This window comes from Hetaerina americana, unplaced genomic scaffold (assembly GCF_022747635.1).
Source record: "Hetaerina americana unplaced genomic scaffold, ioHetAmer1.1.p SCAF_4, whole genome shotgun sequence".
NCBI lineage: Eukaryota > Metazoa > Arthropoda > Insecta > Odonata > Calopterygidae > Hetaerina > Hetaerina americana.
Window position 1 is genome coordinate 59,938,881 of NW_027286985.1, and position 144,179 is coordinate 60,083,059.

The 144,179-nt window shown below is 39.3% G+C and overlaps 1 protein-coding gene across 1 annotated transcript; it reads right to left on the reverse strand.

Annotated features, from left to right (window-relative positions):
- Positions 1-1,175: 1,175 nt before the first annotated feature.
- Positions 1,176-64,552, reverse strand: LOC139692232 (transmembrane channel-like protein). Its single transcript, XM_071590300.1, has 16 exons — positions 64,295-64,552; positions 29,829-30,159; positions 26,897-27,179; positions 25,421-25,526; positions 24,425-24,547; positions 23,140-23,328; positions 20,779-21,020; positions 17,813-18,004; positions 16,413-16,661; positions 15,687-15,756; positions 13,064-15,083; positions 10,293-10,432; positions 10,021-10,187; positions 6,889-7,317; positions 3,793-4,097; positions 1,176-1,669 (listed from the first exon to the last, which is right to left on the reverse strand). The coding sequence occupies exons 1-16, from the start codon at positions 64,550-64,552 to the stop codon at positions 1,176-1,178; spliced, it is 5,598 nt and encodes a 1,865-aa protein (XP_071446401.1).
- Positions 64,553-144,179: the final 79,627 nt, after the last annotated feature.

Here is a 144,179-nt window from a genome sequence, read left to right on the forward strand (position 1 = left end):
AAAACTAAATCCATATTTTAGAGACTCGGACCATGTACACATGGATAATATCTGGTTAGAACACCAATCATCAGAGGTTTCTACTTTATGCCCTAGGAAGCAGGATAGCTTCTTAGCACTGCCCTCTCCAAACAAGGTATCTGGTTCATTCCCACTTGGGACAAGGTTAGAATTTTTTTAAGTTAAATCTCAAATGCTTATGCTGTGCTCTTCTGTAAGCAGTGAGCATTTATCTCTCATTTACACTAATCTGGATTTCTGTCTGCATTACCCTTTTTCCACACCTTACCCCTTGAATTATGGGCATAAGAATCTTATGCCAAAGAATCATGATTAGTTGTAATCCAAGCCAACTCAATATTCCAAAAATTTAAAATAAATATTGTAGACATATTTCTCAGAAAACATTTAAACCGCCACTAAAGTCAAATCATGCTACAGTAAGTAACTGGATAAATGTGGTCTGCTGAGATGCATTTGAACTTAGGCATCGTTAAGCATACAATACACATTATTTGTCATCCCCTTCAAGTAAGCATTGTATCTAATCAGCAAAATTCATAGAGATACTTCATAATAGAAAATATTACCTTCATGACAAATTTTGTCAAGGCATAGTATTAATACATGAACTTTAAAGTTTTATAATAAATAGGTTGAAATTAAATTTGTCAAGAAATGAATTTATAAGAAATGGCTGGTCAACTATGGATTGAATTGAACAAACAAGCTTCACTTTCAAGTCCCATTCCAATGGGCCTATACGGAAACCTCCTTAGAAGGAGTAGACATTATTTCCTACATGGGTTGGAAACATGTTTAACAGCCTATAGCAAAAATGTCTGAAAATTTTTGTATAATGGTTCACTTTCAAGCTGCCACGCACATATACCTTCTTCTTGCCAGTCATAACTCTGATAACTTTTCATGCAGGCATATAAGCTGAATGTATGGACTCAAGTGTTGGTGCCTTTTGATGAGTTGTACAGCTTGTGGACGGGCAACGACTTCCGTGGACTCCCGAGATGCTTCAGGGTAAGGTTGCCACGTCTCCCTATTTAAGGGCTGCTGGGCTTTCCTAGTTTCCGAATCGGAAGGGACCCTTGATTGAGAGGCAAGGGGTGAACTTCCTGGGGGTACTAAACTCGGTCGCGCAAATCGTCCCTCCTCCCCGTTCACTCTACCCCCGCCGCCGAACCCTTGTCCTCGCTGTCGTGCTTTTCCGATTCCTGCGCCACTGCCTCCTCCTCCACGTCCATGGCCGAGTTAACGTAGGCGGCCGGCGGTGTGGGTGGGGTAGCCGCCGCGGATGGCGGCTGCTGCGGCTGGGCCTGCTGCGGGGTCCGCCGGCTGACCTCGTCGGCCGTACGGACGATGCGGATGAGAGGGATGTCGCCAGACCAGCAGGCGGAGGAGGAGGGCGAGTCGCCCACGGGGGGAGACGATTTCCCCCCGGTCTCCTCCATCTCAATTGGCTCCTCCTCATCCGCCTTGGGTCGCTTTAGGGCGGCGGCAACTACCCCCGCCAGTGTCGGTGGCCGGTGGCTCACCTGGCACGAGACGTCGCCGGTGGAACTCTGCTCCCCGCGGATTTCGCCGCACCTCGCGTTTGCCTCGTTATCCTGAGATTCCTTGATGGAGGAGGAGTCGCCCACTGCCGCGGATGGATCTGCTGTGTTAACAGAAAAACTCCGGTTAAAGCGCTACTAGGAGGGTGTCAGAAACTTATCGTTCGATTCGCTTCGAATGAAAAGGCAGAGTGCAGAGTTGTCAAATGTTGCACCTTTTGGCATCTGACTCGTTGAGCAGGTATAAATGCGACAATAGGCGAGATAATTTGGCACTTGTCAATTCATTCGTTTTGTATGATACGCGGACATTGTAGTCTAATTTCAAACTATACGAATATGGCTCCGTGAGCAAGTCAGTGGTGATAGGAGTGTAATATCATCGTCACAGCGGAATAATTTTCCCTCGAACTGTACGAGTCGAAACGTTTGGTAAAAGACGCCCGGTTTGTCTACCGGTCTGGTCAGTAATAATGGTGTTCATTTGTCACAACACGCGGGGGGAATAAAAGGAGCGATTCGCACTCCATCCGTTCATTACCTTAATACCGTAAGAGTCGGCCATTTATTTTATTTTTGAAATTTATGTTAGCACCCTGCAAGGCATCGCCAGGGTGTGTGGCAGGGGTTGAATACACACCAGACTAATTTTGACCCGAATATGGGCCCTACCGCGGTTGAACAACGTTATTATGATCCCCTATCGCTCGTGGAAAAAATTACATCTTAAATCTATCTGTTCTACACTTGATCTCTCTAATTTTATTGACATGACCTCTCCTACCGTAGTAAGATGGGGTAATAATGCATTTTCAACATGACTGCGAAAATAGACGCCTTTCAAATTTACTATATGCAAGAGCTTCAATCTGTAATTTAACCTTCGCTCCGTGGGTGCTTCCCAGCCTAGGTGCTCTAATATTTTGGATGTACTACAAAGTTTGCCATAACGTTTAACAAATCTAGCTCCTCCACGCTGCACGCGATCCAATTCGGAAATTAATCCAACTTCGTGAGGATCCCATATGCATGCAGCATATTCTAAATGAGGCATAACCAGCGAAAGCTAATGTATGTCTTTGACCTTTTCATCATATTTTCCGTGTTGCACCCAGGAGAGGTCATGAGTGAGGGTAACGCGTAGGTATTTAATGGAGTCTACACATTCCATTTCATTGTTCCCAATGCAGTAGGAGTTCACGAAGGAAATGCTCCTTTTACAATAATTTATCACTATTCTTTTTTTTAAGTTTTATTTTAATTGCCCAGTGTCGCAACAGCATTGTATAGCGTTCAGGTCGTCTGATAAAGCTGCTGTGTCCTCCGGATCACGAATATAACAGTAAACCATAGCATCGTCGGCAAATAATGGTAATTACTAGTGACTACGGAGTCAATTTCGTTAACGTAAAGTAGGAACAAAAAAGGTCCGATGACACTTCCCTGGGAAACGCCGGAAGTGACTTCTACTGCATTAGAGCTGACTTCATCCTTCACTACTCTTTGTACCCGACCATTCAAAAGGTCTTTAATCCAATCCAGGATATTTTTGTCGATGTCATAAGTTTCTAGCTTTGTGAGTGGTTTACCATGGGGTATTTTGTCGAAGGCTTTCTTAAAATCTAGAAAAACCGCGTCCACTGGAACATTGCTCTCCCCCGAAATAAGAATATCATAAACAAAAAGCGCAAGTTGTGTCTCGCAGGATCTACACTTTCGGAAACCGTGCTGATTTTCCATGAATAACTCCTATCGAGGTGTCTCACGATCGAACTAGCTAATGCGTTCCATAATTTATTTTTTTAAGACATAAAAATTGTATTAATTAAATACCCTCACTTAATGTACTTGTATTTAACCATAATTGCTTTTATTTTCACTTCCCCAGCATTTTACAGTGTAAGGTTCATGGCAGAGAACGTTTTCTTCAGTCTTAATTTCACTACTCTTATTCCACCCAAGCTGCGTAATTTTTCGGGTACCAGGTCTTCCTGGGAAACCATAACCGGCACAGGGAAAGGAACTGGCCCCCCTACCCTGATGTGTGAATTTCACACGCCGTCGGGCTTAGTACTGGGTGAACTCTACCATCACCTACCCAACCGACCTTCGGGTTGATTGCTGTGTTTTTGTTTTTTTTCTGATTAGACGAAATGCAATGCTATAATGTGAAATGACCAACATTCTGGCGGAGGACCAACCGATGTGTTTTCGATCTTCTCACCTGTCGCGTCCTTCTTTGCGAGCTTTCCCGGCGAGCCCCGGATGTTGGTGAGGCGGCCGATCAGGCCTCTCCACCCCGTGATCACGGGCACCACCGGCTTGTCTTCCGGCCCAGGTCCTCCGCTCATGCCCACCTCCCCTTCGCCTCCCTCCGGGAAGTCCTCTAGCGGGACGCCCAGAGCAGAGGTGTCGTCCGATGGGGCCCTGCCAGCCCTGGAACGCCTCCCCCTCCTCCCGGCACCCCTCCCATTGGCCATCCGGAACATCTTTCGCCTCTCCTCCGTTCTCTCCCGCCTCAGCTGCATCCTGGATGAAGTTAAACGGGAAGAACTTTAACTTCAGCTTCCGCAACGATTCGGTGACGCTGAGGTAGTTTTAGAGTGTTTGTTTATGGAGCAATGCCGTGAAAAACAGGAGAGCATTCATGTTGGCGATAGAAACAGAGAGACAAAACGTGACAGAAAAAAATCAGAAACAATTACTTCCCTCCTGAAGATGATCGCTACAACGCGAGAGAATTATTTAAGTCACAAAAATGTTCAATTCGATACGAAAATAAAATCAACCTCGGCATGAAATAGGTAGAAGTGGCGAATCTCGATATTAGAAGATTCATAGAACTAACATAGATCTAAATACCGATCAATTTGCAATTATTTCATTGCTTAAACCGGACAAAATCAAATGCTACAACAACGTCAACATAATTCCTCTTCTACATGATTCCATGTATGAATCTATAGAGACCTGTAAATGTGGCTTCAGTAAAAAACTATCTGGATGTTGACAAAAAGGTCATCATCTATTATACTGGAAGCTATATTAAACAAGAAGTAGCAGGTATAATTGGCGGTCCACGAGGACCTCAAATCACTTGCTTTTCAAATATTTTTCGAGTTTTACAAATTAGGAAAATGATACAAGCGGTACGAAGTTCGTCCCTAATAAGTCTCAACCAACTGGCGCTGGAATTAACTAGAATCGTGCTTTATATATATATATATATATACTATATATATATAATATATATATATTATATATATATTATATATATAATATATATATATAATATATATATATTATATATATATATTATATATAATATATATTTTATATATATATATATATATAATATATATATGTATTTCTCAATAAGAAATTGTAAGTGGTATACGAGGACATTCTAAATCGCATATTCTGTGAAAATTAAAATTGCTGGTACCCCTCCCATGGACGTGGCGGAAGGTTTGTACGTCCCAATGACTGCGCTGGTGGGAGCAATTATAATTGCTCCTGGTAGGGTCACCCATGCCAGATAGGTCGAAGGTTAGGAGCCAGACAAAAGGTAGTCCGCGCAACGTCTGTTCCTCAGTGAGGCGGCTGCAAAGGCGTCTCACCCCAGTGGTGTGGCCATTGAGTGATGGTATCACGTTAAAAACACTATTGAGGAAGGCAATGGGAAACCACCTCAAATATTAATCCCAAGACTTTCATGATGGGCAGTATAGAGTAAATGAGTCCGGGCAACTAAGGGACTGAATGGGCCGTGTCGTGCCCGGCAGCGGGAGGGACAAGGCTTCTGCGGTCGTCATCTCGCGAAACCCTTGCAAAGCAAAACCGACCACGGCAGCACAGAAGATGCAGAAGAAGAAGACCGCATCAGTTAAAATAGGTACTTGGAATGGTCGGACAGTTTTGAGGGCAGGAAAATTAGAGAATACCAAGTAAGAGAGGATAGTTAGAAGAAATCATAAGTTGACAGGTAAAATGGATGCAAAGCATATTGATCGGCAGTGGGATGCTGAGGATTGTGACAGATATATGGTCGTCTTTATTTTGGGGCGAGATTGAGACTATGGAGTCCCTTCTAACACTTAACCCCTCGTCGCACATTTGCAATATTAAACTTAAAGATAAACTACACAAATTGTGCATAAATAACAATAAAATTTATATATATATATATATATATATATATATATATATATATATATGTATACTATCTTAGGACTAACATACAGCAATGAAATTCATTAGTTGCCTGTTTAATTAATAACTTTAACACAAAATATACAATACACACTCACGCAATACATACAAACACTAAACATGCACATACCAATACATACAAACGATACTTGTTAAACAATAATCCTGGTTATATTTACAATCGCCAATACAAAGTACGATGCTCTTGCGAAAGAAAAAGGAAGGATCTCGAAGTCTGTTTGCAGCTGTATTTTCGCTGGTTGGTTTGCTGGGAAATTAGTGATTTATGAAGTGCGCGCTGGAATGATGGGAGAGATGGTGCATTAGTTATGACGGATGATAGCTGTATATGTGGAAGACGTTATTAAACAGGCATGGAAAGAGGTGGAGCTAGGAATGGAAGACAGCGTGGAATTCATAAAATTAATTAGGTTTACTGACGACCAGGATTTAGTTTGCCTGTTTTTAAGGGGTAGCAAGCATTGCTCAGTACGTTGGAAATTCAGTTGCATAAATATGGGATGAGAATAAATGTAAATAAAATAGGGTTATGCGGTTTTCCAGAAAGAGAGGCTAAGTTAAATGTTAAGAAAGGAGGTAATACTATAACAGGTGGAACAGTTTACGTATCGCGGAGGTGCTGTGGACAAAAATGGTCTAAGTAATAGGGACAAGAGAAGAAGAATTGCATTAGGCACAGAAGCGTTCATAAGGAGGGGAGAAATGATGACTGAGACGTTGAGTGAGGATGTTAAGAAAAGGCTCGTTGAAACTTTGATATGGAGCGTAGTTATGTACGGCGCGGAAACATGGTCACTGAAGCGGGATGATATACGTAAATTGGAGGCTTTTAAAATGTGGGTGTGGAGAAGGATTGAGAGGATGAAATGGACCGATACCAAAACAAACCAGGAAGTGTAGTAATGGTAGGGATGGAGAGGGGATTGTTGGGAGAAATCATAATGAGGCAGGGGAAATGCCCTCGCTCTCCCATCAATCAATAGAGGCCAAGTTGGGGGCTGGAATTCGGGGTCGGAATCAAACCTACTCGTACCGAGGGCATGAATTAGGCAGAGGACCGATTGATTGGGGGAGTAAGAGCACGTACCTGAGGTCGTCATTGGCTTCGCGAAGAGCGGCCGCCAGGGATACCAAGTAGGCCACTACAAGCACCAGCAGGACCAGGAGTGGAATGACGAGCGCGGGAGAGGACACGTAGTCGAGGACGGGCCGCAGCTGGTCGGGGAGGGCGGCCCGCACGGAGGAGGTGAAGAGTGAGGCGATGCGGTCGCGGCCTGCGAACGGGCCGCAGTGCCACGAGGGCTCAACCCAGACGAGGGCGTAGCCGACCGGGAGGGCGCACAGGAAGAGCATGGTGAGCAGCAGAGCCAGGTAGAAGTTGTTGGAGCGGGACGCCCGGAACACCACGTCGTGAGGCACGTTGCACGTGAGCACGATCCACGAGCGGACGTATAGAACGATGGCCAGCTTGGCGAGGTTTAGGGCGGGCAGACCGGGCGAGAAGAACATGCCCATCCTGAGGGATTGAAAACGGCGGCGAAAGTAAGCCCCAGAACTCAGTGGAGGGCGTACCAATATCTCCACAATTAGCGAGTCCTTCGAACATAATGCACAGCACACGAATAAAAAACATTTCTCAAAGCAACAATACAAACCAATTTACAATTGAAATCTGAAAACAGTCGTGTGCAAACTTTATGTAATTTGGGCATGTCTATGTGACGATCTAAGGATATACGTAAATACCCTATCAATTCGTTTTGTGTGCAACAAATAAAAATCGATTCGTCATTTCTGCGTCATTTTCCGTGTTGTTTTTTTGCATGTGGTATTTTTCCTTTTTACGGTTGGTGACCTAACACCCCCCGCCACACGCCCTTGCGGCGGCTTGCGGGGTATTATGTAGATGTAGATGTAGATTTCTAAGAGATACACTATTGAAATAAAGGTAGTGACTTGGTAATTTAACTCACACTATTTAAAACACGACCTAGGTGTCGATGTTGGACGGCGTCATCAAGTATGTGCAATACTATTGTGTAAACTAGTGCAAAAGAAAAGTAGCTTACATTTTCATTCTTTGGGCCTGATCGTAGTGATAACTGGGGGTTTCATTTTTTTAAATCTAATTATACATTGCGCGAATTTTTGTCGAAACATTATAACAGGTGTTTTGGGTATTTTTGGTGAACATGTTTTGATCGATGGCATAACTAATAGTAGTAGTATTAAGGGGAGGCGACCGACTGCTGGGGTCATTTGTGCCGTAGGGGATGGAAAGGAAAGGATGAAGGGTGGAGAGAAACCCGGCGTCGGCATTAGCCTACTCTTTACGAAAGGCGCCAAGGGGTCCGCAGCTTAACGTCCCATCCAACGGATGGCGTACTCACTCAAAGTGCCCTCCACAAAGCACCTGAAGTAGGGATCGAGATACCTCTGAAAAATATTCAACATTGATTCGGGGATTTGAACCCGAGCCCTCTGGGTGGGAAGCCAGTACGGTAGCAACCGCACCAATCCCGATCCCCTGGAATAACTTATATTTGCTTGATTGATTGATTTTCACCTACCATCTACTTCTCCATCTCTGCATGAGTGTAAACACGCCGTCCCAGCATGAACATTATTTCATACCCATTTAAACACCTCATTTCAACATCGCGTCCCTAAGGATGTGGAGGATGACCTGGGATCACCGAGGTTGCTATTTATTAAATCTAAGTATGAATCGAGTATTCAGATCTTCAAAAACTGAGCAAACTATCCCCATTGGTCTAAGTTAACCGGGGGCGGTGTCTTTATTTGCATCAGCAGGGCTGAGGAAATTCCAGGTAATGGTTGTGAAATCGTTGGGTGCTCAATTGAAAGCCCTCGATCCAAAATAATTTATATGTATATGTATTTTACAGGCCGCGGGACGATAAAGATAATTCAATACTAGAATTATATCAGCAAATCAAAGGTTTCTTATCCCAATACAATGATCTTAAGGCTATAGTCGGTGGAGATTTCAATGTTCCATCAATTGACTGGAGCATATATAGTTTTAAAACGGGGGTAAAGACAAAGATATCTGCGTGTTGCTATTGAATTCGTTTACGTTGAACTCTATCCAGTTATGTTGAAATCAACTTGTCACTTCAGCAACTAGGGGCGATAATATTCTTGATTTGCTAGTGACCAGCATACCTGAGAAAGTCTAAACTATAGAAACTATAAAATGAATTAGTGACCACAGGGAAGTAAATGCTAAGTTTTTGCTACATGGGGTCAGAACTAAGAATCCTAAAAGAAAAATTTACTTATTTTATAATAGGAATTATAATGGCCTAAATTGCGTGCTACAGAGCCTACTTGCAAATTTTAAGAAAGATAGTAATCACCAAAATATTGAGGATACGTGGAATCACTTCCTAGAAATTATGCACTCAGCAGTCAACAAGTTCATTCCCAGTAAATTTATAAAATATAACACGGAACATAAATGGTACAATGTTGATGTTAGGAAAGCATTGCGACGTCAAAGGTTATGTCACGTCAAGATGAGACAAAATGAATAGGATCACTTAAAATTGCAAGATATCTAAGGGCAAATGCAAAGAAGGAATTTCGGAAAGCGTTAAGCAAATTCAAAAGGAAAAGATAAGTAGAAAATTGGCACATTTCTATCCTGAATTGATAACAATCATCAGATAATTGACCATCTGAGAACCTAGTCAACTATGCTGAAAAATTAACTGATTATTCAGTTGATAGTTAATGGATGGTTATCCAAATTCAATTTCATGTTCAGGCTTTGTCAGATAAATTCTCACCATTCAATGGTTTTCTTAGGAACAGCTATTGCCTATGTCAGGGATAACTTGGTATCATTTATTCCTCTCTGTGTCTTCATTGATTCTGATTCTCTGGGAAGGCTCATAACAGCTTGATCTCAGCAGAGAATTCCTTGTGGCACAAACTCATTGATAGCTTTCGTTTCACAGCTATCCAAATGACTAAGAACCAAGTACTGCTAAATGGCCAAGTGAGCATCTAACTTGAGGCAATAAGTAATCCTTTTAAATTTGATTGTGCTGCATGTAACAATGAGATATAGCTATTTTGTAAAGATTCAAAATCATATGCTCTCTCTGTAGAAAACAACTCAATATGAAATCTTTTGAGTTAAAATGTACCTGATGATGGAAATTAAAAAAAAAAAATGCTTTGGACTCACCATACCATTCCTTGGTTATAGACTAGGTGCAAAATATTTTCTGCGATTTTGAAGTCACCATATTGTGGAAACTGCTTTTCAAGGTCCCAACACCAACAATGGTTCATGATTCTAACAAACAATGCTCTCACGAAGTCCACCAAAAACGTTGAAGCAATCGTCAGAACCTTGAAATTCAAAAGGGAAAATATTGCTTAATTCAAAAATCAAAGCATTATATTTCAGCTTTATATCTAAAGAAAATATCAATTATGTTTTGCCTGGTACCTTACCAGATCCATTACAGTCAATTTTACTAATTCTTGTCCAAACATTGTCTCCCAGCATAAGCGTTTAAGCTTCTTCCTTATTTCCAGTCTAGAATCATTAGCTAATTGGCAGCTGACATTTCTTTTTGGAACCACTGGACAGACTGAAATAAAATATTTCCAGAAGGGGCTTGAGAATATATTTAAAATACTCCGGGATGACTCATTAAAAACAATTAGATAGGTGCATATTGTATAAGTATGTTTTGCTATGTAATTTACCTGGAAAAAACCTTGAACTCTTTTTCCTAAGTAAACTCTTACAGTAGGTACATTAGGTATATTCATTAAGAGGATAACTTTAATTTTTAAATTATATATAAAACCAATATTTTTCTAAAAATAAACCCGTTACCCTTCAAAAAGCTTTTAATCTTTGCTGCTTATGAAAATACAATGTACATACTACCTTGATCAAAAATTTCCCGGAATTTATTCAGAAAATTAAAAATACAAGTTTATCCATCTAAATCTATATTGTCCCCTTCAAAGTAATCCCCATCGACTGCAACACACTTATGCCAGCGCTTGATCCAATCCTCGAAACATTTTTTATATTCGGTTTTCGGTATGTCCATCAGTGCTTCCTGCGATTTTTCCATTACTTCCTCTCGGCTGCTAAAACGCGTTCCCCGTAATGGTTTTTTAACTCGATTGAACAGAAAGAAGTCACAGGGAGCCAAATCAGGTGAATTCGGTGGCTGTTGGATGGTATTTGTTGCATTTTTCGTCAAAAAATTACGAATAATGATAGCACTGTGCGACGGTGCGTTATCATGGTGCAAAATCCACGAGTTTTCTGCCCACATTTCTGGTCTCTTTCGGCGAATTGCTTCACGCAAACGTCTCATAACGCCCAAATAATACTCTTTGTTTACTGTCTGGCCTTCTGGCAAAAATTCATGATGCACTACACCGTTGTAATCCATGAAAACCGTCAGCATTGCCTTCTTTTTTGACTGAAAACGACGTGGTTTTTTTGGTCTCGGCTCATTTGGTGAACGCCATTCACTTGCCTGATGTCTGGATTGCGTGTCGTACTCATAAACCCACGTCTCGTCTCCAGTAATGATCCTTTTGATGAAAGTGGGATCGGATTCAGCCTCGCAAATCATGTCTTTTGCGACGTCAACACGGTCTCTTTTTTGCATGAAATTGAGGTCTTTTGGAACCAACTTTGCTGCTACACGACGGAAACCCAAATCATTAACCACAATGTCTTGGGCGGATCCATAGGCAATGTTCAAGTCCTCCACTATTTCTCTGATGGTTAATTTGCGGTTATTGACCAACATTTCTTTTACTTTATCAATTTTTTCACCGACTTTCGATGTCGATGGTCTGCCACTGCGTTCATCATCTTCGATTGACTCACGACCACTTCTGAACCGCTCGTGCCACTGGTAAACGACCGTTTTTTTTAGAGAATCGTTGCCGAAACACTTTTCCAACATTTCCAACGTCCGTGCGCCACTAAATCCGTTTTTTACGCAAAATTTAATACAAGTTCGTTGTGTCAAATTTAAATCCATTTCTGCAATTGTAAAAAATCGCCAACACACACAGAGATAGATGTACTCTTGGCTACGTAACTTTTGCAAATGTCAAGTTATGACACTAAGATTTAAAGGGAATATCAACAACAGATGTACCAATTTAACAAAAAAAACAGAACTCAAATCGGAACGATGGGAGCGCCACACGGTGGTTATTCCGGGAACTTTTTGATCAAGGTAGTATACTATATACATAATACATCACACAAATTAGTACTCTCAATTAGATTAAAAAGATGCTCGTTTCCTTATAACTCTGATTAGAGGGATCAATTTCTAAATTATCATTTAAAAAAACCATTCATGAAAATATGTACACAAATAGTCACCAATTTTTAACTGTGTATAAGAATCTGCAAAAGAAATAAGCCATTCTATTATTCATTATGTCATACTGCCTAAAGTAAGAGAGTTGATTATGCGACAGTGTTTAACATTGAAGTAGAAAATTACAAAAACTAAACAATTAATTGTCTTGATTTAAACTCAGAAATGAAAATAAAGTATTAGACACTATTATTATTATTTTAACATGTAAGTGAATGGAATCAAGAAAGTAAAGTACAATAATGTGTATTGTCAGAATCCATCAAAAACCTGCCCTATGGTGGTAGACTACTGCTGGATAATAAATTCAATGTCTTTTAGATACCCCTACATTATGTAAAACAAATGTAGTCAATAGGTACCCTGTATAGGGTTGGACTTAGAGATTTTCGGTTCTCATGGACATTATGGTAGCCACTTAGAAATTTGTTCTTCATTGAAAACTTATAGTGACCATCTTAAGTGTTGAGAAATCTCTTAGTGTTGAGAAATCGGTTGTCATTAAATAAATTGATGATAATAAATGTAACCTTATTTTCCTAGCATGCCACTGCACATTTTTATGGTAAATTTTCTGTAGAATATAGTATGCTTAGTAGTACACACCACCTAGCATATTCTACAGTACCTCGGGCATGCGCTGTAGAGGGAAATCAATGCTATCATTGTAACACATAATTTAGTGTGTATTAGTCAAGTAATGATATTTTTCCACACATTGGAAAATTTATTTTCATTAAAAATCATTTAAAAAGGATATATGATTTGTATTAAAAGGAGACTTGGATCCTTTGTAATTGAAAGATAAGGCAAGAATATTTTTTGGCAAATTTATTTGAAAAAAGAAATTACCTGTTGGCATTGCTGAAGGTTGAGTACTTGTAATGGCTTTTTCCAATGAATTATCACTGGTATTTAGAGGGCCTGCTGAAGGGCATTGAGTGACACTGCAGTTTATCGCCTTGTGGTCTGCATCCTGCATAACAGATGCTGAACCATTTAAGCTCTTTTCCTTGCATAGTGCGGTGAAACACTGCTCTCCTTTGTTGAATCCCATGCTTTTTGTGAGATTGCCAACATGAATTGTGTCCCTCCATGCAGAAATCAACTCAAAAATCCTACTTTCATCTTTCTTCAACAGTTTTTCGGTCATCAGTTTACTGTCCTCTCCCCTTGAAACAAGGATTGCTGCAGTCAAGAGTATTGTTAACACATGACTGACCAGCAATGTTCTTGCATGGTTCTGGAGTTCATGGAGATTACTCCCTGCCTGAGTCGTTGATCTGGCTGATTTATTCAAGTGTTCTACATCCAGTGAATCATTCACTCCACTTTCTGATTCCTCAAAATCAGAGCCAAAGTCAGGGGTGGTGGTGGAACTTGGTGCAGTTTCTAGTGTATATTTTGGGTCCAATTTCAGCAGTGGGATTGGGATATCTAAATCACCGGGTGAAGCAGTCCAGACATTTCCACCCAACATACTTTCAGTGCTTGCACTAAATAGGGCTGAAAAATCTATTAACGAAGAATTCTGTTTCAGGTTGTAGTCAGCTGTTATTGCTTCAGTCAACTTGTTGATTTCAATGTAAAAGTCATCTAAAAAGGAATCATCACTTGCACTGCTGGTATGCTGGCCTGTGTCAAATGTCTTTGCTGTTGTTTCAGTTGGGTAAAGCCCTACTGTTGAGTTCACTTCCTCAGAAAACCAAGTCTCATTATCTACAGTTATAGTGGTCCAATTTTTAACAAAGGCATCTTCGGTGATATCTTCAGGCAGGAAGGTATTATTTTCTGTGGTTGAATTTATAGTTACACTTGAATCAAATAAAGTAGTATCTTCTTCAGCCGTGTATGATATAGTAAGACTGGTATTAACGGAAGGAAAAGTTGTTTCAGGTGTGAAAGTCATTGCATCAGTTTCCATTTCAGTTTCAGTAACGGTAACATTTATTGTATTGGTGGAAAAATCTGTGGTTGAAGCTGACTCAGAAAAATCAGACAAGGTACTAGTGCCATTGAAATCATCATCTCCAGACATAGGCACACTTGCATTGTCAAAACTACTCTGTTCATCCACTGTATCATTGTATATCCCAAAGGTCATGGATGTGAAATTATTTATTTTGTCTAATGTACTGTCTGTCATTGGAGCGTCTGTTTCATTGAACATTGAATCTGTCACATTGCTAAGCAAAGGATCAAAAGTAGAGGATGGTATCTTATCACTCACATCTAGTGTGGATTCCTGAGATGTGGTTGAAAAGGAAGTGGCATGAACTTTTTCTGTAGGCCAAGGAGTTATTGTATCATTCAACTCATATCCTGATGAAACTTTTGGTGATGGTGTAGACACTAAGTCTGTTATTCTTTTCACTTCACTTTCCCAATATTCAGTGCTGAGGCTTTCATCAAAAGTATAGTTAGTTGTTGATGAAAGAGCTGGCAGTGATGGGGTAGGACCTTCTGTTGGAAGAGTTGTCTTTGTCACCATGTCATGGCGGAAAACTATTTTGAGAAAAATTGGTACTAAAGTTGTGGTGACGTTGACTAGTAGTGAAATAATATCCTTTTCACTTGTCACATTCGTGGAATACTGCACTGTAGTAGTTTCAATGATGCAGTCAACTAAGTCTTTGAAACACTGTGGAGACATGGTCAGTGACAGTGAAGCATTAGCTAAACTTGACACTTCTAGCAGAGAAGTTGCTATCACATCTGCCGCCATTTCTCCATTTTCAACGGGAAGGTTTGAAGAAAAGTTGGTTGGCACAGAAGTAATGTTGGACCCAATCCCAGGATACACATTTTCTCTTTCAATAAAGGGTATGGCAGTTGAGCTGATATTTTGTTTCAGATCTTGCAAGTCTTTAGTCTGGAAAGAACAAATATCAAAATGTTGAACCAGTTTTAAATGGTAACCAAGATAGGGTAACTTAATATTGGAACTCATAGTAGCTGATATGTTTATGGAGTACCTACTAAAGATCGTTTGAGCAATCTGACTAACCCATATTAAGGTAATAAACATAGCTAAATATTTTCTTTTTTGATTAGGTACCCTTGATTAGGCACTCATTCTTACTGATATCTCCACTAACTCATGTCATATAATTGTACACATTTTCCTCCTTTTTCTTGACCAAACAATGGCATAATATGCTGTAATGAGGGAAGTCCAGAGTTTCAGAGGAACTATGGAGTGTAGAAGTGAAACCAAATACAAGCCTCTAAAAGTTTACATTATTTAAATTTCCTTTGTTGGTACAAGGGGCTTGAGAATTCTCTTGTCCACTTTTACCGCGGGTAGTCACTGAAACTCAAGTCATTCAAGTGTCCTCTGTATTATTTCTCTTGGAATAAATATAATCACAGATCCTACCAATCACATTTATCAACAATTATCCCACTGTCTACTGTCAGTATATCAAACCAGGGAAAGATTAATAGCATTGCTTAAATTGATAGCACTACTTACCATATTGCTAATTTTTCCAAAGAGTGCAAATATTAAAGTATATAAATTCAGTAAATTGAGCACCATGATTCTGAAAAGAAAATGATTCTTATTAGCTATATCCAAATCATTCAAACACACTTATAATTATTGTAAACATAATTCAAGTGAAATAGTCATGTGCATTTCAAAAGAAGCAACCATATTTGGTGTCTTAAAATACATTTAAAATAACCAACTAAAGATAACTAAAAATACTGTTAGTTATTTTTTGAGGATCATGCTTTTATACTCTGGCTTAAGTCTTTATTAATACATCCTGCATAGTTATAGTTGGGATAAAGTTTGATCATACATGACTCACAAAAGTCATGCCAATGGAAACTAGAACTAGGTACTAATGTGGTCTTAAAGTTGATAAAAATTAGCTTATCATTTACTTCTGATGGAGGATATGTAGTGCTTCATAACAGTCATCAAATAGACTGCTAACAGTAATTGAAGTTCATGAATGAAATATCTTTTTTTTGACGTAATTCAAGGGAGGGTAGTAAGAAATGTATTAGCCTAAAGCAAGATCCAGGCAAATTATTAATGGAAAATGCCCATGAGATATTTTTATGCTAAAAATTATTCAAATTTTTGTTTCTGTGTAATTCATGTATAACAGCCTACTCACTCAGACAATTGTATTGTGATCAAAGCCCTGATGCATTTTTAGATTGGATATAGCTCCTCCTTGCTCACCTGGCCAGCTGAATTCTCAGCTGCTTCCTAGGGTGGTAGCTTTCAAGGAAGCCAATGAGTTCAAAGAGAATGGGGAATGCAACAGATATGAGCGACAGCACGACAGTGATCTCATTTTGTCGCCACCAGGAATCTTTGACAGTGGCCTTCGTAGATCTCTGCACCACTAGCACCACAGCATAAGCAGAGGAGGCCAGTAGTAAGAGCACCATAAAGTTGACCAGGACACGGAGTGCAATCACCTTCCAGCTAAAATGGTGGTATGAGTCCACTTTCAGGGTTTCAATGGTTTCAACACTTAATCCTTATCAATGCCAAGGTGGCTTTCGAGTGTTATAGCATATGGGGCTCAACATTTTCCTCACATTGCAGAATCTTCCTTCAGGTGTAACTTCAGTCTCAAAGATGTTCAACAACACATGGGAGAAAGATGAGCCAAATAATGCTCCACATGCAATAACACAACAAAGCCACCTAGAATTTTAGTCTAAATAAATAAAGTGTAAAATCCGAGATTTTCTGAAATCCCCCAGAGTAGTTGGTCAAAAGAAAGAACATACAAATTAAGTAAGCTTGAAATGAACTAAAAATTCTGGTTTATCCTGGAGGAAAAATATAGTATTCCCTGGAAAATACAATAGGCTGTATAAACATGATATGTTTGAGTTTTAGATAAGCTTTTAGAGCTATGATATGGTAGTAAAGAAAAGAGGGGAGATGATTGATAGCTGGGTTACTTTAATATTTGAGTGAATAATTAGGGGTAGGCAGAATTTTTGAGAGTGGAGGAAGGGGGGAGAGAAACCAGGAATGAGCATTGGTCTATGATCATCATAATCATTGAGGGGTCTAAAGTTAAGCATCCAATATGATGGATTAAGAGTTAATTATGAAGTGCTTTCTTCAAAAAATCCAAGGAGAACTCAATATATGGATTTTCTTTTTACTTGTTTCCAATTATATCAGTTCCATCAAATATACACAATTAATAGGTAAATTGTGTGGCTTTGAAATATTACCAAAGATATTTTTAAAAAGAATTCTGTCTCTTTTAGATGAAATGATGTTACTTTTTCTGAGCTTATATATGTTAGTTGGTTCTGAATTAAACAACGCATTGACATTGATTATCCATTAGCATTTTGGCTGACGTTTATAAAATAAATTAAAAATACCAGTAACATTTTGACTTTTTCCATTAGTTTGTGATTATAAACTACTTCAAAGGTAGACAAGTTAAAAGCTAATGTCAACAAAAAATGCTGACTATTTTAATACTGCCATTAATAAAGGCAGATCTCAAAACTGTGGGAGAAAGCTTATAGTTGCTATTGAGTTGGTTTCAATGAGGGTTATGCATGGATTTTGAATGGCAGTAGTGTTGGATGTGGCATTCATACTTCCTGGTGTCCTTCTGTTTCTCCCTCTCCTCAAGCAGCACCTCCTTGAATCCAAGGATGATGGATGCAACACGATTGTGTGCTGTCTCAGCATTGCCAATCATGTAATCCCAGCCAGTGAATAACTTCCATGAGAAAACACATTCATCATCCTTCTCGGAGAGCTTGCTCATGCGAGAGTTTTCGGCCATTCTTGTAAAAAGAGTGGAAGGATAAAAAATTAGATAAAACCAGGCAAGATATTAAATGAAGTGGAATAAAACTTGATTATGTAATTACTACTTAAATTCTTCATACTTCTAAAAGGTAGGTTTACCTAAAAAGCATGTTTTACATGCATAATTACAATGCAATTTTCATATTTTTCAACAGCAAAATGGCAATGGCCACCCTGCTTTCCCATAATTCCCTTTTTATTATCATCTTTGGCATTCTATTACCTTTCAATATATGTTGTCCTGTCTATTTTGAATACTTCCTACATCCACTTGTCCTGCCTATTTTGAACTTCTCTCAAATCTCTCCTCCCCACCATGACTAGGAGTAGAACTAGAACTTCATCATTGGTTTTTCTTTCTGTCCATTTTATTTTCTTTCTGTCCATTTATTTCTTATCTAAACACACATCTCAAAAGTCTCAAAACTACACTTATCCTCCTGTCTCAACAACCAAATTTCTGGGCAATGTAAAACTATTCTGGATTTTCCAATGTATTCTATAGTCTTTCATTAAAAAGCATTAAGTTCTTTACAACATGTATTGAAGTATGGGCTGATAAATCATAGAATGAATTATAATTTAAAACCATGAAATATAACTGTATTTTTGTAAATTAATGCATAAAACTTTTTTGGGGAAATATTTTACCCACTTTTTGTGTCACCAGAAATATGTACTAGTTGAGGAAATGATCTGACACCTGTATTACTCAAAAAGATTGGACAGTAGTAAATATTGAACAAATTAAAGAAAGGACAGCCAAATAGATGTATTCAAGGATTTGTTTTTCCTTTGCCAATTCATGACCTCTGCTATAAGAGAGGGAAACACTGACAAAGATGTGGATATATTGCAGTGCAATACAGGATGCCATATAGATATTGATACAGAATTTGGTAAACCATTCAGATTTATAAGTAATAATAGGTGCTTCTGGTAAAAAATTACCTAGGCTTTATTGATGATTGAGTCTTGTTTTTCATAAAGAAAATTTTGTTGAATTTCATGAGCGCTTGAGCAGCATTTGAATTCAACTGATTCAGTGTCACTTAATTCTAATAATAAATATGAGATCTGGATAGAATGTGAGGAGATACTCTAGGTATGATTAATGATGGTGAGGCTTGAAGAAAGCCTAAACCACTCTCAGCACTGATTTGGACATACAGGTGATCTCTGGGTTATATAAGGGTATGTTCCTGAGACTGTCTATATTTCAGATTTGTATGCAACTCAGACTACTGATAAACAGTTCATGCATACAACTATGAAACTTAGTTCACCAATGAAGTTGGGTTTTTGGTGGATCCAATACTCTGCTACCTTTGCCATATTTCTAGGCCCCTAGCACAGCAATAAATAAAAATTCAAAAAACTGCATAAAATCTTGACAACTCCACATACTTCCTGCCCTCCTTCATTCGATCCAACTTATCCACCCAGGCCTATTCTTTCCCTGTCTATACATTTCCAACTTAATGTTTTATCTTTTAACACAGTTTTCAGCAGTCCTCTGCCATTCAACATGCCCTACATCCATTTGCCGTGCCTTTTTTGAATTTCTGCCGACAACCTTCTCTGCTCAATCTGCTTACCTAGAATATCTTAATTTGTCTTTGCATACATAATAGCTAAAAATAAATAAAATCCTATAATTCTGCTTTTATACTATGAAAGGAATGGTCATCATGATAATTGCAATCTCACAAAATTGAATAAAAAAGCTAAGGCACAAGTAATGATTTATGCAACCATGTAAAAACATAATAACTAATGCTAACATAAAGGAATCAATGCATCCTTTATTTGATGATAGTTTGTTCGCATGTATGAAAGAAACTTGGTTCTGAATTAATAATTCAATGATAAATTATTTTTATGGGGAGCCAAGGAACACTTTTCATAAGTATGTTAAGCAAGACCGGTGTTGCCCAGAGACTGACTGATTTACATATTTAAAATTGGAATCATATCAAATACAGATATTTATTGTTTAGAAACTCAAGTGAGGATGTTGATACATTATTATAAGGCAGCACTTCCGTTAAATCAAATGTTATCTTTAAGATTATTGATAATGCAAATTATCTCTGCAGTGCATTGTTTGCAGTCATTGTTTGCACCTTGTGGCCCATTTTGCAAACAGATGCTGCACAAAGTGTGAGGAAAAATCAATGCTCTTTTACTATACATTTTTGCCTGACAATAAGTCTAATTCGTAGGAATATATAACAAAGATACATTCTTTCAGCTCTGATGATGTCAATGCATCAAAAACTGGTGGTTTATTAATATATGAATGCGATGTTTGATTGCGTATCATGAAAAGTTGAAAAGCCTATTATTGGTAATGTCTGTTCCAAATTTCCACATTTGAGTTGAGATTCATCATGGTTTAAATTAATTAAAGTTAATTACTTTATAATACTTTATTATTTTATTATATTATAATTACAAATGCCCCATTTTTTTATTTTTTTGTGATACAGTGTGCTTGTCTCCTCGTTTCCAAATGTTTGTCAGTTAGTAATAATAAACTTAGGTACACCCAACTCTTCGTTCAATTTTTCTATATACGTGCTGGCATCGTTATTCTGCTCTTTCAACACAATCATCAACAAAATGTTTTACCTCAAGATATATTTCCTTATTTTTTCCATGGAGTCTTCTAAGTTACAATATTAAAAAAATGTCGAATGGGTGTTCGGGAGGTGGGGCTATCAGTGAGGATGGGTTCGTCACTCACTTCCGGAGGGTTGCCACGAAGCTGTAAACGTAGACGGCGAGACCCGTCATGAAATAGGCAAAGGGGATGCGGTATCCGCCGTCCGTCTTTTCACGGTTCGAGTAGAACCCGTAGAACATGGGCGAGTACTTGAGCGCGCCCTCGAAGTCCCACAGAGTCAGCAAGTTGGTGGCCGTCTTCCTCTCCTCGGGGAGCATCTCTTTGCGGTCGTCCGAGACTCCGTGCTCGCGTCCCACCAGGAACTGTACGTGCACCCATGGGACGAGGAAAAGAATATACTGATTTATTTTTTATTACAAAATTTAAATCATATGTTATGGATTTGAGCAGCACACATGGCACGCTAATATCTTCGAATGACTTAGATTTCCGTATCAGACTCACTTAAAAAAAAGAATTCACAATTTCCAAGTAAGTCTATAATTTGGCGTTCCGCAGGTTAAATTAAGGAGAGGTTGCTGACAAATTTTACTGCTGAATTGAAAATTTTATTTTGAATAAGCCTGGATATTGGATATCAAGTCTTGGTGTTTTCATCACGTCAATGCCCCGACGGACACATCGTTGACTGTTACCGAGTTTTTGGCGAAAAAGGAAACCGGTAATCCCCCAGCGACCCTACTCTCCTGATTTTGCTCTAGAGGACTTTTTCCTATTTCTTTCTTTGAAATCCCCCTTGAAAGGACGCTGATTTGAAACTGTTGAAGACATTCCCAACGTTTATCCCGAAAGAAGCGTTCCAGGCGGCATTCGAAAGCTGACAAAAACGTCATGGGCGTTGTATTGGCAGCCAAGGGCTGTATTTTGAAGGCGATAAGCATGATCGAAGAGTTAATAATAAAATCAAGTATTTATTCAAACTGTTATCTTTTGTTGTACAACTTTTGGGTATAGTCCCTCGAATACCGTCGTTTACATGCGCTATATTTTGAAGATTGCCATTGCCCGACTCTGGTTTAATTTAATAGACGTCATTAAGTTCCAAGGTGAAGAGAAGCTATGGAGTGAACGATTTAAAATGGCATGATAAAAGTCATATTTATTTAATTTTGAGCGCTTAAAAGTCGACATTTTTGCAGTCACACGAGAGATTGGCGTGTTGCTGATAGGGTTTTAAAAATAACCTGTATCCTTCTTTTACATTTCGTGATGAAACAAGGCGAGAGTGCTCGTCATTTAAAATGTAATTTCGTTGAAAGGCTCTCATCTAAGCCCAAGAATAAAATTTTTAACCAGGTAAACTCGACAAAATATTCGTGTGAATAAAACGTGATTTTAAAAAGGTCTCAAATTCTCCCCCAAAAGTCCAACTCTCACAATGCCTTGGGCCAAATGGAATGTAAAACTCTTTTGCACAACAATTGGCTTATTAGTATGTGGCCGCCTTTTCCATCCACGTCTATTTTGTGGTGGGCTGTCATTTTGACGCTATTTTGGAGCTCCTAATAGCCCGTAGTTTTCAAACAGGTGGCAGGGCGAATCGTAGTCTAAGGATGCACGACAAGTATTTGGTTAAAATATGTTAGTTATTCATCCAAAAGCAGAGTAAATATTTCAGCAATATGACAATTATTCCTGATTTTTTAATATTAAAAATCTGGCAGAGTCAATTAGTATAAAGAAATGAAGAATATGCATTGTACAATTAAGTAGCCCACCAAAAACTTACACATAGAGGTTGCTTATGCACACTTTAGAGAAAACCTGAAGCTCAATGACTGCTGACGACAACGCTGTAATTTGTCCAGTAGATTTGCCGTAATGGCTGGCCTCACTGCTTCACTCTGTCCTTGAAATAAATTTTAAGAAACGTGAACCCTGTTTTTAAGTTCCCTGACCATGTGTGAACTAAAAATGTCCTGAATATTCTGTAGGACTCGAAAGCAAAAGGGTAACAAGTAAATACATCTTACAAAAATGTTATAAAATCTTTACGATTGCCAATTTTAAGCTGAAAAGGAAAGATGCTTTCCTACTGTAGTAAGTACAAGCTTTCTATCACATCAGGCAACGGCCACGAAAAAGAACCTCACCTGTCAAACCGACCTTCAGATTAATTACTGTAGTTTATTTTTTAGGATTATCTAGGAATGGGGGAAGGGTGGAAGAATCCGGCATCAAATCAGCCTACTATTTCTCAAAAGACGCCAATGGGTGACAAAATTTAACGTTCCACCCGACGGACGACATATTTCAATTGATATGCTTTCCAAGTAGCACCCCGAGTATGGATCGGGATAACACTGAACAAATTCTACCACCGTCGTGATTTTAGCTCGGGTCCTCATAGTGAGAAGTTACCCTAACCGCCTCACCAACCCGACCCATTGGATACGTGTCTGTGTACTTTTGTACCCTCACCTCGGGAGTAATGACGAACGCAATGAGCAGCGTGGCGATGACCAAGTTTACCCAGAAGAGCCACCGCAGGAAGGTGAAGTAGGAGGCGACGACAGAGCCGAAGTGAGACTCGATCTCCTTGATACGCTGCTCCCACGGAATGAGAAAGGCCGCCGCGTTGACCAGCTCTCGCCGCAAGTGTTGCCAATGCTGCCGGTAGAGAAACGTCGGAGATGAAACGTTGAAGGGGTAGGGAGACTAACTCGTTTTCCTCGCAAGGGAAATTCACGGTGGATCATGCTCGATGACAGTGCACCGAAATATATTCCCGTCCCATGAACAAAATAAATCACGAGAACACTGGATGCTCGTAGTTCTCTTGTTACATTACAATGGGTCGCTGGAACGGAAATTGAATTTATAGGAAAATCTGGAGCCATTCAAGAATTATCTGAAATATTGTTAATAACTCTTTATTCCTAGCCACTCCTTGGCACCCGTTTCTGTTGCTTTGAATTTCAAAACGCGTTTGATTTTTCTGAAAAATGTTATTTACTCTCAACCCGAGTTCGAACGTCGAATGTTATGAATAACTGATCGAAGCACTTTTCCACTTGATAATTTTTTTAATTTTACGACCGGGTTTCGATGTATTACATCATCATCAGGTCCTGATCATGATGTAATACATCGAAACCCGGTCGTAAAATAAAAAAATTATCAAGTGGAAAAGTGCCTCGATCAGTTATTCATTACGTTCGACTTCCACCACATCACGCCTGAAGCTACTCAATTTGTCTAATGTTATTATCAACCTTATTATGAAAGGTGTACGAGATCGTATTACGTCAGTCAAAGGCAAATAAAAATCGCGGCGGATAGTCAAGCGTATGTGCCTCCTATCACAGAGATTTACTCTCTTAAAGATGTTTCATGTACAACAACTAATTGTCACAAATAAACCGATATGGCTCCAACACTATCCTCTATTCATTGCAAATATACATGCTTTATTTTTTATTTGACCTCAATATATACGAAAACCTAGACCTCACTTCCAAGTAGGCTATTCCATTCAAGAATGGCAAAATTTATGGGCCTCTCTGATCAAATTAAAAACAATAAACACCTGACTTGGTGTGATTTCCCACTTCTCATGTTTTGGCAGATATGTTCACTAGCATTACCACTTACTGTTGGCACTAATGATAATCTTAAGAGCTAAGAATATTATTTGATAACAAGGGGTAAATTGAAGAATGCTAAGAGAGTACTTAGCCGTATTGCCCTGTGCAACTGCTCTCACCTTGACAATGAGAAGGTTGGCCCGCGCCAACAGGTCGCGTGTGCTTTTCCCGTGCGCCAGTCGTTCCTGCAGCTCACCCTCGTGGCGTCTCACGTAAGCCTTCGCTTTCTGCACCAGGCGAACCTGTCATAAAAGATATTTCAATAAAATTTTTCAAACTAATGGCATATAAAGTTTTTCTATCAGCGTACCTGGCATTTATCAATTGTCTATATTTCTATCTTTTGAAGTAAGATAATGAGCTTAGAGTAGAGGCTTTTGAGATGTGGGTAAAGAGAAGGATGGAAAAAGTAAAATGGACGGGAAAGAAAACAAACAAAGAAGTACTAGGCATCGCGGGGTAGGAGAGAGAACTGTTTGGAGAATTTCAAAGGAGGCAGAAATCATAAATGCCGAGCATTGTGATTGGCGAGGGACTGTGATAGGGGAGGGCGTTAGGCAAGCGTGGTAATGGGGGAAGGGATAGGGGTATTTGGCGGAATGAAGAGAGGTAGAATGTATTCAGAATCGAAGAAAATTTGCTGTAGTCTGGTATGTCAGGTTATACCCTGTCAAGCGAAGCTGAGAAATGTGGTCGTGTTCCGTCTGTGTCCATTTTAAATTGTAGATAACAAAAAATGCTGTATTGGGAAATAGAAAAACCATAAGTGATGCAAAATAAAAATTCTATAAATATGAATTAATAATTAATCGCAAAACAAGAAGTAATTTTTAAATCATGAAATATAAATGAAAATTGGGTTATGATTCTTCGTTAACCCAATGAGGCCTCAGTAAGCTTCACCCCGTTCATAGTGGCGATATTTAAAAATAAGTTATTTGGTCCAAATGCATAATTAATCATACACATAGAAGCAGTTGGGTACTCTCGTTATTCTCTTCCGTGATCAATTATATTTTACTCGATGGTCGATTTCGGGGAAAGTAGGCACGACTTGGTCCACATGCTGGTGACGTCTGATGCAGGGCGTCAAGGGCGCTCGCGGACCCACTTGCCTTCCTCCTCATGGGCCACGGCTGAAGCCGCACGCTCTCTCGCACCTCCTTGTGAAGGCGGAGGTTCTCGAAGATCTGTTGCTGCGTGGCGGCCGCGATGGCCGTGGGGGAAACAGTGCCGGCCACGCCCTCTGCCACCGCCGCCGGGTCCGTGCCGTCCAGCGGCCCCCGGGCCTCGTCCGCCACCGCAACCGAGTAGCCGGTGCTGTTGGAGAGAAAGCGAGATAAGAGAATGACTCTGTACTGGAATTAAATTTGCATCGTTTTCGGCGATATACAGGCAGGACTGGGGGGTCAAAGTCCTTGGAAGCTTCGATAACTTCCTTTCTAGCTTTTTCGTTGCCCTTGTGCTAGTAAGTTGGAGGACAACCACAATACAATCCTCGGTTTGATGGTCTGTGATGATGATGATAAGTAAGTTACTGAAACCGTGTCTTGAAGGATAATCCAATCGCTGAATGAAGGTCGAGTATTCGAATTCTGTGACCGGTGTGTGCATTTTACGTATGACAAAGTATCGTTTTTTTATATTAATGAACTTAGGGTTCTAAATGAACTTAAAATTAGTAGTAGAATAATCTTTAAAAATCCAAGTGTTACTACTTAATTGAAATAAACTCGACGATAGTTGTGACTTTAATCAATGGCTCTAAGTAAGTAAGACTTAATGAGATATATCAAGAATTATCCTCCGGTGACAATGCTTTCGTGGGCGATTTTTCACTTCCTACAGAGTATAATGGATGCTTTCAAATCAAAAAACGTTTTCTCCAATATTTGATCGTTAGTAATAGTGATGCATTCAAACTCTGATGCTATCATAGTCAAAGTATGGGTGAAAAGTGAATAACTACAGAATTTCATGAATATCTATTTCATTTGAAAGAAAGTATCATTGTAATGCAGTTTGGAAATGAGATGAGTGAAAAGTGGAGACGACAGGGTATAATGATGGGGTCCGAAGGCGGACATAACTGGAGTGCGAGGCCAGGAGGCTAGGTCGACCAGTTTCGACTAGGTGACCTTTTTCAATGCTGACTGTGATATCTCAAGACGATTATACCATTGAAATCATCCAGTTTGGATGAAACCGAGGATATTCAGAGTCATACGATTTTGAGCGCTCTGCTGGACACCTACACTCAAAAACACAATGGACATTTTTTTTAAATCACAACCAGTAAATTTTAGACAATAAGGTATCACCTCTTCAGCTTATTTATTGCAATTCGAGAACCGTGAATGAATCAGAACTCTTATATCGACTTATGGCTTCCAGAATTGGGTCCGTGGTAGACCTAGTTTTGTTTATCTTTCGCCCAACTGGATATGAGCTTTAGAGGATTTAAGGGATGGCAAAATCGAGGCCGAAGATCAGGGTAGGAAGGTTAGTTAGGCCGTCACGTGTGTGGGTGACTCGCCCGTGTAACTACCGTCAGGGGAGCAATCTGGGGCAGGAGTTGGAGGTAGACTCACTCGGCGGAGCTGGTGGTGAAGACGGAGGATCTTCGTCGGTCATGCTTGGCGGTCAAGGAGGCGCCGTCGGGCGAGAGGGGCGAAAAGGGCGAGGAGGTGCGCCGGGCACCGCGGTGGCGCCGGCTCCTCCGCGTCGACGCCCTTCGGCGCTGCTGCAGGATGGCGCTCACGCTCGCCGAGTAGTCCTCCTCGTCGTCATCGTCTTCGTCCTCCGCGCCGCCTTCCGCCTCCAAGCTCCTCCCTGGGGACACCGCACCCGACGCAACCACGACAACAAAGGGAGCTTCCGTTAGGGAAATCGAATCATCGAGCCCTCAGCCTGTAAACAGTCTATATTGTGTCCATCGTTGCCAAATTACCGCGTCAACGTTGAATAGCTCCTTGACACACAGATCAAACCAAAATCGTCGTAATTGACCTGAAGATCGGTTTGATAAGATAGATAAGATCTCATCCAGTATATAATAAGCCCTAAACGTCATGTAAGAGTCACACATTCAGAGAAAGAGTGGGTCAGTTCTTTTCCCCGAACCTCCTGAGAGTTCCGAGGAAGATCTGGAACCAGAAACAGATCTGGATTGTCAGTTCGTGAAACTAAGTCACTACTTCCAAAATTTTGTCACCATTTCTTCAAGCATTCAATTGAAAATTAATTGGAAGAAAACTGTATGTTCATTAATGGTGCTCTTTGCATCTGGGTGTTAATTAATTTGGTCATTCCAGCCATGGCAGTATGTTTAAGATTTTTTAATCTTTATACATTCTTTTATTTTATTATAAAATAATAATTTAAAATCAAATTTAATGAGAACTATCTATTGGATTTAAATTAGCGTTTGAAAATATTTTAACCATTATTACTCATGCCATTACAATGGACAAGAAATTTCTCTTTCGTTAGTAATCGTTTTTCATGATATGAGACGACCAAGTATTTGTTCTTACTCATGCAGTCTCCTACTTATGTACTCTTCTGCTCTGTGCCCATCTGTCTTATTTTGTGTTTATATCACTGCTATTTCATTCTGCCGTCGTGTTTGCCAAAACGAAGGTATTATTTTTACCCGTATCAAGACCTAAGTTAAAAAAAATATTTCTCATTAAACGCAATGTTGATGAGATCTTTCTCATTTACACAAATGTTAAAAATTATCTATGAGTTCGGTAAGCCCATGGGTAATATTATTTTTGGTGAGAATTATTTTGCTTGAAACAAGAAGGAAATTGTTGGAGACATGGGTATGACTATTAATTCATCAGATATTTGGATAATTATCTGTATTAACCGGAGGGGTTGAACATTATGCAAGATGTGATTTTTTCTGAGTGACCTCAAAAATATGTCATTTTTTACAATTGGATGTAAGAAGAATGTAAGCTATGATTAGAAATTATAAAAATTTTAATAACAGAGCATTCTTGTAGTCAAACAACATGAACCATTCCTTAGCCCAATCTTTTGATGGGTTATTATCAGTTTGATATAGGGTTTGGAGAAGAGCACATAAAAAATGTGTGGATAACACGTAAACGGACTAAAGCTTTTTAGGAGCGTATACATGCATATTTCTATGGCCTGTAAAGCTAGTGTATATCATTAGCGTTTCAGAACTAATGTGGTGAAACTACTAGTAATTCATAATGAAAGTATCTGCAATTTTCCACTCAACCAAAATTTTTGTTTTAATCATTTTATTTGCCCACTCGTTAATGATATAGAAACATAGAAACTGGTTGAATGAATATTTTTAGCTGAAAAACTGAAAACATTGCTTATTTCTTGATCGTTTTTGTTTTATTGCGCGTAACCTTACTCAGTTGAATAGTTTGATATTTGGGGAGGAATGATGTTACTGAAATCATTTGCATGTTACCACTGATGTGAAGCTAGTTATTGTTAACAGTTATGGATGAAAGTGGATCTGTTTATTGCATCTGATGGATCGTTGTCAAGTAATGAAGAGTTTAAAGGATTTCCTGGTGAATGGTTTGAGTGAAGCGCTCTCAAGTTCCTCAACGGGAAGTGGCATAGGTCGGCCCTGACTTTTCAGCAGCCCTCAGCCGCGTGAATACACACTTAATCATCGACAGATTGGTGCCAATCAACGCGACTATCCGATGAGAAGCCAGATAACTCATCATCAAATTGTCACAACATGTGAGTTCTTTAATGGAAAACACCAAAGAGTGGGGATTGAAATTTCACGGGGGATGGAATTAATACGATCGATACGGTTTCCCACCCCGAAGGGTCCGGGTTCAATTACTGGTGGTGGTAGTATTTTTCAGAGCTATTTCGACCCCTAATTGAGATAAAATATGGAGAGCACATCATGTGGAGAACGCAAACCGTCGGATGGGACGGTAAACTTCGTCATTTGTTAAGAACAGGCTAATGCCAATGCCGTGTTTCTCTCCGTCCTACCCACAATAAATCACTCGCCTACCCCTAATGCCACTTTTGGCTTCCTCAGTATAATCAATTACACGAATAAAATACTACAATTCAAATAGATTTGCGAATAGTTGGAAAATGGGAGAGGAAGCTCTACGGCATATGACCAGAGAATTACCAATGAGATGTGAGTGAGAAAAGCGCAACATCGGTTGCCTTCTAGCCCCCTGTTATTTCCACATCGTCTCCTGTGTGCTCTGTTGCCGAATATATTTTCGCTCCCTTTAGCGTTGAGACACCGCCTTCCTCACGTGGCTCCTCAGAGCAGCACATATGGCACCTCTACAACAAGGCCTCTCAGTTGTAAGTGCTCCCCCGTCCCCAAAAAGCGAAGACTGCCAGACCATAACGAAAGCACGTGAAGCTCAGTAGTGAAGAGAATTGAATTCTTTTAGTATAGTACTAGTGGAAATTTCACTTCAGGATCTCTCGATTAACCCTTTCCACATCAAGCATATCGCGGGGTTGAGCACTCACCGTCTGGGGGTGCCGACGTGGGCGGGGTGCCTCCAGGAGGGGGCATCTGGTAGGGGGGTGGCGTGGGTGGCAGCGGTAGTGGGGGCGGCTGCTGCGCCATGAAGATCTGCTTGGCCCTCGTGGCGGTGGCCGGGTCCTGCTCACGGGGGCCGGTTCCCCCCCTCCTTTCGCTTGAGGAGGAGGCGCTCCCCCTCCGGCACCCTCCCCCCTCCTGCCCCTCCTCTGCTTCCGCCGACTCCTCCCCCGCGCCTCCGCCCACCGGCGACTTCCCCTCCACGGTGAACTTGACGGTGGGCCGGTAGTCCTGGGTGAAGTACTGGGGCGACGGGGTCTACGGAGAGAGAGATGCGAATCTGAATGAGCGTCTAATCAAACTATTTGAGGTATTCATTTAGATTCTTGCATGGATTTTTGGGATATTGAGGTAGGAAAACCTTTTCTCCTCACACTAAGGAGGGCAGCAGTGTGCGGTATGCTAGCCGCGAGCCAAATTTTGTAGGTGCCAACCCGTTAGTATATATTGAAACATGTTACTACTGGCTCTACATGTATCAGATGTAATCAAGGAGAAAATTTATTGATATTAGATTTCAGTTGCAAATTTTGATATCTTGATAAATATTTTGATAAATAGTTTTACGCCCAAGTGCTAATAACCCCTGAGGTTGTCTTATTCCATAAATCGATCAATTGATTAACATTTTACAAATATTCACCAAATATTTTCCAAGCTACCCAGTGACGTGCTGAATACCGGTTTCCCATTTGTTAAAGTTAGAATTTTATCTCTAATTTCTCTTAAAACGGCCTCAATTGTAATATAAAAATTTGAAAATCGTATTTGTTGTGACGGAGGTAAAGTGCTGCGCCATTTACTGTCGTAATCAGGCTGCAAATTAAAAGGCCTTTTACACTGACTTGAAGGTAAAAGAAATGGGTTCAGCGAGTAATAATGTTGATAAGGGGTACATTCAAAATACATAGCAATAGTACAAGCAGATAAAGTACACTAAAATACCAAATAAAATACGCGAATCATTGAGGAAGAGTAAACACATATTTACACTAGCATTTAAAAATCCCCTGTATGATATCACAAGCTAAAATACAGCTCTGGAGTTAAGGAGACTAAACTGTGAACATAAAGCATATAAAATGTACATTTATGTTAAAGACTGTGTCTTTTATAAGCGTGTATTATTAATTATTTAAAAAAATACGAGTACTTGAGAAAGAAAGACAATGGGGTAGGAAATCGCTCATTAGAATTGCTACTAAGTCTCAAATGAATAACTTATAAGGTTGTTTAATCTTTTAAATTATAAATTAACATGTTATTTCAATATATAAACATGAAAGTAGAATAAAAATATTTTAAAAATAAAATATTTTCATGTACTATACTTAAAACAAGATAAGTAAATATTATGTTCTAATTTCCATGGATGCAAACAACGAATTTAATTCATTTTCACTGGCGTATCTATCGGAATATGGAATCATAAAACCCATTAATAAATTTATAGAAATAAAATAACCATTTACTCTCGCTTTGCACATTTCAAAGCCGTCAGCAAGGGCTACAGATGAGGTTTTTCAGATTTTTTTTGAATTTATAACTTGTTCTCAGGTAAAGAAAAAAGTGAACTACGGTAACACAAATGCACCAAAGGATCAACAATCTCTTCATATATACTTAGTGGCGCAAATGATAGTAGGTTGTCGCACATTTGGCTCAGTGTTTCTTTTTTGTCTACATTCCAAAATATTCGAGCATCCTAATTCGTGGGCCAATTTATATGATTACCAGAGAATTTAAATGCTTTTTTCAATTATTTTTCTCTTTAATCATCATTTTGATAAAAAGATGTTGAGTATAGCAATATTCATACTTTCGATCTTGGGGAATGCATTAAACCTCTAGGCAATGGGTTTTAAGAAACTCAGTGGTTGTCAAAAAATCTAGTCACTAGCAAAAAAATATTGCTTTATAGTTGAAGCGGTTATTCAAGGATGAATCGGTGGTATACCATAGTGATTGGATCATCTTGTTGATTCTTACAAAGTCATAGGGAAAGAATTGAAGTTTGAAGTATTTTAAAGTTGAAATCAATCCTTGATGTTATGCATTTAGCTAAGCGTTTATGTATTGCAAGTCACATAACGCGCAGGATACTATATCTTACGGACAGGTGAACAGACCCGGTGGCATTATTATGCGTACGAGATTATTGAAGCAGACATTAAATTAATTGAAGTAATTAAAACAAGGAATTTCCGCGAAATGAATCATAACTTTTAGTTTTTATTCACTTATCGATACAATGGTATGCTCGTATTGATTTCCGTATACAAAGTACAAGTTTTGGCATTTGTGGTACTTAATCAAATATCATAAGGAAATCGTTAGGTGCCAACACACAGCTTTCATTATACACCAACCTAGCTTCTAACTATATCGAGTTACTTCTAGTACCGTTATCCCACAATAGATTCACCTACTACAACACGTGACAAACGAAAATAAACGGTAAGGTTGTTAGTTTATGAGATTCGTCAGGAGCAGAAAGACGGGTACGGAGAGCAATGATAGCTAACATTCAGATGAAAGGTTGACAATAAAAATGATCAATAGACTAATACATAAATTGAATAGGAATAAAATAAGTACTAATATTTAATAATATCGTTCTTTTCCTTTATGAGGTAAATCAACCTGTGTGTTGAATATTCTTTATACAAACAAAGAATATTCATCAGGCAAATTGATAGTCTATTTGGGCAGCACTAAAGCGCTTTACAAATGAGTCAGGTAACCCAAAAATTATTTTATACAAAATATTAACATACGAAGTACCACACTTCAGGATATCTTAAGATTTTGTATCAAGGTACTTCCAAAGAATCAAACTGGAGACCAAAGTAATCCACTGTGGAAATTTTTCTTGATAGAGAATAGAAAGAAACTACTGAAAGTATTGGGTTGACTGTTCACCATTTCACATTTAGAATTGATCTTGTTTCAATGAATAAGTTTTATCACTAACTTATATGTGAAGGAAATTCATTGAATTGCGCCTATTTAAATCTGTGCGTTTCACAACACAGGCACTGATTACGACATTAATTCGATTAAACGCATGACTAACACGAAATTTAAAAACAACATTTTTAGCTATTAGGTCTAGTGTTCGTTTAATCTAAACATTACTTTAAACACTTGCTATATTCTTTCTCATATTCAGGTTTTTCCAAGTAAAATACGAAGTTTATTTAGCGAAGAAGGAACGAACCGGTCGAAAGCCGTTCCAGGAAATGACAGTGCAGTAAATTTTATCCTGAGTCACTCAAAAGAAGAAAAAGGTATCAAACTGACCTTGACTTGAAGGAAAAAATATTTGGAACAGAAATGAATATATGTGTTATAGAATATACGTAAGTATTCATAGAGAAAGAAAAATGCGATGCAAAAATAATGTCCATAATAATAATGTAAATTGTATAATAAGTAAAACATATGGCTTTAGTTCCATCATCGCATTACTTGTTGTAATTCGCATATATTCTGCCCATTAGTTCTCCGGTAAGAGCAGATTATATTAAGGAAAACCTTATAAACAGTTGAACTATTTTTACTGCTACAAATGCTATATCTGTTTTCACTACTATTAATGTGATTTTCCGCTAAAGAATGGAAGAACAATCAATAGCAGCATGTTTTAGTTTGTCGAAACTCAACAGTAAAAAGATTTAGGTCGAAAACTGAGTATTTGATTACCGTATATAATGCAAACGTTGTTATGTTTATTGAGTTATTCATAAAATTATAAATTACTGTAGACATCACATAATACAAGTATAACTTTTTTGATTGTTCAATGAGGTTCAATGAAAATCGAATACAGCCTTCAGTACCTGAAAATTTCACGGATATGAGCCAAATATCTCAAACCGAAAGTCAGTATTATTGACGAATCTTAAGTCTTTTATGATCATTCCAAGAAATTTTATGGAAACTACTAATAGAACGACTGATAGTCCTCCTTTAGTTGAAGATGGTGTGATAGCTGAATCATCTTGCACCATTTCTTCCCAAGTAGATAAGGCGAAAAAACTCCCTGAAGACGGTTCGATACTCTCACGCAATCTACGTGTTAACCGGCGAGTGCACGAACCATTAATCCCGTTCGGAGGAGCAGTTTCGACTGAACACATGTCCAGAATCGTCTCCAACTCCACAGAAGCGATTCAACTTACCACGGGACGAAAATAACCAATGACCCAACGTCCAGGCAAGGGTAGGTCACCACGCGGAAAGACCTCGCGCTTGAGGCCCGCCTCCTCAAGGGTGGTGGATCTCCCAAGGACCGAAGGAAAGGCGGCGCGAGAGGAAGAACACGGGTACTCGCGCTTAAGGGAGTGAGGCCCTTCCGTGGACTGACTTCCATGCGACTGAACCAAAGAAGCCGAAGGATTTAGAGAGGAATAGGAAGGCTAGCCACAGTCGACGGTGACGTGGGGGGATGGGAGAGAAAGGGGGAAATGGTTTAGAGGGAAGGGAATAAGAAAAGTACTAGCAGGGAGGATGATGAATTGGAGAGTGGCGGTGGGAGTGATAGGGGGCGTTGGGGAGGGGGGAAGGAGGGAAGGAGAACAACACCATCTGGGGGCACTCAGAAAGGCGTCTCAATGGGCACCCCGACACGAAAGGAACACGTCTTCCCCCACACCTCCCACCCCAAACTCGAGCCACCTTCGCAGGCATCCTTTTTATCACCCTCTTTATCCGCCTCCGTCCCTTGCACCTTCCCCCTCACCTCCTATCACCCCACTTTCGCCTCGCACCTGTAACCACGCCCTTTGAACCTGACGGGGGAGGAAGGGTTTGAGGGGGGTTGAGCCTCGGGAGGGGAGTGGATGTGGTGGGTGGTTTCGTGCGGAGAAAGGGTTGGGTTGAATCGACGAGGGTCGGGCGTGTGGGTGGAGGTGCTCCCTCCCCCTCATCTTTTGCAATCGAACAATTTTCGACGGATTTGACACACTCTTTAAATAAAAACGTAAAAGATTCACAAGAGTACTCTCACGACGGGTAAGCTGATGTGTAATCAACCCGTTGAACAGACCAGAATAGGACCCCGAGGACATTTTTCACGTTAAAGCCGGGCAAGACACCCATGGGCGAGACGGGGCTCGACTGAATGGCTTTTGGATTAACTGCTGAGAGCGTTGCCGACCGAGATAACACACTTAAGCGACTGCAAAAATCAAGCAGCATTATTTTGCCAAGGAGCAATATACATCCTTGTGAGTTACCGAATGGGGTAGACGGACAAAATCTTTCAAAACGAAGTACCGTAGCTGTGAAGCAATAAGGTATAAAGACGGATGAGTTCTTGATGTTAGTGCCGCAAACATGAGGAAAAATTATGGCCGAGGAACTAATCAGTTCGTTCGATTGGACTGAGTCGAAAGAAATAACTTGATATTCTATCGTTTAATGTAAATAAACTCTCCGGAGAAAGTTTAGGTACCAATAAACATCACGAAAAAGGTTTAACGTTAAATTTTAATTTTCTAAGAATAGTTTCAGGAGTAAAATGGTGGAAATCGACCAAATAATAGCAGTTTTTTGCAAGTTAATCTTGGTATAAAAAGTGCTATTATTTTGTTGATAATTTTATACTTCAGACTTAAATGGAAAACAAAATACTGAAGGATAGCTGAATAATCCTTTACTTAATTTTTGCAACGATCGCCTTTACTATATGTAGGATATTTTGCGGTGAAAACTAAATAGTATGATAAAAAAATCTAAATAACCATGCTGGTTGTCTTAGCTGGTTATAATCAGAATACATACCTTATGAGTGGTTTACTATGAAGTTGGAATTTTATAATATTAGGTGTTAGATCATTCATGTTGAAGTAATCCTGACCGGTGAAGAATGTGTAGAAAGCACGTCTCCAAAGTGATCATCTCAAATTCAAGAAAGTTACATTGTAAAGAGAAGGAGTCAGACCAGACTGACTAGTCTGTTTACGTAAATTATGGACGAGACTCACTACTAAGGCATGATATGTCCACGCGTTTTCGTCTCAATTTCACTTCTTCCTTTTCCTTCTGCCCTCTTCTTCTACCCCCTCATTAGCTTCCCCAATCCACACAACCTCACCCTCAGAACCAACAACACGTCTGGGGATTTTCCTCTCTTCACGCTTAGGGTGCGTGACCATTACGCTTCGACAGGTGACCCAGAAACTACGTCTGGGATTCGGGGAACAGTCGATTCGATTGCTCCAGCGACGCCAGTCTGATCTGAAAAAATGGGATTTGAACCCTTCCTAAGGCAGGTATTTTCGGTTGTGAAGAAGCTTTGACATGACGATTTTTATGCATGGTGAGAAATGACATAGGATATTGCAGTGTCTCAACTCGAATCTATATTCTCAACGGTCTTCTTAGGTAGAATTTATCTGACACCCAATATTCACTGGGAGAAATGGCATTCCAAAGATGTGGAGCTTCGGATATCTATTTTCAAAATGGATCTAGAGATTTATTCCCTTTTACGGAGTTCTTTTATGGCAATGGTTAACATTGAAATCACCAGTATTTTAGCGGAATTTCGTACAAAGTAGTAAAATAAAAAAGGAAGCCATTTATTAATAAATTGATCCATTAGAAATTGCACATACCTTAAAATTCAGATGCCTTTATTAATCGTCTAGAAAAGCTAAATCTGAGAAAAACAGTACATAAATTAAAAATAACCTCAAAGATGTGTTTCAGAAAGCAAAGGTCTTTGCCGTCACTCATAATACCAACTGAACATGTCGAGTCAAAAGGTTATAGATGGTGAACTTAAATCCTTTTACATTAGAAAACGACAAAATTAAGTGCTTGCACTCCAGTCTCGATAAAGAGGTTATAGCGTATCTTATGACCTAATCCTTATTTAAAATAAAATAGCACGCTAATTCTCATTCGATATCTCATATTGCAGCTTACCTATGGCCGTAATCGTATAACTTAATGAAAATAATAATGAGATCATATGCCATCCAGAAAACCTTCAATCAATTTGTTTAGGCTCCATACAATAGGGTCACCCGTTAAACATACATTTTGACAAAGTTTCAATCTTAAGACACAGGCGTTTCATCAAGCATGCTGTTCACTGGGAGATTAATCCGTATACTAAGGAACTACGGATAAGGGGGAAATGGGAAGTAGGGAAATGACATCCATTGATGTCGCATTTATCTTTGAAGAATAATATAATTCTCGGCCCATGGGATGTAAAGTTAGACAGCCATTGACTCCTTTTCACTCGAAATATACATGCTGCAGCAACATAACTTACTTTTTTAAAGGGGGTTTGCCTTATAAAAAAGGAATTTATCTGGCTGCACCCTGAACTTTCGTAAAAATTACTCAATAGATACCCTAGTTAACTTGATTCAACTGGCTCTTAAGGATTTCACTTGAGCAAGGCTGCTCAATAGCCTAGTGGTACGAAGAACTAGTCCATTGCGTTTCCTTTAGACACATTCAAACACAAGCTCTTTAATTTTCGAGGAATCTGCAATCGACCGGAAATCTGCCATTTATCTCTACTTTGAACCTATAATTTAGGAGAAAAACGTCATTTTTACAGAAAATTATTAATATATTATTTTATTTGATATTTTCACTTAGCAAATATTTAAAATATTTACCAGCCTAAAAAATCTCAATTTTTCATCATTATTTTTTTCCCATATTTTCGTACTTTTACGTTATACATCTGGTTGTTGTGTGTAACGAGCTCTTTATTTGATTGGAGACGCAAAGTAAGTTATTCATGGCGTGAATACGTTTTCCCTGTAATATCCGTTCGATAATTTCTGAAAATTTAATATTAAGAATATTTCAAGAAATTACTATTATGCATTTTTTAGAATCGTAATTGACTGATATTGATTTATTAAAGTGTTTTTTACCAGTGGTACCTTCATAGATGAGTAAGACAAAGAGTAGAAGACGTTAAAGAACCTATTATCAGGGGAAGAAACCCTAAGCGGTATTAATCACAATCTCCTTTCAACGGTTAAGTTTGTAAGGAAATAATAGCTAAGGAAAATGAATGGGGTACGGAAGGCTTTAAGGGTTAATTTCCTCTGAGTAGCTTTTGGAGAGGGGAAGTAGTTTGAAATGTTTAGGCCAAGGACAATTGGACTTTGGTTTTTGAATATCTGCATGTCAATTTGATAATTCCTGTTGATTCGGAACTCAAAATACTTGCAAGTACCACACTCGCAACTGGGAATTTTGAATGATATTATCTCATTTTTGTGATCAATTGCGAAAATAATCTCCTTCGTTAATTATAGTTTCTTGGAAGTAATTAGCTAAATATATTAACCCGACTATAGTTCTTTAATTTCTACCCAGGTCAATTTTACTGGACGAAACGTATTTCTGAATTCAATTATTATCATATTTAAATTCAATGTTTAAATTATCCAAAGAGCAGTGGGTTTTCTCAAGAATACATTCATAAGCGGTTGATCCAGCTCTTTATACCATGTTCATCAATTTTTAGAAAATCTCTAGCTGTTGTGCACATGCAAATGCATTTTATATATTTAAATAGAATTGTTAAAATGCGATTATTTTGTTGGAATAAAGAATTGATAACTTTCTTTATTACTTATGGAAGTATTTTTAAGATTTAAAAATTTCAGTGCGACATAACCAGCGCTCTTTGATACAATCTGTAAAAGTTTTAACCTTTGACCCTAGTAACAACAAGTTATGCCGTGAAATTTAAACTATGTGACGTATTTTAGATTTTGATTTACCATGATATAATCATCATAATAATATGAATTTAGTAGGCACATTTAATTTATGGATTATAATCTCCTATCTCAATTATGATTTAGAATGGAGACGAAGACTTCTCTCCCTATGATTTGCAAGACCTACGATTTGTTTACATTTTGTTGATATGTCAACAACGATAAGTCTACTCTACGTCCAGCTTGAAATAATTATTATTTCAAAGGCAATAGTGTCACGTTTTTTAAATTTTATTAGCACTTTTTTGCTGACTCGGAATAGGTCATGTGGGAATTAGATTGACCCCGGTCTTGGATGGCACAAGGCCGGACGGCTGAAGGACGCAATGAAGGTATGGCAGTAAACGTGGTGGGTCCCATGGCGGAGGGTAATGTAAAGAGATGGGGGAGCAGAGAAGGGGGAAAGGGCGGCGGAAAGAGGACGTAAGACTGAGAGAAAGAGAGAGGGAAAGGGGAGAAAGTAAGTGACCGTGGCGTGACCAAGAGTCGCTTGTCCTTATAATAAGGAGGGAAGATTTAAACCTTTTTCCCCGGGAGGTCGTAATTTTTACACCTCCCGAGTGCTTTTCCTCGATCCCTTTTGATTAATTCTCCATCCCTCATCCATTGTCTAGGAGTAAGGACTCTGGCGGACGGAAGGGCTTGGTGGGCATTAAACCCTTAGGCCACTGCGAGCAATAAAACATCCTCTTTCTGTGGCCACCAAAATATCCCTTTGTGTGGACACCCTGAGGGGTGGTCGCTCGTCATAAAGGCGTGCAGGCCACCCGCGTTTCTCTTAAAAACAATCGAAAGGACTATTGCAGGAAAACCATTTTTCGTAAAACTTAGTTTTCATGACTTCCGTACACCTCCAGTGGCACTGAGATAATATAAATACCGTCTTAGAGTATATGGTCTCCATCAAAGGAGAAAGTATAACTAATTTTATTTGCATCCTTATTAAAATTTGGAAAACTAAAAAAGATGATAGCTATTATACTAATTTTGGTAATTTCTATGCGTGTTTCCCCGAAATCGATGAATTTTATCATTGGAGAAGGAGTGTGAGGTGCCATTGTAGGAGAGGGTCTAATGAAACCTCAGTATTAATCTTTTTAAAGCCTGATTCCTTTAAGAAAACCTAATCATATTAATTCTTGTTGGGAAAAGGGACGTGCATATGATTTTCTGTCATGTAAAAACTCATTAGAAGTGTGAATTATGGAATGAGATTAAGTTGAAGAAGATCAGATAGATTTGTAAAATATTTTGACTTTTATAATGTCACATTACGTAATGAAAATTATGTAATGCGAGGGGATTCTTTGAATAAATTGGCTGCGAGGCCTTCCAAACATGCAGGAAATAAGTGAGATACACTTTTAGAGAATCACATAATCACGCTACGAGTCAATCGTTGGATTGATTACCAGCGATAATTATTTCTTCCTCTAAAAATATTCCTTGAGATTTTATTTCGAATATGACATTCAATAAAAATGTGTGCTGAAATTTATATAAAGTATTCGAAGTATCTGTATAAAGTATTAAATAAAAAATATAAAAATTAAATTTATATAAAGATTCTATAAAGTATTCGAAGTATCTCTTTACATACACTACGATTTCTCTCCTGTGTATAACATTGCACATCCCGGATATATTAGTTCGAACGATTTTTTTCCAGAATGAAATCTCAAAACTTCAAATTTCGGTCTGACCTCTTAATGAGACATGCTATGTGTAAGCATAATGCTTTAAAGCCTCGTACACCACTTTATAGACTTCAGTCATACGTGGATATCTGTTGATCGCCATATGCGCTTCAATAACTATTTGGTATTGATGCGTTTTGGGAGCTGGTGCGTAGCAAAGAACTAAGCTGCTGAGCGAAAGCTTTCGCGTTCACTGCAGGCAGTATCTTCACGAGGAACTTATTGTTTTTAATATGCTGCCATCCAATATCAATAATCAACTCAGCGGAAACTATGCTCAAATATATTTTCATAATTTCTTCGTTTGCTCCTGCATTTTCCTTCGCCATTTTCAACAACATCTTACAAGGTAGTTTTGTTTACGAATGATCGAGTTTACGATAGAATATAGCTGATTTCTACACACTTTCACAAATTTTCCATTTATTTATAGATTTAAGTATATTTTCCTTTTTACAACGAAAAATGTGGGCAACACTGAAGTTTACTTCACTTTAGCTCGTCACTCTGTTTACTCGCCATAATTATATCACTTGTTGATCTACCACGATACATTTTTTATAAATTACGAGCATAAAATTTCATCTGGGAATGCTAAAACGAAGTGTATCGTGAGAGTAGTGGTAGGGGGGTAAGTAATTAGTTGTGGTGATGAAATTTTTTCGGAAAGGGAAGGAAAGCTGTCTGTAAGGGCGTGTACCGAGCTGTGATTCGTGTCTCAGGTGTTTTGGAGACAACAGCGGGCGAAGGCAGAAGGGAAGAGGAGGGAGGGAGAGAAGGAGGCCGAGTTCTGAATGGGTGAATGATTTCAAGAGCAGGATGAGAATGAACGGGGAGAGATATTGCGTTTCGTTGTTTGACCAGACATCCGCACACAATGCCCCTGGGGTCGTTATCCTCGTTGGGCGAGGAATGAATGGAAGGAAGCGTGGTAAAGGGTGAGGCAGATGCTATTAATATTCCTCCAGAAAATAAAGATATCTAGAATTCGTACCCCCGCTATCCATCTCGGTCAATTAAAATCGATGTTCCACCACTCAAAGATTTCGTATGCAAAACAACTTTGACATGAAGGACGAGACGGCGTTTTGTAAATTCGATCTCAAAATATTTTAAGACATAGAAAATTATGCTGTCGTTGTTGTTATGTTATTCATTCTGTCCAGACTGTTTGTTTTTGCTTTAAAGGGGAACTTAATTGAATCCAAGAGTGATAAAAATGTTGAGTATAATTGCAGAATCGTAATGCACTAAAATCACTCCAATAAATTAGTTACAACAGTCAACCGAATTTATAGTTAATTAACTGAATATTTTCGCTAAATATGACTAAAATTTATTAGTTACATTAAAATATAACTAAATCTAGACAAATTAATTATTAAAATATTATTTATTCTCTAAGAGGGTCAGTATATTGATGAAGGAAGAGCAAAATTGTATTTTCAGTATTCCCATTACCTCAATTTTAAGTGAATAAAATATTAGGTTAAATATGCTGGAAAAGTTGAGAATTGAATTTATCTGAGGGATAAAAAGCCAGGTGAAAGCTACGTGTAACTTCTGTATTTAGCATAAACATGATGGCTGTTGCAGTTTTCAAATTGGCAGCTGTGAAAGGGCTACTGGCTGGAGTCATTTTAAAGTATTAAATGTATTTTGATATGTACCATTGTTTTCTTATGTAGAAATTGAGTAATTTCGATATTTGAAAAACAATCGAGACATCATTTAAGATATTTATTCGTTCACAAAAATAATAAAAATGAGCCATTTGAGATATTGCTTGGAATTGTGTCTTATATTTTCAATTGACGTGGATATGACCCGCGGAGCTGTAAAAAAATGAAAAAACTTTTGTCGATTTGCAAATTTTCTCAAATGAAAAATCATGTAACACAGTCAAGTGTTAGTAATGTGTAGTCGCACTATATTCATAAAAAATTACCAGTTTCACCTGATAAAGTTACTTATTTTCATGCCTCCTGTAATCCTGTTATTCTATATTCAGTGATAACGACTAAAAACAACCAAGGGACTGTGATACTCCCACCAATCTTGGATAGCGGGAGAGCATTTGAATCATTGAGCAGAAAACAGCATTAACGAACTATCACTAAGTTCTCTGAAAAAAATAAATGACAGGTAATTAAAATCCTGCAAAGTTTTAATTTATCAAACTTGACCCTCGTGCACGGCAATGATCTACATAGGTTTGGCTACTTTTATGATGTCACGCAAAATTTTTAGTACTTACTGTCACGCTAATGGTGCTCACCACGATTTTTCCTTTTATCTCTGGCACGCGAGGATGGTGAGGTAACTACTCTAGGAGAGAGGGTAGGGAAAGGGAAAATCTGAAGGGGAAAACTAAGTTCAATTTTTCTCTTTCTCAGAATTCCTGCACCTCACTCTCCCACGTCACCAAATTTATTCCACGAAATTCAAACACAACGGTATAGTATCTTTGCCTGAATAACATTATACCCACATGATGGGGATCGAGATAGTGCGAGGTCTGCTCAAAACTTACCGCGACTTTTGTGTTTTTTCAAAAATTATTTATTTACTCATGAATATATATTTTGTCCCCTTCAGAGTAATCCCCATTAGATCGTATACACTTGTGCCAACGTTTTTTCCAATCCTCGAAGCACTTCAAAAAATCATTTTTTGTGATCTTGTTCAGCTCCTACTTCGATGCAGTCTTTATCTCGTCAATCGTAGCGTAGCGTTATCCTTTCATGGGCCTCTTTAGTTTCGGGAAAAAGATAAAGTCACTGGGGAATAGATCTGGAAAATATGGTGGCTGCGGCATCATTAGTGTTTTGTTTTTGGCCAAAAATTCGCGAACAAGTAACGATGTGTGGGCAGGGGCGTTGTCATGGTGCAAAAGCCAATTTTTGTTCTTCCACAAATCCGGGCGTTTGTGGAAAATTGCGCATAACTTGCAGGTAATATTCCTTATTTACCGTTCTACCCTGTGGTAAGAACTCATGATGCACCGCGCCCCTGTAATTGAAGAAAACTGTAAGCAAAACTTTCACATTCGACCGAACTTGGCGCGCTTTATTCGGTTTTGGCTCGTGCTGCAGCTGCCATTGGGATGATTGAGCTTTATTTTCCACGTCATGACCATAAACCCATGATTCGTCGCCAGTTATGACCCTCTGGAGCAAATTTGGGTCGTCGTGGACAGAGTCCAACACCTCATTAGCAATGTTAATGCGTTGCTGTTTTTGGTCGAAATGAGCAATTTTGGTTAGAATTTTGAGGCGACCCATGTCTTGCCCAAATCATTCGTAAAAATCGAATAGTTCAAGCCAATCGATATGATTAGGTCCTCAGCAACTTTTCTAACGGTTATTCGACGATTGACCAATACTATTTTTTCCTCACTTCATCAATGTTTTCGTCTGTTGTTCACGTCCTCATACGTCCGGCACGCTCTTCGTCGTTCATATCTTCTCGGCTCTCTGAGAACATTTTGTACCATCGATTAACATCACTTCGGTCCAAGGTAGCTTCTCCATATGCACAGTCAAAATTCGGAATGCGTCCACGTACTTAATTTTGTTTTTCACACAATATTTGATAGATTCTTTGATCCATTTTTTGGAACAGGAAAAAAATCGAAGACAAGCCAAAACACGTCCAAGCAAAAAAGCTATCAACATTAACTGTGCATTCAAAATGGCCGAAATTTTTGCCATAAGTTAGAGACATAAGTACCAATATTACGAAACAAAAAAATCGAAATTCAAATATACGCAACCCGCCAAAATTCAAAAATCGCGAGCTTTCGAGAACTTTTCAAATTACCCTCGTAATGGCAGAAAATTTAACAAGTAGCCCTTAGGCTACTTTATCTCCAGTAAAAATGGCCCATGGAAAACGATAAATGATAATAATTAGTCCCATATAAAAGTGTCGCATTTTCTATGGAATTAAATTGTCGTAGAAGGTTTTAGAACATTTTCAGTGTGGCTAAGACAACGATAAAAATATTTTCAATGTCGGCCGTGGCATTGCGCACTTGTGTTGTAATCGTTCCCATTACTGTTTTATGAATGACTTTTAATCTTTTTTCAATCAATTTCTATATGATTATCACTCGGAGTCAGGATCCTAAGAGCAGCAGAATTTCGCCTAACGCGAGGGAACAACGGCCAATCGTTTGATCTAAATTAAGAAATATGGTGCCATATCCGCTTCCTCCACTGCTCAACGCCAGCCCTCTTATACACCCACAAGGCTCTCTCACTCGCTTCCCCAAGCCAATAGGGGCTTCTCGTCCACCTCCAATTCGTCACACTCGAGGCGGGCGCGATATTTCCCATTTTAACTGACCCAACTTCGCCCTCCGCTCTCATTCTAATGGTTTATGTTCTTCGTTATCGTACGCTTCCTCGAGGCAGGGTAACGGGGTAAACACTATTAAACCGTTGCAAATAGTATGCTTAGTAACAGCTATTTAAGTCACCACACAACTATGTAGTTAATAGGAGAAATTTTCCATGGGTATAGAAAGTTTGTGATTCTCAAATAATTTAGCCTCACAGATTAGATGGGTGAAATGTTTATACAGTTATCAATCACGTTATTTTTCGGATGTACTTATCCCTTGTCAATGCCATCTTTTATTTTAATGTCGATGTCATTTGCCAATTTAAGATTTTTAACTTATCCTAAAAAGTTTTGATATTGCTAAAAATGTTGATTACAGCAATAATAAACAAAAGTAATTGACTTGTTCCCAAAGGCCAAGCGTAAAAAGTTTAGCACGAGAAATATTGAGCTATATAATGTCCAAAGAGCATTACGAATGGAATTAGGTCCTTTATCATTTCTTTTTGCCCAAAATAACACGTTTTAATATTAAAATGCTATTTCTGGAATATGATTTGTTAATCATACAGCTTAGAAAGGAATGTATAATTTGCCATAATGTCCCTTACCTATGTCAGGATTCAATCATTATACATATAAATTTTGTTTGGTAGTGGTATACTGTTTTTCTATCAAACTAATACTTCTGGAATATTAATTTTGTCCAAGTACCTGTAGCGAATAAAGTAAAAATATTCATGGCAATTTTGGACTTGAGATATTCTTTTGTGTCTTACTTTGCCAAAACATCCAATTTCGTCTCACGAATCCAGATTAACTCGTAAGGCATGCGCCTCACCGGATAAAGACTCATTTTTCCCAGGTTAACATATTAATTGAGAACATTTTGCAAGAGTTTATTCTGTTTATTCCGGCCTTAAGGTATATTTAGGTTACTCAGCGCAGCAAGAGCAATCAATGGATTATAACAGACAAAGCGGAAAGTTCCCTGATTCCTCCAGTCTATTCTTCTTTTCTGGAATACTTTCACTAATCCGGGATCCGAGCATAAAATAGATGCACCCAGACTACGTTCAATATTTCTCTCAGCTAATGCTCTCATTACTGCTATGGTGTCGCGCGTCCTCCTCTGACTTAATTTCATACTTTATTGGTTGGTTCCCTCCACGTTTCTTCTTGATTTTTGCATCTAAGTTGACACATGGTATTAATGAAATAAAGTCCAATGAGCCATTAGGGGACCCAAAGCAACCCAAAAGGGACTCAAAAATATGTACTGAAATGCCTCAGGGTTATATCAACACCAACAATTCAGATACAGGATATTGTGAAATATTCTGAGGCACTTAGAATCTTCCAATCGGAATATTTAAACGGAATAAAGCAAGAATGCTATAAAATAGGTTAAAATGGAGTAATATGAGTAATGTATTGTAAAAACATAGATGTTTTGCACCATATCTGATCATAAATGCTGTTATAATTCAGTATTTTGATTTTTGTATCGAATCGGAACAATGAAAGTCCCTCCTTATCCGCATCTCCATAGAACGGTCACAGTTTAAACCAAAAAATCTTAGCAAAATAAAAGTCAAAGTTACAGTCCAGCGATTGGCATCTTTTAATGACGCAGATTACTGGTTCATAGCTATGTTCAACAATTCGTAAATACATTTGAAGAAGCTCAAAAATAACATCGGAGGGAACCTAAGTGATGCTGATTTACCTCAAAATCAATCCCACTAATTTGTCATTTTTTTCTTAAATAAACGAATTTCGGGTTATAAAATGATATTTTTACTTCTGAAAACACTTCAGTGAATTTAAGAAATTATCACGTATATTTTGATACATTTAAGGAAAAATTTTGAAATGTATAAACAAAAATTAGGAGCTTTATAAATTTATTTTATAACTTTTGACTACATTTCTCACGAAATATTTAAAGCAGTTATCCTACCTGAACAGACAAGGGATGCAATTTCAGTAATTTACGTCATTAGGTTTTTGCTCCATCATATCGAATAAGTACCCTTATGCTGAAGAATTTCAAAGTAAGTCCGCAGGCTCACTCGGAAAATTGTGGCACACTTGAGAAAATGACCCTCGGAATGATTTCGTTTGAGTATTTAACCAAACAAATTTGACAATTCATTAAATTTTATTATCTTTGCTGAAAAAATATCAAATAATACTTTTATGGATTAGGTCCCTTCCGCTCCACCCTCGCTGTACACGATGCTTGCATACTTCGCCTGAGAGGTGCTTTGACTCGGGCCTCCGTCGTTCATTGGCGACCACACCCACCTTTCGGCACGCGCACCACTCCCTCACCCTCCCTCTCTATCTTAGTGCCACAAACCTCCGGAAAAAGTCTCAACCCCATCGCCGCAGACGGAACGCGGGAAGTCCGAATCCACCGCGCTTTCCTGTCTACACGGCGTGTAGTTCACACACACACCTTACACTAGGAGACTTTTAGTTTATTTGCAGACCTCAGCTTTTTTACACTCATATCAGTCTCCAAAGATACACTTTTTCTAATTATTTTAGACTGCCCATGCTATCATAGCTAAATCTATGATAGCATGCATATCCAAGCTATGCCTACATTTTTTCAAAGAGCTTAAGTAGCCTAAATCTACTGCCAGTAAATATCAATTCAGAGGTCTTCGTCACCCACCTTGAGATCATAATTTTGGTTTATTATAATTACTGTGACTGGTGGAATACCGGGGAAAATTCAAAGGAAAGAAGACTAAAGGAAATCGATTTTGGAATATCACTTACAAAAGAGTGAAATTCATACTCATATGATATTCTGTAGAGTACTTTTCCTCAATTTTTCAAGGGCTTATTATTATTAGACGACTATCATAATTCTCATTGAAGATCGAATTCTGAGATAGGTACCTTAAAATACGCCGACGAAGAATGGTAGAACTTCCTCATTAAGCTCGTTGAGAATATATTTCCTAAGCCAAGGAATAATATGAACTTGGCGAATTATACAACTTAAGTATATCAGCCACTCCTTGCAAAGTGTTCCACTAATATGAACTTGCAACACACGAAGAGAATCCCTTGGTCGTCTCTATTTTGAATTTGTTCTCGGATTTGTACATTACGACCTATCGCTGTGCCAAATATCAGATCTCCAGTTCATCTGGAATTTCATTGAAAAGGTCTGATTTACGGATGGTGACCTAAAAGTATGCTCCACTACAGAAGGCTGAGAATTGGGGTCAAAAAAACCCCAGGAATGCGTAAAAATAATCGCTCTGCTCCTCTTCTTTGGCAAGACTCTCATAAGACAAGTGTAAAACTGGCTCTTCAATCTTATCTGTCCTGCGAATCCTTTTCATGTGTTCATGGCTTTCTTCCCTATATGTTTGATAACTTGCTTTTACATTCTCTTTCTCGCTCTCTGCTCTTATTCACAAAGATTGAACTTAATTTGATATTGGTATTCCATGCGTCTGATGTTCCAAAAGTAAAAAAGAAGGTGAGAATGGAGATGAAAAGTTGATACAATTTTCATGAATTTCAGATCTGGAGCCCATTAGGAAGTGTTTCTAAAATACATGAAAAACTGTCGGACGTAGGAAAATTTATTGAGAATTTTTCCCGAGTAAAAGTTGATAGTAAAACCCAATATTTTCGCTCAGTAGGTATTTGTAGTTTCACTTTAATTTTTGCAGATGTATATTTGAGTCTCTCGGTCATCCAATGTTTTGGCATCCTTAGTCGGAAACATTATCATGGGCATATACTCTGCTTGCTTACAAAAATAACCTCTTGAAATACAGAAGTTTACCCAACAACTAAGGTTAGTCCTGGCTCATGGAATTCGTTTTTCACCAAAGATTTCGATAAACATGCTTTTTTGTGTACGACACCGCAAAATTAATAAAACTCAAAATATTAGTAAAGTTTAATCATTTAAAAATGTTTTGTGATACAGGCTGTGTAACAAAAATATTTTGTAAAACAGCGTGTTTAAGGCGGTGACAATGCCTCCCAATTTATGTTAAAAAATAAGACAAAAAGCCTGGACAGCGTATTGGACTTAACCCAGTCAAAGTCAAATATAATAACCAAACAATAGCCATTTCTTTCAAGACTTCTCTGCTCGTAATGCGGCTCCAAAGATTCAGGGGTAAATGAAAATATTGCCTCATAAAATAAGGAAATTCCACTTAGCTGTAGTAATAGAACATTTTCATTTATTTTAATCTGGTTTCTAGCACATATATCAAGGTAAAAAAACTGTTATCGATTTCTTTTAACATGGCAGTACGGAAATTATTAGTGCCACGGAAGGGAATCAGAGTTTCAATAGCACATCTGTATAATTTTAGGAATTCATCGTACATTTTTTATTATTTTTTAAACGCCAAAGCGCTGTTATATATGCGTGTGCATCTATTTACTATCCAGAAAAATAAGAAACTTAGTCATTCTCTCAAGTTCATTGAACAGCAGTAAAATGAGATTCACTACACTGTGCCGTTCTCGTGTGCGCTCGTAGCACATGAGGGTGTCACAAAATAGTGAAATAGGTCCTGCCTCTGCCCAATAAAATGTTGGGAAATACTAAATGTATTTTCATTATAAAGTTAATAAGAGAATAATAAACAAGGTCAAGAATTATATTAAATGGCAAGACCATTGCATTGACTGGAATTGTTCAAGATAATTCTACCAACCTCATGAACTAATCGGGATATCTAGCGTTCAAACAATGACACATGGCCATGGTAAACATAAATATTTTTCCTCATTAAAAGATTCCATAAACTCCAAGGATACAAGAAATCATTTTTAAAAACAACCCCCGCACAGAATTGACTGCAGACGGATTCTATCATATCTCTCTCTTAAGGTTTGAGGTGTTTAGATGCTCGACGACGGGATAGGGATAGCAAATCGAAACTAATAGTTGTTTCATATAAAGCCTTACACTCCAGAACAAATAACGTTCCCCGCCACCACACGCAATAGAAGCGGACTCGTGACTCGGTAGAGCGGAATGCAGCGCCTGCCTCGTTGTTTAGGCTCAAAGGGGAGGGCGAAGGAGGCGGAGGGCCGAGGAGGGGGCCGGATGCAATCTCGGGAAAAGCCACCTTCCATCCCCTCCCGCCGCTCCTTCCCCCCCCCTTCCCGCTTCTCCTCTCCCTCCAACTCATGCTCGCTAAAATGCTCCCTTCCCTTCTGAACATCCGAATAACACTCCCACCGGCCTCTGTACGCCCTCCTCCCTATTCCCGACTGCTACCTCTGGAAACACCAAAAACACGCCTATTTTCAAGGACGCGTGGGTATCCGCGTTGCTGGTGTGAGGCCGCACACGTTCCCGTGCTAGGACGTCCAAAAGGTGGGATAGATTGGAACGAGAGGGGAGGGGAGAATCACTGAGTGGAAATCGCACAAGCTGTTACTTTGACAGTTAACAGTTTCGTCCTATCCGCAGAACCTCATCCGCTAAACAGTACATACCGAACCGATCATATACCTGGTGCAAAATGGATTACCAACTGTAAAGGAGAACATATCACTACAATACAACGTTCTTAGCATTTACCGTTATAAAAAAATATTTTTTCTCAACTGAGCATTTCTAAATGGTTACGTAAATGCACAACAGATTACCTCCGCAAAATCGAGCATTAGAGAGCAACAAATATGTAAAGGTGCAACATTACGTTCTTAATATTTAGCCTTCGAAAACATTTATTAATCAAACCGAAAGAGCATTGATTCATGGTATGCAATGCTTAAAGTCACTTAATCCACTTGTTTGAAAATGGCATTTTTATACAAAATTGATAGCGTAATTAGAGTACCAAAAACATGTAATGAAACATGGAATACTTTGAGATGCAGGAAAAGATTCTTATGATGTCATTAAGAATCAATAAAAGGAACGAATATTTTAAACAAATTTGTTTCGTTAGAAATCTGTCAAAAAAGGGTAATAAACGATAGGGATGCAGTTCAATAAAATGTTGTCGTGTGTCAAAGATCACCCAATCGGGCGGATAAGAAGGATGTCTCTCCTTTTTGTCGTAACGGAGTGGCGTTTTAAGACAAGAAGGGTGGCGACCAATGGGAGCGCGGACGTCGGAGGGAGAATGAGACGTGTGGGCGGGCGACGGAAACCGATGTGTTTACGCTTTGTTTCCCTTCTTTTTGTACTTCCGCAACAGGTAGGTTCGTCATTTTGGGAAATAAAATGAGAGAGAGGTAGTGTATCTTTTCTTTTCTCATTCAGTCGGAATGGTTGCGAAAGACCTCTTGGCGCGACCCCTTAAAGATAAATAATAAACACGGGCCCAGCACAAAAAAGAATGCACTCATGTAATCAGGCGAATGATTTTTTCCCTCTCTCTTTATCTCTCTCCCATTTCGTTATTTTTTCTTTTCACTAATTTTTCCTTCAAAGAAGAATAAGAGAGGGATGGCGGAATGGAAAGGGAGCGAGAGTGTGTGGAAAGGGGGAAGGGATATGTGCAAAAGCCCCTTTCGCCGTGTGGCTGTTTGTTGTGAGCCAACCCCTCCCAGCGGCCTAATAAAAAGAAGGGCCGTGGGGGCAAGGGAGATAAGCGGCCGGAGTCACGCGATGGACGGGCCGAGCTCATGCCGGTGGGGGTGGCCATCTTGCTCTGGCTCTCCCCTCCCTCCCTCCGTTGAACTGCTTCCCACATTCCCTGTTGACGCTCTCACGCCTCTCAATCTACATGCGCAGTTTTCTTCACGAAACGGTAAATTATCGGAAAATGGTGCCCTATATTGAAGCCGTAGAAATCAAACAAATGGTCCTCGAGAGTGTAAAGGGAGCTGCATTAAAGAAATGGGGGGTTTTATTAGTTTGCTGATATTAGGAAAATAAAAGATACTCGATCAAATAGTAACCTTGACCTCCAGTAATCAGATTTGATCCAGGAAAACAGTCAAATAGTGTGGCAAAATTCATCGCATTTCCAAGAGTCCTCACAATAATGCATACACATAAATTTATCCTATGATTTAAACAGAAAACGTGCAAGGGAAATAATAATTTTCTTTTTCAGTTCATCTAGCCTCGCATTTTGTTATAATTTGATATAAACTCAATTCATTGTCTTTCTTGTTACTATGAGCTCGACTCCCGTGGGAAGAGAAGTATTTAACACCTTTAAGATACCGTAGTTCATGTACATGTAGTTATCATTAGCTACACTATCTGGCTTTTTTAATGTATTTATTGAAACTATGAGTCTAAATTGAATACTCTGAATCTAAATTTTTGATGTTGCATACCTGGTGTTGAATCACCACTTGCTAGACTCTCTAGTGGTGGGCTTTTAGGAAACCGTGTGACTGTAGATAAAAGTAATTAATTACTCAATATTGCTAATAGAGTATAATTTCGTTTTTGGCTAACCTGTAGTAATTAATCAACCCTCGGCATCTGAATGAACTGTAGTTTTTAGGTAATGGTTGGTAATTAAGGTGCACACCGACGAGACACGGCAACACAATCTACTCCAAAATCTTTGACTAAATATTTTGGGTAATTATCTTTGGCAACTCTTTCCCACTTGACTTAAGGCAAATATAGTAATTTGTTTTTATGTTCGATTTTGAAGAAACTCTACTGTGTTCCCTGTGAGTTTTTCCTTAGGCGCAATTTATGTAGTAACCTCTCATGAGCGATGCAATAATCTCTTAGTAATCTTACTTTACCTTTTATCTTTATGCATACACACATCATATATGTATATATTTATATATATAAATATATATGTATTTTTATATTCTATATATAGTGGGTCGCGGTAGTCCAGGGGGGAGTGCGTTGGACTACTGACCGGAGGGTCCCGGGTTCAATTCCCGGGAAGGTACTCTGGGCACCTGCAGCTCCACCCAAGCTATGTGACTTTTCGGGTACCAGATCTTCCTGGGGAACCTAACCGGCACAGGGAAAGGAACTGGCCCCCCTACCCTGATGTGTGAATTTCACACGCCGTTGGGCTTAGTACTGAGCTCTACCATCACCTGCTAAACCGACCTTCGGGTTGATTACTGTGTTTATGGTTTTATATATATGAATATATGTACATATATATATATATATATATATATATATATATATATATGCATACAATACCGAGTGGAATTATAGTTATATATGGTCCATTATGAAAGTAATGCATGATTTTATTGTGCCACGACTATCCATGGCAGCGCGGTAAAACTGGTCGGAAATTATGGTTAAAGGGTCTCTCACTCCTTCCAACGCAGCCGGTTGCCAGTTTGCTCCAAGCTGTCGGAGTGGAAAGACGTGCCGCCGCGTGTAGTTTGTTTTTTGACGTTGTAACACGGCGCGATGGAGCGCCCAGCCACATGAACCCAGCCACACGTCCTTCATCGTTACCATTTTCCCGCCCAGGAGCTTCACCACTGGTGGTCTTCCAGCCCCCTTACAGTCTCAACTTGGCTCCGTGTGGCTTTTTGTTGTTTACCCGACTGAAGAGAGAGCTGAAAGGAAAGCATCGAAGGACCGTGGAAAACATCCAAAAGCATGTTACAACGCTCCTGAGAGACGCTTCCGTCGAGGAGTTTCAGGGTGCCTTCCAGGTTTGGCAGACACACCTAAGCAAGTGTATTGATGTAGGAGGAGAGTATTTTGAAGAATGTCAAGCATTTGTACGAGTACGATCAATTAATCTATTTTTCCTTGGGAATGCGTGTTATTTTTATAATGGACCTTGTACGTAGAAATCATAACCCAGTGAAGGTGTGTTTGAGAGGAAATTTCGATTGCTCAATGCTGGGCGCTATTATTACGCCCGTTAAATGCCAGGAGGATTCACCACCGACTCAATGGCCACGGTGGCCGCGAGTGGTGAAAATTTTGAAAGATATTTCCCGTGCAAAAATCATGGAAGATAATATCGCCGTCATTCCTGGCTTGTATGGATTGCAGGGTATTACAACTGTCTTTGCTATCTATTGTCCGTCGGTGGACGTGGATTTACGACATCATAAAACGGGAGCGAGGGAGGACGATATTCGTGAAGCGTTGTCACGTTTCATTCCCTCAGATCTTATCTACTCATTCACTTGGAAAGGGAATTCGCTCGGCAAGGCGCTGATTTTTTTTGCCCATTGATGCTCCAGTAATGGATATTTTAACAGTGGAAAAACTGAAAAATTACGTTTGCCAAAATTCACGCAACTCGTAATTAATAAATAGATTTCGTAATGCAAATATTTTGTAATTTTCTCTGATTTCCAGTATTATTCTCTTTTGAGCCAAATGAGAGATTTCCATGGTCTCGAGGAAGGTATTTATTTGAGAGATGAAATGAATGGAATTTTTGGCAATGATATTCATGACTCATTATATCTTGTATGTCTGTGTGTTTACATATGTATATATTCGCGTTCGCCATTTAGCGGGTTTTCGTATTTGAATATGAAAACATGAAAACCCGCCAAATGGCGAACACATGTTCATTCACATGGATATAAGGAGAGAAATTTCACACTCACGAAAGAAAAACACAGTAATGGTGAGTAAGGTGGAATCGAGCGGATCTAAGCGCAAAAAGGTTTCCTTCATCGGGACTTGAATTACGACTCGCCAAAATCTCTTCAGCTCGCTTCGATGGTCTTAACCACTTGAGTTATCGAGGACACTTAAATTACAATGAAAGTTGTGGGGGTTTTATCCAACCCAATGCCTCAATTCTTTGGCCAGGAGAATGCGTCAGGGAGCTATTTTACCTACCAATGGAGTAAAAATGGACGAGGACACAAAAGGAAACGATTGTAGGGGAAAGCAATCATAGAACGTCATGAAGGATACAAACAATGCGTTTCATGGCACGCTTAGCTAGAAGAAGCAAGATAGCCACATTGGCCAACAGCACATACAAACACGTCCATTTGTATTAGTTCAAGTCCTTGTAACTTGAGTTCGGCTGACATAGCGCGAAGAAAAAATCAAGCTAATAAATCTTTTTTTAAGAAGAAACAACTATTATGTTCAAAGAACCTGAGGTTGCAAGCAAGGAAGTAGTTCGTCCAAGCGTTTGAATGAAGCATGACCCACCACGAATCAGAGGCATGGAACATCGGAAAAGGGAACACGAAGAATAGTAGCCTGTGAGACATGGTGCTGTAGGAGAATGCTACAGATTAAATGGGTGTTTCTCCCTAACCATTCTAGAATCCCTACCCGATTCAACAACCAATATAGAGAAGAGAACTCGCGAATTCGCATATATACTAGCTTTCCGATCTTTTAAATTCCCACCCTTAGACGATATCTTTAATTCCCTTCCCAGAATACCATATACCTTCCCCCTCCCAGACTCCAGAGTCCTCAGTCCTTCAAATCAGACTTTCCAGTCTGTCCTGAAGAAGACTTTAGAGAAGGTCTTAAGCTCAAACAATGCTAGTGACCTTTTACGTGTTATCTATTTTATTTTTGTGTTCTATTGTACCTTCCAAATTTTATATACAAATTTCGCATGCATGTGTTTGTACTGTATACATATATTCATGGGAATGTGCGTGTATATATATATATATATATATATATATATACACACACACACTAACATTAATGCTTGCATATGTATCATCGGATGCGATGCATGAATTTGACATTATTGTGTGTGTCTGTGTGCGTGTGTGTGTATGTATGTATATATATGTGTGTGTGTGTTTGTATGCATGTGAGTATACACACACTGCAATTTCAAATTCATGTATCGAATCTGATGATTACATCTAGCTATTGAAACGCACCATATTGAATGAACGAGTGACGTCTGTAATGAGTGTTTTTATTTCATACCGTTGTTCAGTCAAACCACCAAATTAGTCTCAAAACAGCAAAACTAAACTCAAAAAACCAGCCACAGAGATTTTCAAAAGGTATTTTTCTACTAGACAAATCTAGATTAACGGCAGGGCACGATCGTTTGATGTCCCTTACTTAAATCGCTTGACCTACTTTATTCGCTCCCTTATTCCGCCAATTTCAAGCCTGTGATCCATTTCCTTTGCCCCATTACTCCTTGTAACTATCGAGCGGGTGAGCAAATCATCATCCACTCGCATCAAACGGGCGAGGCGGAGGGGTGAAGGTAGAGGGAGGATGGTTGGTCCTTCAATCGGCGAAGGACAGTGTTAATATTCGCGTGCGGGAAGCGTGAGTTTCCTCTCACCGTATGCACGACTCGCGCCTCCCCTCCCCTATTCCCGTGCCTAATGAGCGTTACCATGGGCGTCGCCTCCACCGCTGGGATGGACTCCCTCCCTTGCATCACCTCCCCCCCTCTAATGGCTTGTAATTGGTCGAGCCTTCCAGGGGCCTCCCTATAAATGGCCCAAATCTCAAAGCCACGTTAATCATTCCCTCCATTTCCCACCCGCACCTGTGGGACGACCGACGCGGCTTCAACATCAGGGTCACCCCCATTTTGATCCCCCTCAGCCGAGAGACGTGGGGTGGCCATGTTGGAACGGGGGTCCCGAGCGCAGGGGATTCCGGGGCCAGGGCATTAATAGGTGGTTTGCGTGATTGGGACGCACGTTCCTCTTCTCCCTTTATTCCCCTTCTTCTCTTCTCCCTCCCTATTCCCCCCCCCAAGCCCACCCCACGTGCTCGTTTTCGGAAGTAACCTCATAATCTGATCCACGCAGCGTAGTAGCTGACGCCTCGCTGATGGCGTCAGATCCGCATACACGCGGACAAACTGATAATTTAAGATAACATGGCCTGGAAAGTATTGCTTTTTAGAAGGTTAACCATTATGGAACCCTTCCTCTAACTTTCCCAACCAATTCTCAGGGTTCACTTTTTCAAGTGTGTCTTGTAAACTGATGCCATTACCGGTATTCGAACCCTGGCCCTAGGGGTGGTTCTAGTACGAGTACATTAGCCATCGCACCATTCCGATCCCCTTAATTCCATTTATTTATCTTTTTGCTTAAATAAAAATATATGATGAAATTTTCCACTATTCTTTTTCATGCTTAATTAATGGGAGTCGTGGAAAAATAAAATATCCACGAATTTTCATTAGAATATATTACCAAAAATTAGAGATTGCCACACGATTACACATATGTTTGGTCACGTAATTAGTAAGTAGTTATTAGGGGAAGTGATCAACTACAGATGTCATCTGCGCTATCAGGAATAGGTCGGTAATGTGATAGAAGTAGGATGTATAGGAAATGGTGGAAGAGTGGGCAGAAAAACGGCGTCACCATTAGCCTTCTCTTAACGAAAGGCGCCAAGGGACCCACAATTTAACACCTTACCTCCAAGGGACGATGTTAAAGAGCTCTTCACATAGCACCTCAACTAGGGGTCGGGATACGACTGAGGAAACCGGCCATTACCGGTATTCGAACCCTGGCCCTAGGGGTGGTTCTAGTACGAGTACATTAGCCATCGCACCATTCCGATCCCCTTAATTGTAGGTATACCCGTGGTTAGGTTGTACAGAAAAGAAAACTAAGTTAATATTCACCTCATTTAAAAAGAAAACTCCATCAGCACGTCAATGAGCATGTGGTGAGACATGAAACATGTGTGTCATTGTTTTTTGCGTTATTCATCATTTAGCGTTAAAATCAGAGAATCGTAAATAAAATCTTCGTAAATAATGTCTTTAAACATGGTTAGAATAATAGCAATTAATATATTTGCTACTAATTTTTTTAATAGACTCCAGGGCTTCACTAATACGATTTAATAATCAATTTTCTTTTTTTATAAAAACTAAGCCCTTTTCAAAATCGTCGCTAATTGAGAATTGAGGAACGATGAGAAGGGCCAGAACAGAGAACACAATTCCCACATTCTTAGTTTCTTGATTTCTACGCTCCCCGAGATTTAAATCGAGACACATTTGTCACACCTACGCCATACCCGGAGTACATTTTCCAAGGAAGAATTTGAGAACATTAAAATGCTGTCCATGACTCTCTGTTTACTTCAATCTCAAGTGATGCGTACGTCTGGAAACCTACGCAATTAGCAAAGATTTTGAACTTCTCTCCATTTTTCCTCATTTAAAGTATTCTACTTTTATTTATCTGCCACCATTAAACGTGAGAACATTATAATCAGCTGTACACTACAAAATATCTGACTGATATTACCATGGTATTTTAATGTTAAAATTTTGGACATATTGAGCTAAAAATAACTGAAAAGTTCACTTGCTAAAACATTGTAAAAGGTATATAATTTCAATCACGCATGCTCTACCTGTAACTGGGGCATGAATAACGTTTCAAAAATGCTTGATTTATCCTTGCCAAAAATCTGAATAACTTAGTCGCTGTCGTTCTCTCCTTTCTTCATCTCTACATCTGCAAAATACCTCGCAAGTCGCCAGAAAGGTGTATAGTGGGGAGTGCTAGGACACCAGTCACACATGCAGCAACTCTGGTTCATGTATCCGCTTGACACATGTTGACTTGTACACAACTCTCGTGAATGTAAAATTCTATGCACTATTTATCATGCAATAATTTTTTAGCGATTCATCTGTTCTAGTACTAAAATAAGTTATGTTTGCGCATCGTGTGAGTGAAGAAGTAGTACTAGAATTTGTCTTTGGCGGTTTATAGCTCTCTTATTTTATCCCCGTCATCGAATCTACCAATATAGTTTGGTGACATGATAATTCCCTCTATGCCACGAGAAAACTTAAGAGCCCTGTACCTTTGTAAGTCTTATCTGCTCTCTTCGATAATCAAGAGGCTACCAGCCTAAATCCTCTATGTATATAAATAAATACATATATACGCATATAATATATATATATATATATATATATATATATATATATATATAACATATACACATAATGTGGGTCGCGGTAGTCCAGTGGGTAGAGCGTTGGACACCCTACCCAAGTGTGAATATCACACGCCGTATAGGGCTTAGTACTGGGTGATCTCTATCATCACCTACTAAACCGACCATCGGGTTGATTACTGTGTTTATGGTGATACATATAACCTATATATATATATATATATATATATATATATATATATATATATATATATATATATATAAACCATAAACACAGTACTCAACCCGAAGGTCGGTTTGGTAGATGAGATCACCCAGTACTAAGCCCGACGCGTGTGATATTCACACATAAGGGTAGGGGGGCCAATTCCTTTCCCTGTGCCGGTTATGGTTTCCCAAGAAGACTTGGTGCCCGAAAAATCACTTAGCTGCAGCTGCAGGTGCCCAGAGTACCTTGCCCGGCAATCGAACCCGGGCCCCTTCGGTCAGCAGTCCAACTCTCTACCCCCTGGACTACCGCGACCCACACACACACACACACACACACACACATATATATATATATATAAACACACACACACATATATATATATTTATTTATTTATAAACACACACACACACACATATATATATTTATATATATATTTTTTTTTAAGGTAATCTACCGGTTAAGGTAGGTTTTTGGATGGACACAACTACCAAACACATATTTTATTACTCCTAACAAAACACAAAATCCATCATCCTACTCTATATCAGGTCCCTCTTCATCTCTGAGTACTTTCTTCCTCCCTTCATCCCGTCCAACATCCCTATCCTGTTCCTTCCCTTTCCTCTTTTGCCCAACATTCTACCCTCTATCACAGTCTTCAACATCCCACTGCCGGTCAACACCCCCTTCATCCACTTTTCCTGCCTCCATAGGATTGCTCCCAACAAACCCCTCTCTTCGCTCACCATACCAAGTACTTCCTCATTTGTTTCCCTCTCTGTCCATTTCACCTTCTCCATTCTTCTCCACACCCACATTTCAAAAGCCTCCAATCTACGTCTATCCTCCTGCTTCAATGACCACGTTTCCGCACCGTACATAGCTACGCTCCATATCAAAGTTTTTACGAGTCTTTTCTTAACATCCTTACTCAAAGTCCCGGTCATCAACTCCCTCCTACTTGTGAAAGCCTCTTTGCCTAGCGCAATTCTTCTCCTTACGTCCCTACTACTTTGACCGTGTTGGTCCAAAACACTACCGAGATACGTAAACTGTTCTACCTGCTCTAGTTTTTCCCCTCCTATTTTAATGTTAAGCTTGGCCTTTTTCTTTCTAGAAAATCGCATAACCTTTGTTTTATTAATATTGATTCTCATCCCATACCTGTCGCACTGAATTTCCAATTCACTCAGCAATGCTTGCAGCCCCTTGGCTGACAGACAAACTAAAGCTTGGTCATCAGCAAACCTAACTGATTTTACGAATTCCCCGCCCACTTTCATTCCTACCTCGAGTTCTTCCCACGCCTCTTTGATCATTTCCTCTGCGTACAGGTTGAACAGCAACGGTGATAATGGGCAACCCTGCCTTACACCCCTTCCTAACACTGCCCATCCTGACTCCCCGTTTCCCACCCGCACCTGAGCAGTCTGAGACATGTACAGGTTGCGGATTAGCCTCCTTTCCCTCCAATCTATTCCTATTTTCTGCAGAACACTCATTAGTTTTTCCCAATTCACTCTATCAAACGCTTTTTCGAAATCTACGAAACAGGCAAATACCTCCTGGTTGTGTTCTATATTCCTCTCGATTAATAATCTCATTACTGCAATGGCATCACGCGTCCCTCTCCCCTTCCTAAACCCAAACTGATCATCCCCTAAGTAATCATTTGCCCTACCCTCTATCCTTTTGTTTATGATCCTGAGAACAACTTTAGCTGCGTGGGATATCAAACTAATTGTCCTATAGTCCTCACATGACGTGGCCTTTACGTTTTTGGGAATAGGAACTAAAACATAAATACTACTCCTCATAAATACTACGGATCAGCCCAAATAGCCTCTTCCTCCCACATTTTCCTAAGCATTTTAAAAGTTCCACGGGAATGTTATCTACCCCCACGGCCTTATTTAGTTTCATCTCCCTTAATGCCCTTTCTATCTCATTGTCTAGTATGCCTGGACCTAAGCTGTCTTCTTCTACGTCATTTTCTTTTTCAATGTCTAACTTTGTTGGTCTGAGTTCTTTACTATACAGTTCTTCTATATACTCCTTCCATCTCTCTTGGATCTTTCCTGCGTCAACTATTACCTTACCCGCCCTATCTCTAACTGTTAGAATATATATATATATATATATATATATATGTATATATAATATATACACACACACACATATATATATATATATATATATATATATATATATATGTATATATAATATATACACACATATATATATATATATATATATATATATATACACACACACACACACATATATATATATATATATATATATATAAATATATACACACATATATACTATAGTAGTATATATATGCATATAGCTGGGGAAGGCTAAGCTGAAAATAGCTGGGGAAGGCTAAGCCTGATTTAAACCTGAGATTCAGGGGTAACGTGAACAAAACTTCGCATGGCTCGCAGAGGTGCTTAAGCATACATATTTTTATGAATGAATAGGTATTTGCAAGAATGGGGAATAGATGGAATGACTATGTAAACAAACAGTACTGACTCTGTAGAGGTCCATTAAATAACGTAGGCTGTTTAAAATATAGCCAAGATATATACTCTAAACTGATGACAAAGGGGGGTATGTAGAGTTATTTGGTAGTGGAATATAAGTAATCGCAAAATCAATCATCCTACACTAATATTGGTTTTTTAAGGCTATTTAAAGGAATACCTGATATCCCAGGATAGCCGGATCCTTTCGCTCGATTCTAACTCAACCAAGAAATAAAAGACCGTTGTAGGCACCCATTAGGGAACTTGTCATCAGGTTTCTGCTTACCCACGAGCAACAGGTTGAAAATCTGGGCTTTTGGGAACTTTGCGATTTCCGGAAACCCAACCTTCCACGTAAGCAAAAGGGGTCGATTGCGTCCACTGGCCAGAATTTCTCTTGCCACGCCAACTCAGTGTGCTCACGAACGCTTTCATCGTTCCTTGTGCAGCACGTCATGACAAAATTTATTATTCCGATAGGTGAGTGACATAAGCAGATCCAATTCAGTTTAAAATGCCGAAGGGCTCCACGAGCTGTGAGGAGGAATGGCACTTTAATACAAATTAAATTTAAGTATTATCCAAATTCATTCTTTGGGAGCATTCTTAGCAAGCGAGAGATATCACATGAAATTTTTCCAATGGAAAATTAAAATTGCACTGCAAAAACAGCGATCACGAAAAGCACTTCTTCTTTATTTCTGCGGTACACAACTGGTGGCATGGAAGGCAGAAAAAAATTCTCAACATAAACGTTTTGTTGATTTTTACGTCTTCGTTCACTTTCCCAACTAAATAATTATTTTTTAAGTTTTTGATTTTGTCTTGACTCATTGGAAAATCTTTAAAAAAAATATCAACCCGAATGTCATCTCGTGCATTAATTTCATCATCAAAAGACATCCGTTTGCCTGATGACCTAATAATACCTGTGGGATAAATTTATTTGCACAAAATATTACCATAACCTAGCTTAATCTTATTTTCCTCGGGGCATGGAATGAATATTATAGACCACCAAATATTTCCATCTCTGCCGTCACAAGGATTTGAATTTTGCAACAAAGGCTCCTTCAGTATTTAAAATTTTATTCGAACTTGGTGCCAAAGTTGTATGTAACCCATTGGTTAACTTGATATATATGCAGGGGTATCACGTGCCGAACTAAGCCTTAATACACGTGGAATTCATGCATCGAAGGAAGGTTCAGTTCCTTCCCATTTGCCACCTTTCGGTTTCCCACGATGTTCTAATGGTTTGAGTTGGTGCCATTTTGATTTCTAGTTGCGGTTATCCTATGACCTCACCCATAATTTGAAGCGGAGACCCTTTGGCCAACAACCGAGCAGCTCTCTTTACTCATTTCTCTCACGCCAGTAGATCTTAAATATTTGGTGTTTTTTTCTCTAAAAAATTCGCCGGTAAATACATGTATGTGTACGGAATCCTTGGCCGTTTGATTTAAGCCTAAACTCATCTCTGAAGGACAACCAGATAGATTGAGGGAGTTGAATATTACTTACTTGGCCTTCATGTGATACAAATGTACTTTTATACATATTTGTAGGAGTTAATAAATGTGTATCATAAATATAATAAAATATAAGAATAATTTGAGGCAACTGGAAGGTATATATCAGGAAGTCAAGGGACCTATCTTACTCTTATTTTCGTAGTAATTACCTTATCTAATGTTCTTCTATAACCATGCCAGGATCAAATGGCATAGCCAATGAATACAGAAATAGAGCGGGCGTAAATCAACCGATGGCAAACTTTTTTCAATTTCTTTATCAACTTTAAATTGACATAAAATTATATTTGATTTAACTGACATAAAATGATATTTAAAATATATCAATTGACATTCTAAAACTGGGTGACACCGCAATAGCTTTGTATCTGAGTCATCTATTAAAAGTAATTAAAAATAATAATGCCTTGCTTAATGATTGGAAAAAAGCAAACATTTGGAGTCGTTACCATCGGATTTTTGTACGTGGTGTGGACGGCGTGAGAAGTTGAATTATAAAAGTGAATGATGTGTTAACGGTGCGTCATTTTGAAGGGATTGCGGCGAGTATATGAAGTTGAAGAGTGCGTGATTATGGGCGGAGTGCGGCGATGGACGATGCGTAATATGTATGAAGTGAACCTAGCCCATGTGTGGTGGTAAAGGTGGGGATGGTAATCTTTAAGTGCCATTGTATATAAGAACACTTTGTCTCATATCTGTTATTATTGTGTATGCATATATGTGCATTTTAAGAGTGACCGTTGACCAGACTTGACCGTTGCCACCAGGACAATTGCCTGATTGCAACGAGATCTATGAAATAATAATATTGGAATCATTTCATTGCATTTGAACTCAAGCTGTCAGAAATGAACTTACACGAGGCCAAAAAGAGGAGCTAAAATTCTCCGATTTATTAACCTGTATAGATGGAAAATAGGAACCTCGTTTATTTTTACTTCAAAATAATACTTTTATGCTATCGAACGAGTCCATAAATTTCAAGGTTTATAAATGAAAACTTAAAAAAATGATAAATTGGTAAAAAATCAATGTTGTCGTAATCTCTGCGTACAAGTGAAACGAATGTGGGGTTGATATTAGAGCATGGGCATTCGTCATGTGATCATGCAGTCATCACGTTGCTAGGCACTCTAGGAGAGACACATAAGTATCCCATATATCCCATTAAGGACCCCACGCACAAGAACCTTTCAACTGAACCGTGTGAACGTTCCAGTATTTGATATAAGAATTTCTGTATCAATGCCATAATCAGTAATCGACAAATCTACATGATTTTGACCAAAAAACTGAAAAGATTCTTAAACACCACTTTGGAAGGGACCACTAGTTGTAACGCCACTTTGTGCCCATAACCTCTCGGCATATCGCAATAGGGCATAGTAGAGAGGTTGCGTCAGTACTCGCCCCACCACACACCATGGAGTATTAGCAGACCCACATCCCACCCACCTGGGAGGCGGCAGGGCTGCAGGGAGACCGACATATACTCCGTCGATCCCCGAGGGATGGATTGGGCGAGGGCCGGTAAGAGTCCTCCCCCGACATTGACGACCTTCGGCTCCTCCGGCCCCCGGGGGACGAGGACGAGGGTGGCCTCAGGGGAGACAGCTGGTCCCTTGTACGGTCCGATTGCTGGTGGTCCTCTTTCAACCTCCCGGGTGAACGCCCCATGACGTCGGCTACGAAGAGAGCCGCCGGCGACGACATCTCTGCACTCTAGCGGAACCCCCGCCAACGAGAAGCAAAGGATTAAGACGTGTGGAGAACGGCGCCTGCGGGGGACGGAATAAAGAGAGAGATTTGAATTCGAGGGTGGAGAAAATGGCTGAATAAAATTGCGACAATTTTGATGGGCTAGTGTATTCTCTTTTGAAGAATCACTCGTGCAAAGCCTGATTTATTTCAAAAGCAAATAATAAATTTGTCACATAGCCTCGTATGATACGTATGGTGCTTCTGATGGTAGGGGGAGTAAATACGAAAGAAATTTCTTGGAAGCTTTTCATTTAGGAGAGATTAAATTCATAGCACATTTTAGTTTTAATGTCTGGGGAAAATTGATATGATCGTCTTATTATATCACATCTAGAGACACCTACCTTCTCAGAAATTAGCATTTACCAAAATAGTATTGGGAGAATTGAGAGTTTTAAACGGCTCGACGGCTGCGATATATCATGCCTTTGGGATATTTAGGTCTTTTTGAGTTTACATGGCTTCCTAAATACTTATAAATCATCAAGAGAACACAGGGACATCTAGGGACTCCCGTTTAATTAAGCCGAATCGAATTATTGTCAATTGTTTAAGTACCTAAAATAAGGCTTCCAACATACATTAGTTTTCAAAAAATTTAGAAACATCAAGTCAAACGCCCGTCTGCAGTTAATCGATAGATATCGGAAATGTTTGCTAATATGAGGGAGAAAAAATTGGAGCGGACCATGTGGGTCTTTTGCAACGCTAAAAAAAACTAAACGTAAAATATGATGAAATCAATTATTTCACGTTTCATGCGTAAAGGTATACAAAAAACCTGACTTGATAAAATATTTTGAGATCAATAAGGTGGCCTCAAAGGGTAATTTTAATTAAATCACTCGAAGCAGCATCAGATATTGGTTATGTGGCGGCATAATGCAGCACGAGTAAACGTGAATCGTGCTGATACCTCTCTTACCTGATGGAACCCTTTATCTAATGATAATAATTCCCTGGGACGCTAATCTACAGATCGCGCCATCGGGGATCCGCCCCGGGCGGGCGCCTCGAATACTCCAATCAGCCCCATGAGCCACGCGAGAAGACTGTAGTAAATAATACACTAGCCGAAAAAATGGGAATAATTTATGAAGGGGGCGGTGGGAAAGATTGCTTAATCGCACGCAAAAAAGGGTAAATGCCATCCCAATTGATGCGAGGCAAATCGCCTCTGTTTGGGCCTTCACCCACTTTCCCCCACCCCCGCCCACACTCCCCACTCCCGCGACACAACAATTACACGCCGATTACAAACCTGCCCGCCCTGCGTTTCTCGAAAAGGACTCGAGATTGGCATACGTGAGGAGAAGGTGACAAGGCAATGGAAAGATCGTTCTTTTGTGGTAATCAAAGCTCCTCCGAAACCAATCTTAAACGATTACGAAACACGTCGCGGAGGTAAACTCTCGGGGGCAAAGTATGCATATACGTACAGGGGGAATATATAGATATATGTATATCCTCGTGGAAGCGAATTAAGAGACGAAATAGACCCGGAAAATATCTGGAATTAATTCCCTCTCAGGAAACCCAAAATCTATCCAAATTATTTCCACGTTCACCCACCTGTGTCGTCCTCCTCCGGGAGTCGGGATGCGTGTGATGGTTATGGTAAGCGGCGACGGCGATACCCACGACTTCCGCGAATATGAGTCCAGGGGGCGAAGAGATGTCCGGAGAGGGCGGGTAGGTGATGTCAGGGGGGAATATCGTGGGGGGAAGCAGAGGACGGTAGGGGAAGGGTGAGGTGGAGGGTGAATGGACAAGAAGGGGGGGTGTGGGGGAGAAAGTGGTAAGGGAAAGGGGGGAGACGGATGGGAGGAACAAAGGGAGTTATAATTCAAGGCGCAGTCGCCACCCATCGCCACGAGTGTGACGGACTGATATGTGGCCCGACTGTGGAGAAAAATATGGATGCTCCCTCCCGCGTTCCCGTTTCCCCTACGATTCCCACGCACACCTGCCCCTCCCTAGCCGTGCCCTCACGCCTGTGCCGAGAACAGGAACGAAATAATAAGCGAACGAGGGGGCGAGAGAAGGGAAGTCAGTGGGACATACTCCGTGAATCTAGGGTGGCCACAGTGTTGAGCAGTGGTTCTCAACGAGATTGATCTGATATGATTCAGAACTACACTCTTCCTCTGACGTTTCCGGACTCTTATGATGTTCCCATTCTTATTTGTTGTTCCCTTCAGAGAGTCAAGGTAGCAAAAGTCTAACGGGAAAAAAGGATGCCCGAAGGTAAAAGGACCAAATTTAGCGTAAGCTTCACCTCATTCAATGCACTCATGGAGAATACTATAAATAACTTCATGCATGGATGTTTTCAGTCGCAAAATGGATTTTTATTCAATTCAACAAAATTATTAGACAAATAAATCGAGCCTGAGGGAATTAGCAACAACTTTTCGACGAGGAGATTGGCGAAGCCACATGAACTATGGGCAGACGTGAAAAAATTAAACCCCTAGCTGCGTAGCCCAACTAGTTTGGACTCTTCATTTCCATTCATTTTATTAAAAATCCTCACGTAACCATAGAGGGGAGGAAAAAAGCAAAATTTTCACCGCAATAGAGAGATTCTACTAATAAATTCATTCTCATATGTTAATTTTTTTATGTTGCACTAAAGTGAGATCCTGGAAAAAATTGGCTAATTGACATCTTAGAGTTCAACCCATCACCTATAGTCTATAGCAAATAATCATCCTCTTTGCCCATAAATATTGAATTGGAAATGGGACTTCCACCTATTATTTGCTCTGGTGTCTGATATTTCCCATCTTTATTCATCTAACAATTTTTGATTGAAAAATCATTCAGATTACAATTTTTCGTTTCAAGCAAGTTGCCACCTGCAATTTTACAGTCTTTTGTTAGTCTACCGTCTAAGGTAGGTATTGGATGAACGCATTTAATATCGCTGTCTTCTACGCTAGCTGAAAAAGAAAGGATCTGAAACACTACATTACAATAAACTTTTTCAATTCCGAATATTTAAAACCTCCCTTAATTCCGTCCAACATACCTATACTTTTCCTACCCATACTTCGCTCGACTTTTGCACACTCATATATCATATGCTTCAATATACCACCTTCAATAAAAACGGCCAACATCCAGGAGTCCCTTTCGTCCTTTAGGTTTCTCCCAAAAACCTGCATCTTCTGCATCCAACCCTGTTTCCTCCGGTACCATGCCAGTATGTACTTCTTCGTTTGTTTTCCTTTCCATCAATTTTACCATTTTCTTCTCAACACTCATATCTCAAAATCCTCCAATGAACTCCTATGATCAAAAAGCATCAACAGATTTCCGCGCGCTAAAAATTACGCTCAATATGAAAATTGTCAATGATCATTTCTTGATAACCTTGCTCAAAGTCCCTATCATTGATTTACATCCCCTTTCAAAGGTTTCTTTGCCTAAGATATTTTTTACTTCTGATGTCCCTGCTACTTTCCCCATCTTGATCCAAAACAACGCCAATAAAGGTGTAGTGCTCCATCTGTTCTTGTTTTTGCCCTCTATTTTCAAGTTCAACGTAGCCCTCCTCTTTCTCGAAAATCGGAAAACATTTGTTGTGTTTACATCGATTCTCATCTCATATCTGGCACACTGATTTTCTAATGCACTCAGAAATACTTGTAACCCCCTGACTGACTGGCTAACTAAAGCTTGATCATGTGCAATCCTAATGGATTTTATGAATTACCCACCCACTTTCATTCCTAGCTCCAGTTCTTCCCATGGCTCTATCACAATTTTATCCATATATGGGTTGAAAAGCCCTGGTGATTATAGGCAGCCCGACCTTACGCCCATGACTAACACCGCCCATTGCAACTATTCATCCACCGCACGCATTTGAGAAGTCTAATATATGAACAAATTGCAAATGCTCTTCAATCTACTCCTATCTTCTGTAATGCACATATCAATTCTACCCAATTCACTCTGTCCAACGACATCTCGAAGTCAACGAAACAAACAAGTATATCCTGATTGTATTCTATATTCTTTCATTAGAGGCCCCATCTAGGACGCGTACCTCTCCTCAATCTTCTCCAAGTAACCATTTTACTCTCTCCATTCTCTTGTTGACTATCTTAAGTACTAAGCTGCGTGAAAAATCACTATTATTACCTTAACTACAAACGACTGATTTTTCCTTTTTTGTGATGGAAACCAATATTACTTGGATTAATTCGCTCAGCTATATTCGTTCCTTCTAAATACTACGAATCAGTACATACCAGGAAAAACTGTTCCTTTTAAGTTATCCGAGACCCTTAAGTAATTTTACTGAGATTTTTCTATGTAAACGGTCATATATGATCTTATTTCCTTAACAAACTTTATATGTTGCAATCAAATATGCCGGAACTGAAAATATACTAACCGATATCATATTTTCTTCACATTTTGTCACGGGATAAGGCGTTAGTTAAGAATATTTTCGTCTCAATCATCATTATTATTATTGTAAGCTAGAAAATGCCCGGTCGACAGGGCGGCAAGTCTCTTTTCCCTCGGCTTCCTCACGGAGGTCCCCGCCCAACACTGCGTCTACCTGTCACCCCCAATTTTCCTCTTCTCACGTCAACCAACTCTCCCCGCAACCCTCTTCTTTCCTCACCGAAGCCCCTCCCTTTTTTCTCTTCCCACACTATATTCAGAATCACGACACTGGGGGCGTCACGAATGCCCATCCACCCTGGGATACCGTGCCAAGATTCGAGATATGCAAGGCCACAATTATGACGCTGGTGCGTTTCCTGGAACTTTATTAACGCTCGGTAAATACCTGTAACTGTTTATGGCACTGGGTAAGGCGTAAGAAACATCTTCGCCATAGCTTTCCGATAGGTCGATAAATTATTCACTAAAGACTCGCATAACTCCACTTACAATTTTCCATCACAATTCAGCAATTTCAAAGTGTATAAATTATCCGCCTTGACCAGAATCCCAGGAAAGGTGATTTTAACACTTTGAAATCGTTACATTGTAATTTAAATTAGAGGATGATTCCATTGTAAGTCACTTTCGAGGTATCTCCCACAGTTTTTTTGCATTTTAAATTTCGATGAAAAAGCTTTCGCATTATTTGCCAAGTCGCCATGATTGGTGAGTGTGACGTCGGAGTCCGGTAATGAATGAGAAAACTTTTACTTATAGAAGAAAAGAGAAAAATCCTCGAATGCCTCCATTTTTTATATCGCGATTTACTCATTGGATAATTGTAATACGTTAGTTGCCAAGTCAACTATCAATAAACGTCCCTCAGTTTTCGAATCAGGGTTGTGTAAATATTTCGATGACTGTATAGCACTTCCTATACAGTTTTTCTGTTTCACCAGATTACGAACTAAATATTTAAAAGGCTTGCGGATGAAAGTTGTCTCAGTTTAAAGTGAATAATTTTGTAAATTTTCCGATATTGGTTAGATTGAATTTAAAATGTCTTGTTATTGGTTACCCAATACACCCACTAATATAATTCATAAGCACTAAGTATTTCTGTAGTCAAACCAGTCTCTGATACACACCTAAAGCTTGGAAAATATTACTTGTGTTTTCAACATAGTGCATCTCTGATCTAGATGTCAATATTAAAATGTCCATTTTTCAGAGAATCTGGGCGGCAAGTAAAATTGCGCCTTGTACTTATAAAGAACGTTCACTAAAAATGATCAAAGGTTTTTATATTTGAATTATACGTTGGGGAACAGGAAAAGGTCGCTTGGGGCTGGGTCTGAACTCTAAGGAATACACTTATTATCATTTTCGCAAGATATCGAGCGACAGCATTCGTGATGTGCGGCCGTACATGTACATTATCGTGTTGCAGCAACCATCCTGTTGCTTTGAAAAGTGTCCATTTACGATTGATATTACTTTGGAACAAACAAACAATCAAAACTACACGCGAACGTCTAACTATGAGCAGTCTTGGAACCCACTATGCACGAGCAAGTCTCAGGTAGAATTTTTCTTTTATCGGCATGTGACATCCAATGCAGTTTTAAATATTTCTGATGGTGATCTTAACGTTATTCTACGATTTTCTCATCAAATTTGGAGTGGTGGTTTTTATATTTATTTTAATTTTAATATCTCGCCAATTTCTTGAGAATTCAATTGCGTGTTCATTCGAGATATCAAGTGACTAGTCTCTCTAAGAGTAACACTCTTGAAGAGTTTAATCTGAAGCTCACAGTGGGTGCGTGTTTGCACGCGTTCGTGTTGTGTATTTTTTTAGCAGTGGAGCAAAAGGCTATGAGGAAAAATCTGGCCATTGAACCGGGCATTGTTGGGTAGGACAGACTCTGACGTAGAGCAAGAAGCACGGGATAGTGGTATTTGTCAAACTTAATTAAGAATTATGCTGTTAATTTATAATAGTAATGTTTTTGAGCATGCGACTAGAAAGTTGCGGGGAGCCCCTTTTTATCCTCAGGTGAGGTCTGTGGGGAAAATTCAGCGTGCTGAAGTGAACAGAAAGGGATAACGACCTCGTCCGAGCTGGGATTAACTTTTGTCCCAGACAGTTTGATTTTATAATTCTTTTCAGTCTGAGGATGGCAAAGATCGATCTTATTATCTGACGAAACAATATTTAAACAGTTAATAGACCACCACAATGCTTGCCATTAAATATCCCGGCTGCAAATGATAACCAGTTATAACGCATTCGTTTCTATTTGTGCAAATTTTGTAGCAATCTATCAAAATGTGTAGAAAATGGAGAGTGGAACGAAGATAATAATTAATTAAGTTACACCATACCTCTCAAATAATCGAAATAAATAATTAAAATGTGATTTAAAAGGTATACGTATGTTATTCATATTTCAAATCAATTGCCTGCTATAATAGATTCACTCACATATATTTACGATGAAAGCACTCATCTCGTATTTTCAATGTCAAATGTCACTTGTATTTTATTAAAGTATCTAGAGACGATGCTTGGGAGCAATTCGAAGATAGGACAGGGGGATGCAAGAGGTACTGAGAGGTAATTGAATACTGACAGCGATGCAAATGTTGGGAAAGCGAGATAGAGGTAGGAAAAGAATAGGTATCATGGATGGAATCAAGAGAGAGATCAGCAGAGCTAAGGAATGATTTCCTGAAATATGGGGTTTAAGGGTATTTTGTGCCAAGTTAATTAGGGCTCATGAGCACAGTAGTGTGTTGTGCTAGGATCCACAAAAACCTACCTTAAACCGGTAGACTACTCATAATAATGATAATAATCTAAGCGACTATACATCTTGAGTAATTAAAAATCTTCCAAATAGAAACATTCTAGACGACGCGTAAAAAAACCCTTTCGAAAAGATAAAATCCTGAGTTAGTTGTATTAATTAATTTTAAAGCGATAAAAAACCTCGCTTTGTACCTTATAGGCATCAGTCTAATGGAAAAAGTGTATGAGCAAGGTGAAAACAGTGTCGATATAGGGGTCTAGGGGGTTTTATACTTAATCGCCAACTTCTGTGTAATACGTACGACGATTTTCTTATTTGACCATTATTCTGTTAAGTATTGTAATTTAGTTAGTATTTACTAGTGCCACTTTTAAAATTATTCCTTGAAAAACAGAATTATCGGCTGAGAGTAGTAAAACAAATTGGAAATGCTATAAGTTCGAAGTGTAAATCCTGAATCCGTGACGCTTCGGAGAACGTGGGATTTCGTTCTGATGGCCGTTTCTACTGCAATTTTACCCTATGAAATGAAATGATGCATGCAATACGGTATCACACCAACCAATTATGAACCTTAATTTACACTTTGAAAGACTCCATTGGGAATGCGTCTGTCGTAAAAGGAATCCGGCTATCATCCATGAGTGACGTGCCACACATTCGCGTTTCACTGGGAAATGGAACAAGGATTTTTTTCCTAATGCCCTCATACATTTCGCTAATGACTCTTCTATTACTTGAAAAAATTAAAACGCTTATACCAAATAGCCACACACGGAAAAATACGTTCTCCATTGGCGTGCGTCTTCGGAAGCGGAAGTACAACTCCCTTAAGGTGTCTTGATTGACTGGAAACGTATATGTATATATGTGTAAATAAATGAATATGTATATATATATATATATACATACATAAACGTTTATTATAAACCTATCTAAAAACGAAAACCCAAAAACGTAAGCCCTCTTATAGCGCTTGATAACTTCTTTCCAAGGTCAAAGCGATAAGTAAATGGGTATTTCATGGGAAACTAAGAAATACCGTGATTTGCTGCGCACTCCATACGCCTCATTATTTATTTAGTCCTTGAGCAACACAATATACGGATAAAATCGCAACAAATGCTTATAGAATCTATATAACATTTAGAAATGACGAACTCACCTAACCACAAAGATGTCACTCATGAGTCAAAACAGGTCAACAACCTTATTACGCACGCACACGTGTAACGCCCGGGTCATGTCGGGAAAAATAGGATTCGAAAGTGGAGTGAAATAAAGAGAAGGTACCAAGTGAACGTCCTCGCCGCATCTAGAATCCGGATCGGTGGTGCTGCTACTAACCGAGCATCTGCCACTTGAATGCGGAGGGTGAGACCAGCAGGGGAAGAGCGGGGAAGAGGCGTGGCCGGGGTGAAGTAAGGCGGTGGAAGATGGATGATTGAGAGGAGGTTCGGAAGGAGTGGGGAAGGGGTGCGAGGAGAATCGATGGATTTATGCCATTCATAATTTGCAGCGGCTTAGAGTCCGAGTTCGGGCGTCTCGCCTTCGACCTCACGCATGGCGCCGTCTATCCCGCGGGCGAAACCAGCATGACTAGCGGCGATGTGATATTGGCGCCAATGGGACAGACTTTCGCTCAAAATCTTGCTCCTCAAACCTTTCAGTTCTCACGGTTGATACTTCTTTCTTTTTAGTTTTCTCAGGTAATTGTTTAAAAAATTGGGGCTAACTTTGAGTGACCAATGTTGAAAAATCGATTTTATTTTCGTGCGATTAAATCAAATAATATTTATCTAGAGACTCGAGTTATTAATACAGCAACCAAGACCAGACTGCTAATTCACTGAGAAATTGTCCGACCATAACAATGTACCATTCTGCTCTAGTGCAATCAGGAGCACAACCCAGAATACTGGTTATGACAAGTGAGACAGAAGAACTTACCCTGTGCATACATCAACACGAGTCAATAAGATTGAACCCTTTATCATTTCGAATTTTCATTGATTTTGGATGCAAAATCAAGGTTACATTGTACTTAAGTTTCCCAGAGACTTGAAGCTTAGGCACTTCTACTCTTTGTTCAGATACCAAGCTTGTTTTCAGGTAACTCTTTTTTTTATTATTCACGTATTATGTAAAGGAATGCTTAAATAAGGTAGGAAGCAATGCGAGACACGGAATATTTGAGCTGTATTAGGATACTATAACCTTCGAATTAAAACTATTAACAAAATGTCATCCAGTCTTCTGGATAGTGAAGATTCCCATTTCATATAGTAAAAAGCCCCTTTTAGGAAAAATGTTAAAAGTATTTTCTCTTTCTCTTTTCTCTTTTACATATAAAGTAGAAGAAATTTTGAACCCTTATTTTTCAAAATTGTTTTGATAAATCCGAAGAAAATTGTTTCGTACCTATTAATTATGTACTTATTTTTAAACGAATATTAAAAACAAGTTGCATTCAAATTTTTTGTCGTATTTCATAAAAAATGTCACGGAAAAGGCAAAAGAAACCGACACGGGAACAAAAGAAATTCTTGTTAGAAATCAAGGATTTAAAAATGACAATTTTTCGGTAAGTACTGATATATTATTTAGAATACAGTGGGTTGGGTAATGTATTTTTACGGGATTCACACATTAGCGAAGATTAATATTTGCCTGAAAAACATTGGGAAACTGATAAACACTTTTTTTTAAACACTCAAAAGAAAGGGAAGGGGATGGAACGGTATTCAGTTAGGAGGAACATGTTTCCCTGGAGTGGAGTGCTGGCAGCGGGCCTGAGATCCACGCCGAGGTTAGAAGATTCCATAGCGTTGGTGTTTCAATGACAAAACAAACGAGCACGCTGTGTGACCCCGTGTGTGTGTGTGATGTGGTTTTGCGTGCGGTTTGCCGACTTCACCATCGCCCGAGGGTGCAATTTGGGTCACGCTCCGGGACGCCTGCCGCGAACTCCGGGAGGGAGGAAACGAAAGCAAAGCGACGGATGGATGGGAGAACGATGAGGACAGAGAGGAGAAAACTTTTTTTGGCGGACGCGGCGTGCTTCCGTCGCGTGAACCTTTACGCGGCCAAACACGCGAAGCGGCGCGGAGTAAAACAAAGTTCCCGGAGCCATATGCGAGCGGAGCCTTAATTACTTACTCGAAATTAATCAAAGGCGAAAACAGATTTTTTTGCCTCGAGTTTTTCCCACTCACTCTTCCTGATTGCGTTTTCGTTTCGTTTGGCGCTTTTGATGTGATCTCCTTCCCGTACATTCCCGCTTTCATCCCTGTACACCAATATATTCTGCTCGTCAGCGATTCAAATGCATGTCAGTGGTAAAATAATATAATAATTCCAAAAGACCCAACGTTCCTGATACATCAAATAGAAAAATTACAACCTGTTTTGATATTCCGTTTCGTGTAAATGATGCAAATCATAAGAAGTGCCTTGCCCAAATGAAGGCATGAATTATAAAATCCAACCAACTGCTGAACGAGTCTTCTATCCGATAATATTCGAAATATTAAGAATAGAAGAAATAAAATAGACAAATTTTTGCTGTTACTTCACCGTGTCTTGCAAGTCACACTATGGCTATGATTGCTTCCCACAAATAATATAGTTTTGGAGAAAATTTCTCATAAATGAAACGTCACATTTTAAATGGAAATTGCTCCTCCTACTCATCTTCATCAATGTTTCGGTCCTAAGAGTGGTTTACTGCAGCACTCCAATTCCCTCTATTCAGTGTTGATTTCCTCACTCCTGATAGATTCTATCCTTACGTCCTTTCCGATATGTCCTATGTACTTGTCTCATGGTCTTTCCCCCGGGATCTTACCTTCAATGTCACATTTTACTCGTATTATGGTCTAAATAATACATTGCACCTCTAAAAGTTTGCTCAATTCATTTAGTTCTTCATTGCCGTAGAGTTCTCCGTGTATTCCTTTGCTCTTCTGCTATTATTTATATTTCCACGCCCCTAACTTTTTCTACCCATTTAATCTTCAGCATTCTGCTCCAGCACCATGTTTCAAAGGTTTCTATCCTTTGCGGGTCCACTTTTCAAATGTTCTTAGTTTCTGATCCGTAGTACGCCAGTCTCCATACGAAAGTTTTGACGAATTGATTCCTTGTTTGAAATCTCGGATTCTCTGAGCATAACAGTTGCGTCTTCTTCATGAACGCATTCTTAGCTTGATTAATTCTTCGCTTGATGTCATTCGAACTTCTTTTTTCTCAATTAATACCGCTGCCCAGTTAGATGAAGGGATACTCGTGCTCTAGTAACACTCAAACTGTCATATCTGCCTTCAGCTTCTTTCTTCCACACATAAGGGTTATAGTTTTCCTATTGTTGACGCTCTTATTATGTACCCGAAGTAATTGACCCATATCATTTATAGTATCCTTGTAGGTGTCCCCATGTTTTTGCCACCCCTGAGATGTCATTTGTGAACCGGGGCATGCTAAACTCTCTGCCTTTCAACTTCAATTTTTGATGGCCAATTTTTGTGCCTCTTTAATTACCGATTATAGATATGCATTGATTATTGCCGGCCAGAGGTTTCTGTCTCGGCTAACTACTTTGTTTATTTTTGCATTTATTCACCGCTCGTTTATTTTCACTTTCATGATTATCGTCTGATTCTCACAGGGATCTTGGGTCATTTAAACGTTTTTATTACCTGTATTACCTTGTTTCAGTGTCAACATTATCAAGTTTTTTCCACCACAGAAAAATTTGTTGTCAAATTCTCTTCCTTTATAAGAAACATTGGCATATGATTAAAATATAACTCTCAAAATTCAGTGACAGGTTTCAGTACCATGTCACACTTCTTCCGTCACCTCTTTACAGAATAATTACCAATGTTGTATCGAGTCAGAATATAAAATCTGCACCTATCTACATCCATCCCAAACGAATTAAAGAACTACTTCAATCATAAAATTAAAGACTCTATTTTAAATAAATAAATTTAAGCTTCAAACCTATTTATTTTAAATAAATAAATCAGTTTGAAAGAGTAAAGAAGGGTTTACTACTTCTTATTGAGCACACTTATAATATAGGGATGAGAAACAGTTTACATATTTACCAATAGCACAAATTTACACTGCAGCCTATATTAACTACTTTCTCCGCGTCAATTGGCTCCACGGATTCCCTGTGCTGCAGGTTACACAAACAGGAATTCATTTACTGTTTCTGCATCAAATTTAATTAAAGTTAATTTGAGCTCAATGTTTCATAAAAATTCATGACATAGTTGCATTTCGAATTTACCAAATTTTCCCTATCATCGTAGGTAACTGGAGATCAATTTTCAACTTAATACTATGCCATGCTGAAAAACATTTAAGTGAAAATATAGCGAAAAGATTTGATTCGTGATTAATTGACCGGGCGTTCAAGCGGGCAAGACTTAATCCAACCCAAAAGGTAGTCGGAGTGGTTGAAAGCCCAGCCTCAAAAGCCGCACTGCAAAACCTGTTGCTTCGACCCATAGGAAAGACAATGGCTGGCTATAATAATCTATTGTTTTAACATAATACTGTGAGTGTGGGGTAAATCTGTACATTATTATGTAAAGTTGATATGCTGTTCCCCAAAATTAAGTGGAGGCAAAAAAAGGAGTTTCATATAATGAATACAACAGGTAATTATTGTAAAAGTTCACCCCTAACGGATTTTTATCGGCATAACAATAATTATTGCAAGGATCTCGACTTTTTTCAAAAGAGAAATTTTTGTGAAGAAGTATGACGAAGAAATGTAAACCGATATACCTGTATGCAAGAAGGCTACCCGTATTTTTTCAATCTATGCATTTCGTGCATCCACTTACCCTGTGATTATATTTTAATATTGGGTGATATTTGAAAAAAAACTTTAATTAATGTGGCCATATATCAGGTTCCAAGGTGGTCATATGCAGTTATCCAAGGTTACGTTAACTACATAATCGTCCGGATAGAAAAAAAGTGTTTTTCCTTTGAATATTTTGAGGGAAAGACCGTAATGCGTCCATGCGACCAGTAACAGCCCTGTTACCTTCCTATCCTGAAGACAGGGCATACAAATCCTACCTGGGACATACAGGTATCGACCGACAGCTCCTGGCCAAATACGGCGTTGCCACGTTGCCGCACCCGCCCTATTCTCCCGATCTGGTACCACCGGACTTCTTCTTCTTCCCCCTGATGAAAAGACAGCTCAAAAGACGACGTTCTGACTTGATAAAGACCGTTCAAGAGGCTTCGACGAAGGTCATCAACGGCATCCCCAAAGAAAATTTCCAGCGGGCGTACGGGGAATGGGAGCATCGTTATACTAAGTGTGTAGCAGCTCAAGGAGTATACTTTGAAGATTATTAAGTCGATGTGAGTATATCGTCAACAAAATTCTTGTAAAAAAATCAGTCCTACCACTTTTTGGTGCGACCCTGTAGGTGTTGCGTTATTATGTCTTGATTTTTCTTCATTTGATTTCTTCATTTTCTTCACAGTGGCTCTTGTTAGAACTGAGTGTACTGGGTTAGGCTACTGATCGAAGGCTTAGTGATAAACTGAAATTCGGGGCACCTTCTTTGTCGCTTCCGGTCCGAAAATTTCCCGACTATGATATTTTGAGTACGAAAATTTTGCGGGGAAATCAATGTTGCGAAATAAATGTAAAGGTAGCGGATTTTTCTGCCAAGATGACACTGGCTCTAGGGGGAAACTGCCTCCTTATTATATTTTTACGCAGGGTAAAACCTTGAAAAGAATAATCACGCGAATAAATAACTAAATAAGTAAGTCGCAATTAAAATTATTTACGTACATGACTGTGCCCTTCAATATTTATAGTGTTAGGTGAAGGAGCACTTATTTTAGTACATCGGATGAAAAATAAATTCTCAGGCAATGATCGAGCCGTGCTTCTTAAAAAATACTAATGTAAAGCCCGAATCGTGGGTGGGGATTAGCGTCATTCTCACTCATTGTGACGGTCGATGACTCATGACGTCATGATCCTGATGACGTCGTTTAATTCCCTTTTAGGATGGAATTCTTGCGTGTTATTCGACGAACATTTTCATTTCCATTAGAGACGCATACGTGGGTGCCGCTTCCTGGAAATGCAGATTCTTTAGTGGGTGGCACGGCGGAGGATGTCGTGCGTGGGACACACGCCACCAAAGGTTTGGAGATGACGGCGAGGCGGGAATTGCGGTCGTCCGTGTGCCGACCTTTTATAAACGGTAAAAACTTCCTGAATTAAGGAAAAACGCATAGGTAATGAGACTAATATACACAAATAGCTCTTCCCTCTCCTTTCTAACGACACTCGCCGATTAATATGGCCAATGTATCTCAAAACAGTGCAAGCGAAATTAGTACGTGCGTCTTTTTTCAATTTATAGAGCAGTAAAATAAGGAAGAAAAAGGAGAACTCTAGAATATGATATGCCATACAGGATTATGAACACACTCTTTCAAATGTACATCTCGGTAATTTACCAGGCTACTCATAAAGACATATTGATTAAATATGTCATAAAGTAATCTCAACCGCCCCTCGTTGTGTGTGTGTCGTATTTTGTTTGACGGAAATACAGAAGATGACTGAACCACGCTAAATACGACCCCACAAAGTTAGAACGAGAAAATTTCTAATTTCTCTTTTGGGAACAGAGAAATTAGAATATATAAAGGGGGGTATGAGGAGAGGATATATGTATATATTTAATGGCTTCGTACAGTGAGATTGCAGGATATCAGAGATTACTGGAGCGTTAGTTATAGGGTGATTACAACGGAGGTGAAGTGAACTATTTAGGAGTGTTTCGAAAGGAAAGGTAGCAAGAAGGGTGGTAAACATAGAGCGGGGGCTGATTGAAAATTATTTGTAGAAGTAAAAGCTGAAAGAACGAAATAGGTCATTAATTAGGTCCACATGCCAAAAATTAATCATAGGGCGGAAGAAATAGGGTATGCAATCAATTAGAGGAAATAATTAGATCCAGGCATACTTGATCGTGAGATAGTAAGAAAAATGAAGTAAAATGAGGCCGTGGGGATAGATAGCTTCCCTGGAGAACTATTTGAAGGTTTAGGCTGACATGAAAGGAGGAGAATTATGGGCTCATTTGGAGAACTTAAAAGAGATGGATTGGGGCGAAAGAGTTCGTCCACGCAGTATTATTTCCCATTCTGAAAAAGTGAAATTCAACATAATGTAAGGAATAAGATTGTTTTTGCACGCAACCTAGGGCTAAGAATTATAAATAAGATGATGGAGTGGAGAGAGAATGTTTACTAAGGAGATGATCGGTTTGGGTTCAGAAAGGGGATAGGTGTGCGTGATGCCATGGCAATAATGAGGTCTTACAAAGAGGCACTTAGCGTTAAGTCTGGATGTATTTATTTGCTTCCTAGAATTAGAGAATACGTTTCTTACAGAAAATTAGGTAGAGTTTTCTAATGTTTTATGGAGATGGGACATACGATGTAATTTTATTTTCGACCAGTTTTGATCGAGAAAATCATCATCATCTACTCTGTATCGAAACCGATTGTTTATAAAATTAAACCACGTGCAACATTAAAGTATTTTACTCCATACCCATCATGAAGGAGTTCCACATAGCAGAGACGTCCTCCATTGCATCTTATTAAAATGATTCGAACGTAAATGTAACTATAGTCATAGACGTACTCCATTAACGATACAGTATTGGTTTATTGCTAATATAATGCCATTATCCCTCCCCGGACTACAACCTTGACGTGGTGGAAGGGCTTGTGCGTTCCGATGACCCCTAGAGCTGTGCTGGCGGGAGCAATAAAAATTGCTCCTGGTAGGGTCACCCATGCCAGATAGGTCGAAGGTTAGGAGCCAGACGAAAGGTAGTCCACGCAGCGTCTGTTCCTCAGTGAGGCGGCTGCAATGGCGTCTGACCCCAGTGGGGCGGCCAGCAAGTGATGGTGTCACGTTAAAAACACTATTGAGGAAGGTAACGGGAAACCACCTCAATTATCATTACCTAGAAAAATATGATGGACAATAGAGATATTTTGAGTCCTGGCAACCACGGGGCTCGGCCCAATCGGCCGTGTGTCATGCCCGGCAGCGGGGGAGGCAAGGCTTCCGCGGTCGTCATCCCACGAAACCCTTGCAAGGGAAAACCAGCAGCAGCAGGACAGAAGACGCAGGAGAAGAACACCAAATTAGTTAGAATAGGAACGTGGAATGTTAGGACAATGATAAGGACAGGGAAATTGGAGAATGTTAAGCGAGAGATGGAAAGGGGAAATATAGATATTTTAGGTCTATGCGAGGTGAGATGGAAAGATAGCGGGGATTACTGGAGTGATAAGTAAAGAATAATATACAGCGGTGGGGACGAGAGCCAACGAGGGGTTGCCATAGTATTAAATGAAGAGGTAGGAAGAAGCGTAGTCAACATAGAGCAGGTAACGGATAGAATACTACTAGTGGAGATAAAAGCAGAACCGACGAACTTAGTTATTATTCAGGTATACATGCCACCGAGCAACCATAAGGAAGAAGAGGTCGATAGGATATACGATCAGTTAGAGGACATGATCGCGTGTGTTCCTGCAGGGAAACATTTGATAGTGATGGGGGATTGGAATGCGACGGTAGGTGAAGGAAGAGATGGTGATGACGGGGGGGACTACGGTTTAGGCACGAGGAATGACCGCGGGGAGAAAGCAGTTGAGTTCTGCAGGAGACAGGGGTTAGTCATCACCAACACTTGGTTTAGACACCACAAAAGACGCAGGTATACATGGAAAATGCCAGGTGACTCAGGAAGATATCAGCTAGATTATATCCTGGTTAGACACAGGTTTAGGAACAGTGTGATAAATTCCCACAGCTTCCCGGGAGCGGATGCGGACTCAGACCACAATTTAGTTGTTATGAAATGTAGCGTACGTTTCAAAAAGATAAGGCAGGGGCGGCGAGTTAGAAAATGGAATGTAGAAGCATTAAACGGGTTGAAAAGGAAGGAATACAAACAGGCGGTAGAGAAAATCATGGAGGATGGTAAAGAGCTAAGTACTATCGAAGAAAAATGGGAAAGTTTCAAGAAAGGGTTGTCTAAAGCCGCCAAAGACACTATTGGAACCGTTAACGCTAAAAGGACTAGGAAACCATGGATCACGGATGAGATGATTACAAAGATGGATGAGCGGCGAAAATGGAAGAATGTAAATACAGAGTTAGGCAAAATGAAGTACAAAGAATTAAACAATAAATTGAGGCGGGCAACAAATAAAGCAAAAGAAGCCTGGTGGGAGACGCAGTGCGAGGATATGGAGAGTCTCCGGAGAAAGGGTGAAATCGGTGCGCTGTACAGCAAAGTTAAATCGTTATCGGGAAGTAAGAAAGGAAGAGCTATGCTAACAGTTAGAGATAGGGCGGGTAAGGTAATAGTTGACGCAGGAAAGATCCAAGAGAGATGGAAGGAGTATATAGAAGAACTGTATAGTAAGGAACTCAGACCAACAAATTCAGACATTGAAAAAGAAAATGACGTAGAGGATGACAGCTTAGGTCCAGGCATACTAGACAATGAGATAGAAAGGGCATTAAGGGAGATGAAACTAAATAAGGCCGTGGGGATAGATAACATTCCCGTGAAACTTTTAAAGTGCTTAGGAAAATGTGGGAGAAGAGGCTATATGGGCTGATCCGTAGTATTTATGAGGAGGGAATCTGACCGGAAGACTTTGTGAGATCAGTTTTAGTTCCTATTCCGAAAAAGGTAAAGGCCACGTCATGTGAGGACTATAGGACAATTAGTTTGATATCCCACGCAGCTAAAGTTGTTCTCAGGATCATAAACAAAAGGATAGAGAGTAGGGCAAATGATTACTTAGGGGATGATCAGTTTGGGTTTAGGAAGGGGAGAGGGACGCGTGATGCCATTGCAGTAATGAGATTATTAATCGAGAGGAATATAGAACACAACCAGGAGGTATTTGCCTGTTTCGTAGATTTCGAAAAAGCGTTTGATAGGGTAAATTGGGAAAAACTAATGAGTATATTGCAGAAAATAGGAAGAGACTGGAGGGAAAGGAGGCTAATCCGCAACCTGTACATGTCTCAGACTGCTCAGGTGCGGGTGGGAAACGGGGAGTCAGAATGGGCAGTGTTAGGAAGGGGTGTAAGGCAGGGTTGCCCATTATCACCATTGCTGTTCAACCTGTATGCAGAGGAAATGATCAAAGAGGCATGGGAAGGACTCGAGGTAGGAATGAAAGTGGGCGGGGAATTCGTAAAATCAGTTAGGTTTGCTGATGACCAAGCTTTAGTTTGTCAGTCAGCCAAGGGGCTGCAAGCATTGCTGAGTAAATTGGAAATTCAGTGCGACAGGTATGGGATGAGAATCAACATTAGTAAAACAAAGGTTATGCGATTTTCTAGAAAGAAAAAGGCCAAGCTTAACATTAAAATAGGAGGGCAAAAACTAGAGCAGGTAGAACAGTTTACGTATCTCGGTAGTGTTTTGGACCAACGTGTTTGGGTCAAAGTAGTAGGGACGTAAGGAGAAGAATTGCGCTAGGCAAAGAGGCTTTCACAAGGAGGAGGGAGTTGATGACAGGGACGTTGAGTAAGGATGTTAAGAAAAGACTCGTAAAAACTTTGATATGGAGCGTAGCTATGTACGGTGCGGAAACATGGTCATTGAAACAGGAGGATAGACGTAGATTGGAGGCTTTTGAAATGTGGGTGTGGAGAAGATTGGAGAAGGTGACATGGACAGAGAAGAAAACAAATGAGGAAGTACTTGAAATGGTGGGCGAAGAGAGGGGTTTGTTGGGAGCAATCCTATGGAGGCAGGAAAAGTGGGTGAAGGGGGTTTTGACCGACAGTGGGATGTTGAAGACGGTGATAGAGGGTAGAATGTTGGGCAAAAGAGGAAAGGGAAAGAACAGGATAGGGATGTTGGACGGGATGAAGGGAGGAAGAAAGTACTCAGAGATGAAGAGGGACCTGATATAGAGTAGGATGATGGATTTTTTTTTGTTTTGTTAGGAATAATAAAATGCTTGTTTGGTAGTTGTGTCCATCCAAAAACCTACCTTAACCGGTAGATTACCTTAAAAAAATGCCATTATTGCCATTAATAGAATTATTAATATAGGTTGAGACAATCCTTTAAAAATTATTTAATAAGTAAGTAACATTTAAATCAAAACTCTATTATTCTGGATAATGCTCTAATATCGTAACCTGATGCAGAATTTTTTCACGTTATGATTTTAAATTCAAAGTGCACGATTTTGTGGAATTCGGTGGAAAAATCAAAATGTTTCTTCCTTTAGATCAGATTTAGTGACGCAATTTATGAGATCTGACATTCTTGTTTAAATGCTGGCCATTCAGAATTTTTAGAAACTAAGATTATGGTAATAAGGATTATCACGAAACGAGATTTTGAGGTTTACGTAAATATTATGTATAATAAGTACATATTGCCCTCGTGGAATCAAGGGAGTTAGCAAATTCATTCAAGCTAAGCGTCGTCAGATTGTATATCACGAATATGTATGAGGCATTCCAAGCGAAAAAAATCGATTTAAAATTATTAGTTGATTTACAACACAACCCAGAGGTAAAGATATTTTTTGATGAGAATCCATTTTGCATCGCCCTACCAAGGTCAATATTTGAAGATTGCACAACCGAAGTACAAGGTGCGATAAATAAAAGAACTGATTTTATAACTTGTTTATTTCGGCCGATACAGCTTAATCGAACTTGTCGCCCTTAAAGTACATGCCTTGGCTGACGACACACCTTTGCCAACGTTTCTACCAAATCTTGAAGCCTACCTAGTAAGCCGCCCTAAGGATCCTCTTCAGGGCCGCCGTATAATGAGTTTTAATGTCCGCAATGGAGTCGAATCGGCGCCCTTTCAAAGTTGATTTTAACTTTGGAAACAAAAAAACGCCTGATGGAGCCATGTCTGGAGAGTAGGGTGGCTGTGGGATCACAGAAGTTCCCGTTCTGGCGAAAAACTCTGTCACGATCAGCGTCGTGTGAGCCGCCGCGTTATTGTGGTGGATACGCTATGCATTGTTTCTCGGCCTCTTTCGGCTCGCTGCGACCCTCAGCCTCTTCATAACCTTTAAGTAGAAATCATTGTTGACGGTTTGACCTTGAGGGACGTATTCGTAATGAATCAGCCCTTGCCAATCGAAGAAGCACACCAGCATGACCTTCACATTGGACCGGGACATGCGAGCTTTCTTTGGTCGCGGGGAATGAGGGCCTTTCCACTGAGAAGACTGGTCCTTTATCTCAACATCATAACCGTAAACCCAGGTTTCGTCATCGGTTGCGATGGTTTCAAGAAACTCTGGGTCGGCATTGGCTCGATCCAGGAGTTCCTGACTGATGTCCACACGTTTTTGTATCTGTTCATCAGTCAGCACCCGCGGGACGAATTTTGATGCGACACGCGTCAAGCCCAAAATGTCTGTCAAAGTTGTCTGACTGGATCCAAAGCTGATGTTCACTTCCTCGTCTATCTCCTTCACAGTCAAACGGCGATTTGCTCGCACCAAATCGTTCACCAATTTGACGTGGTTGGGGTCTGTCGTAGTGGAAGGCCGCCCCGCTCGCGAATTTTTCATCTATCGAGGTTCTGCCCGATTTAAAGCAACTGTACTACTCACAACACTAGATTTGACTCAAAGCGTCATTAACAAAAGCTGGTTGAATCATTCCAAATGCCCCCGTAGCACTTTTTCCAAGCTTTAAACAAAATTTCACGCACACACGCTGTTCCTCTAGCTCCTTCATTGCTGCCGCTGCACGCGGCGACGAACAGGTTAAGACACGTACCGCTGCTGCTGGTTCGTAGCGACTTGACGTAAACAAACGCCACACCTCTAGTTTCAGTCATCAGATGTGTCACTAGATGGCACACTGTGTCTCGTTTCGATCCGTTGAACGGTTTGCGCAAAATAAAATCAGTCCAGTCTTCATTTGATCACACCTTGTATGAAGGGTCCAGCCTAAAAAAGAATAAACTAAAAATTCCCATGAAAACTGTAACATTTGCTTTATAGTCCATAAAAAGATGAAGTAAAATGCGAGGACAAAGCTTAAATAATATACTGCAATAGAAACTGGAATGTCACTATAGTGCGCAAATACTCATCTTTAGAGAATTTGACAGCGTCTAAGAGTAAGAAGTAATAAGGCTATCTCTCAGCACTCCCTAAAATTCCCAGATATTCATTGGAAATATCACTCAAACCATGGGTATTTTTCACCTTCACGCTCAATTAAGCGTGGCGATAAGGAAATTAGTTTAAATAAGTAGTAGGGATGACGTCTTTATGTCTTAACGCGTATAATTGTTTTATCATTTGGATAAAATCAATCTTTAGAGGATGAATTTTTTGAAGTGACTGTCGCTGCATCCGCTTCAGTTGTTTGAGTTTGTCGTCCTTATTGTTTATGGAAAAAATGTGTTAAAAGCCACCTGTTTTCTCACCGCGACGTGATTTCATTTCGCCTCCCGAGGTGGATAGCATCGCTGGTCTCTCCCGACGCCGGCGTCAACGTCCGCCCGCCCCCGCGCCGCCCTCCGCACCCCATCCAAGCACAACTTCCGTCCCTGAGCTCGCCCACGCTCCCTGGGGGCCGCTCGTCTTAATTAACGAGCATCCCCATTTTCCCTGTTCCTACAGCCCCACCTTCCCTCCTCACCCTCTGCCGCCGCGCCTCAATTACCGGAGGAAAAGCAAAGCCAACACCTTCTCCCTCGCTCTCTTTGTTTGGAGAGATGGCCTGGACTGGGGACCGTGTGTGTGAAGGGGGTGGGGAATGGGAAGACGATAGTTGGGCTGAACGGGAGGGAGTTGGTTTCCGAAATATAAGGTAGCGGTGGTGGAGAGAGTCAGGGTGTGGTAAATTGAGCGGGGGCGTGAGGATCAACGAGTGAGCTCAGCAGCTCTTCCTGGTGAGTTTGAAAACTTGTCCTTACCCGTTCCACGTGATATTCATTTTCCTATACCTAATATAACCGTAAGGTGTTCCCTCCGACGAGTGGGACCCAAAAGAAATTGTTTGAAAAAATCGACCCGAGCATGTAACTTACACCACGATAATCAACCCGAAGGTTTGATTTGATAAATGATAATGCTGCTTACCCCAAACTGAGCCTTGAGACGGGTGAAATCCACACGTTAGGGTGATAAGGAAAGAGCTATACTTTCCCTATGCCACTCGTGTTTCCCGAGGAAGATGTGGAATTTAAAGGAACCCAGTCTGTGCGAAACAGGTGTCCAAATTAAATTGGAATCAAACCAGGGCCTCCTGGTCAGATTAGAGCACTTTGGTTACTAGGCTACCACTCTCTCGAACAGATGTGTGTCCAGGGACTGTTTTCATGAACCGAATTAGTCACAATTTTAGAATTATTCTTGGCCTAATATTTCTCTGAGAAAAAGTAGAAATTTATGCTCGTGCGAGGGCTGACCAGAAAGTGACTTCCGTTTTCGTGTAGCGTGAGAATTAGTGGAGGAAGCCAAATGGTTGCTGTATTGACGCACACAGTAGGTAAGTACGCCTCGAGCTGCAGTGGTCGGAAGGTCGCAATAGCGAGTCGAAAATTAGCAATAAAATTAAAATTCCCGAAAAATGTGAAGCCCCTTCAGTGATAAGGTTGCTACTGATAAAAAAACTTCAAAGATGCTGACATTCATCGGGAAATTTGTGCTCTGTACGGACCAAATATGATGATTGACATGAGTTATTCGTCATTGCTGTCGTTAGTTAAAAAGTGAACACAAATATCCATAGCGATGACAGAAGTGGCCGCCCGTCTGAGGTGAACAATGAACTACACCTGAAAATTGATGAAAAGTTCGTGAAAATCAGGGTGTTACGATATCTGAAATCTTTAGAAAGTTTTGCGCAGATTTTTACGACTCAGTTTCATTGAGACACGAATAAAAAGTTAGGTTACTGCATGCTTTTTGTTCGTTTCGACGAGTAACTTATGATTTCAGCCGGTAGAATTTTATGTTGAAGGAATTGGTTATGACAAATATTTTAATCTGCTTGGCAAATATGTATAAAAATAGTAGAGAAATGTAGACTGAGATGAAAATAATAAATTTTCTGTATCTATTCCAGGTTTTTTTATAGCATAATGGAGGTTCTTTCTGAACAGCCCTCATAATTATCTTATGAGAATTACTGAGAAATAAGAAATAAGCTGTGCTTAAAATTAAGGACCAATGTCGTCATAAAAATGGCTCAAATGACAAGGAAATTACCTTTTTCAATTGATTGAATTTTTCGATGTGTATGTCTCGAATCTCCTCGTTTTGACAAGGAACATAATAGAACACGAGCATGATTTCAATGCAACAATTTCAGAGTGTAAAAATCATTCGCCTTGACTGGGATTCGAACCCAGATCCCTCAATATCCGGTCGAGTGCTTTAGCTACTTAAGCTACCGAGGCGTCCTCTTACACTCTGAAATTTTGGGGCTTTTAAAGGAACAAGATGTTGTGACGAATTACCGTACATACAATGTCACAGGCATTCTTAGTCGTGCGCAAGGCGCCACAGTCCACGAGGTTAAAGCCAACTTTAAACACTTATGGTGTTTTCACTTTGACAAATTCCAAAGAAACTGCGGGAGATGTAACAGTAACTTTTAACGGAGTCATCCGCTAATGTGCATTTCAATGCAACAATTTCAGAGTGTAAAAATCATTCGCCTTGACTGGGATTCGAACCCAGATCCCTCAATATCCGGTCGAGTGCTTTAGCCACTTAAGCTACCGAGGCGTCCTCTTGAAATGCACATTAGCGGATGACTCCGTTAAAAGTTACTGTTGCGGCATCTCCCGCAGTTTCTTTGGAACGAGCATGATTGTTCGTTTCTGATCAGATGTCACCTTTTCATAGTTAGTAAACAAGTTAACCAGGATATCGATATTTCTTATTTCAGTAAAACCTTAATTAGTATCAATTTAGATTTGCAAAACGGTGCCTACTGATTTGTCGAGATGGTACAGACAACTTACGCGAAACTCTCGATAATGAAAGCTGAGAACGGAAAACTTGGGCAAAATCTCTTTGTTGTCTGCCGAGTAAAGGTGACATAACAATAAGACAAGTGAACAGCATTATATTCTGCTTTCTCCAAAACAACTTCTTGATTACTCTGAGGGTTTGGCTCTAAATAACCATGGCGATTGCCTTGAAAGTTACAGGTTTCAAACTGAACAAAAAAGTTGAAGCGTGGAAAATCGTGTATTCAAAGAGACAAAAGAAGTCGGTGACATCGACTCCCGTTATTTTACTTTGCACGTCATGAGACAGGAAACGAGATTATTACTTTATATTTAATGAGGAAAAGGTTTCTTTTATGATCTAATTATTACTTTTATTTCGTCCATGTCCTACTTACGAATCTCAAGGAAACAGGTTGTTTCCATTAAGATATCTGGTGAAAGGAGAGAGGATTGAGTATATTGGTTGAACACGTCTCTGTTGCGTCGGATACGTGGTCACACCGCAGTTAGACCTTGAGCGTGGGGTGGACGAAGATACCATAGGGCATGGTCTTCTTGATACGGGCAGCAAACTCATAAAAATTGACCCTGCGGGCAGGGATGCACTTGCTGCGTGAGCCTCGGACACCACCTTCATTGAGGACTGATAGATTTACAGACTTGCCCAATCACATCTGCCTCAGCTCACATTGCAGATCTTGGGCGTTTCGCCCATTTTACCCATCGCCTTCGCATCCATGTCTGTCTCAGTCTAAGCTTACTTAAAATAAGATGACAAACATTACATGCGTACGATAAATAATAAAAGCGAGATCAGGTTTGGTCGAGGTCACTAGCGAACTGAGATGAAAGGAACCATGCAGACTCATCCAAAATTTCCTCAAGTCATCACACTGCTCTTTCCACCTCAAAGAAAATACTATAAAATCAGTTCTGTCTTGAAAGATGCTTTTTTTGCTAACTTTTCTAAATGATTTCATTGTTTGGTTAAGAAGTACATACTACCTGTACAACTTAGTATTTTCGGTCTTGTGTCGCACATAGCCTGATCATCATTGGCAAAGGATTACTTTGGGCTTTGATTACTCAATTCTCAGAGGGCGCTGTTGCACAAGCCCTCTGGAATTTGGTTGCTTAACTTTTCCTTTTAATTACCATAAAATGTTTATCAATTGATTTACTTAAATAATAAATTGGGTTTAAATATCCATAAATGTAAATGAAACTAATCCATAAAATCAACAGAAAATAGAAAAATATTACGCCCATTCGGTAATTAGTTTTTGGTGGTGATAATTGCGCCATGAGAGATACGGAAGAGAATGAAGTGACTTTAAAAACTCTTGTCAAAGGCAGTTTTTGGAACATCACAGAGGCTGCTGTTTAACGGCGAAAGAGGTTTTTAACCGCCATTAAACTTCTTTTCGGTGGAGAAGCTTAGCGCTTTGATGCTTCTCCATTCATAATTTGCAAAAATGTTGAGGAAAAAAAGCACATATGTATATAATTTTAAGCTCCAAACAAAACGTTTATAGATAAAGATGAGGCAGATCCTATCCTCTATTTGGTATTTCTCATACTTGTTAGATTTGAATGCCACCTTAGATAGATAAATTTCCACTAATTCAACTACTTTATTGAACATACTCATGGAGGGCGATTCGTTTGAAAAAAGTACTTTTAAGATAGCTTCCGAAGTTAAATATTTAATAGCGTGGGACAAATAAAAAATAAATTATAGTCAATTGACGAGCCCTCATGACTTACAATCATCATGGGACCTTAGTCTGGCCATCAATTCCGTACACCCAGGGCGTCAATAAGTAAATGTGCCCATCGTTCCCTCCGCCGGCATTATACTTTTATATCACAGGCACCTAATTGTCCATTGAAATTTCATTGGAAAATTCTGCCACAAAAAAGTCGGTGATATGAGCCGATTCCTTCCTCAAGGCTTTCATTTCCTGAACAAAAGTTCAGAGAAAATTAATGGATCGGAAAAGTTAGGACCTCGGAAGCGACGCAGAGAAACCGAGTGGCGAAAAATGTAATCCTGCTGAAGCAAAAAAAGATAAAATTTATTATTCCTGGAGTGAAACCTAAGAAAGTGAGAGGCTTCATTTGTGCCTCGAATTAATAAATCAGAATACGATACTCTTCAACGAAAATGGGCTGTCGTTTTTACATTTTTCCACCCCGAAGTTGTTTGTTCGGAAAATATTACCAGGCCTGGGTCAGTAACCTTCTTCAGTTACCAAGTGGGAACGTTTGGCTTATAAACTTCATTTATTGCATCTTGAGTGTGAATATGGATTGCGTTTAGTTTGGAGTTTAGTCCTGATCTTGCCTCTTATTGATGAAGAAATGCTGGAAAACATGCATTTAGCTGTCACTTTGCGAATCCAAAAAGAAATGTAAATTAATTCAAACTGCACGCATATTACGTATTTCAATGGAATTCGAGATATCACTTGTTTCCTCGGTCGAAGTTCAAGTTTCTGTTGCCGAAAGAAGTGTGTCAGTTTCATTTTCTGAAATAAGTTCCGTGGCGGTTCATTTCCAGCCCTGCTCGCTAAAATTGGCTTGCTAATTGGCACTTTGTCACACAATATAAAAACTATCAGCATGCAGTTTTAAAACTGCTCAAGACTAACGTCATCATACAGTCAGGTATTTTACTCGAGAAAATTAACAAACAAGTGTTACCTTCAAAATCATGGGCTTTGCTTTACGGAGAACAGACATCTCCTTTCGGCATCACAAAGCATCCCAAGGCAACAAAAACTCCGTTAAATCTTCGAAAGGGGGTGAGAGAGACGTGTTTTGGTCGCTGTCACTACTACTCCGCTTCAGCAGGGCTGTTGGCTGCGCGGCGTATCCACTGAGCGCCGAGGATCGCGGTCTCAAGTCGAGCTGGAACTTGGCCCTCCTGTACACCGCCGGAGTCTACGCATTCGCGGGGGCAATCATGTGCTACACTGCGATGAAAGTCTCCTCCAATCATTTCGTTGGCAAATATCAGATGTCGGAGGCTGTGGAAGACTCCTGGGTCGTATTCTCATACCTTCTCGTGTGCTCGAGGGTGGCGCTGTGCCTTCGAAACCGCGGGGTGATCTACGCCATGCTGTTGAAGATCCGTAAAATGGATGAGAAACTGGACGCTTCCGGGATGAGGGAAAACGACGAGGGGCACGAAGGATTAAGAAGGACCACGCTCAAGCTGTTGGCCTACACCATGCTGTACGGGTCCTTATCATTAATGCAGGTGGCGTTCATCGATGGAGATTTTTTCCACGTGCTTGCCGCGTCCTTCACCGCCATCTGGAACACCACCATCACAATGCAGCACCTGGGTCTTCTTCTGCAGTTCAGAAGGATTTTGTCTCACATCAACTCGGACGCCGAATTATTCTGCACCTCTTACATGACCCAGGATTGGAATGAGTGGCGTTCCCATCATGGGAAGAAGACCACGTGGCTTACGAGGAAGCATCAACGCACCTCGCTCTCCCCCCTCTCATCTCGGTTCAAGTCTTGGAGGTTCATCTTCGTATCCCTTCACCGTTGGAGTGTGATCATGAATAATGTGTACGGAAAACTTTTCATGTTACACGCTCTCATCAATTTGCTCAACGTGACCCTGACGCTCTACTTCATATTAAGCTTCATCATGGGCTACGGAGATTTATTCTTCAGTCTCTACGACTTGTCTTTTTCAATCTTCTGGGGTATCATCGACGTCGTTGGTGTCAGTGCCGTCGCCGGAATCGGCTACTACGCGTCCAAGGAGGTAAGAGTAGCAATTTTTCTTGGATTCATAAGCAGGAGACGGAAGAGCAAAGATTTTCCCGCCCATGATATGACACAGATCTCTTTTAGAGGTTATGCCTAGCCTGAAACTCTGCACATTCTATAAAAAACGTCGCGAGGATGTTCGATCTAATTAGTTGAAATACCTCCTTGATATTACGAAAATTATGATTTTAGTCTTCTTACTCTCAATTTTTATATTTTTTCATGAATTTCAGTCTCTTTTGAAATTGAAATATTTTTTCAGAATGAAATCACACCGTATTTTACACGTTTGGTCTGGACAAGTAGGAGAGGGGGCGTGTGTCGGACATCACGTGGATTGACTCATATGGAACTGGCAGGATAACAATGTGAGGGGTGGACTGAGTTCAACAAATTGAAGTTGAAGTTTTAGTACGAGATGAAACATGCTCAGCATGTCCAGGAAAGAGATTGAGGATAGCGACAAATACGTGCTGGAATATGAAGCACATGAGGCATCATCCTAAGCCGCACTTTAGCCTTTCTCTTCTTCTTTCTCCCAAACAAACATTAAAAATTATCAGTTTTGGTTCTTAATTACAAATGATGCTCTAAGTTGAAGTCGATTGAAATTAATATGAAAAGTGCAGAAAAGTACATTTTATCTTTTTTAACAAATATAGACGTTACAGCATAACACTAAGTTTTATTTCATGGTATTATTTAGATCAGACCACTGGCTTTTTTAAACAAAAGAACTTATATCAATCAACTATAGAGTTTAACGAGTTCAGTTTAATAATCATAAGTTTCATCATTTACTTGCCCATTACCACCGAAATATTTCTCATTTCCCCACAAAGTTCCGTTACATTTGTAAGATCAGTTATTCAAGATTTTTGTAAAGGTATGACACATTTATTTATTCAGTGCTATTCCGAAAACAGCCAAGTTTCGACTTATATGACCTACATGCAGATTATATATATCCTTGTCGAATCTATATATTTTCTATCCTTGCAGAAAATCTATATAATTATAAAGAAACCCCCTTAAATGCTAATGACAAGGTGTTGAGAAACCAGTAATTAAAATATAATATCCACCCTTTTATATGAGGGTAGGCTGAAACCTATTGCACACATGTTTGTAGACCACAAAAAAATGACCTTTAGAAGCACTCCTGGTAGTATGTGGAAGTAGCATTCCCCTCAACACGCATGCGCAGGTTTGAGATCCTTACATTCATCCAGTGTATTTTGAGAAGCGGAAGTGTGGAGGAGTGTTTTAGTGCTATTTCAACGCGAGTTAAACAGCGTGCTGTTATCGAATTTTTAACTGCTGAAAAAGTGACTCCTAATTGGACTCATCGTCGTTTAAAGGCTGCTTATGGTGGCGATGCTGTTAATAGGTCTACTGTTAATCGATGGGTAGTCAAATTTTGTGGTTGCGAGCCTGGAAAAGCCATAATTATTGATGAAACACGCAGCGGACGTCCGATCACTGCCACAGGCGATAGACAGCGCAAACTCGTCCAATATTTGATTCAAAATGACCCGCGAATCACTCAAAAGTGTATTGCAAAACATATTGGAATATTCAAGGAACGTGTCGACTTCATTATTGAACTATTGGGATCCCGTACAATCTGTACACGATGGGTACAACCCCCTCTCACAGACGAGAACAAACAGCGTCGATTGGGAAGCTGAGAGCAACCTCCCTTATTCCCCCGATCTTGGGCCTTCCGATTTTCATTTTTTTCCTCAACTCAAGAGAGACCTCATGGGGAATCATTACATCTCGAACAATGAGGTGAAGACAGCTGACGATAACAGCACGCTGTTTAACTCGCGTTGACATAGCACTAGAACACGTCTCCATACTTCCGCTTCTCAAAATACACTGGATTAATGTAACAACCTCAAATCTGCGCATGTGTGTTGAGGGGGAATGTTACTTCCACATACCACCAGGAGTGCTCCTAAAGGTCATTTTGTTTGTGGTCTACTAGCATGTGTGCATTGGTTTTCAGCCTACCCTCGTAGAAAATATACATGTTTTGTTTTTCGCGCAGCAAATTTAATGCTAATGATCATCAAAAAAAGAAGTAGAAGAGAGCGACCGAGTAATTAGAAGATCAGTTTGGATTTAGAAAGGTGATGGGGACGCGTGATGCCAGAGAAATAATCATTTATGTATATTTTACTCAATACCCCGCAAGGGTGCGTGATGTGGGGTCTCAGGGCACCAGCCTTACTCGAATGAGTAATGAGGTCGCTAGTAGAAAGGAACATTGAGTACAGTATTTGCATTCCTCGTGGATTTTTAAAAGGCGATCGACGGAATACAATGAGCACAAAGAAGTAACACTTTCCAGAAGACTGAAAGGAGTGGGTACGCAGCGATGCTCATTATCACGTATTATTTTCAATATGCGTATATACGGAAGAAATTTAACGAAGGATATAGAAAAGGCTGGAACTAACTTAGGTGGAAAATCTTCTAATACGACTTGGAAGCAGTTTTTTAAACATGGAGGCTTCTCTTCAAATATTTTTCGAGTCTCTCATTTGAATTTCAAATTTACTCAGCTAGTTAAACGATCTTGAAGAAACTATATGTATTATTTTCATCTCACTTTTTCAACGTTATTTCTAATTAACGCTGATTTCTTCACCTCTGCATATCGGTACCGCATATATTCACTTCCCACGCTTTCTTGTGGATAGGTTCCATGCGATAGAGACACGAAAGAGTTTTACCTATTCATAAACTCCAAATTGAACGCCCCCGCTTGAGTAGGACTGTTTTTATTTTCAATCATAAAGTAAATGATTACCATACATTTGATTATTTTCATCCAATTTTCACTCAGCGCGCCATTCGTAGTAGTAGTAGTTTTGAGGGGAGGCGACCGACAGCTAAGGTCATTTGCGCCATAGGGGAAGGACAGGAAAGGATGAAGGGTGGAGAGAAACCCGGCGTCGGCATTAGCCTACTCTTTACGAAAGGCGCCAAGGGGTCCGCGGCTTAACGTCCTATCCGACGGACGGCGTACTAACTCAAAGTGCCCTCCACAAAGCACCTCAAGTAGGGATCGAGATACCTCTGAAAAATATTCAACACCGCCGGGATTTGAACCCGGCGCCATTCGTGAATACTCTACAGTTCACTTGAAAGTAATTTCTAAACATTATTGTTGCATCTACAATTTATCACTGCCGTCCTTTATACTCTGCAGCCGAAGGTGTCCTAAAAATTATGTGTTAACATTAAGTGCTTTTTTATGAGTCGTATTTACTGAAATCGGCGGAAGAGTAGGATGTGGAGATAGTCTTTATTTGTATCTCATGGTGGTAAGCGTACTTTAAATGGCATGAACATTTATCCTTAACCTATGGCTACATAGTTTTCTTTTAAATCATTTTTTTACCGTGTAGAACAGTGGCGTATCGTTTGAAACGTATTGGTCGAAATGAACTGTAGGCGATTGAATTGTATGATATTGGATACGAAACAGATCAGCCATTAAAGATAATTTTGGGTAATTGAAAATGTGGAATTTCATATAATGTGGTTTTTATATTCATTTCTGCATACTTGGTTTTTTTTAGCAATTATCTTACATTTATAAGAGAAAAATATTTTTCAAAAACTCCAATTATGCCTATTTGATGGTACAATGAGATGAGAACACGATCGTGTACATTGTACTTCTGCTCTAATAATATTGGTCGTTAGAACCATGTGAAGACGTCCCGACAATTATCAATGCAACCCTTTTAATCACGTATTCTATTGGCTGTCTTTTATCTGGTTTTTCACCTTTTACTAAACTAGTATAGGGTATTTGTATCGGTTTCGAGTTTCATGAAAACGGTGGACCTAAAAGAAGAACGTTTCATCGTAATAGAAGAAGGGAATATCCGATCTCATACACGAAGGAGTACGAGGGTGGTTTGAAATGTTTCCAACCTCAGAAAATTCCATAAAAAATGTCTTGTATCTTTGTTTGGGCGGAAACTTTTCATACCATCCTCGTATATGAGATCAAGTATACATGTGGGAAGTCTTATTTCGTCCAAACAGGAAGGTCCATTAGATGCAGGATTAAGGAGCACTCTCGACAAATGCCGAACATGCGTGGCCGGAACCTGGAAAAAAGATGGAGTCCGACCAAGCAAAAGTGCTGCCAAGAGAGAACCATTATTTTCCGAGACTCATCAGAGAAGCGGTTGAAATAATGAAAATTCCTCATAATTTCAACCGTGAGGACGGCTACACCCTGACTTCAACGTGAAAAAGGGTGATCCCTATTCGCCGCCAAGAAATAGCACTCGGGGCCAGCCAGCGTCTCCAATACACGTGTATAGCGCTCATATTGCTCTTAGTTAACTGTAATCATGCATAACAGAAATAAAAAAAAACTTCAAAACGAAAAAGAAACGACAGATCGTTTCGACCTGAAGATGCCTCCTGGACTGGGGGCGAAACAATTCTCTAACAATCAACCTACAGTACGAGACGTAATTCATGGAAGAAGCATGGATCCTTCAAGGGAAGAGGCTGTTATGGTGAAATTAAGTAGTGAAGGTTATTCATCCTGAGGAAGAGAAGTGTACTTCATTCTCCGATGCAAAAGGCAGGGTAGAAGCAGCACGATGGGCAGTATATTATATTTTCATGGTACAGGCCGCTTGGAAATGAACTGTGTGATGACAAGTCTGCAGGACGGAAGAAAAGGTGAAACTTTCATCTTAGACAGATGATTACAGGAAGAAAAGCGAGGTTGAATGCAAGCGAGGGAGTGTGATATCATAGGCATCGTTGATTTTGGAATGCTTCTCAATATTATCAGCCACTTGGATATGACAGAGGTGGATTTGTTCAATACGTTGGGAGACTCACTTTTCAGCAAAAGGCTTAGTTCTTTTAGTATACCGGATACCGTGGGCTGGAAAACTAGGCCGTGATAAACTTTAAATTTTCAGAAGTTATTTGTGTCCTGGAGCGAGGTAGTTGGGCTGTGTGGGGTAAGATATTTCAATTTCAATAATTGTTCATAATATCCACCGTTAATGAGAGGTGCGTCAATTAGTCGTGAATTCCTGTTAGGAGGGGGAAAATAGGTATCCACGGGGGAAAATTGAAAAGGAGATGGAGCGTTTGACATGGGACGGGTGGCCACTCTTGACCGGGAGATTGCATTGGTGTTTTGTAATGGATGAAATTATCGCATTTATTTTACTTGAGATTTATAAATTGTATCGAGAAATGTTCTACCACCTCCTAAACATGGAGGAAAACAATTAAGAATTTGATTTTGCTTCTACCGATTAACCAACACCGAAATTTCAGAAGTAAAAAATGACTCCCTAAAATGTGTATTGACTAATGTGTTGAATTGGTAACGGAAATATCTTTCATATTAAAATGGACGGCTAGGAAAAGTTACTTGTGTGTCTCATCTCTTAATTTATTTCAAGAACATTGTCGAAACATTCCTATCAATAAATTCTTAGAAATATGCAACACCATTTCCAGCATTATTGTGTACCAAATGCCATTAAACTCTAATGCACGCTGTAATGATAACTTGTTTCGTCTTGGTACCTTTCAAATCGAAAATATACATTGTATTTTCGGCAAAATAATATGCCTTTATTTCAGCACATATGAAGCGGGCTCTTTACTGAAATTCTTTACTTTATGAAACTCTTTACATTGCTTCCATATTAATCGCCCCTTGACCCACGTCAATCTGCACTAGAATTCTATTGCCTAAATCCAGGATTGGTAATTCTCGTAGGTAACGGTACATACAGTTTGATAGTTTAGAAATTGCATGTAACGGGAAGGGAAATACTTCGTACTAAAATTCGCTGAAAGTTACGCATAACGCCAATTTGAGTGGGGAATATAATTAGTTACGTAAAAGTATAGAATAAATGTTTGACAAAGACCTCTCTGCCCGACAGCGGCATTTTTGTATTGCCTTAATATTTCGTTTGGCTTTATTTTTTTGAAAATTACTTTTACATTCATTTCTTCGCCGAACCAAGTATTAGCCGAATTTTATATCTGAATTTAATTCCGTGAAGGGATGGTCAAGTGGCATGAGTCTTGGGCACCAGCCACACTGGCATAAATAATGAGGTCACTAGCAGAAAGGACGTTGAGTGCAGCCAGGATGTATTTGTATGCTTCGTGGATTTTCAGAAGGTGTTCGACAGAATACACAGAGCACAAATGATCGACGCTTTGCCGAAGACTGAAAGAATAGACGACTTATTCAGAGCCTGTACATTTTTGAAACGGGGAAAGGAAGGATATTGACTCAAGAGTCGGAGTGGGCAGTGCTAGGTAAGGGAGTAATACAGGGATTCCCATTATCATCTAATATTTTTAAAAAGTTCAAATAGCCTTTGGGTAAAAATAGAAAAAACGAATTATTTTGCGTAGATCATTTTTATTTTTCAACACAACCTCCTTTTAGCTCTACACAGTTTTCCCAACGTCTCTCCCATTTTGTTTAGACATTCAAAAAGTAGGATAAGGGAGGGTCCTTAAATATTCGTCTATGTTGGTGATTACCGCCTCGTTCGACTTCGAAAAACTTCGGGGTATATCGCGACTTTTAACGGAGCCATCAGTTCATATGCATTAAAATACAACAGCTTCAAATTGTAAAAGTCATTTGACTCGTCCGAAATCCGAATTTGGATCCTTCAATATCCAGCCGAGTGCTTTAGCCAGTTAAGTTACCGAGGCGTCCTATTATCCTCGATATTTCGTAATTTTAGGGGCTTTAAAGGAAAGAGATGTTATGACGGAATACCGTGCATAAAATTTTACAAGCATTTGTAGTCTTTAGCGCTGCGCCACGATCAACGAGGTTAAGGCGAACTATTTAAACACAGAGGCAAACTATTTAAACACCTTAGGCAAATTCAAAGAACTGTGGAAGATGACGTGACAGTGACTTGTGCCGGGAATTCATCCAAATCTATCGGTATGAGAAGGAAATGAGAAAATTTAATGTGGTCATGATTCGTTTTACTTATGCATAATTTTTGTTCAATCCGGAGTTTGGAAAATACCCTAATTATACGGTGATTTGTTTTTATAATAATCAGTGAAACCCTCGTATGTATGCATCCTAGGAATCTTAATCCTTACATTATCTTACCCCGGCGGTGGCATAAACAAGATTCGTATACACAGCTATGTTTTCCTTAAACATTAGTAATGGCGTCATATGAACTTAGGTCAGGAAATGCGTCTGCAATTGGGTCATAATTGTTCGAGCGTCATTTTGATGAATAAAAATTGGGAAGCATTGAGCATCGACCGGTCAAAAAAATGGTGAATCAGGCTCACTTGATGAGAGAAATAACAAAAATAAAGATGTAATTTATTTAGATTAGTCACAATAAAACAGAATATTCATCACATAATATTAGATATAAAACAGATCAGTCATTAAAGATAAGTCGAGTCCCTTGAAAGTCATAGAAAATGTGAAACTTCATATTACCGTTGATTTAAAATTCCTTTCTACATATTTATTATTTTTGAATCAATTATGATTATATTTTCAGCAGCTTTTATGTATTCTCACCGGAGGAAAATATTTTCTGATAAACTCGATTCCGCCTATTAGATGGGGTACTGAAATACGAACTCGATCGTACATATTGTGTTCCATCATATAAAGTATTGATTATTAGATGCCCGTGGAGACATTACCCCAGTTGTCCCTGAAACCCGTACAATCGCGTGGTATATAGACTGTATTTCACCAACTGCAGTGGACTGATGTAGGATGCGTGCATCGGTTAGGAGTTTCATGAAAACGGTGGACCTAAAAGAAGAAAGTTCCATCGTATCAGAAGGGAGTGCCTCAATCGATTGGGAGGTCATCATGAGTCCTCAGATTCAAAAAATACGGAAATGTTTATTCGGAAAGTCAAAGGAGTACATCGGTGATGTTTTCTGGGCTAGTTCCCCCTTCCTGTGGCTCGGGATTATCTCCGGCCTGGCTCCGATTCCCGTGTACTATCGTAAAAGCGGAGGCAACCGGACACCCAGGTGGATGCTTGTCCATTCTGTGATAATCCAAGCGGTGGGGATTAGTTTCATCTCACTGGATTTTTTCGAAACGTTAAAAAAATTTCACGTAGACCTACCATCTGTAGTTGGCTTCATGGGAGTGGTATGTTCTTATGTGATAATGGGCACTAATTCCATCCTACTTCTCATGCGGCGTAGGAAATACTATGAAATATTTGTCTGTTTCGTCCGACTTGACAAAAGACTTAAAGCGACAGAGAACAGAGTGAAATACGGCGTGATCCGCCGGGAGGTTTTGAGGAAAGTGGTCTTATTCTGCGTAAGCATAGGATTCCTCTTTCTACTCTTTAATCCAGACGTGAATAAATTCTTAATTGAGACAGGATACAGTTTCTACTTTACTATTATTTATACGGCAAATTCCTCATTTTTACTGCAGATGCTCCAAATCAACATATTAAATAATATGTGTCACAGACTTGACTGCCTGAATAATGGAATTGACAAAATACGTGGTGCTGCGAACCAGAAAGTCAAAAATGAAGACGATTTTCAATTTAAAAATAGAGCGATGACCCTGAAAGGCTATATCAGATCTTTGGAATCAATTCAAATAGACCTCTTCAAACTCACATCCAGTTTTGAAAATGTTTTCGGTGTGATCGTGTTCTTACATCTGTCATTATGCCTCCTAAATATAACACTCTCGTCATACTACGCTGTGTTATATTCTTTAGAATTTCAAGCAAACATAGCAAGAGTGCTTTCTCTGCTATGTTACGAATACATTCATATTTTATTTATAACTGGAGCCATCCTGACCATCCACGGCTGCCACGCTACAAAAGCAAAGGTAATATATGTATAGATATGATGGGAATTTATATTTATCACATACAATATGATTTCTTGCATATGATTAATATACAAGCAATCTTCTTGTATGTCTCCATAGAAAGTGTATGTGATATATATATATATATATATATATATATATATATATATATATATATATATATATATATATATCACAGATAGATATATATATATATATATATATATATATATATATATATATATATATATATATATATATATATTACGATTCTTTCACTCAGAGAGTGAGACAAACTTCATTTTTATGCCAAATGATGACAATTGTTCGGTTATTTCGGTCGATCTATCATCGGTACCTCCCCTGTTCTCTGCTTCTATCTTCATTGCTCCATATATCACGTTTTTTTGATGTCATCCTCCATCTTGCACCTCTTGCGACCTCTGTTTCTTTTTCCTTCGAGGACAATCACCAAGTAGTTACGTATTTCCTCAAGTATTACCCTGTGCCTTATCCAATTCCTCTTTTTTATTTATATAAGCTTTAATGTGCTTCTTTCTACGCCAACTCTCTATGCCTCATTCAATCCATCCCAGCTAAACTGCCCATCCAACACCATGCCCTAATTTCAAAATTTTCTTTCTATCTTTTATGTTCATTTTATTATTTTTTTATCTATTTACCCCATATAATGCCAAACTCCAGAACAAAAACTTCAACGTTCTTTTTCTCTTCTCATTTGACAGCAGTCCACAAGGGAGTCCTCTTTTGCTGCTGCAAGCCTCGTTACCTAATCGTATGAAAGTTTTTAACCCCATGATGCATTCCTGCGACTGTAGCCTTAATTCACTTTCTCGGATACTGGAAAACTCCAAGATTTTTCACTCACATCTGTCCGATCTTATTATATTGTTCACAAGTCGGTTTATTTAGTGTTAAAGGTCATACCTTTCGTTTACTTTCTACTGAATCTCAATCTCATTCCAAAACTCCATACAAGGTTCAATAAGGTCTTCTATCATTCAACTCATCATTTTTTCACTTTCCGCTCCCATATGATATTCGCAGGTTAGTACATTCCATCGCTAGTTCACGTACATGTAGATACTTTCTGTAATAATACATGCTCAAATGCCAGGACTCCTCTGGTGGCATCCGACGACCAACAAAGTTATTTATTAGGGGTCATGATAAGCTCTTAGCTTGTCATCAGACTTCCCATGGTCCAAATGACCAAAGTTGACACCATTACAATACCTAACGTGGGATTCGAACCCGTGATCCTTGGATTAGTGATTGAGAGCTTTACTCGTCCGACTAATTTGCCAGCTATTTATTTTTACTATCGTTTCTTTTCCTGCGGAATGTCTTCTTATTTTTGCGTATTTTTCTTGAGATTTAACAATTGCACTTCCTCATTTATGCTAATGATTATTAGTCAGGTCTATTTTCTCTTATCTCTTAATCTCCTGAGAAGGATAAAAGGTAAGCATCTGCTCAACTTTCTTCCTTTGTCTTATCTCCATTACGTTCCTAGTCCTCAGTATTAATATATAGTTTATTTCAGCTTCTCCACTTTCACCATTTATAACCACTCACGTCATTTTACACTGAAGAGAGCGTATGAGCTTTCAGCATGCAATGTATTGTAAAATTGATAGCGTTATGTTCCAGGGTACATTATCAAAGCCATTGATATCATCCATGAATACATTAAACATCATATCATTCATGAATCTATTAAGCATCAAGGAACCTTGAATATCCTCTTTTCTGTGACAAATCAGAGAAGAAGATTAGTTTCTCTTGTTTCCTTACTTCTGGATGTACATTGATCCTCCCGTAAATCCCAAGAATACCAAGATCTTAAAATGTTAAATAGCAATGATTGCCAGTATTTAGGGAACTTGAGTGGGGAGTTTGAGGAGTGAACAATGTTACAATGAAGGCATTGACTGAACTCCATAGGGTAGTGAGAACTTTAAAATAAAGCAGCGCAGCATATAAAAGAAAGACCTTTAAGGTCCTTGTTCGCCTTATCCTGGAATAATCGTCCATAGTATGGGATCCGTATGGTGTGGGGCACACTAAAGAGCAGGCAAAAGTGCAGCGAAAGGCCGCCAGAAAATTTGAAAAATAGGAATAAAAGGTTTAGAATAGGCGCAATACATAGAATTGTTTTTAATGACGAAGCGTGGGAATGTTTAAGGAAGGAAAACGAATTTTAAAGGAAAAAATGTCATAGTTTTAAATTAAAAATAAGAATATAAAAGTTAGAAACATTTTGAATTTCAATTAGAAGTATAGCTGGATTGAATTAGCTACCCTGAGAGTTGTTTGAGTCTTCCCATTAAAGTCAGGAGCTTTTAGAAAAGGTGTAAGGCAATCATCACTGGACCGTAAGCGATGTGGACGGCGTGAGAAGTTGGACTGTATTAGGCATTGGGTGGTTTTAGATTTTGGGCGGGGTGTGGTATTGAACGGTGCGTGATTTAGTGTGATATGAAACTGAGACATGTGTAATAATACTTTAATTTGTAGTTTGCTCTGAATGTATTTGCATATAGCAGCTTAGTTTTGTTTTATTATGGATTGAGACTTTTTTCTTAGTGATACGTGATTTTTTTGGGATATAAATTGGTGTTGAGACATTTCCTGTTATTCAATAAGTCACTTTTATTTGCATATTATGTATATAGCAGCTAAATTTAGATTTTTCATGAATGAGAATTTGTTTTGGATGAATTTTATTTCGCGTCTTTTTGTGGTAGTGAATGATGTTTAGATGTTACATGTTATTGTTCCAGAGAGGCAGGATTTATTGTGTTGTTATCGATTTTTGCGACACTGTCTACCTGCATATATATTTTTTAATTATAATATTAATATGAGTGGTATGTTCAATAAATGCGCGAACTGGTAACTAAATAACCTAACTGCCGAAGACTTCCAAGGGTGCTTTAAATAGTGGAAAAGAAAATAGAATAAGTGCATAGCAACGAATGGAGAGTAGTTTGAAGGGAACAAAATCGATTTAGACTAAATTTTACAAAATAAAGTTTTTGTGGCCTCAGTTCGCGTATTAATTGGATAGAGTAGTATACTTTTCCCTTTTCCTCTTTTTCTACTATTGATTATCCTTGTTTTCATCTTTGATTCATGGGTCGTTCAGAAGTTTTCTCACTTGCCTGTGCTTTTATTTATTTGGTATGCTGTCATTACGAATTTCAGTCAGAACAGCGGAAGATATGTACTTGTTTCGTATCGTGTCACTCAATTAGCTCGATTAACTGAGCATATATTCCTCCATTTTACACTCGTTAACACGATATAATTTAGCTAGCTTCTTAAAAAAATGGAAAAATGTTCAAATATACTTTTTTTTAAAATCGCCAAATAGGTCTCACATATTAAATTTAGTGAATCATTTTTTCCTCTACTCTCCACTATGCATGAATTTTGGTAAAATAAAATTACTTATCTAAATTTACAGCTTTTAATATTCAATACCCACTTTATTTTTCGATTTTGAAAAATTCTCATTCTTTAACTTCATTTCAGTTCGTAAGCCCTAGAAATATTTTTTTTATCCACTTTTCGATATTTGTTCTCCATTTTCTTTTCTACTAAGGCCACGGCTTTACTTGCAATCCCTGTTATTCCTCCCATGGTTTTACCAAACTGGGACTGCCCTCTTACGCTTCAGCATGCCGGTCTTCATTCCCTCATAGCATTCTTTGATTAATCTTATTTTGCTGGATTTTTCTCTTCATTGTTTTCTGTAACAATTTTAATGATTATAAACTTGACACTTAATTGATAATGAATCGTGACCCCTGTTCATATGCACCTCTGGAGACATCCTCAGTATTTGATTTGTTTCTTGTCCATGCGATTTGCAACAGATGAGGATGAACGTGCATGTAAGTTCATCAGTTCTGGAAGTTGAGTCCATTCATGAAAATACTCGGGTTGTGTTCCCCATTGATATAGCCATAAGTTTTCTCTTAATGCGCACTCTTGCTTACATCTGGTGAAACTTGTGTCAGGGACGGTTCTACTATCAGCATCAATTCATTGCATATTCCCACACAACCAGGAGAAAAGGAATGGAAAACGAAATAGTCGAGACCGTAAACTTGATTGGCACTAGGTTTGTTGAAGGGGGGGAAGGTAAAAAATAAAATTTGCAGGGGAAGATAGAAAACACAACTAGGTCACTTGGATGTGTTTGGGAAACAACAACACTCTTGTAGCTAAATCACACACCAAAAATGCAAAATGAATAAATAAGAAACAAACTTACAACCAATTACCAAATAATCCTTGTGAACCCTTAACGGGTGAGTACTTGTGATTCGCAAAGGTCCATATTTCCGAACACACCCGAGTGATTGAGCAAATAACCGGAAACGTGCGTACATCCGTTTTATATTTTTTTATTCATCTGTGTACTTGCAGGATCAATGGCATAGGAGGAACCCTTGTAAAACCTGAACGAGTGAGTGAGTGCGATTCACAAAAGTCTAACACACTCGAGTGATTGAGTGACCCCGAACAGAGAGACCTTGAGCCTTTTTATTTTTTAAAATTTTTATCTCAATTTGATTTTCATTCCTGTTTGAGTACAACGGGTCTCTGGCATCGGAGAAATCTATGCAAACCTTGAGTGTGTGCGTGAATGCTATTAACGAGAGTGACTGCTATTCCTTAACCAATCCTAGTGATCGAGCGGTTTTAAGTCTGCTGAAATGTTACTGTACCAATTTATGACGCAAATGACACATAAGTCTTTATTATTCTCTTCGTTCAGCAGCCATTCAGCTTTATTTTAAACCCAAGGACGTATAAATGCCCACTGTCGTATGTTGTTTCTTAGGTTTCAGGTTCATGAAAATTATAGGCTATGGAAGAATACCTTTTTTAGTTTTAAGTACAATGGAATGAATTGACTTATTTGTGAATCATACTTTTGTTCAGCGTTGACGCAATAGTCGTAAAATGCTTGAAAACATTCTAAATATAAACTTTAGAGATAATGGAACCTCCTATGTTATCTACTATGGATTTATTGACTGAAAAATACATAGTTGTATAACAGAAATGCGGAACCCTAAGTACTTAGAATAAAAACACTATCGGTTTCTTTACGTATATTTTAAATACAATATTTTATTTCTAACATTAATACATAGGTTCAATTTTTGAATGATATAAAAATCAGGCTACGCAGAAAAGTATCATTATGGTATACATTTTAGAAATTGGTGACGCTGTGTCTTAATTTATATGATTTAAAAAAATGACAGCTCGTAGAATATTACGCGCTAGGAAAATTATGCATCGATTACGGCAGAAAAAATATAATGCAGTAAGACAATGAGTGAATGGCAAAACGTTTCAAGTCAATAACTTTCAATTATGAAGTCGCAAAAGTGACAGAAGAAATATCCTTTTTGATCTCTTCCTTACTACTGTATATTTAAATATTTTCTTAGTATATCATATTCTAGTAACCCTTTCGTTTCTGACAGTCAAATATTTCTTGTCGAGGGGGTCTCTTTCAACACAATCACTCATGATTTTTTGGGACTGCCTCCTCTTTCTGGATCATTTTCTCCTCGTATATTTTTGTTTGGTTCTTTGACTCTTATGCATTCTATCAGCATGTCAGAACCAGCAGAGCACATGTTTTATTAGCGGTGCATTCAATCCATGTTCTTTCATGCCTTACTCATTTTTCTCATCGATTTTTTCCGCAAGTACACTTCAAGTACCCCATGCCTACCTATTACCTTTAGTCGGAATTTACCCAGTCCCCAACATATACGTTCCTCGTCCAGGAATTTATCTCCTAAGTCTCTTTTCCATAACTATACTAATCCAGTTCTTGATATAATGAAGTATTATTATTATTGGTATTCTAAGTTTAAGGTAGGTTTTCAATGGACGGACACTATTCATCGATACATTTCTTTGGGTTGTAATGTAAAGCGTCACATTAAATACAAGAAGCTAAAGAAACGGGCGAAAGCTCAATGTCGGCTAAGGAGTTAGAAAAAAACTAAGGCCATCGTCATCGAAGAATTGAAAATGAGGGCAAAGAGAATAAATAGAATGAATATGTGTAGGCTCTTTAAGACAGACAGGAAATTCATGCTGTAATATTAGAAGAAAAATAACCGTCCATGATAATGAGGGAAGGACCTGGATTAATTGATCTAAAATTACCTTAGCTGTAAACGCTGGCAGCCTTAAAAATTTGAGTCAATTCATTACAATGCTCATATTATTTTCTTTATCATTTTAGCCCAAACTTTTCTCAATATTAATGCTTTCTTTTTTCAAAACCGGTACTGAAAATCATTCTTGCAGTACTATATTCTTATCCCGAAACGAACAGACGAGAACTCCTCATTTTCTATAGACATGATCTCCTTTTAGGGGGACTATTTACGATTACTTCTTAAGGATTAACCTTCACACTGATAATACTCAGTTCCGAGGTAAAAATATTGATCTCTTCATTATCTTTGCGGGTTGGGACAAAACGGAAGTCCTTACAAGTGAAGAAAACCGTCGAATATTAAATTAGAGGGGAAATGAATGAAATAACAAGAATGACATTGAAATCGATATTTTACGAAATTTTAGCAGCGCACAAAACTTCAAAATAGGCGGCAGGTTTTTTGTGTCACATATTAAGGGATGCTAAAACAAAACAGCTTTAAGTGTGAAACGACGCAGTATATTTGGGAGACAAATTAAAAGATAAAGTCAGTACAACCAAGATTCGTTCTCTTTCTTTCTTCACAACCAACTCATAATTTAAAAGTACATGTGTCCCCAGAAAGATAAATATTTGCGTGCAGCCGGTGTCCTTCAGAGAACGTCAAAAGGAATTTGGAATCAGAACGTGAAGGAGCTTTAATGGTGTTTGAAACCATATTGTTAACCTGCTCAGTCGTGTGACGATTTTTCCTGCCATCAGTGGCTGCCAACGAGTCGTTTGAGTGGCGAGTATACATTCTGAATAGCTGGCCTTTTTACTAAAAATCTACTGGGATGAATTGTGAGTAAACCAGAAGACGGAGTTTCTTACGTCAGAGATTATCATGGGATATCAGGTGCCAGCAATTCTTAAATGTTTCTCCGACAACTCCCGGGAGTCCACCGGCGGAGTATTCTGGACTAGCGCCCCACTTCTGTGGCTGGGTATCATCTTCGGCATCGCGCCGATACCCGTGGAACATCGGAAAGGCGGAGACAACAGAACGTCCAAGTGGGTACTTTTATATTCTGTGATCATCCAGGCAGCGGGTATAATTCTAATCTTCACACAGTACTTTGACACTTATGTAAATTTTCGCTTCGATCTATCATATACAATCAGAGCAATGTGGGCAGTTTGTGGTAATTTCATTGTAATGAGGAATTCTGTGGCATTGACATTGTGTCGCAGGGAATACTACAAAATTTACCTGTGTTTCATCCAAATGGACAAACAGTTGAAAACGTTGAAAGTGAGACCAATGTACGCTGAGATCCGCAGAGAGGTTTTAAGGCAGTCGTTTGCATTTTTCGCAGGCGTTGGGTTTATCGTCCTCCATAACAATCCAGCATTGAATGGAGTATTAGAGATGGCAGGATACGGATTATATTTCACCTCACTGTATGCAGTAATTACTTGTGTTTTGATACAGATGTTCGAAAACAACTTATTAAATAATCTGTGTCACAGGTTTAACTGCATGAACTCGGAAATAAAAAAACTCTGTGACTTTGAGAAATGGAGAGTCGAAAATAACGCCATGAACTTGCGAAGTTATGTCAGGAGATTGGAATCAATCCAGATAGACCTCTTCAAGTTAAGTTCTTCCATTGAAAATATTTTCGGAGTGACTGTGTTTCTACAAGGGATATTGTGCCTCATTAATGTGACATTAATCTTGTACAGCGTTGCAGTTAAATCAGCAATGGGAGGGAACAAGATGGAAATTTACTTTTTGCTCTCTATGGGATACATTCATATTTTAGTGTTAGCTGGACTGATCCTGATCATCCATAACTGTGTTAGATCAAAGGAAAAGGTGAAGTATAGAACTGTGTCGTTCACTTTTTAATTTTTACGTATTGTTTTGCTTTTATGCTGTACATAATTCTTAAGGGAGGTGAGGGTAATGGATATGCTGAGAGCCATGTCAGTTCTTTAGAAGTGATCATAGACTGTATGGAATAGTAAGCGATGTTCTGGCATTACTATGCTTTAATTTTGCTGAAGAAACACTGATGAAAAGGTTTTAAAACTGCTCGATAAGCTTGCACAATTATTGAAAAGGAATTTTGCAAGTGGATTATGCACTACAAAGGCTGATCTTCCATTATTAGTAAATGTCACGGAAAGTCATCGGAGTAACAAAGCCCTGAGGGGTGACGTTATGCAAAACACAAGCATGTTAAGAAACGAGCATAGTAAGGATACCTTGTCAACCAGTATATTATTTCTTGTTTTTCAATAGCTAATGATAGGGAAGTGGAAAAGAGGAAAAGTGGAATGAGATATGGTTGTGCATTAAACAGGGAAATGGTAAACCATGGGGAGCGCTTTCATTGTGCCTGAGCGGCTACAGATAACGGTGTGTTCCCTGGGGTTGGGATGTGGTGTGGTGAAGGTAAGGTTAGATGGAACTTGGCAGGAAATAAACACATTTCAATCCGGAATTGAGGTGTAGGAAGGTCCTCTTCTCATGATGAAACAGTTGAGTTTAAAAATCTTGTGAGTTAAATGTAGAAAAAGTGTAATCGCAGTTATCAGAAAAAAACAAATTTTTGTCCCAAAAATGCAGAGAGGAATGATTAAAACGTTTTTAAAAACATCTTGGGAATTGCAGGTTAAGAAAAAACCGGGTAGGAGTATCGGTTTAATAAAAGTAAATCCATACGGGATAAAAATGGTTAGGATTCGAACGCGGAACCTCTTTATTCGTTGATCCACTAGCTCTTAGAAAGTTCAGAAAATTTCAGAAAAAATGTCTTGTATCTTTGTTAAGTCGGAAACTTTTCAGACCACCCACTTCTATTATTGTGCAGACCTGTCTACATATATGTGTAAATTCTTCTCATGTAGTATCAAAGCAGTAGCTTTTGCCTTGCTCCTTTGATACTACATGAGGATATGAGCTACAGGGAAAGGATACGTAGAGAGAGATTAAACATATTCCTTCCGTGAAACAAGCACAGGCACACAAGCATTTATGGACAACACATCTCAGAAAGAGGATAGTGTGGATCTAACATGACGCCTTATCTATTTTTTGTTCTTGGCTACGCATCATGATTTTGGGCAACCATTTATGTTTTAAGATACTTTATGGAATATCATATATCAATTTTAGAGAAACTATCAGCGAACCTTTTAGCGGACGAAGCGCATTGTCGGACCTCAAATTAGTTCAAGCTTTCGAATTCTTTATCAGATGACCTTAATGCTACATTTGGCAATTAGAATTAAACTTAAAAAAGTGTGAATTCATGAATTTTTGGAAAAAGAAAAATTCCCTCCCGAACGCCTACTGCATCGGGAACACCGAAATGGAATGTGTAGACTCAATTAAATACCTAGGCGTTACCCTCACTCACGACCTCTCCTGGGTGAAACACGTACGGGGAATATGTGGACAATTTAACCAAAAATTAGGATTTACTAGAAGAGTACTCGGCAAATGTGATGAAAAGGTCGAAGAGAAATATTATCTGTCGCTAGTTAGGCCTCATATAGAATATGCTGCAAGTAAATGGGATCCTAACGACGCCGAATTGGATCGCGTGCAGCGTAGAGGAGCTAGATTTGTAAAACGTTGTTATGATAAACTTAGTAGCGTATCCAAAATAGAGAATCTAGGCTGGGAAGCACTCATTGAGCGAGGGTTAAATTACAGATTAAATCTCTTGCAAATATTGGAAGGATATCTCTTTTGCAGTGAAGTTGAAAATATATTGATGTGATTTATATCTGGACCCTAATGAATGAAACAATAGTGCTAAGAATTACTATCTATAAACGAATTATTTCAACCAAATATTTTCATATTTATCGGTAAATTATAAAAATATATAATACAGCCACTGCAATTCATTTTCAGCATTTTGTAATTGAAATATTAGATTCAAGTACGTACACATTTCCAAAATAAATCCTTCGAAAACTCAACTGCCTTTTACATAATCTGTGAACTTCATTCCGAGTTCAATTAGTCAAAATGTATTATTATCCCCATAATACTCCAGTAGGGGAGATCATGTTAATAAAATGAGAGAGATTAAGTATAGTACAAATAGATTTTAAATGTCATTTTTTCACGAACGATAAGGGATCAGAGTAAATTTGTCCGATCGCGGTACGGGTGATATTTGTGTCAAAATTATTCTGGTATGTATTCACCCCCTGCCACACACCCTAGTGGTGGCTTGTAGGGTACCAAAATAACTAACTAAAATTTATTAATGAATTCTTCAATTTTTTTCGAAAATGTTTCTGCACACAATTTGTACTCATCCTTCGAATATTTTAGTATTAAAGGTTTAGAAAAGAGAGAAAATCGATAAAAATGGAGCTTTCAGAAGAATAATAAACCTAAATTAAATGGATCGTAGCCATAACAAAAGATTCAGTAAATAGTGTGGAGAATAAACAGGTTCCCCAAATAATGACAGCCCCATTTTATGTTTTCAAAGCTGCCTTGAGCATGTCATGAGTCTCTTTCCCTGTTTTCTCAGTTTCGCGCAATTTGATGGCATAGCGCTATTCCAGTAACAGGTTTATGACTGAGCATAACAATGTAACGCTATAGATGTTTCACAAACGAACGATTCGCACTCTGCAAAGACTGGGAGCCAACTACCACCGGCATCCAGCCTTTCCTGAAACTCCCCTCCCTCAAACCCAACCAGGGAAACCGCCGCCCGTCCTTACGTCTATCCGGGAAAAATAAGACCTGTACAACTTATGGGACAGAGCTTGTAATTTAGAGCCCTTTCATCAAACACGGAGGGAGCAACACCTCTGGAAAGTAGGAGAAGGACACCTTTCAGTGTCCTCCTACCTTCCAGAGGAGAAGGTAGGAGATGTATCGTATTCTGTTTTACAGAGTCGCACCCAAAAGTGGTAGGACTGATTTTCTCTGGCGCGAACGGAGCGGTGGAGGGAGTCTGCCTGGCATGGTAAGGTAGAGGGGGCTCTTAGCAACAGACCGACACCAACACCAGTCGCCTGCGGGCTGTCGTTGAGTGAGGACACCGTTTTTAGTGAAGCAAGTTTTTTGTCCGCGTCGAAAAACAAAATGAATCTGGATTTAGAGCAACGTTATTCAATGAAGTTTTGTGCGAAACTCGGGAACACGGCAACTGAGACCCTCGATATGATCAAGCAGGCTTATGGGGACACTGCCTTAAGCCGTTACACAGTATTTGAGTGGCGCAAGTTGTTTAAAGAGGGTAGGGAGCTCGTTGAAGACGACCATCGCTCCGGACGGCCGTCGACGGCAAGAACCGACACGAATGTGGACACAGTGACGACACTGCTGAACACAGACCGACTCTTAATCAGTGAAGAAATTGCAGACCAGTTGGGTCTATCTGCATCCAACGTCCAACGCATTATTTCACAGGATTTGGCCATGCGCAAGGTGTGCGCCAAGATGGTGCCGAAAATTCTGAGTGTCGACCAACAGGCAACGCGTGTGCGCATTTCCGAAGAAGTGTTAGCTAATTTGCACCGAGATGAAAATTGTTTGGACAATGTGATAACTGGTGATGAAACATGGGTTTTTCAATATGACCCCGAAACGAAAAGACAATCCGCGGAATGGCACACTTCCGCGTCCCCACGTCCAAAAAAGGCTCGCATGAGCAAATCAAAAATCAAAACGATGTTGAATGTGTTTTTCGACCGTCATGGAGTGGTTCACAAGGAGTTTGTCCCACCAGGGGAGACTGTGAATGCGAAATTTTACGTGCAGGTGCTCACCCGCCTCCGAGAACGCGTGAAGAGAGTCCGACCGGCCATCGCAAACTGCTGGGTGCTTCATTATGACAACGCGCCGTGCCATGGCGCGCTCGTCGTTAGACAGCTCCTGGCCAAATACGGCGTTGCCACGTTGCCGCACCCGCCCTATTCTCCCGATCTGGCAGCACCGGGCTTCTTCTTCTTCCCCCTGATGAAAAGACAGCTCAAGGGACGACGTTTTGACTAGATAAAGGCCGTTCAAGAGGCTTCGACGAGGGTCATCAACGGCATCCCCAAAGAAAATTTCCAGCGGGCGTACGGGGAATGGGAGCAACGTTGAACTAAGTGTGTAGCAGCTCAAGGAGCATACTTTGAAGATTATTAAGTCGATGTAAGTATATCGTCAATAAAATTCTTGTAAAAAAATCAGTCCTACCACTTTTGGGTGCGACCCTGTATTTCCATCCACTACTTGAAAGCTATTCCTTTGCTTGTGTTTCATGTATAGACTGACACAAATTATTCACCATTTAAAGTCGTCAAAATGCTGTAAGGGAGTCCGATTTATATCAAACATTTGAAAAAACAATGGAGTAATTTAATTACGTTTGTAACCACCGAATTTGTGGGGATTTGATGTGGAGATTCCGCTTACCCTGTTCTTGATAAAAATGTTACAATTGGAGGAATCGCCGAGAAATTTTATTAAAGTCATTTAACTCAAATTGGAATCAATCAATTGGTTAATTAAAGATTGACAATAAGCAAAACATTCGAGTCCATATGTGTTTTACTCTATCGAATCACATTTATTTTATTGAATATTTTGGAAATGAGAATATTGTCCCCAAGAGGGTAAGATTACGGTACGGTATTCCAACTTATACAGAGATTTTTTCAGCATCCACGCATACATGTATTCCGGCGTTGCAGTGAGTGCCAATTCCAATTTTGGATTCAAACTTCTAGATAAACCACAGCCATACACTCTTGTGAGTAGTTTTTGACTTCAGTTTCAAGGAACAATTCATGATAAAAGTGACGTTATTAACTTCTTCCCTTATTTTAGTGCATGTTTATATAACTCAATTCTTTTCTCCTGAAAATTACTCTTTTGTTTCAATTGTTCCCTCATAAGCAAAGACGATATCTAATAAGAACCTTGCTTTCTTTTTCTGTGAAGGATCTTACCATTAGTCTTAAGGAAACGATTAAAATCTCGGGTATTAGTGAAAATCTTTTACTCTCCTGCGTAAACGCTACCATGTTCTGAAGAAGTCTGCTTTCACTCTTTATCTTCCGAATTGCAATTGCTACATTTGTCCCCTGTTTTCTTTCAAAGACCTTATCTAAACCCACGAAACAGCAATTCTGACCATATTTTATATTTCATTCTATAAATGGTTTAAAAACTACAATACCATCATGTGCATCCCTCCACCTGCTGAACCCAAGCTGTCTTCCCATACACACTCATTTTTTAAATTGAATTCTTTTTCTTCTAATAAGATTTTGGTATCGAGAGATAAAGATACATGTATAATGTAATAAAAATTGATGAAAAGAGCTGTTCTATTGTTTTTAATTTAAAGAAAATTTTTTTCGCGTTATATAGTAATTAGATGAGGCTATGTAGATAAATAGAACTATAAAAACAGTGATCCACCCGAAAGTCGATTTTTTTCATTTTTTAATGTAGTAATCTCTTTCTTCGGCTCTGTTAGCAAATGCATTTTGATGCAAATATGCATAATTTAGAATAATAAGGATATGTGAATAAAAATATTTGATTCCACAGAGACATTTCATACTTTTCTTTATTAAAATATAATAGGTATTTGGGAATTGGGAGTGAAAATTGGAATCATACCCCTTCTTAGCCTTACTCTCCCCTTATACCATCAAAACCCAACGGAAAGCAAGTCATTATTGACATTGAGAAATACGAATATTTATCCGTCTCGTACTCGTCTGTCCATCACGATAACTAGTGAAAAGGGAGGGTGAACGACGCGCTCACCGTTACAATTCATAAATGAAGCCCATGTGTGCACAGGTCTCACTTTGGAATCGGTTGTATTGAGGTTGGCTTGTTTGGTCGTCGGTCGTGAGAGAAAAAATGAAGGGGTTTATAAAATAGGTCAGGGAGTTAAAATACTAATGGGGAAAATGTTTTACCCTTGGCCCACGATATTGATTATATGACAGAGAAAAATCAAATGACTTGAAGTAGTGAGGTTTTGTGATATGGATGGACATCGGAATGTTAATTTTCGATCGATAACCAATTATATAGCAGAGAACAGATGACTTTGGGGATGACTAATGCCATTGATTATTTTATGCAAGATGTAGGAATTACGTTCAGCAGTAATATTCACTTTGCAAAGAAAGGAAATGGGACTGCTTACCCCACATTGATGAATGGCACAGGAGGAATATACCTGTAGGTACCTGCTATAAATTATTAATGGGATGATGGCATGGAACAAGGAATGTTGGAATAAGGTTCAGGTATACCCAATAACACTTCTTGAACCAGAAAATATGGGACTATATGTATAGTATATATAAGTTGATATTATGGTAGAAAACCATAATATTTATACACGGTATGAACTCATGCAAACATTTTTTATCAACTAGAGATAACATGCCTACTGAAAATATATTTCAAATATATTTAATTGTGCACATACGAACAATTTTAGTTTTCATATGAAATTATGGGACACATTAGTCCAGGGATAGAGCATTGGACTACAGATCAGAGGGCCCTGGTTCTATTCGTGGTGGAGCCTCTGGACACCCTCATCTTCACCGGAGCTCCATGATTTTTCACGCGCCGGAAAACCTAGGAAAATCATTAGCAAAGAATCTGACATCTTCCTCCCTTATGTGTTGATTTCACATACCGTTGAGTTTGGTATGAACTCTATCCTTACCTATTAAATCGACCTTCGGGATGTTTACTGTAGTTATGTTTTTCATATTTCCACATGTTTATTACATTCTTTTATGTGCCATTTATTTACCCTAAAGAGTTGTCCGTCTCCTATATATATGCTTCCATTCACATTCTTCAATAGATCCACGACCTCTACAGAATATATTAAGCTACCAAAGAGCTTTTATAATGAATTTGTAAACCCATTGGAGAGTCTAGGTATACGTATACCAGCAAGAGTTGCACCTGATATTATATATATGCTTCCATTTTTCACCCCTTTTGCGACACTTTCCTGTGTTCTACTGGTTTGAAGTTCGACAGAAAGTAGCATCTTAATCAAAGTAAAGCACAACTTCCCATTGTCGGATCCTAGGAATTTATGAGATTTGATGTAATGGTCTGCTATGTATCAGAATAAGTAAGGTCGAAGTCAAAATATTGATAGATGACCAAATCACAGTAATCAACCCAAAGCTCAATTTGATAGTTGAGGGAAGAACTCATATAGTACTCATTTATTTTATTTATTTATTTATGCAACCTCTAAACCATGTGTGGCAGGGTGAGGGTGTGTGGCAGGGGGTGAATTCACTACAGACTTATTTTGACTCAAATATGAGCGCTACCGCGGTCGGACAATTTTATTCTGATCCCTATTGTTCGTGGGAAAAATGATATCTTAAGTCTATCGGTTCTACACTTTTTCTCTCTAATTTTATTGGCATGATCTCTCCTACCGTAGTACGATGGGGGTTATATGTATATTTAACATCACTGCGAAAGAGACGCCCACCCAATTTATGCAATAGCTTCAATCTGTAATTTAACCTTCGCTGCGTTAGTGATTCCCAGCCTAGCTTCTCTAATATTTTGGATACGCTTCTTAGCTTATCATAGCAACGTTTCACAAGCTCCTCGATGCTGCACGCGATCCAATTCGTTAATTAATCCAACTTCGTGAGGATCCCATATACTTGCAGTATATACTAAATGAGGCCTAACCAGCGGCAGATAACATTTCTCTGTGACTTTTCATCACATTTACCCAGTATTCTTCTAATAAGTCGTAATTGTTTGTATTTTTGATGGCTTGTCCACTCTCCCCGTATGTGTTTCACCCATGAGAGATTTTGAGTGAGGGTAACGCCTAGGTATTGAATCGAGTGCAGACATTCTATTTCGGTGTTCCCGATGCAGTAGTCGTTCGGGTGGGAATTGCTCTTTTTACAAAAAATCATCACTACTTACCTTTTTAAGCTTAATTTTAATTTCCCAGTGTCGCACCAGCGTTGTATAGCATTAATGTCATCTGATAAAGCCGCTGTGTCCCCAGGATCATTGATATCAAGGTAAAATACTGCATCATTGGAAAATAAACGTGTTTTACCTTTGACCATGGAGTCAATGTCGTCAAAGTAAAGTAGGAATAAAAGAGGCCCTGTAACACTTCCCTGGGGAACACCTGAAGTAACTTCTCCAGCATTTGAGCTAACTCCATCTATCACTACTAAGGGCAACGGCGTGAGACATTTACACATAAGGGAAGGGGAGCCACTGCGTTGGCTTGTGCCGTCTGCATTTCCACATGAAGATTTGCTACCCCATCAAATCGCAGAGCTTTGGTAAGGCTGAAGAGGGGCAGAGGGAATTGAACCCGGGCCCTCCAGTCAATACCCCGCAGATCTACACATTGGACTAATTTGCCGCCTTAATGGCTTGTGCGGATATGTTTTAAATATTCCTGGGAAGTTTTAAAAGTAATTCTTCCTTACTTTCTGAGAAGCTTTCCTGTTAGATACAAATCTAAAATTTAGCATGAAAAAATGTGTGAAAAAATGTTTTGGCATCTTTTAGACTTTTGATCTCCTTGTTCCTTGATATTAAGGAGGTTTAGCCGTGACTACATGAGCTACTGTGTCTCCTTAGTTCAGGTATTAATTAAGAGTAATGAAAAGAAATGTAACACCTTTTCATGCGTAGTTAATGATCTCTTTCCCTTTAATCTGCTTTACCTTACATGACTCAGTGATAAAAAAACTTAATTCACTAAGGTTGCAAAAATAATAACCATGGTGATGGTCCCCCTTCTAATATCACGATAGTGATTGGACCATTAACTACACGTAGAACTCGTCGCACAATCAATGTTCGAATAACTGACGGTTTTATTAAAGGTTTTTTATTCTATAAGAGTTCGTACGTCTGCAAAGCAGGTTAGAAGACTCAGAGTTTAGAATTTTTTTAGACAGTAACCAGTCAACATATTCTGAAATGATGAGTTTTGTCAATAAAACAGGAATCGTATATTTCAACAGTGCTTGCCAAAATCGTCTGAATTTTGTGAAGAGGTCTGACCGATAAAAAATCAATAGAAAAAAGACACCCTCGATCAAAGCCAGCGCTGACCGATTCACTTTCGTTTTCACTTACTTTGGTTCAACGACTCGTAACTTCTTTCCCACCATCAAAGGAGGAACCGTCCCAAACCGACAGTTCGATGCTAGTCCTAAAATATTACGAATATTCCGGTATTTTATAAAACCGGATGTCAAGTTGTGCACGGTGATTCGCGGAAAAAGATTTTCATGAATCGCCAAGAAAATTGGCTTTTGCTAGTGGTGATCGGGGAAAAAAGACCGAGAGCTTTGGTCATTTGCGGGAATAGTTTTATAGAGATAGGATTTTCGGAGAATGAAAGATAGAATCCTACGACCGTATTAGTTTACTCTCCAAGAAAATTTAAAGTGACATTCCCCTTCATATCCTTTGAATAAAATGAAAAAGGATATCTTCTGGTCTCTTTCACCGCTGCTTCTCATCGGCAGGGCGTCCGGCTGTACGCCATTTCCTCTTAACGCCGACGGAGGCAGTGGTCGCCGCCAGGTCAACGTCCTCACTTCCCCCCCGTTCGTGTACTCCATCATCCTCCTCCTCACTGTCGGATCCCTAACGACCACTAGTGGATTTCGTATGTACTTCAAGCCCCTGGAGAACTCTGACAAATTGTCCAGGATCATCCAAATCGCGTGGTTCCTCTTAACCTTCTCGCTCCTGTACGCGAGAGCCGTTCATTGCCTCGGGGAACATCGGTCCATTTACAGGATGCTGCTAAAGATCAAGCGAACCGTGGAGATCATGAAGAAGTCTCTTGGGGTTGAGATGCAATTCGAGAGCTGCAGGATGCTCGCCTTCGTGACTGTTGGTTACGTTGCGCTGTTCCTGGCGTACAACGCCTTCTTCATTGGGTTCAAACGAGGTGAGGTACTGCCCTCCGTCTCGTCGACGTTCAGCGTCCTCTGGTGCTCCGTCATCTGCATGCAACACTTTATCCTGTTGCTCCACCTCACGAGGGCGTTCAAACTCCTCAATTCGGACGTGAGGTGTTTCTGCATTAATTCACCGTCTCCGAAGAGTTGCGTGTCGTCGGGTGCGCGCTGGAAGCTCACCGCCAACACCAACTTCCGGAAGGTAAACTGGAGGAATACGCTGGCGTACCGTTGCAGGATATGGAGATCCATACACTCGTCTTTATACAACTGGAGTAAACTCATGAGCGCCGTATATGGGAAGCTTATGATCTATCAAGCTACATCCTCTTTGATCAACGCAACTTCCACCTTCTACTTCAGCGTATACTATGTTCTGTTCAGCCGTGATAGGTTCGATGGCCTGCTCGATGTAGTGACGCCGTTGATATGGGTAATTCTAGATTTGGTCGGTGTGATCACCATATCAGGAAGCGGATACTACGCATCTAAGGAGGTAAGCCAAGTTCCTGCGTGTGAACACATCCCGTTACTTCCAGATGAACAGTGTGCGGGGAAGCAAATCCAGTTTTTTTCATAATCATACATTAATTTTGACCGCAAGCATCAATAGTCAAACGGTTTGGTGAAAGGATAGGGATCATTATCAAAATGGAGACTAACCTACCTGCATCACTGTCTTGACGTTGTTCACTCCTCGTCTTCCGACACCAAAGTGGCGAAGGGGAGGGTCAACCATATTGAGAGAAAAATCAAGCGGAGAAGTTTCGGGGATAAACGGGTGTAAATTGGACAAGTGGTGAAGGACGTTAATGTACTATATTTAATCCGGATGAGTTAAATTAAGCACAGATTAAAAATGCGATAAGCACGTTTGTGCGATTATTTTCAAATTAAGTAATTCAGAAATAAAATCTTAGATTAATTTTAAAATTTTGAAAGACTGAAGTTGTGATGACTGTGGGCATTTTCTAACTGTACGCATTTTTCATTAAAGATATCACAGAATTCAACGTAGAGTGTGGCTTTATGGGTGAGGGCAGAGCTCACCTAACCTTAAGCTCTGTGAAAGACGTAAATCAAGAGTTAGGAGTGCTTTCCAAGTTAAGTATGCAGTCTCCTGGAAGAACCTGGTGCTTAAAATCGCACGGTTTGCCTTTAAATGGGCGCGTCCACAGAAATAATTCACTCATTAATGTAGGATGCCCAGGTCCATTGTCAAACGCTCTACTCCCTGTGTTTCACTATTCATCTACACCTAAAGGATGCCCCGCAAGCGGCCGCAAGGGCGTGTGGTGGGGGGTGTTTGGTCACAAGCCATGCATGCACAATCCCTTACGTGACACCTCTACACGTATATCAGTTTAGTTGTTCATTGGAACAAAGTTAATCACTCGGAAGAAGATACTAATATGCAAGAATATTCATTAATAGGCTACGTATATTCAAATCATGCGGTAGAATTGCTAAAAAGATGGGTTTATTAAATGTAAACATAACATGCGGGATATCGACAATATATACTAGGTGGGTCCAATAAATACGCGAACAGAGGCCATAAAAACTTAAATAACGAAATAGCTGATGATGAGTTTCGACGTAACTAGAACTTTTTTCTTTTAAGGTACCTTCATTTGAATTTATGAAAGTTTTCGGTCGTGAACTTTGAGAAGTTTAAATTATTTGATAAATTTACCCAATGGCATAACACGCTCCATGAAGTGTTCATCATGCTCTGTTACTATCAAAAATTTACGAAAGATTTCATTGAAAAATATTCATATAGTTAAAAAATGTCAATATCCCTTGTTCATTTCGGGAAGATTTTCTGATAAATATCAACAGAAATACTGGCTATATCGTAGTTGCAAGTCATCCATGGTATGCGAAAAATGGGTTTAAGTTACACTCAGTAGTTACCACCCCCCCCCCCCAAAGACAGGTTAAGTGGAAAGAAGCTTCTCTCGTACGAACGCAGAAGATTGAAATCTTTAAGACGTGAGTTACAAACAAAGCATCATCAATTTATTACTTACCATCATTCTCCCAGTGCCCCTATGTTTCCTTCCACTGAAATAATACGCACTGTACCACTGAGTCAGCTATTCCTCGAAAATACCTCTATTGAAAAACAATCGGTTCCTGGTCTTCTTAAGCTTTTGCTTTGAAAAAAAAAATTTGGAAATACCGATTATGCGTGAATTAATAATTCTTTTGCAGTTCAACTATCTAACTGTTCCGCAAGTCGTCACTTTGGCTATGACAAAGTAGATTAGTTGAAGACCATTAATACGTAAACGGTCATTACAGAGCCCTCGAACAAACTACTGGATTAGGATAGCAGACATAAAAATCACACCCAATAGTAGCACTAACGTAGTATTTTTTACCTGGTAATTCATATTTATTGAATTCCTCTATCCTCTATTACACTCTTTAATGGCCAGATATTTCCTCGGTGAAATTTTTCCGAAAGGGAAGCTTGCTAGATAATAGAAGCCATTGAAATATTCGATATTCATTAGGTTTGTGTGTCATTAAGTTTCTTTAATTTCTCTTAAGTCATTCTAAGCTCAAAATTTGCATAGCAGTCATTGCTGCTCCCTGAGTTGCAAGGTGAATGTCTATCTTTCAGCAGCGTAAACTACGTCGTCACGATTGAACGAATTGCATGGTGCAACTCAGGGAATCTGCTAAAAGACCAAAATAATTGGAAGCGGTGTCAAGTAATAAAAATGAGTTTTCAGCCCATTCCTACCGAGAGGACCGAAATGAAATCTTGGTTAAAAGGAAACGAGAAAAAGAGTTTCATCAAGTCACGGAAATACAACGGTGACATTTTCTTAACCATTTGAACATGCTTGACATTGCGTTTGGCGTAGCCCCGATTTCCATCGGGTATAAAATAGACAAGAAAAACCGGACGCTATGGTGAATTTTTAAGATGACGACCCTATAGCCAATATCATTTTGTTATGTAACTCAATACCGATATTTCGGTCAATAAGGTTTTAATAATAAATTCATTCACAAGATTGCGAGCTAGACGACAGTATTGAAGAACTGCGCGTGGTCAAGTGAGTACGTTTTTATGTGAGGGGGCGGGTGTGGTAGCGTGGTTAACGGTTTCTTGGGGTGGGGAGAGGCATGACTACGAGTGGGGAGAGGCGAGGAAGTTCGATTCAAGTGGTGGGGTTGACTTTGATGATGAAGTAGTTTTAATGGGATCAGGGACTATTTAACATAAGCCTGCCATCTATATGGTTTGTCATCTGGGCACTTTGGTTAGGGTGTTCCTATTTAGTGATATCCATTTTTAGCACATTATTATTAGTATTCACCATTATTAGTGTTCCTATTTAGTATACAATTTCATTGATATTACGTCGCAGAAAACACTGCGACTTTTTTCTCCGCTTTACTCAATTGGATGAAAGGTTTACAAGTGATGGTGGTGAGATCTAAGTGTGCTGAAATTCGTCTGGAGGTGTTAAGGCGTTTGTATTCTGCGGAAGCATTTAATTTCTAATTATCATTATAAAATAATCCTTAAATAAAGTTATGATCATGGTTAGCCTCATCTTATTATATGAAGAGATTCCTTCGTTTTTTATGCTGCTGATAGAACAAAATTTATTAATTAATTTAGATCACAGATTCAACAGCCTGAACTCTGGAATAAAGAAGAGACTTTTTCATTAAGTGATGGGAAGTCAAAAATGTACCCACAAAAATGACGCGATATTTGTCAGAATAAACAATATTCTTGATGAAAAATAGATGGCTAATTCTTCTACATTTTTCGGACATGTCAAAATATGGGAATCAATGCAAATGGATTTTTTCAAACTAACTTCTAAAATAGTCCATTTCTTCGTGGAATCCAATTTTCTACTGGGTAAATGTAATATTCTTTTTTTACTCTGCCATAGACGTTACAGAAATCGGAATGACCCAGAAATATTTAAATTGATACGTACAAGATGAATTCTAGAGTTGATTTTACTGATTAATATACATATATTTTGTCATCCGTGCCATTTTTCTAGTGGATTTTCCTCCCTGCTGCTGGGAATCTCTATTTAGCTATCATAATCTCTCCTCCCTTGGAATGCCGATTGATAATAGGAAAATCCATATTGTATTTGAGTGTTTAATAATAAATGAAATGCTGTGAGCACCGTAAATGTTTAGATTATTGTACGCAGAGAAAGTACATTATCATGGGTCCAGATATTACGATGTACTAGTCGAACAAATTTAACACATGAAAACACGTCATATAAATTCCAATTATCATGGTTCAATATAAAATTAATCACACCGGTTATAGCATTTTTGGGTGTCAGTTTTGGTATTTCATAGCACTATTAGTACTATCCGAGAGTTTTCCGACGAGAACAAGTGTGACAAATAGGCTAGGGCTTTTATTGAAGTATAAGAAATCAATTTCCTTTTTATTTAAAATTTCAGCATATATGCTCTCGTCCAAGTTGGTGATCCCTGAAGATGGCTACTCCATCGGATACTGCCATTTTGCCCATCATGCATTTTGCCTTCTCCATAGCACCCCCTGTATATCCACCTATTTTGTTACTATTTATATGTGAACAGATGCAATACACATGAAACATATGCTGGTTCATATTTTCCTCACTGTAGACAGGATGTTCACCCACCCAGAAAAACTGGGAATGGTAACATGACATGCAAGCGGTTTATACCGGGTGACAACAAAGTAGTCGACGTCGGCGATTCTGCCATTTCACACCACGACACGAGGAACAAGATCGTAGACTTGGCATGGAAGATAATTCTACTCAAAAGCGTTATCCTAGCCTAAAATCTCATTCTCTCACTCAACCTTTCTTGATATCCTACGGCCTATCACATCAATCCTCTTACAGGTATGGCTTTAGGCAGCGACGGCTCGGTCACTTCTCCGCAGGTCTATTTCTGCGCGAGTTTTTTTATTTTAATTTTAGCATTCTGCAAGCCACCGCTAGGGTGTGTGGCAGGCGGTGAATACATACTAGACTAATTTTAACCCGAATATGACAATACCGCGGTCTGACAATGTTATTCTAATCCCTTATCGTTCGTGGAAAAAATGATATCTTAAATCTACCTGTTCTACACTTAATCTCTCTAATTTTATTGACACGATCTCTCTTACCGTTGTACAATGGAAATAATTACATTTTCAAACATCACTTCAAAAGAGGCCCCTTTCCAATTTATGCAATAGCTTCAATCTATAATTTAACCTTCGCTCCATGAGTGATTCCTAGCCTAGCAGCTCTATTTTAGATACTCTACTAAGTTTATCATAACAACGTTTTACAAATCTAACTCCTATACACTGCACGTCATCCAATACAGCAATTAGTCCAAATTCGCGAGGATACCGTATACTTACAGCATATTCTAAATGAGGCCTGACTAGCGAAAAATAACATTTCTCTTTACCCTTTTCATCACATTACCTCAGTGCTGTTCCAATAAATCGTAATTTTTTGTTAGCTTGTCCATAGATTCCCATATATGTTTCACCCAAGGGAGGTCGTGAGTAAGGTTAACGCCTAGGAATTTAATTGACTCTACAGATTCCATTTCGGTGTTCCAGTAATTGCGATGTTGCAGTAGGCGTTCGGAAGGCAATTGCTCTTTTTACAATAATTCATTACTACGCACGTTTTTAAGTTTAATTCTAATTTCCAACTGTCGCACCCGCATTGTATAGCATTAAGATCATTTCATAACGTAGCTGTGTCTTCTGGATTGCGGATATCAGGGTAAACTATCACATCGTCGGCAAATAAACGTATCTTACTGGTGACTACGGAGTCAGTACCGTCAACGTAAAGCAGGAATAACAGAGTTGCGATAATACTTCCCATGGGAACACCTGAAGTAAGTGTGGGAGCCTTGTGATCTACAAGTGACTGTGTATAAAGACTACTAGTGACTTCTTAAATATGATTTCTAGATACGATGCGATTTCCGACGCTAGATCGTTAAATATACGAGTGGTTGTTTGATCGGACCTAAGGGATATATTAGCCTTAAAAGTTTTCTATTCCATTACATGAGATTTCAGTTTTGGCCATCGGTTGGTCGGCCCAATTTGGTAAGCTATTGGTTACATTCGGTAGTACATTGGTGAAGAGGCTTTGGAAGAAGAAATTTAATTAGTAAGCCTTATCCAAAGTGGTGGTTGCTCTTTTATCTTTCAGATTCTCTTTTAAATTATCCGTTAACCTTTCCTTTTGAATTGGCCAAACGCTTTCCAAAATTCCTTCATGACATCTGCCCTGGATATCTTGTAATCACAACTGATCTAATTCATTTTGGCTCTAGAGATATAATTTCTAATATTTTTCATCATCGCGTGCCATAGCCTTTGACGTCGCAATGCATTTCTAACATCCGCGTTGTATCATCTAGGTTCCGTGTTATACGTGTCCCGAGTTTTCTCTACGCGAGTCCTATCCTTTAAACGTTGCTAATGTGTGTACAAAACGTGACCAGTTACGTGTTTTGTGTTGAATCATTTTTTTAACTATTACCGTGGCCCATAGAAAAATCACATCACTAACTAGCGGCATCGTACATAAATTTTTCTTCGATACTTTCGTCTATGTTACTTTCATCAAATTTGCACCACACTCCTGAATATGCTGAAGCAGGCATTTTTTTTGCCGTGGACGAGGACACGGAGGAAGGATTTATTCGTGGACGAGGACACGATGGGTATTTTCTTTCCGTATATGCTTTGATGGCAAAAAATAAGATTATATAAAATGAAAAATAAGAGCAAGAGTTAATGAAACTCGTGATACATAAAAACACTGAAGCTAGTTGGATATAACAAACATAGGGTAAATAATATTGCCATGATATTGTTTAAAAAACGATGGCACGTTTAAGAAGTCTGATGTGAGATAAAATGACGATTGCAAAGCCTCTCCTTGAATCGCTCCGCCGTATCTACGGAATTCATCGAATCTCATGCAAATTACTTTTCTCTGCGAAACATTTCGGAAAGGTGTCTCGTTAAAAAATGTCACCCATTCAGTGATCATCTATTGAGTATTTTATTAGTTTTTTACCGATTTCTCGAGAAGTATCTTCAGGTCAATTGACGCGTGACTCTCTCTACACTTCCGTTAATCGTGAGTTGAATTTCAGATCGTAAACCACATCGCACCGATTGGACGAAGGGAGTTACAGGCTATTGACTAACGGTCGATTATTACCGGTAGTCCACCGACGAAGATATTGTTTCCAATCCATTCGAGAAGATGGTTCCTCAGTTGAAGGGAAAATAAAAAGATATCTACGGAATGTCGCGGAGAGGAACAGGCGGCGTTTTCTATTCTTCTGCCCCCATCTTGTGGCTCTGTGCTCTATTCGGTGAAGTCTCTATTCCCGTCAGCTACCGAAAAGGTTGGGACAACCAAACACCGAGGTGGATGCTTATTCATTCAGTGGCATTTCATGTGGTGGGATCAATTTCTCTCTGCAGGTGGACAATACGCTCTTTGGTAATTCTTAAAATGAACCTGCCGGCTGTATTAGGTTTAATGTGGCTTGGATATTCCTTATGCTTGGTAGCGAGGAATTTGACGACATTGATAACACGTCGTATGGAATACTACGAAATGTTCCTATGTTTCGTCCGCCTGGACCGAAAGCTCGAGGCGATGGATTGCAGTGTCAGGTACGGAGAAATTCGCCAGGATATGTTAAAACAAGTGATTGCATTCGGTGTAACTACAGGATTTGTTGTGATGGTAATTAGTCCCGCGGTAAATGATGTGACGAGAATTAACAGGTACTCTACCTTCATCACTCTATCTTATGTCGCTATTTTCTGTGTTATGGTACAGATGCTCCAAAACAATTTACTTATTAATCTGCGTCACAGGTATCATTGCCTGAACACGGGAGTTTAACAATTGAGTGACGAAAACACTTGGAGATTCGAAAAAAGGGAGAAGGGCTTAGACTGGAATAGGAAGACAAAAAATGATAATGTGGATGGTCATAGACTGAATACTGTAACCAAAATCCTTACCAGAGTCAAAATGTTGGAATCTATCCAATTAGACCTTTTTAAACTGAGTTCCATCGTAAACAAATTCTTCGGTGTGTTCTTCCTCCTACATGGGATACACTGTGTGATAACCGCAACATTGGTTTTGTATCTTCTCATCTTCGAAGTGACAAAGGAAATGAAAAGGAAAGAACTGCAATCGCTCCTCGGTGTTTCGTTCTGCCACCTTTATTCATTCATTGGAATCGTGCCGATTATTCTGACCTGTCAAACTTCAAAACATAAGGTAACAGTTCTTTTCTGCTCATTTAAGCTTTTACTGGGTAAGGTTAATTATTAGAAATCTCAAATCAAAATTATTGGTTATATTTTTGCTTTGGCATCACGCTGATACTGAATACTCGCAAACTATAATTCTGCCAGGGTAATCTTCTAAAAACGGCTTAATATAACTGCATAAATCATTATGAATACCAGAGAATTATTGCAATTCAGATTTGTCAGTAACTAACACATATGGCCAAAGAGAAAAATAATGAATTTTAAAATGGGTATGTTTGATTAATTTTGAGGTTCTTTTAAACATAACTCACTTTAATTGAGAATAGGCAACATTTTACACAGAAATTTTATCCATCCATTTTATCAAGTGAGAATATATATTGAAAAAGTTTCCTGTCCTACAAAATATTCGGGTCAGTATTATTCTGGTGTTTATTCACCCCCTGCTACACACCCTGGCGGTGGCTAGTATGGTACTAAAATAAATAAAACATGTGCCACTGACGAATGACCGAAAACGGAGTAATAGCTCACAATCCAAAATGATTGTAAAATCAAAATATCATTGTCATGCGTCCGGTTGTGACCTCATTAATCGAAACAGACAAAAATCTGTAGAAGTAAAGAGAGTATAGGTATCCAGAAAATTATTTTCTCCCCCATGAAATACGTTATTTAGCCAGTCACACTTATTGTCCGTATATTCCCATCTCTGTAGCCAATTCTCCTTCCCTCTCTGCCATGTAGTCTACATGTTGACTTACAAACTTTTTTGGCATCGTACCCTGCAGCTACCGCTAGGGTGTGAGTCAGGGGGTAGTTACACATCAGACTACCGTAGACCCCAAACACCTAAACCCCATACGGGCAACGTTATTCTGACCCTTATCTTTCCCTTTCTTCAAAAATTCATCTCTACGCACTTTTTGAAGTTTAACTTTAAATTCCAACTGTCGCACCAGCGTTGTATAGCATTAAGGTCATTTCATAACGTAGCTGTGTCTTCAGGATTGCAGATATCAGGGTAAACCATTAAATCGTCGGCAAATAAACGTATCTTAATAGTGACTATAGAGTGAATGTCGTAAACGTAAAGTAGGAATAAAAGAGGTGCGATGACACTTCCCTTGGGAACACCTGAAGTAACTTCTGCATTTCAGCTATCTCCATCTACATATGACTACTTTTCGTGCACGACCATATAAAAAATCTTTAATCCAATTCAGGATTTTTTTATCTATAACATTAGCTTTTAGCCTTGCGAGTACTTTACTGTGAGGTACTTTTTCAAAGATTTTCTCAAAATCTAAAAAACTCGTGTCAATTGGAACATTGCTCTCTCAAGAAGTAAGAATATCGTGGACAAAGAGCGCTCGTTATGCCTCGAAGGATATACCCTTTCGGATATCGTTATGATTTTTCATTTAACATTCCTGATTATCGAGGTGTCTCACTATCGAACTAACAACTATATGTTGCTTAGCCATGCAGGAAATGCATGTGAGGAAAATAAATATGTATTTGCTCGGTTCCACCTTGTCTCCGTTTTTCAATATTGGACTCACTTTAGCCGTTTTCTTATGTGTGGGAGCCTTGTGATCTACTAGGGTCTTCTTAAATAAGATTTCTAGACACGATGCAATTTTCCGACGCTAGATCGTTAAATATACGAGTGGCTGTTTGATCGGGCCTAGAGGATATATTAGCCTTAATATTTTTCTATTCCATTCCATGTGATTTAAGTTTTGGCCATCGGTTGGTCGGCCCAATTTGGTAAGCTATTGGCTACATTCGGTGGTACATTGGTGAAGAGGCTTTGAAAGAAGGAATTTAATTAGTAAGCCTTATCCAAAGTGGTGGTTACTCTTTAATGTTTATCGTGTGTTAGTGAATTGAAAATTGACTTATTTATCTGTACCTCTCGGACGTGCGACCAAAAATCTTTCAGATTATCTTTTAAATTATCCGTTAACCTTTCCTTTTGAATTGGCCAAACGCTTTCCAAAATTCCTTCATGACATCTGCCCTGGATATCTTGTAATCACAACTGATCTAATTCATTTTGGCTCTAGGGATATAATTTCTAATATTTTTCATCATCGCGTACCATAGCCTTTGACGTCGCAATGCATTTCTAACATCCGTGTTGTATCATCTAGGTTCCGTGTTATACGTGTCCCGAGTTTTCTCTACGCGAGTCCTATCCTTTAAACGTTGCTAATGTGTGTACAAAACGTTACCAGTTACGTGTTTTTTGTTAATTCATTTTTTTTAACTACAGGGATCGTCCGGAAAATAAGTGTACTGAGCTCAGGAAAAAAAATGTATTACACTTTTACATATCTTAAGCTAATATTCCTCAAAATAGGACCCTTGTGAGTCGATACACATGTTCCAGCGGCGATCCCATTCCTGGAACGCTCCCGCGAAGGCATCATCGGGAACCTCTCGAAGACACGTCGTCACGGCCTCTTTGACGGCGTCCAAAGTCCCGTATCGCGTTCCTTTCAAACTCCTCTTTATCTTCGGGAACAGAAAGAAGTCCGGTGGTGCCAAGTCCGGGCTGTAGGGCGGGTGCGGCAGCGTTGCCACGCCGTGCTTGGCCAAGAAGTCCGACACGACAAGCGCGGTGTGAGACGGCGCATTGTCGTGATGCAGCCGCCAGATGTTTTTGATCGCTGGCCGGACGCGGGCGACTCGTTTTCGAAGCCTGTCGAGCACTTGGACGTAATATGCAGCATTTACAGTTTGTCGTTCAGGTACAAATTCGTAGTGGACGACTCCCCTTTTGTCAAAAAAGACAATCAAATCTGTACACTTATTTTCCGGACGAACCCTATATTACCGTGGCCCATAGAAAAAACACTTCAGTAACTAGCGGCATCGTACATAAATTTTTCTTCGATATTTCTTCTATGTTCCTTTCATCAAATTTGCACCACACTCCTGAATATACCAAAGCAGGCATTTTTTATGGTAGATTTTTACGTGGAAGAGGACAAGATCGGTATTTTCTTTACGTATACGCTTTCATTGCAAAAAATTAAAGAATATAAACTGAAAAATAAGAGCGAGTGCTGGTGAAACTCTTGGTATACTTAGTATAAAAACACTGAAGCTAGTGGGATATAGTATAAGAAACGTAGGATAAATTATATTGCCATGATCATTTTTATAAAACGATGACACGTTTAAGAAGTCTGATGTGAGATAAAGTGACGACTGCAAAGCCATGTCTCCTAGTAGTAGTAGTTTTGAGGGGAGGCGACCGACAGCTAAGGTCATTTGCGCCATAGGGGATGGACAGGAAAGGATGAAGGGTGGAGAGAAACCCGGCGTCGGCATTAGCCTACTCTTTACGAAAGGCGCCAAGGGGTCCGCGGCTTAACGTCCCATCCGACGGACGGCGTACTCACTCAAAGTGCCCTCCACAAAGCACCTCAAGTAGGGATCGAGACACCTCTGAAAAATATTCAACACCGCCGGGATTTGAACCCGCGCCCTCAGGGTGGGAAGCCAGTACGTTAGCCCCCGCACCATCTCGATCCCCCCCCATGTCTCCTTTAATAGCTCCGCCGTATATACGGAATTCATCGAATCTCATGCAAATTACTTTTCTATGCGAAACATTTCCGAAAGGTGTCTCGTTAAATAAATGTCACCCATTCAGTGATCATCGATTTAGTATTTTATTAGTTTTTTACCGATTTCTCGAGAAGTATTTTCAGGTCAAGTGACGTATGACTGTCTCTACACTTTCGTTAATCGTGAGTTGAATTTCAGATCGTAAACCGCATCGTACCGATTAGACGAAGGTAGTTACAGGCTATTGACTAACGGTCGATTATTACCGGTAGTCCACCGACGAAGATATTGTTTCCAATCCATTCGAGAAGATGGTTCCTCAGTTGAAGGGAAAATAAAAAGATATCTACGGAATGTCGCGGAGAGGAACAGGCGGCGTTTTCTATTCTTCTGCCCCCATCTTGTGGCTCTGTGCTCTATTCGGTGAAGTCTCTATTCCCGTCAGCTACCGAAAAGGTTGGGACAACCAAACACCGAGGTGGATGCTTATTCATTCAGTGGCATTTCATGTGGTGGGATCAATTTCTCTCTGCAGGTGGACAATACGCTCTTTGGTAATTCTTAAAATGAACCTGCCGGCTGTATTAGGTTTAATGTGGCTTGGATATTCCTTATGCTTGGTAGCGAGGAATTTGACGACATTGATAACACGTCGTATGGAATACTACGAAATGTTCCTATGTTTCGTCCGCCTGGACCGAAAGCTCGAGGCGATGGATTGCAGTGTCAGGTACGGAGAAATTCGCCAGGATATGTTAAAACAAGTGATTGCATTCGGTGTAACTACAGGATTTGTTGTGATGGTAATTAGTCCCGCGGTAAATGATGTGACGAGAATTAACAGGTACTCTACCTTCATCACTCTATCTTATGTCGCTATTTTCTGTGTTATGGTACAGATGCTCCAAAACAATTTACTTATTAATCTGCGTCACAGGTATCATTGCCTGAACACGGGAGTTTAACAATTGAGTGACGAAAACACTTGGAGATTCGAAAAAAGGGAGAAGGGCTTAGACTGGAATAGGAAGACAAAAAATGATAATGTGGATGGTCATAGACTGAATACTGTAACCAAAATCCTTACCAGAGTCAAAATGTTGGAATCTATCCAATTAGACCTTTTTAAACTGAGTTCCATCGTAAACAAATTCTTCGGTGTGTTCTTCCTCCTACATGGGATACACTGTGTGATAACCGCAACATTGGTTTTGTATCTTCTCATCTTCGAAGTGACAAAGGAAATGAAAAGGAAAGAACTGCAATCGCTCCTCGGTGTTTCGTTCTGCCACCTTTATTCATTCATTGGAATCGTGCCGATTATTCTGACCTGTCAAACTTCAAAACATAAGGTAACAGTTCTTTTCTGCTCATTTAAGCTTTTACTGGGTAAGGTTAATTATTAGAAATCTCAAATCAAAATTATTGGTTATATTTTTGCTTTGGCATCACGCTGATACTGAATACTCGCAAACTATAATTCTGCCAGGGTAATCTTCTAAAAACGGCTTAATATAACTGCATAAATCATTATGAATACCAGAGAATTATTGCAATTCAGATTTGTCAGTAACTAACACATATGGCCAAAGAGAAAATTAATGAATTTTAAAATAGACATGTTTGATTATTTTTTTAGGTTCTTTTAAACATAACTTACTTTACTTGAGAATAGGCATCGTTTTACACAGAAGTTTTATCTATCCATTTAATCAGGTAGGCATACTATATATATTGAAAAAGTTTCAAACATGACTACTTTTCGTACACGACCATTTAAAAAGTCTTTATTCCAATTCAGGATTTTTTAATCTATACCATTAGCTTTTAGCCTTGCGAGTACTTTACTGTGAGGTACTTTTTCAAAGATTTTCTCAAAATCTAAAAAACTCGTGTCAATTGGAACATTGCTCTCTCAAGAAGTAAGAATATCGTGGACAAAGAGCGCTCGTTATGCCTCGAAGGATATACCCTTTCGGATATCGTTATGATTTTTCATTTAACATTCCTGATTATCGAGGTGTCTCACTATCGAACTAACAACTACATGTTGCTTAGCCATGCAGGAAATGCATGTGAGGAAAATAAATATGTATTTGCTCGGTTCCACCTTGTCTCCGTTTTTCAATATTGGACTCACTTTAGCCGTTTTCTTATGTGTGGGAGCCTTGTGATATACTAGGGACTTCTTAAATAAGATTTCTAGATACGATGCGATTTCCGACGCTAGATCGTTAAATATACGAGTGGTTGTTTGATCGGGCCTAGAGGATAAATTAGCCTTAATATTTTTCTATTCCATTCCATGTGATTTCAGTTTTGGCCATCGGTTGGTCGGCCCAATTTGGTAAGCTAATGGTTGCATTCGGTGGTACATTGTTAAAGAGGCTTCGAAAGAAGAAATTTGATTTGTTAGCCTTTTCCAAACTGGTGGAAGCACTTTCACCTTTAACATCTGTTACTGAATTAACAGTTGACATATTGGTGGCTCCTATTACTCTTTATACGTTGCTACTTTGGTACAAAACGTGACCAGTTACGTGTTTTATGCTAATTCAGTTTTTTAAACTATTACTGTAGCCCATAGAAAAATTACTTCCCTGATTAACGGTATCGTACATTTATCTTTCTTTTATACTTCCACTATGTTACTTTCGTCAAAGTTGCACTAAACTCCTTAATATGCTGAAGCAGGCATTTTTTATCGTAGACTTCTTTCGTGGACGAGTACACGAGCGGTGTTTTCCCTACGTACATGCTCTGCTGGCAATACAAACGATTACACAATTTGAAAAAAAAGAGCGAGTGCTAGTGAAACTCGTGGGATATGGTAACACTGAAGCTATTGGGACATAACAAACGTGGGCAAAATAATATTGCCATGTTCTTGTATATAAAACGCTGGCTTGTTCGAGAAGTCTAATGGTAGATAACATGACGATTACGAAGACATTTATCATTTACTCGCCACGCCGTATATATAGAGTTCATCGCCTCTCATGCAATTTTTCTCGGTGCAACATTTCCGAAAGATAACTCGTTAAAGAAATGACACTTAACAATTCAGTGATCATCGATTGAGTATCTCATTGGTTTTTTTCCAATTTCTCGCGAAGTATTTACAGGTCAAGTGACGCCTGACTCTATCTACACTTCCGTTAATCGTGAGTTGAATTGCAGATCGTAAACCACTTCGCATCGATTGGACGAAGAGAGTTACAGGCTATTGACTAACGGTCGAATATTATCGGAACTCAACCGCCGAAGATCTTCTCCCATTCCATTCGAGAAGATGGATCCTCAGTTGATGGAAAAACAAAAAGATATCTACAGCAAGTCGCGGAGAGGAACAGGCGGCGTTTTATTTTCCTGTGCCCCCATCTTGTGGCTTGGTGTTGTATTCGGCGTAGTCCCTATTCCCGTCAGCTACCGAGAAGGTGGGGACAACCGAACACCGGGGTGGATGCTTATATATTCGGTGGCATTTCATGTGGTGGGGTCCATTTCACTCTTCAGGATGTTAATACAAACTTTGGTAATGCTTAAAATGAGCCTGCCGGCTGTATTAAGTGTAATATGGCTTGGATATTCCTTATGCTTGGTAGCGAAAAATTCGACAACATTGATAATGCGTCGTATGGAATATTACGAAATTTTCTTATGTTTCGTCCGCCTGGACAAAAAGCTCGAGGCGATGGATTGCAGTGTGAGGTACGGGGAAATCCGCCAGAAGGTGTTAAAGCAAGTGATTGCATTCGGTGTAACCACAGGATTTGTTGTGATGGTAATTAGTCCCGCGGTGAATGAAGTGACGAGAAATACCGGGTACTCCCTCTTCATAACCCTTTCTTATGTCGCTATTTTCTGTGTTACGATACAGATGCTCCAAAACAATTTACTTATTAATCTGCGTCACAGGTATCATTGCCTGAACACGGGAGTCAAAAAACTGTTTGACTACGACACTTGGAGATTCGACAAAAGGGAGAAGGGCTTAGACTGGAATAGGACGACAAAAAATGACAGTGTGAATGGTCGTAAGCTGAATACTGTAACCAAAATCCTTACCAAAGTCAAAATGTTGGAATCTATCCAATTAGACCTTTTTAAACTAAGCTCCATCGTAGACAAATTCTTCGGCGTGTTCTTGCTCCTACACGGACTGCACTGTGTGATAACCGCCCCATTAATTTTATATATTCTCATCTTCGAACTGGCAAAGGAAATGAAAAGGATACAATTGTATTCGCTTCTCGGTGTTTCGTTCTGCCACCTTTATTCATTCATTGGAATCGTCCCGATTATTCGGTCCTGTCAAACTTCAAAACAAAAGGTAAATGTTATTTTCTGCTCATTTAAGCTGTTCCTGGGTAAGGTTAAATTACTAGCAAACTCAAGTCAAGATTATTAATATTGTTTTTATGGTGGTCTGATGCTGAAATTGAATAGTTACATATTGTAATTGGGTTAGGATAACTCTCTACCCTGATTGAGTCCCATTGGTGGTAACCTTTCTGCGAGGATTTCAATTTCGGGAATAGGAAATAGTCTGCTGGTGCCAAGTCGGAAGTGTAAGGGGGTTGGGCGATCGTCACGACGCCGTTGCAGAAGGTCTTTGCAAGCGAACACTCGACTCTGCTTTTGGTTGTTCGTCAAGAACTTCAAGACGTGTTTGACGCACTTCTCTCGGTTTGCCGAATTTTCAGTAACAATGGTGTGAAATGTTAGCTTATCAGTGCCAATACGATCTGCGATCATGTACACACTTAATATACGGTATGAATTCAGTACTTAACGCACACGTCAGGAGAAAATTGTTACCGATACCTAATATACAAACCTTCTTTGTATGTGAGGGAAATTGGTCTGTAATTGCTCGGTTCCTCTATGTCTCCGTTTTAAATTATAGGTGTTACACTAGCCGTTTTACAATCACTGGAAATCTTGTGATCTACTACCGATTTTCAAAGTACAGGATGCGCATACTTTCATGCATGTTCGCTAGAAACGGCGCCATTTACGACACAAGTTACTTAAATACATGTATACCATTGGAAGTTTTATTGGACCCAAAGTATTTATCAGAATTTTTCTGAACTATTGTCTTTTTTTATAGTTTTTAACATGTTTATCATTTGGAGAAAACATTACTCAACAACAATATCATTTGGTTTGCCGAGAAGGCCTCATTTCAGTTAAGTTAATTTTGCTATTTGCGAGAAATTCTAAGTCGACATCCGAAATACCATAGCTGGAGATGCAAACGCCTACTTCTGGGACAAGATTCGAAACTAGGTGTATCACTTTTAGTTTGATTTGCAAAGGCTCTGCGCATTTAATCAACCAGCTAAGCCTTACGACTCAATGAGAAGAAAATTATGACGTCCATTTCATTGTACGTATGTACGTACATGTTTAGCAACTTTAAGCCGTGCGTTTCAATTCAAAGAAATTGTTGGACCGTCCTTAAATAATATGTAATATTGTAGACTTGGAGAACGCTTCCAAATTTTAAGGCGGAGGGAGAAAGATATTTTGCTGTGCAGACGATCATATCGAAAACTAAAGAGCGAACACAGGTTAAGTGATAAATGCCCAAGACTTCATCGCCTTCTGAAACAATTTATTTCAGTTTTCACTCATTACACATGCGGATTATTGTGAACTGATATTTGAATCTGATCAAAATGAAGTTTATCTTAAGATTATAATCTTTCTGGTAGCTGTTTTATATTCCTTGCCAACTGAATCACAAAAGGTTTTTCAGCGGAATTCCGACTGAGGAGGGATGGAAACCTCGGTTCAACCAAGGGTAGAAATTTTGTGTTTTAAAAGGGAATCTCTTACATTTTCCAATAAGGAAATCGGGAAGAGGGTTGTCGCAGCTAGGAAAATTATTTCATCGGAAGTTATTTGTGGTTTTGAAAGAATGGGTCTCTTAAAGATGAATTGTATGTACGCTGACACTCGGGTGTTGTCTCCGTTGGGGAGAGCTAGGAGTGAAACTTCATTGATAATTAAATAAATGGCATCGTACAGGAAATAATGGAGGACTACAGTCCTTAATACTCGAATTTACGTAAAAATAATGTTAAATTTTGTCTCCAGTAATGCGCGAGTCTACTTAAGCCATGTTCACCATAAATTGGTTAAAATCAAGGGTGAACGTTTCACTCAATTGCATCGTGTTACAGAGGAAACTTAGCAATAAGTAAAGGAAGTGTACCTTTGAATAACGATAAATTCGGTCGAATTCGGCTGAGTTAGGGTTAAGCATTTTAGAGAATGCATTTGTATGTATGTATATATATATATATATATATATATATATATATATATATATATATATATATATATATATATGATTTCGTCGACGTAACACGGAAGTGTTGAATAACAAACTTGGACCGCAACAAACAATATAAAAATACATAAAAAGATCACTCACACATTATTTCTTGACCATTTCGACGGAAGACAGAGCTGAATTCCGTCGAAATGATCTAGAAATAACGTGTGAGTGATCTTTTTGTGTATTCTTATATTGTTTGTTGCTGTCCAAGTTTGTTATATATTTTTTTTCGGATAAATTTTCCATATGCATATTTTCTTTAGTTATTCATTTTTCAAATTTACCTCGGAATTCTTTGGAAGCATTTAGGTTAAGTAGCATGAGGTAAGCATAAGCTGAAATTCTTTTTAAGTTCTGCTGAAAGAGTAAATGGCTTATTATTTTCTGGGAAAACTTGAATCCTTAAAATAAATTCTTACGTGTAACCAGCGCTTAAAGAGAAATCTAGATATTCCATCATTATATTCGAAGGATTAACCTCAAAACCATCGCATATGTTCAATGAACCCCAAGTTTGGTTTAGAATTCACTTAATACTAATCCCAAGGGCTATGTAATTCACAAGTCAGGATATAAGGTTCAGTTTCTTTCCTTGTGGCACATTGGTTTTCCAGGTAGGCCTAGTAACCGCAAAACAGCACAGCTCGGGCCAGGCCGAGGGTGCCTAGAGACATCAACCGGAATCAAATGCAGGTCCTCCGATCAGAAACCCTGCGCTCCACCCACTGGCCTAATACCCCACATTGTTTGCTACTTATCCTTATTGGCTGGAAAAAGTCCCAGATGGAACGCCATGTGACGACAGAGCAGGGGGGGTGAAATAATATTGATAACGGAAAGTATATATGAAATACTCAGTAACGTAATGGGAATAAACGAAAAAACGGCCGTTAGATACCACAAAAATAGTAGTTATCCAAGTACATTTCCGTCAGGAATTAACTGTCAAAGAAAACATATGAAATTTGAAAAATGCAACGAATACGATTGGTGAATTGGTTGACGATTATTCATTGTAATTTCACCACACTCAAATAAATCTAAAGAATGAATAAACCATACCCCAGGGACTAATAGAGATTATGGTATTGAGGCAAAAAAGGATTAATGCAAAAGTGTTAATTTTTAAATGTGTTATAAAAAGTGTAATATTTTATGAAAATATATTAGAAAAGCAAACTATTAAAGTTATTTTTTGGACACACATTACCAAATGCTTGGTTACCAGAAGCGGATTGCGCAAACTAACATGAAACTAGTGGCAAAAAACAAAAGTGGGCAAAAGAACATTACCATGATCTTGTTTATAAAACGATGGCATGTGTAGGCAGTCTGATGGGAGATAAAATAACGACTGCAATGCCATGTCTCCTTTAATCGCTCCGCCGTATCTACGGAATTTAATCGAATCCCATGCAATTATTTTTCTATGCGAAACATTTCCAAACGGTGTCTCGTTAAAGAAATGACCCTTGACAACTCAGTGATCGATCGAGTATTTTATTAGTTTTTTCCAATTTCTCGCAAGGCATTTTCAGGTCAAGTTACTTATTACTGTCTCTGAACTTTAGTTAATCGTGAGTTGAATTTCGTATCGTAAACCGCATCGCACCAATTGGACGAAGGGAGTTACTGGCTATTGACTAACGGTCGAATATTACCGGAACTCAACCGACGAATATCTTCTCCCATTCCATTCGAGAAGATGGTTACTCAGTTGAAGGGAAAACAAAAACATATCTACAGCAAGTCGCGGAGAGGAACAGGCGGCGTTTTCTTTTCCTGTGCCCCCATTTTGTGGCTTGGTGTTGTATTCGGCGTAGTCCCTATTCCCGTCAGCTGCCGAAAAGGTGGGGACAACCGAACACCGGGGTGGATGCTTATATATTCAGTGGCATTACATGTGGCGGGGTCAATTTTACTCTTCAGGAGGTTAATACACTCTTTGGCAACGCTTAAAATGAGCCTGCCGGCTGTATTAGGTGTAATGTGGCTTGGATATTCCCTATGCTTGGTAGCGAGAAATTCGACGACACTGATAATGCGTCGTATGGAATACTACGAAATTTTCCTGTGTTTCGTCCGCCTGGACCAAAAGCTCGAGGCGATAGATTGCAGTGTCAGGTACGGAGAAATTCGCCAGGAGGTGTTAAAGCAAGTGATTGCTTTCGGTGTAACCACAGGGTTTGTTGTGATTGTAATTAGTCCCGCGGTGAATGAAGTGGTGAGAAAGAGCGGATACTCTTCCTTCATCACCCTATGTTATGTCATTATTTTCTATGTAATGGTACAGATGCTCCAAAACAATTTACTTATTAACCTGCGTCACAGGTATCATTGCCTGAACACGGGAGTTAAAAAACTGTGTGACGATAAAACTTGGAGATTCGACAAAGAGAAGGACTTTGATTGGAATAGGACCAAAAGCTACGACATTTTGGATGGCCATAGACTGAATACTGTAACCAAAATCCTTGCCAAACTTAAAATGTTGGAATCTATCCAATTAGACCTTTTTCAGCTGAGTTCCATCATAGATAAATTCTTCGGTGTGTTCTTGCTCCTACATGGGATACACAGTTTATTAACCGCAACATTGATCATTTACCTTCTCATCTTCGAAGTGACAAATGAAATGGAAAGGATAGAGCTGTATTCGTTCCTTGGTGTTGGATTCTCTCACCTTTATTCATTCATTGGAATTGTCCCGATCATCTGGGCCTGTCACACTTTAAAGGAAAAGGTTAGAGTTTTTCTCTGCTAATTTAAGCTTTACATTTGTGCGGGTAAATTTTTTGAACACCCAATTCCAAATCATTAATATTATTTTTGTGGTGGCCTTATGTTGAAATTGAATAGTTACATATTTTACTTGGGTCAGCATAACCCTATATAAACATTTTAACATAACTAGGTAACACTTTTTGAATACCATAGAGCTGATACGATTTAGATTCACTGGAAACAAGCGTAATAAATGCACTTGGCAAACGGGAAAAATTATAAATACTAGATACTTGTAGATGGTATGTTGAATTCATTTTTTCGTGACGTCTTCTTAAATATTACTCATTTCACTTAGGAATAGGCATCATTTTACATACTGGTATTGCGTATTCATATTATTATTTGCGTACATTTATGCAATACGAGCAATCTGTGCAAATCTCGCGTTTAGCGCCGAGCCCTGAATAGTAGCTGTTGACGCAAAACCATTGGGAAATTCAGTGACCATTATCTTGCATCCAGTTTCGTAGAAGACAACGATCCGTAGAATCACGAAGAGTAAAGGTATCCAGGAAATTATTCTTTCCCCTGTCTAACGAGTGCCCGATCCCCTCTCTCTTTTTCTCCGTTCTTTCCCATCACTCCAGTCAATTCTTCTTCCCCTCCCTTCCGTGCAGTCTAGCCTGGAAAACCTTTTCTCACCTATACTGTATTTTATCGTTTTTTTAAACATTACTCTATGCAATATCAGAAAGTTCAAAGGGACAGCGAGAAAAGCCGAAGCAGTAACTTAAACGAAGTCATCCACTAACGCGCGTTACAATGAAACAATTTTCAAAGTGTTGAAATCATTTGCCTTGACTGGGATATATTACCGAAATTTCAGAGTGTAAGAAGACGCCTCCTTGGAAGGAAGATTGATTTAATGGGTTATGGATATTGCTATATCTCCGGAAAAATAACAAGTTCTTCCAACTCATTCGTAAACAAGGCAAAATATGCGTACATTAAGGGTGCCGCAATGAAGTGTGATATGTATTTTCTTCCCTAATTTGTATTTTAAGTTCCCTATCAAAGAGTAACCTTAGATAATTTTTTGATGGTAAAGATAAGCACGAAGGAAAAACGATTCTACCAAATATATGATTGATTACATTATGAGTTAATAGACATGCAGGTCATATCACATTAGGGTCCGTACAATAAATAACGGGACTGGTTCCAAAAATCAAACTTTATTGCAGTTATCATTACAGTTACGTAATTATCTTCAAAATGCATTCCTCTTGCATCGATACACTTAGTTCGGCGCGTCTGCCACTCGTCAAAAGCCCGCTGGAAGTCGGTTTCCGGGATACTATTGAGAGCCTTTGTCGTCGCCACTTGAACCGCCTCGATGGAGTCGAACCGATATCCTTTGAGCTCCTTTTGAGCTATCATTTGGGGTATTAATGTTGTCGAGAAAAAATTCATCTTCTTGGACGCAGTCCAAAATTTCTTGCGGCCAGCCTTCCTTAAACATTTTCTGCCACTCAAACACTCTTGTGCGGCTTAAGGCATCATCCACATAAGTCTGTTTAATGAGTGCAAGGGTCTCCGACGCGGATTTCCCGATTTTAACGCAAAACTTCACAAGATGGCGTTGCTCGACGGTGGGCTCCATGCTAGCGCGACGACACCACAAACAATCACGTCACCAAAATCCACCTCCTGTCTCAACGCATGCCCGGAGGCGACTGAACTAAAGTCCGCCTGATTGGTGGGGGACCCCTCTACCGAGCCGACCGGTCGGATCCCCATCCACCGCTCCGCTGAGGCTACGGCGAACCAGTCACATAGTTATTGTGCGGACCCTGTATAAATAAAATATGTACAGAATAGATTGAAATAGGTAATTGAGAGAGCTCAAGAGTCCTTAGGGATCATTCTCGCCTTCAGTCTTTCATGATAACCACGTGTACATGTAGTTATGATTCTCTGGCCTCTCTCAAAAAAAGTGGACGCATTGAAATGTATTGACGGTAAATTAGATGCAAAATGCATGCCATTTCAGTTATGGTCATAATGAGTGAATGTGGGGTGGATAATTGAAAACCATTGGAAAGCTTTAATAAAAGATTAGAAGTTCGAGAGATATATGTGTTTAAAAAATCCGTGCCGTGAGATGAAGGCGATGTTAGGAGAGAACTACTGATATTATATGAAATGAAATAGAGGCACTTCAGTCACAAAGAGAGCAAGCTAGGTGGGTAAAATAAAAAAACAGCATTTTTTTGATAAATTACAACACTTGAAAGAAATGAGAGAAGCTGGTAGGTTTTGCTGTTTTATCTTTTGTTCGCACAATTTGCGATCAGAGTAGGAAGAAGACTAATCTAAAGTACGTCAACAATTTCTGAACAAAGAACAAATTTTTATTTCCCATTTCGATTTCAGTTCACGTCAGCACTTTGTAGTCCAGGGGATGGAACGTTTGACTACTGACCGGAAGGGACGGATTGGATTGTCGGGCAATCCTCTCTGGGCACCCTCAGCTACACCCAAGCTGTGTGATTTTTCGGATACCATATCTTCCTGGGAAACCATAACCGGCGCAGGGAAAGGAACTGGCCCCCCTACCCTGATGTGTGAATTTCACACGCGGTCGGGCTTAGTACTGGGTGAACTCTACCATCACCTACCAAACCGACCTTAGGGTTGAATACTGTAATTATATCTTTTTATATACTTTATATATTAGTTTTTTCTTAATGCGCTTTTTCACAGACAAGAGGTAGAGCTTTCATTACGTAGACCGCACACATGTTCTACAAGAATGCTCTATTTAAGATGCTGAGGCCGTAATAAAATTAATTGCTAGGGGAGAAACACTATGACTAGGTTAAGAGAGGTTAATGGTTAAATCTTCAAAACTCGTCTAAACGTCTTGATCTCCAGACATATTTTTCTTCCTAATGGATTGCTAAGTAGGGAAAATCGATTTCATCACGCTTTACGTCAGAATATTCAATATAAAATAAATATATTTCAGCCCAAACGGATGTAATCGGAAGCATAAACAGCTAAACCATAATACGGGATGACCAATCACCAAAATTTCATTTCATGGGAAGTTGCGTCACAAACCAATCATCAACCCTCTCTCGATGAGGTTCACCTCTAAGGTTTTGATGATATAGGTGCCCATGAGTCACCCGTCATTCAATGAAGCGGGGTAGTAAATTTGTCCTTCATCCCTCAGTTGTACGTTTCCGTCGTACCTTTCGGTAAAAAAGTAAAGAAAAAGCAAGGATGCGTCTGGAAAGTCGTGTGAAAGTTCCGAAAACGTTATATTTTCCTTCCAGAGAGAAGAAAGTCGAGGA

What these genes read in the sequence shown, in the direction of transcription:
- LOC139692232 (XM_071590300.1), bottom strand. Translation starts at nt 64,552, where the DNA reads ATGTCGTCGCCGGCGGCTCTCTTCGTAGCCGACGTCATGGGGCGTTCA. An exon ending in TTCACCACCAGCTCCGCCGA is followed by an intron (nt 25,527 to 26,896) that starts GTGAGTCTACCT and finishes CACTGTTTCCCC; the next exon opens with CACGGCCATCGCGGCCGCCA. An exon ending in TATAACCAAGGAATGGTATG is followed by an intron (nt 7,318 to 10,020) that starts GTGAGTCCAAAG and finishes TCAATCCCTCAG; the next exon opens with GATGGGCATGTTCTTCTCGC.